At 37.6% G+C, this 117,495-nt stretch overlaps 1 protein-coding gene, 1 pseudogene and 24 gene segments (V, D, J or C); 8 read left to right on the plus strand and 18 right to left on the minus strand.

Moving 5' to 3' along the window:
- Positions 1-1,336, plus strand: part of LOC121913419 — a 1,945-nt gene extending 609 nt beyond the window's left edge. Inside the window, 1 exon segment of the C gene segment in view lies at positions 1,011-1,336. Coding sequence covers positions 1,011-1,336 — 326 coding nt within the window.
- Positions 1,337-11,188: 9,852 nt separating this feature from the next.
- Positions 11,189-11,661, minus strand: LOC121912426 (the record flags this gene model as incomplete). The annotated part of the segment is given in 2 exon segments: positions 11,189-11,520; positions 11,613-11,661. Coding segments are annotated over 2 exon segments (381 nt in total), but the record flags the coding sequence as incomplete, so codon positions are not given.
- Positions 11,662-13,001: 1,340 nt separating this feature from the next.
- On the minus strand, positions 13,002-13,498 carry LOC121912438 (the record flags this gene model as incomplete). The annotated part of the segment is given in 2 exon segments: positions 13,002-13,321; positions 13,447-13,498. Coding segments are annotated over 2 exon segments (372 nt in total), but the record flags the coding sequence as incomplete, so codon positions are not given.
- Positions 13,499-16,418: 2,920 nt separating this feature from the next.
- LOC121912453 lies at positions 16,419-17,743 on the plus strand (the record flags this gene model as incomplete). The annotated part of the segment is given in 2 exon segments: positions 16,419-16,452; positions 17,427-17,743. Coding segments are annotated over 2 exon segments (351 nt in total), but the record flags the coding sequence as incomplete, so codon positions are not given.
- Positions 17,744-18,895: 1,152 nt separating this feature from the next.
- Positions 18,896-28,919, minus strand: LOC121912430. The segment is given in 3 exon segments: positions 18,896-18,925; positions 28,227-28,615; positions 28,832-28,919. Coding segments are annotated over 2 exon segments (360 nt in total).
- LOC121912433 lies at positions 19,007-19,582 on the minus strand. The segment is given in 2 exon segments: positions 19,007-19,314; positions 19,531-19,582. Coding segments are annotated over 2 exon segments (360 nt in total).
- LOC121912428 lies at positions 21,522-22,021 on the minus strand. The segment is given in 2 exon segments: positions 21,522-21,844; positions 21,970-22,021. Coding segments are annotated over 2 exon segments (375 nt in total).
- On the plus strand, positions 22,286-24,193 carry LOC121913420. The segment is given in 3 exon segments: positions 22,286-22,315; positions 22,566-22,617; positions 23,868-24,193. Coding segments are annotated over 3 exon segments (408 nt in total).
- An 8,988-nt stretch (positions 28,920-37,907) lies between the features above and the next one.
- LOC121912447 lies at positions 37,908-39,418 on the plus strand (the record flags this gene model as incomplete). The annotated part of the segment is given in 2 exon segments: positions 37,908-37,941; positions 38,960-39,418. Coding segments are annotated over 2 exon segments (363 nt in total), but the record flags the coding sequence as incomplete, so codon positions are not given.
- A 1,186-nt stretch (positions 39,419-40,604) lies between these two features.
- On the minus strand, positions 40,605-41,180 carry LOC121912442. The segment is given in 2 exon segments: positions 40,605-40,912; positions 41,129-41,180. Coding segments are annotated over 2 exon segments (360 nt in total).
- Positions 41,181-43,558: 2,378 nt separating this feature from the next.
- On the minus strand, positions 43,559-44,079 carry LOC121912423. The segment is given in 2 exon segments: positions 43,559-43,902; positions 44,028-44,079. Coding segments are annotated over 2 exon segments (396 nt in total).
- Positions 44,080-51,546: 7,467 nt separating this feature from the next.
- Positions 51,547-55,763, minus strand: LOC121913421. The segment is given in 3 exon segments: positions 51,547-51,890; positions 55,281-55,313; positions 55,748-55,763. Coding segments are annotated over 3 exon segments (393 nt in total).
- A 131-nt stretch (positions 55,764-55,894) lies between these two features.
- On the plus strand, positions 55,895-57,256 carry LOC121912450 (the record flags this gene model as incomplete). The annotated part of the segment is given in 2 exon segments: positions 55,895-55,928; positions 56,937-57,256. Coding segments are annotated over 2 exon segments (354 nt in total), but the record flags the coding sequence as incomplete, so codon positions are not given.
- A 1,327-nt stretch (positions 57,257-58,583) lies between these two features.
- On the minus strand, positions 58,584-59,157 carry LOC121912444 (annotated as a pseudogene).
- Positions 59,158-61,178: 2,021 nt separating this feature from the next.
- On the plus strand, positions 61,179-72,234 carry LOC121912446 (the record flags this gene model as incomplete). The annotated part of the segment is given in 2 exon segments: positions 61,179-61,348; positions 71,936-72,234. Coding segments are annotated over 2 exon segments (312 nt in total), but the record flags the coding sequence as incomplete, so codon positions are not given.
- Positions 65,082-65,780, minus strand: LOC121912435. The segment is given in 2 exon segments: positions 65,082-65,512; positions 65,729-65,780. Coding segments are annotated over 2 exon segments (357 nt in total).
- A 1,366-nt stretch (positions 72,235-73,600) lies between the features above and the next one.
- Positions 73,601-74,176, minus strand: LOC121912432. The segment is given in 2 exon segments: positions 73,601-73,908; positions 74,125-74,176. Coding segments are annotated over 2 exon segments (360 nt in total).
- Positions 74,177-80,837: 6,661 nt separating this feature from the next.
- On the minus strand, positions 80,838-81,327 carry LOC121913422. The segment is given in 2 exon segments: positions 80,838-81,160; positions 81,276-81,327. Coding segments are annotated over 2 exon segments (375 nt in total).
- Positions 81,328-81,591: 264 nt separating this feature from the next.
- LOC121913423 lies at positions 81,592-83,499 on the plus strand. The segment is given in 3 exon segments: positions 81,592-81,598; positions 81,891-81,923; positions 83,174-83,499. Coding segments are annotated over 3 exon segments (366 nt in total).
- A 10,380-nt stretch (positions 83,500-93,879) lies between these two features.
- On the minus strand, positions 93,880-94,388 carry LOC121913424. The segment is given in 2 exon segments: positions 93,880-94,211; positions 94,337-94,388. Coding segments are annotated over 2 exon segments (384 nt in total).
- A 562-nt stretch (positions 94,389-94,950) lies between these two features.
- Positions 94,951-96,586, plus strand: LOC121912449 (the record flags this gene model as incomplete). The annotated part of the segment is given in 2 exon segments: positions 94,951-94,984; positions 96,239-96,586. Coding segments are annotated over 2 exon segments (354 nt in total), but the record flags the coding sequence as incomplete, so codon positions are not given.
- Positions 96,587-97,820: 1,234 nt separating this feature from the next.
- Positions 97,821-98,378, minus strand: LOC121912455 (the record flags this gene model as incomplete). The annotated part of the segment is given in 2 exon segments: positions 97,821-98,149; positions 98,366-98,378. Coding segments are annotated over 2 exon segments (321 nt in total), but the record flags the coding sequence as incomplete, so codon positions are not given.
- A 3,208-nt stretch (positions 98,379-101,586) lies between these two features.
- Positions 101,587-102,086, minus strand: LOC121913425. The segment is given in 2 exon segments: positions 101,587-101,909; positions 102,035-102,086. Coding segments are annotated over 2 exon segments (375 nt in total).
- A 2,736-nt stretch (positions 102,087-104,822) lies between these two features.
- Positions 104,823-105,322, minus strand: LOC121913427. The segment is given in 2 exon segments: positions 104,823-105,145; positions 105,271-105,322. Coding segments are annotated over 2 exon segments (375 nt in total).
- Positions 105,323-108,696: 3,374 nt separating this feature from the next.
- Positions 108,697-109,398, minus strand: LOC121912440. The segment is given in 2 exon segments: positions 108,697-109,130; positions 109,347-109,398. Coding segments are annotated over 2 exon segments (360 nt in total).
- A 3,235-nt stretch (positions 109,399-112,633) lies between these two features.
- Positions 112,634-116,344, minus strand: LOC121913428 (immunoglobulin lambda-1 light chain-like; the record flags this gene model as incomplete). The annotated part of the gene is made up of 5 exons (XM_042436112.1): positions 116,293-116,344; positions 115,776-116,076; positions 114,142-114,172; positions 113,061-113,112; positions 112,634-112,944 (listed from the first exon to the last, which is right to left on the minus strand). Coding segments are annotated over exons 1-5 (747 nt in total), but the record flags the coding sequence as incomplete, so codon positions are not given.
- Positions 116,345-117,495: the final 1,151 nt, after the last annotated feature.

A 117,495-nucleotide genomic window follows, 5' to 3' on the forward strand; every position in this document is an offset into this window, starting at 1 on the left:
TTGAGGACTTGTAGTTTTAGTTTAATGTGACAAAGTCAGAGAGCCGTGTCTCTCTACAGTGAGAGGTTTTTGTACGACGACTCAGTCAGTTTGTGTCACTGTGGTGGACTTTTGGTGGAGGAACCAGACTGGATGTTGGAAGTAAGTTTCTGCTCAAATATTAAATATCGAATCATCAGTTAAGTTTATAATTTCTGTGTCTGAACATTTGTAGTCGATATAAGTTTCCACTGAGCTGATCTAAAACACTTTAGAGTCTCAATTTTATTGTTCATTTCTCCTCTTTAACCTTGAAGTTGAACTCAAAGCAGCTTTACTGAACTTTTCTTTACATGTTCCAGTTAGTTTGTTAAATGTGAACAGCAGAAAGATTAAAGAACAACAATCCTACTTTAAACATGTTTTTAAATTTTAATCTTTAATCTCCAATTTGAGTGAATGTTGAGTTAAATTTATTCTGAACAGTGTGGGTGATGATAAAAAATGCTGCACATCTCTCATCATTTAAAATGACAGAAATTGTCTTTTAACCTCAGTTTGAAATATTTATTTGTTCTTAAAAATATTTGTTTCTTTAATATGTCTCAACATTTTGTGAATATTACGGCTGTCTGTTAGTTTTTTCTCACAATGTCCTTTAACACTGAATCTGATTAACTGTTGCTCGTTTGTTAGTTTTGTCAGTAAAGTTGTTGGTATAAATTCTAAAATTAAATCAAGGATGTCTAAGATATATTTACAAACTTTATATCTTTATTTTAAGTAAATAGTGTAAAATAAAATGCAGTAAAGAGTCATATGAGGACTCTTTCTGTGCTGATCTGCATGAGAGGTTTCTTAAAGGGAAGTGAAACAATGTGTGAGTGAGTGACTGGTGGAGCAGAAAAAACATCTGACAGAAACTCCTTAAAGGGGAAAATCCACTCTCACACAGTAAAGGTGTCCAAGTGTCTGGTGTTTGATCGACAGCTGTGTGGTCCCTGTCCTCTAATGTGATTGGTGTCTCCTAGGTGATGTCCGTCCCACCCTGACGGTGCTGCCCCCCTCCAGCGAGGAGCTGCAGCAGGGGAAGGCCACGCTCATGTGTCTGGCCAACGATGGCTTCCCCTCAGACTGGAGTCTGGCCTGGAAGGTGGACGGCAGCAGCAGCAGCAGCTTGGAGCAGAGCAGGAGCCCCGGGGTGCTGCAGAAGGACGGCCGCTACAGCTGGAGCAGCACCCTGAGGCTCCCTGCAGACCAGTGGAGGAAGGTGGGCTCTGTGACCTGTGAGGCCACCCAGGGCTCCCAGACTCCAGTCTCAGAGACACTGAGGAGAGACCAGTGCTCCCAGTCCTGACCTGACTCACTGCTACTGCTTTTACTCTGCTACTGCTCTCACTCTGATCTCTGCAACTATCTCTCTCTTTTATTTCACATGTTTCAGTAACAATATTTACTTGCTTGTTGTAATGTTTCAATATAATTTCAGTATTTCCAGACAATAAAGATCTGTTCATCAAATCACTTGTTTTCATCTTTATTATTATAAAAGTGTCTTAATTATTTTCTCTTAATGGTAACAGTAATGATGGTAAATCCTGATAAAAACGGAGTTATAAATGTTTCAACTGCTCTATGAAGACTTCAGAAGGAAAATGTAAGATCACATAATGTATTGATTCATATACTGTATATTAGGAAAGTATTTACACTCAAACAACACTCTTAGATATTATGTGATTAATGCTACACAGTCATGGTGGCAGTAAGTCCATAATTTGTTTTCATAGTTTACAGTAAAGTCATAATAATTGTAGAAAATGCTTTGCTGGAGTCACTTCAGATTTGTCTGTAATAATTAGTTATTGATTAATTTTAATGAAAAGTCCTCCAATCATCTTATGTTACTGAAGTGTGTCAGTGCAAAGAGTCTGATATTTTTATTTTTTCAAATGTATTAAAAGAATATACATAATCTTTTAAACAAATTCACAAAACCCTCAGAAATATGTCCTAATTCTGAAATAAAAAGCAAAATATCATCAGCATAAAGAGATATAAAATGAGTGTGATGTGACATTTTAACCCTGGACATTTTTACAAACTGCTTCTGCTGAAGAGGTGAAACACAAAGACAAATGAAAGAGATGAAAAAGGGAAAGAATTCAAATATTAATTAATGACGTAATCAATTAAATGTTTTTTGGTTTATACTATAAATACTTGCTGCTGGAATAAAAACACACAAAATGACAAATATATGTCACATGACATGATTAGTAATTTTACAACACAAATGATAATAAATATTATCATGATAACATTTTGTAATTTATTTGTAAAAAAAAATTTGTATGTTTGAGTATTTATGAAAAATGGTAAGAGATTAAATAAATAAATAAATAAATAATAATAGTTTTAGTGTTCATGTGTTGTAGTCAGTAGATTAAACTTATTAATGAATTGAAATCATACTTCAACAGAGGTTAGATTTGATGTTCAGCCAAATGTTTCATATTCGGTATTAATGAAAGTATTTAAAATAAATCTGTTTCTGTAAAATACAGAATATTTAGTGTTAAAATGTTGAAAATTACATTATTAAAACCTCTGTTGTTTTAGTTTGAGTGCAGCTGTTGAGTCAGATCAGTTCCTCTTCAGCTGAGGGAGGTTTTTGTACAACGTTGTATCACTGTGTGAACGAGCTGCTGTAACTCTGCTGACAGTAATAAACTCCTGAATCTTCAGCCTGAACTCCACTGATGGTCAGAGTGAAGTCAGTCCCAGATCCACTTCCACTAAAACAACGTGAAACTCCAGGCTGACGGGAATTAGTATTATAAATCAGGAGTTTAGGAGCTTCTCCAGATTTCTGAAGGTACCAGTGGAGGTAGCTATAAACATTTGAACTGGTTTTACATCTGATGGAGACAGTCTGTCCTGGAACAACAGACTGAGATCCAGGAGACTGAGTCACAGTGATTTGTCCTGATGAACCTGAAAAACATGAAAAAGAGGAGAAGGGTTATTGAGACAAATCCAGCTTGGAGAAAGATGATCAACATGAAAACAGAAGAGTATCATTTCTTTAACATGGAGAATAGATGGAAGAAGGTAAATGCTGCTTGTTTCAGTGTTTCTCCATCACAGCAGAACATCATTGTGGTGAACCTGGTTGCATCCTGAAGCAAAGTTTTCACAAGAGAGTCTCACCCTGAACAAGGAGCCCCAGGGTGGCCAGCAGTAGAGTCAGTGACATCATCATTGTGCTGCCGGCGTGTCAGTGGCTCTGAAAGGTCTGGACAGCCACTGATCAACACTGGCCTCTTAACGGCTGGGAGCAGAGAGGCAGGACAGATATGCAAACACACAGAGTCAGTCAACTGTAGCTGTCCTCAACATATCATGCTGTTTCCTCCTCACTGCTGGGAGAACTCAACATTTACATCATCCATAACATAAAGGAGTGAAAATCTGAGGGAGAGAATTTCATTAAGCAGTTAGAAAGACTGATGTGAAATGTGTCAAGGAAGAATTTTGAGGCTAATTTCACAGAATTGTTTTCAGTTTTTTTAACATGGCTGATATTTTGTTTTTCTCAAGTGCAGAATGTGCAACTAGTGATGTGAAAGGCCTCAAATCCAGAGTTTTACAGATAGATGGAGGTGTTTCTTCATTAAATGCGTTTGATTACTTAAATGTGTATTCTATTGAATACACATTTATTTAAGATATGTATCATTTCTTTATGTCCTTTGAGAATATAACTTCTCATCCATGTTATTTTCAAACATTTTGGAATGATGTGTTTGATACTCCTCTTCCTTGGTTAAACATTTTTAGATTTTCAGTTAAAAATGTTTTATAAGATGTTACCAAAAAGAAAAATGCTTAAGATATGGAGAATAACTGAGGATAATATTTATAGATTTTGTGGTGATGAGGAGGAGCATATTATGTGTTTACATTTATTTTGGTATTGTCCAGTGGTTTCATCCTTTTGGCAGCAGATGGCAAATTGGTTATCTGAACAAGCAATCCTTTTACCTTTATCCCCTCTCAATATTATTTGGGGTTATCAAGATGACAAAAACATGTTATTGAATATTATTGTGTTGCTTGGCAAGCTTTATATATTTGATTCTCCAAAAAAGCTGGTTTTGAGTTCCTTCATATTACATTTAAAACATTACTATTTGCAGGAAAAGATCATTATTAAATAATAATATTTTATTATTAAAGGCAGAGCAAAAAGCTCAGACATAAATAAATGGGAGATCTTGACAATATCAAAAACTTGGGATACTGAACTATGATTATTCTTTGTTATCATAAATTAACTCTTTTGTATTTAGTTCCTTCTATAAAATGATGTGTTTAATTTAAATTGCTGTATAAGTGAATGTTTTTGAACCACAATCACATATAGTGCTTGACATGTTTGTACATATATGTATGTTTGTATATGTGTATGTATATGTATATATGTGGTGTGTCTGTTGTTTTTGTTTGTGTTTGTGATGTAAGTTATGTTTTTGTTTGTGTGTGAGTATTGAATATGTGTTTTATGTTTGCGTAAAATAAAACAAGAAAAAAAAAAGATCTAATGTAAATTTAAAAATAGGAGTGAGAATAGTTAGAACACTTCTTATAACTTCTGATCTGATTAGTAACTGAAAGAAGGAAAAATTAGGATTTTGTGATGTTTGGTCAGATGTCATCAGCATACAAGCTGATCTTTTTGATGGTGTGAATGAAATGATGCCTGAGATGCCAGCCCGTTCTCACTCCCAACTCGTCACATATTGAAGCTTGGTCAGGACCCTGCACTGTCACATTTTAACGCACTGGGTACCCCTTTAGCGTCATTTTTCAACATGCAGGGTAGTCCGACAGACTTCTGTTGAACTCCCACAACGTCTGAAATAGACGCCATGAGACCGATGATGTCTATATAAGGTGACAAATTTCAGCCTGGTCACCAGAATAAAACGTTGGAATTGTATGTTTGTGCAAACCACAGATACGTTGGATATCTACATTTCAACACCTGTAATATGGAGCATATTAACATTTCAACAATACGTTTCATATCAACATTTCTGAAGTGACGTACTTCACATGACATCTATATAAGCTGACTTTCTTATTAGGAGGTGGAGGGGTTGTAACATTGGAAAAGAGTTGGAAATCAGCACAGGGCATGGTTCCTTGCCGGTTTTATTGTATTTTTTATTTTAAACCAAATCATGATCTTTCCCTAACCCTAACCAAGTGGTTTTTGTGCCTAAACCTCACCAGACCTTAACCACCATGTTTTCACACAATAAAATATAATTCTTTTTTAACAGTGACTGCTGTGATACTGCACGTTGAAAAACGACACTAAAGGGGTACCCAGTGCGTTAAAACGTGACGCTACGGGGTCCTGACCAAGCTTCCATATGTGACGAGTTGGGAGTGAGAACGTGTTGGAGATGCTGATGCATTTCCTAACGGAAGAAACCAGGAGTCCAAAAAAATCTAAAGAGGAGAAGAGAAACAAGTCCTCCATGTCTAATAAACATTTGTAATTATATTTGTGTTGATATATATTTACATTTATGATGAAAGATAGTGAATGATCTGTATATACTTATTAAAGACCTGCTGGTGTGTGTGTGTGTGTGTGTGTGTGTGTGTGTGTGTGTGTGTGTGTGTGTGTTCAGTGAACTGTATCAGTCTCTGCAGTAGATTCCAGCTGCAGCAGTCAGTTCAGTTTCTGTTCAGTCTGACTGAGGGAGGTTTTTGTACGACGCTTTTTCACTGTGTGAACACCCACTGACTGTTGATATAGTGTGCACCCTGACAGTAATAAACTCCTGAATCTTCAGCCTGAACTCCACTGATGGTCAGAGTGAAGTCAGTCCCAGATCCACTTCCACTAAAACGATCTGAAACTCCAGGCTGACGGTTTGAAATTTGATAAATCAGGAGTTTAGGAGCTTCTCCAGGTTTCTGAAGGTACCAGCTGAGGTAGCTGGTACTTTGACTGGTTTTACATCTGATGGAGACAGTCTGTCCTGGAACAACAGACTGAGATCCAGGAGACTGAGTCACAGTGATTTGTCCTGATGAACCTGGAAAACATGAAAAAGAGGAGAAGGGTTATTGAGACAAATCCAGCTTGGAGAAAGATGATCAACATGAAAACAGAAGAGTATCATTTCTTTAACATGGAGAATAGATGGAAGAAGGTAAATGCTGCTTGTTTCAGTGTTTCTCCATCACAGCAGAACATCATTGTGCTGAACCTGGTTGCATCCTGAAGCAAAGTTTTCACAAGAGAGTCTCACCCTGAACAAGGAGCCCCAGGGTGGCCAGCAGTAGAGTCAGTGACATCATCATTGTGCTGCTGGCGTGTCAGTGGCTCTGAAAGGTCTGGACAGCCACTGATCAACACTGGCCTCTTAACGGCTGGGAGCAGAGAGGCAGGACAGATATGCAAACACACAGAGTCAGTCAACTGTAGCTGTCCTCAACATATCATGCTGTTTCCTCCTCACTGCTGGGAGAACTCTACATTTACATCATCCTCATGTAGATTAAAAAAATAAAGATGTTGTCATTTGTCATCCTCAACAATCAAATCCTAACAGCAAATGATCTTTTATGTGAAATAGTTTTTCTTATTTAATCAGATCAAAGTCATGAAGGAAGCACAAAAACATTTTTACAGCATCAAATACAATACAGGCAATAAAAAGGAGCAAAGAAAACTGTCACTCATTACGCTAAAAATTATATATAATATACAGTTAAATTGCACATTGTACAGATATTTTAACTTTAAAGAATGGAGCTTAGCATAAGTTCAAGCAGGAAGACTATCTACTACTCATTCATTCATTCTCATTCCTCTCTCTCTCTCTCTCTCAGTGCTTCTACTGCTCTCGTATCAGTTGTTCATGGACGTTACTCTCAGTTAACAAATCAGATTCTGCCAGTATTTCTATCAGACTATCATGTCTTAGCTGCCAAACTTTAAATCTGATCTTCTCTCTGTCGTTGTCAGCTGACATTTCAGTGTGAATCGCTGTGACCTTCCTCCACCCTGTTCACCTCCACTTCATCACGTCAGCACACAAGATCACCAGAAGCAGCTCATCTTCTCATCATCCAGATCCCAATATTCCCATATTCATCACCACCACCAGTGTCTAGACTCCATTGAGGGGATATCCTATTCTACTCATGCCTTAACTGCCCCTTTATAAATGACATCACAATGGGGTCTAATCACCAAAGACTTTTCACATTATGCATGTTCAATAAAATCATTGTCACTTAAAAAATTGAAGTCTCTCATGATTGAAATATTTTTAAGCAGCTAACTGCATTTAACATCAATCCCACTCCCACTAAAATGATCTGAAGCTCCAGATGTAAGGCTTGTAGCTCCATAAATCAGGACTTTAGGATCTCCTCCAGATTTCTGAAGGTATCAGTGCAGGTAGTAGGGATGTGCAGAGAGTCCAGTATTTGTATTTGTATCTATATTTGTTGAGGCAGCAAAATTATTTGTATTTGTAATCTAATAAAAGTGGAAAGAGGCTTAAAAATCCTGTTTTTGTTTTTATTACTCTATTAATTTTAGAAAATTAAAGTGTTACAATAAGTGTTCATGAATAAACTACCTTACGAAGGAGGTCCCCACATCAGGTCTCGAACTGCAGTCTCCTAGATCATAGACGACTGCGCTGACTACTGAGCTAAAACTTTACTCATCACCTCCTTGCAGACAGACCTCTACCTATTTATACACCCATTATTTTTATTTTCTTCCTGACAGCACAGTGTTTAATGTATAGGAGAGTACTTCAAAGGCGATTCTTGCTTTCCACTTTTCATTTATTACCTATTTTTTACAACCTAACATTTTTGAAAGGAGAAGAGGACCAACAGGTTATGGAGAGTCCCTTGAAAGCACTTTGCGTGTGTCAGTAGTTCAGCTTTATCTCTGGGGAACACCCCCAACTCCAGGAGTGATGTCAAAATTAGGAAATGTGCGTCATGTAGCAGGTGGATGTGACTCCCCTCGTTGAGACCTGCTGATAGACGTAACAGCGGAGCAGAGGAGAGACACTGAGATAGTGATGTAACCGACCTGCACGCTGGTATTTGACATGTTTTTTTTTTCTTCTCAAAAACAAATACTGTTTAAAATACTTGTATGAAACAAATATTCGTAAAAAAACAAAAAAAAAACAAAAAAAAAACCAATATTTGTGCTTTGCTGAATAACGTATTTGTATTTGGGCCCAACCCTAGCAGGTAGTCATTATATGATCTGACTTCACATGCACTGCTGGAAAAAATTCACTGTTCAAATGTCTACATTGTAGTTAAATGAGTGAACTATAATCACATTATTTTCTTTTAGTGATTTTTGTATTGGGTTGAATACACTGTAATTAATTTGTAGCTGATACATCAGATTTTTACGTTGCACATACTGTAAATAATTGAAGTTTAAAAATCTTCAAGGGGAATGAAAGAATCTAGCTCGGGGCAGTTTGCACTTCATTTAATTTTAACAGATGAAGAGTATCTGGAGCAAATTCTGCCAAGTTTACTATGTACTTTAGTTTACTAGATTGAAATGAGAGAAGACGTGAGGTAGTTTGGAAGCTTTTACAGTTGACTTTTATGAGTGAACATCATGAGATGATTATTTTATCTTGTCAGTTATGACGTTCATCCAACTTTTTTATACAGAGAACGATGATGAGTGTGAGATGTGTCATAACATAATGTGATGAAGAGGATTTAACAGCTGAGGTGATGATGGGGCAGCATGAAAGAACAGAATGTCTCTGTTTGATAGATTTTACATTTTGGAGTCAAGATGAATCTTGAATGACTAAATATTTGTTTGACTCAGTAAGAGGTTGTTGAGGTGGGAGGTGGACTGTTTGACCTTCAGGAGGAAAACTGATAGAGACACTATGAACATCATAAATCATCTGTGTGTGTGTGTGTGTGTGTGTGTGTGTGTGTGTGTGTTCAGTGAACTGTATCAGTCTCTGCAGTAGCTTCCAGCTGCAGCAGTCAGTTCAGTTTCTGTTCAGTCTGACTGAGGGAGGTTTTTGTACGACGCTTTTTCACTGTGTGAACAACTGGCTTTGTAGAGTTTTGATACACTGACAGTAATAAACTGCTGCATCTTCAGCCTGAACTCCACTGATGGTCAGAGTGAAGTCAGAGTTTGATCCACTGCCTGTAAAACGATCTGGAATCCCTGATGCTCGATAGGTAGCACCGTAAATGAGAAGTTTAGGAACTTCGCTATCTCTTTTTTGGTACCAGAATAGACAGGGGTAGGAAGGGGAACTGCCACAACCACCATCAACCCCATGACTGACCCTACAGCTGATGGTTGTGGAGCCTCCCAGAGCAGATGCCACTGCTGCAGGCTGAGTCACTGTGACCTGGCCTCTGGACTCTGAGGATACAGAGACAAAAACATAAAGCAGCGTCATGGTTTTGATGGTTTTGATGGTTTTGTCGGCTTCATTTCAGAGGGACAGATGTTCATAGAGGAGAGGAGTTTGATTCTCTGGACTTTACCTGTGAAGCAGCAGCAGAGGAGAGTCCAGATGAGGACGGAGATCAAAGTCATGTTTTTGATGAGGAGGATTTCTGTGGCTTCTGTTGTGATGAAGGACAGCTGTCAGTCATCCAGTGTTCAACTCTCAGGACTATAAACTCTCCCAGAGCACTGGAGCATGGTGCTGCTGATGCAAAGTGGCTCTCTATGGAAATACTCTGACTGAGGTTTTAACAAAATGCGTCAGTGTTCATGTTTATGCTGATTTCTATCAGTTAATTCACGTCTACAAATGTCTACTATCTTATCCAGAACTGTAAAGGCTGTCAGTTTCATTTTACCACAAATTTAACATCATATATGAAACATAATTATTAAGTTTGGAAATTTGTGGGGTTTTGCTTTAGTGAGTTTCTGTATAAACCAGCTGTGTTTTACAAATACATAACGGTTTTAATGAGTTTCTTGACTTCATAACCAGAGAGCCTGCCTTTAAAACACCTCTCTTATTACAATTACTGTCCCTCAGGTTTCTTCATCTGCACATTTTAAAGCTTCTGATCACACTGATATCATCATATATTGTTTTATATCACAACATTCTTTAGATACAAACATGAGGGAATCACTGGTTAATTCACTGACAGACTTCATTCACGTCAATGTTGCTCTGACCTCAGTTTGGTCTCACAGAAAGTCAAAGTACAAACCTGCTGCTACATGATAAACAGTATATGTAAGGTCTGACCACACAATTCCTTATTCTGTAGTAACTACTTTCTTATCTAGTTCTGTGAAGACTGTAAACATGCGATAGTGCTCAAAAATAAAAATAAAAATAAAAAATGTTTCATTGTTTTCTGTGCAGCCAGTTGATTTAAAAGCATATTTCTCATATCTCAGTGTGTTACTGCTAATGATGAAAAAAACCCCAAAGTTTTGCGTTTATGCAGATGATATAATTTTCTACACTGAAATAGTTTAATTGATTGACATTTGAATGATTTGCAATTACACTGAGGCTGGTTTTAGTGAAAGTGATGTAAGGTTTGATAAAACTAAGAATATATATTTTTCTGGCTGTTGCCAAAATAGAAAATAAACATACGTTCTCTGTATTTGACTTTGTTGACATCTAGTTCCTGCCTCTGTTGCTACAGTATAAATCATCATCTCATTGATTGTGGTATGAATGTGAACTGCCTGAGCTTAGATTTGTAGATTTGTCAGTCTGGGTAATGTCCACAGATGAGTGATGCAGGGATGATAAATAACAGGAGTGAAGTACTGACAAGGTATTGTTATTTGTCTGTTATTAAAAGTGCCCTTTGCTGAAAGAACCACAGTTTATGTCCTCAAATGGAAATATGGATCTTAAAAGAACAGTTTTTTTCAGTGTAGTGAAAGAGTTAGGGTTAGGCTGTTGGTTGCGATGGTTAAGTTGAGGTTAAGGGGCAGAAGAATGCATTATTTCAATTAATGTCCTCAGTGTGATTGTGTGTGTGTGTGTTCAGTGAACTGTATCAGTCTCTGCAGTAGCTTCCAGCTGCAGCAGTCAGTTCAGTTTCTGTTCAGTCTGACTGAGGGAGGTTTTTGTACGACGCTTTTTCACTGTGTGAACACATACTGACTGTTGATATAGTGACGACTCTGACAGTAATAAACTCCTGAATCTTCAGCCTGAACTCCACTGATGGTCAGAGTGAAGTCAACTCCATTCCCTGCTCCACTTCCACTGAATCTGGAGGAGATTCCTGTAACTCTGTCTGATGTGAAGTAGATCAGAAGTTTAGGAGTTTCTCCAGTTTTCTGATGGTACCAGGACAGAAGGTATTTTGAACCAGACCAGTGTTCAACTTGTCTATTGGCTTTACAGTCAATAGAGACAGTTTGACCAAGCTGCAGTGATTTGGCTGCTGGTTGAGTCAAGACAACATTTTGTCCAACAGACCCTGAGGAGAGAGAAGAAACACTGGACATGAGATGGTGAAACTCAGCTACACTCCAAATGATTTTCACATGACAGAAAAATGATTTTCCTCACCCTGAGTGAAGCAGAGGAGAGTCCAGATGAGGACGGAGATCAAAGTCATGTTTTTGATGAGGAGGATTTCTGTAGCTTCTGTTGTGATGAAGGACAGCTGTCAGTCATCCAGTGTTCAACTCTCAGGACTATAAACTCTCCAAGAGCACTGGAGCATGGTGCTGCTGATGCAAAGTGGCTCTCTATGGAAATGCTCTGACTAATTAACATAATCATCACATTCTCAAGTGATATTTTTCTTTGCTTGCAATAATGCTGATATTCTCTTTATGTTAAATTATTAAAGACATATTCATCAAATCATATGTGTCCAAGGCAACATATAATTTAAAGAATGACTGCTGTCACATGTTACTGTGTTCAGTGAATCTACAGACACTGAGTTTGTCTCTGGGTATATTCACAAGGATTTTATCTTTTTTTTGTCACCATTTTACACATAAATGATGATATATTTTTTAAAGCCTGTCAAAGTAAAGGATGAAAGGAGAACATTTTAACAGAAGTATTGAGTCTGTTCTACATGGTGTCTTTCACATCTTTCACAACTTTCAGAGTATTGGTATGGATGTGTTTATATTCATTTTGATGTGGTTTGGGCTTTTTTTTAGGATGTAATTTCTTCCATCTAAATATATTACCACAAAATACATAACACCAATTAAATTTAAAATGGATATGGATCAATCAAGTTATGAGGTTATTGTACAGAATGTTTTTATGGTTTCAGTTTCCTCTCACTGAAAGAAAGTTATTTTACAATGTTTCATATTTATTTCAATATATTTCTACAGAAATTAAAATCAAATTCACTTCACACTACAATATAGAAAATATAATGACACTCAGTTGATGTCAGAGAGCCGTGTCTCTCTACAGTGAGAGGTTTTTGGTGGAGGAACCAGACTGGATGTTGGACATATGTTTCTCTGCAAATATCACATATAATTTTCCATGTAATACATAAATGTGTTTTTGTGTGTTTAAATAACCTTTGCCTTGACTTATATGAAAGATCTTCTGTTTTAATTTTAACACTTTGGTGATTTAGTTTAACTCAGACCACCTTCAATGAACTGGTCTTTACACATTATTGTCAAACTGAAATGTGAACAGCTTGAAATGAAGAAAAGATAAAAGAAAAATAAATATAATTTTAAAATGATTACCAAATTTACTTTTACATTTTGCATTTAATAGTTAACTATTATTAAGTTAAATTGAAATTTAACTTTAAAAATCATAAATGATCTGTGTGTGTGTGTGTGTGTGTGTGTGTTCAGTGAACTGTATCAGTCTCTGCAGTAGCTTCCAGCTGCAGCAGTCAGTTCAGTTTCTGTTCAGTCTGACTGAGGGAGGTTTTTGTACGACGCTTTTTCACTGTGTGAACACACCCTGACTGTTGATATAGTGATGACTCTGACAGTAATAAACTCCTGAATCTTCAGCCTGAACTCCACTGATGGTCAGAGTGAAGTCAGAGTTTGATCCACTGCCTGAAAAACGATCTGGAATCCCTGATGCTCGACTGGTAGCAAAGTAAATGAGAAGTTTAGGAGCTTCTCCATCTCTCTGTTGGTACCAGGCTAAATAGTGGTTTGAGTTATAAACATAAACATCCTGACTGGTCCTACAGTTGATGGTTGTCGAGCCTCCCAGAGCAGATGTCACTGCTGCAGGCTGAGTCACTGTGATCTGGCCTCTGGACTCTGAGGATACAGAGACAAAAACATAAAGCAGCGTCATGGTTTTGATGGTTTTGATGGTTTTGTCGGCTTCATTTCAGAGGGACGGATGTTCATAGAGGAGAGGAGTTTGATTCTCTGGACTTTACCTGTGAAGCAGCAGCAGAGGAGAGTCCAGATGAGGACGGAGATCAAAGTCATGTTTTTGATGAGGAGGATTTCTGTGGCTTCTGTTGTGATGAAGGACAGCTGTCAGTCATCCAGTGTTCAACTCTCAGGACTATAAACTCTCCCAGAGCACTGGAGCATGGTGCTGCTGATGCAAAGTGGCTCTCTATGGAAATGCTCTGACTGACTCCAACAGGGACTTGGATTACTCTGATGATGCGGTTTAATCTATGGATCAATCAATTATTGATATGATTATTGATTACCTATGTGTCAGTGATCATTTTTATGTGGATTTGGTTTGATGACTGCAGACTGATTTTTTTTTCAGAACGTCTTCTGTCTGGTTTAATTTAATGCTAACAGGATCAATTTTATTCTCAGACAAATTTAACAATAAATATGCAAATACCCCCACTGCTCTCTCTCCTAAAAAAACTTAGGCTTCCTAAATATAAGATCCATTAGTAACAAATCTTTTATCATTAGTGATTTTATTGTCTTTAATTACTGGACTTTTTTATGACCACCGAGACATGGCTGTCGCAGGGGGACACTGTTCCTCTGAACGACGCCACACCAACTGTATTTGCTTATTTTAATATATTTGGAGGAGGAGGTGTTCTTGCTGTGTTTTATAAGTCAGGTCTTAAATGCCATCTTGTTACTCCGTTTTTTTAACCTTACTCAATCTGTTCATGAGCCTACACATTCTAAGGGCCATACCTTGGATTTAGTTCTCTCTTCTGGTCTCTCTTTTGAGTATCTTAGTTTGTCGTCTTTAAAGTTTCACTCCTGATCTGCACTACTAGTCCCAACCCTACAATTAGCTCTCGCATTCTTAATGCTGGTTCCACTGTTAAATTCTGTGATGCTTTTAATTCTTTATCTTTTAATTTGTTTTTATCTTCTCTTAATCCTAATGCTCTTTTAAATTCTTTTAACGATCAGAGCCTATCCATCCTAGATCAAATTGCACCATTTAAAACAAGGACACAAGACTCAACCGGATGTTGAGCTCTCTGACAAATTTCTTGCTCATTTTATTAGCAAGATGGAGATTATAAGGTCCCAAATCCAGCCTGCCCCCTGCATTCTCTCCATTCAACATGATACTCCTGACACTTATACCCAGTTCCAACCTATTACATTGTCAGAGTTATATTTCCCACTGTTAGTCCTGTTATTCTGCACATTTTTAATAATTCCCTGACCTCCGGTTCTTTTCCTGATAGTTTTAAGCATGTTATTGTCCACCCTCTACTTAAAAAACCCAATTTGGACCTTCTGTCCTTAAGCAACTACAACAGCCTATCTCCAAACTGTCTTTTTTATCCAAGGTTCTGGAGAAATTCATTTAAAATCAGGTCACTAATGACCTACTTCCAGCTGCAGACAGAGGTGACTGCTCGATTTCAGTGCTTTTAGATTTAAGTGCCACATTTAACACTGTCAAATACAGTATCCTCCTAAATTGCCTGGAGACTTGGGTTGGCACCAAGGGCCCGTCTCTTAGTTAATTACGAACATACGTTCTCAATCAAACTTTTTCTGTCGCTCTGGGTATCTCCACCTCCACAACAGCTCAGTTTAATTGTGGGGTCCCTCAAGGCTCAGTTCTTGGCCCCCTTCTGTTTTCCTTATACATGCTGCCCCTTGGCCAACTTATTCGGAATCATGATGTGCTTTATCACTTTTATGCTGATGACATACAGTTATACTTACCATTAAAACCCTCAGATCCAAACAGCCTACTCAAATCTTGCCTTTCTGACATTAAATCCTGGATGTCCCAAAATTTTCTTAAATTTAATGATGACAAGTCTGAGGTCATGCTGTTTGGTCTCCCAAATTCTATCAGCTCTTTTGGTGCAAACCTTGGAGATTTGTCAAACAACATTACACAGGCTGCTAGGAGTCTGGGGGTAATATTTGATGCCAACCTCTGTTATGATAAGCAAGTCAAAAAATATTGTCAAGCTGTGTTTCTCTAAAATTAGGTCATTTTTATCTCTTGCCGATCTTCAAATAATTATACATGCTTTTATCTACTCTCGGCTTGATTACTTCAACGCACTTTATTCAGGTATCAGCCAGGGCTACTTCCACCATCTCCAGTTGGTCCAAAATGCTGCTGCTTGTCTCATTACTGGGACTAAAAGGTATGAGCACATTACTCCTGTGCTTGCCTCCCTATACTGGCTCCCAGTTAGCTTTTGCATTGATTTTAAAATTTTATTACTCACCTTTAAGGCATTAAACAGCCTTGATCCTTGTTACATATCTGCTTTATTGACCTGGTATGTGCCCCCTCGACCCTTCAGATCCGCAGATGGAGCCCTGTTTGTCACTCCCAGGTCACAGTTTGTGACAAAGAGTGATCAGGCTTTTGCTTTTAGAGCCCCCACAGTCTGGAACTCCTTGCCTACTGAAATCAGACACACTAAGTCTCTAGTTTCTTTTAAAACTAATCTAAAATTTCTTTCTTTGTGAAAGCTTTTGGAATTGTCTGATGTTTCATTTACTGTTTTTACACCTATTAATTGATCTTACTCTTTTATTGTTTTTGTTTTGTTTTGTTTTACTTTTGAGCATTTTATTGTTTTATTATTACTATTATTGTGCATCTCTATTGTTACTTCTGTGCTTCTGTCTTTACATCTTTACTTGCCTTATTTTTATCTGCCATGTTTTGTTTTATTTTCTTTTGTAAGGCACTTTGTTACATTGTTAAGAAAAGTGTTATATAAATAAAGTTTACTATTATTATTATTTATTACATGATTAACTGTGAAACATTGGGGACTTTTTAAAAAAAAATCATATGAAATAAAACATTTTCAAAAACAGGAACTTTTTGTAGAGTTTGTTGTGTTCAAAGTCAGAGAGCCGTGTCTCTCTACAGTGAGAGGTTTTTGTACGACGACTCAGTCAGTTTGTATCACTGTGGAGGACTTTTGGTGGAGGAACCAGACTGGATGTTAACTGTAAGTACCTTTAATTTCTACAAGAACGTAAATTCATCATTTATTGTATTTTCAGTTGATAAATTCAGGCTTTACTTGAACATTTTGGCTGCTAGTTTTATAAATTTTATATTTTTGCAGTGATCACTACAGGCTTCACTGTGATACAGATAAAAATCCGTCTGATCTAAGAAGTCTTTAGTTACACAGAAACTTTAGTTTAGACGGTTTCTACATTCATATCATTTATACTGTTATTAAAAAGTACAACTGCTTATTTGAAGACAATATAATTCAGTTTAACGTAGTGATTATATAATTTCATCTGAAGAAATCTACCAGACATTTATTTAGTGAGTGTTTTATCTGGAAACATTTCATGTGTTTAACTCAATCTTCCTCTCAGAATAATGAATTTCATCACATGTCACATTATAACCAGTGAATACCATAATATCACTGTAGCTGATTTAACCTCATGTTGTATTAATAGGATTAATTTTGTAAGTTGGAAAAAGTATTTTAGTGCTTAAAATATTTGTCATTAGTGAAGTCTGTCTGTTTTCATAGTTCAGTAGTGATGCCTGTGTAAATGAGGAGATTAAACACAAACTGTCACTTTAACGTTTTGGCTTCAACTTAAAAATATGGATGCTCAAATAAAAGTATTTCTGCCTTTCTGTAATGCATAATATTTACTTCTTTAACATTGATGTTTAAGTTTTTGAGTAAATTAAAGTAGTTGAAGAGTTGTTTGCTTGGAACCTTTTATCTTTAGTACTGAAACCTGTCTGTTGCCATGGTTCATCAGTGATGCCTGTCTGTTGCCATGGTTACTGAGCTCAGAGAGGGAAGTGAAACACTGAAGACCAGTTTTATCCAGTCTGAGGAAGACCAACAGAACCAGCAGCCTCCTCTGCTGCAACCAACAGGGTGGAGTTTATTTTCTCTTTGCATGAACTTTCTTCATGTTGTCTCTCTGTCTCCTCCTCCAGTGGGTCGAGTCACCCCCACCCTGACGGTGCTGCCCCCCTCCAGCGAGGAGCTGCAGCAGGGGAAGGCCACGCTCGTGTGTCTGGCCAACAAGGGCTACCCCTCAGACTGGAGTCTGGCCTGGAAGGTGGACGGCAGCAGCAGCAGCAGCTTGGAGCAGAGCAGGAGCCCCGGGGTGCTGCAGAAGGACGGCCGCTACAGCTGGAGCAGCACCCTGAGGCTCCCTGCAGACCAGTGGAGGAAGGTGGGCTCTGTGACCTGTGAGGCCACCCAGGGCTCCCAGACTCCAGTCTCAGAGACACTGAGGAGAGACCAGTGTTCCCAGTCCTGACCTGACTCACTGCTACTGCTTTTACTCTGCTACTGCTCTCACTCTGATCTCTGCAACTGTCTCTCTCTTTTATTTCACATGTTTCAGTAACAATATTTACTTGCTTGTTGTAATGTTTCAATATAATTTCAGTATTTCCAGACAATAAAGATCTGTTCATCAAATCACTTGTTTTCATCTTTATTATTATAAATGTGTCTTAATTATTTTCTCTTAATGGTAACCGTAATGATATTAAATCCTGATAAAAACTGAGTTATAAATGTTTCAACTGCTCTATGAAGACTTCAGAAAGAAAACGTAAGATCACATAATGTATTGATTCATATACTGTATATTAGGAAAGTATTTACACTCAAACAACACTCTTAGATATTATGTGATTAATGCTACACAGTCATGGTGGTAGAAAGTCCATAATTTGTTTTCATAGTTTACAGTAAAGTCATAATAATTGTAGAAAATGCTTTGCTGGAGTCACTTCAGATTTGTCTGTAATAATTAGTAATTGAGTATTTTTAATGAAAAATCCTCCAATCATCTTATGTTACTGAAGTGTGTCAGTGCAAAGAGTCTAATATTTTTATTTTTTCAGATGTATTAAAAGCATATACATAATCTTTTAAACAAAATCACAAAACCCTCAGAAATATGTTCTAATTCTGAAATAAAAAGCAAAATATCATCAGCATAAAGAGATATAAAATGAGTGTGATCTGACATTTTAACCCTGGACATTTTTACAAACTGCTTCTGCTGAAGAGCTGAAACACAAAGACAAATGAAAGAGATGAAAAAGGGAAAGAATTCAAGTTTTAATTAATTTCATAATCAATTAAATGTTTTTTGATTTATATTATATATATATACATATATATATATATGATGATAACCTTTTTGGTAATTTATTTCTAAAAAAATGTATGTCTGAGTTTGTGTAAAAAAATAGTTAGAGATGAAATAAATAAATAATAATAGCTTTAGTGTTCATGTGTTGTAGTCAGTAGATTAAACTTATTAAAGAATTTAAATCATACTTCAACAGAGGTTAGATTTGATGTTCAGCCAAATGTTTCATATTCTGTATTAATGAAAGTATTTAAAATAAATCTTTTTTTTGTAAAATACAAAATGTTTAATGTTAAAATGTTCAAATTAAATTATTAAAACCTCTGTTGTTTTAGTTTGAGTGCAGCTGTTGAGTGAGATCAGTTCCTCTTCAGCTGAGGGAGGTTTTTGTACGACGTTGTATCACTGTGTGAACGGGTAGCTGTTACCCTTCTGACAGTAATAAACTCCTGAATCTTCAGCCTGAACTCCACTGATGGTCAGAGTGAAGTCAGTCCCATATCCACTTCCACTAAAACGATCTGAAACTCCAGGCTGACGGTTTGTAGCTTGATAAATCAGAAGTTTAGGAGCTTGTCCAGATTTCTGAAGGTACCAGTTGAGGTAGCTACCAACACTTGAACTGGTTTTACATCTGATGGAGACAGTCTGTCCTGGAACAACAGACTGAGATCCAGGAGACTGAGACACAGTGATTTGTCCTGATGAACCTGGAAAACATGAAAAAGAGGAGAAGGGTTATTGAGACAAATCCAGCTTGGAGAAAGATGATCAACATGAAAACAGAAGAGTATCATTTCTTGAACATGGAGAATAGATGGAAGAAGGTAAATGCTGCTTGTTTCAGTGTTTCTCCATCACAGCAGAACATCATTGTGGTGAACCTGGTTGCATCCTGAAGCAAAGTTTTCACAAGAGAGTCTCACCCTGAACAAGGAGCCCCAGGGTGGCCAGCAGTAGAGTCAGTGACATCATCATTGTGCTGCCGGCGGCGTGTCAGTGGCTCTGAAAGGTCTGGACAGCCACTGATCAACACTGGCCTCTTAACGGCTGGGAGCAGAGAGGCAGGACAGATATGCAAACACACAGAGTCAGTGAACTGTAGCTGTCCTCAACGTATCATGCTGTTTCCTCCTCACTGCTGGGAGAACTCAACATTTACATCATCCATAACATAAAGGAGTGACAATCTGAGGGAGAGAACTTCATTAAGCAGTTAGAAAGACTGATGTGAAATGTGTAAAGGAAGAATTTTGAGGCTAATTTCACAGAATTGTTTTCAGTTTTTTTAACATGGTTGATATTTTCAAGTGCAGAATGTGCAACTAGTGATGTGAAAGGCCTCAAATCCAGAGTTTTACAGATATATGGAGGTGTTTCTTCATTAAATGTGTTTGATTTAATAAATGTGTATTCTATTGAATACACATTTATTTAAGATATGTATCATTTCTTTATGTCCTTTGAGAATATAACTTCTCATCCATATTATTTTCAAACCTATTGGAATGATGTGTTTGATACTCCTCTTCCTTGGTCAAACATTTTTAGATGTATTTACTCGTCATCTTGCTCTACTTATTTATGGGCCTTTCAGTTAAAAACATTTTATAAGATGTTACCAACAAGAAAAATGCTTAAGATATGGAGAATAACTGAGGATAATATCTGTAGATTTTGTGGTGATGAGGAGGAGGATATTATGTGTTTATTTTGGTATTGTCCAATGGTTTCATCCTTTTGGCAGCAGGTGGCAAATTGGTTATCTGAACAAGCAATCCTTTTACCTTTATCCCCTCTCAATATTATTTGGGGTTATCAAGATGATAAAAACATGTTATTGAATATTATTGTGCTGCTTGGCAAGCTTTATATATTTGATTCTCCAAAACAGCTGGTTTTGAGTTCCTTCATATTACATTTAAAACATTAATATTTGCAGGAAAAGATCATTATTAAATAATAATATATTATTATTAAAGGCAGAGCAAAAAGCTCAGACATAAATAAATGGGAGATCTTGACAATATCAAAAACTTGGGATACAGAACTATGATTATTCTATGTTATCATAAATTAACATTATCTCTTTTTTATTTAGTTCCTTCTATAAAATGATGTGTTTAACTTAAATTGCTGTATAAGTGAATGTTTTTGAACCACAACCATATATAGTGCTTGACGTGTTTGTACATATATGTATGTTTGTATATGTGTATATATATATGTATATATGTGGTATGTCTGTTGTTTTTGTTTATGTGTGTGTGAGTATTGAATATGTGTTTTCTGTTTGTGTAAAATAAAACAAGAAAAAAAAAGATCTATTGAAAATTTAAAAATAGGAGTGAGAATAGTTAGAACACTTCTTATAACTTCTGATCTGATTAGTAACTGAAAGAAGGAAAAATTAGGATTTTGTGATGTTTGGTTGGATGTCATCAGCATACAAGCTGATCTTTTTAATGGTGTGAATGAAATGATGCCTGAGATGCCAGCCCGTTCTCACTCACAACTAACCCTAACCCCAACCCAAGCTTCCGTATGTGACGAGTTGGAGTGAGAACGTGTTGGAGATGCTGATGCATTTCCTAACGGAAGAAACCAGGAGTCCAAAAAAATCTAAAGAGGAGAAGAGAAACAAGTCCTCCATGTCTAATAAACATTTGTAATTATATTTATATTGATATATATTCACATTTATGATGGAAGATAGTAAACGATCTGTATATACTTGTTAAAGACCTACTGGTGTCTGTGTGTGTGCGTGTGTGTGTGTGTGTGTGTGTGTGTGTGTGTGTGTGTGTGTGTGTGTGTGTTCAGTGAACTGTATCAGTCTCTGCAGTAGCTTCCAGCTGCAGCAGTCAATTCAGTTTCTGTTCAGTCTGACTGAGGGAGGTTTTTGTACGACGCTTTTTCACTGTGTGAACACATACTGACTGTTGATTTCATGATAACTCTGACAGTAATAAACTGCTGAATCTTCAGCCTGAACTCCACTGATGGTCAGAGTGAAGTCAGAGTTTGATCCACTGCCTGAAAAACGATCTGGAATCCCTGATGCTCGATAGGTAGCCACGTAAATGAGAAGTTTAGGAGTTTCTCCATCTCTCTGTTGGTACCAGGCTAAACGGTTTGAACTATAAACATTCTGACTGGTCCTACAGCTGATGGTTGTGGATCCTCCCAGAGCAGATCTCACTGCTGCAGGCTGAGTCACTGTGACCTGGCCTCTGGACTCTGAGGATACAGAGACAAAAACATAAAGCAGCGTCATGGTTTTGATGGTTTTGATGGTTTTGTCAGCTTCATTTCAGAGGGACGGATGTTGATAGAGGAGAGGAGTTTGATTCTCTGGACTTTACCTGTGAAGCAGCAGCAGAGGAGAGTCCAGATGAGGACGGAGATCAAAGTCATGTTTTTGATGAGGAGGATTTCTGTGGCTTCTGTTGTGATGAAGGACAGCTGTCAGTCATCCAGTGTTCAACTCTCAGGACTATAAACTCTCCCAGAGCACTGGAGCATGGTGCTGCTGATGCAAAGTGGCTCTCTATGGAAATGCTCTGACTGACTCCATCAAGGACTTGGATTACTCTGATGATGCTGTTTCATCAATGGATCAATCAATTTAGCAGAATATTGATTAACTATGTGTCACTGATCATTTTCTGTGTTTCATTTATGTTCTGTGAACAGATTGTCTTCAGAAATGTCTGTTTTGATTCATTTTACATCTACAACACTCAGTTTTCATTCAAGACATAATTTAAAATACAGTAAACATGAAACAAAATGATTAATTTTAGAATAAGAATATAAATTATTGGCCTACTGTTATATATTTTCATATCATCCAGTTGTGTTTCACAGACTGAGACTGTTTTTGTTGAGTTTGTTGTGTTCAAAGTCAGAGAGCCGTGTCTCTCTACAGTGAGAGGTTTTTGTACGACGACTCAGTCAGTTTGTATCACTGTGGAACACGTTCGGTGGAGGAACCAGACTGGATGTTGGAAGTAAGTTAAACTTTTAAAGTATTTTATTAAATCCTGAGTGATATTTAGGTTTTTGCACATATGTTTTCTCTAGAAATTGAAATTTCAGATTTTACATCTTCACTTCTAATTTTTGACTACAGTTGTCCACCAGCAACAAAAATAAGAGTTTTGTGTTTGAAATTTAAATGATGAATCAATATATTCTAAGTGTTTGGTCCACAGTAGAAATCATGTAATGTTTTAGATTCAGGCTGAAATTTGAGGACTTGTAGTTTTAGTTTAATGTGACAAAGTCAGAGAGCCGTGTCTCTCTACAGTGAGAGGTTTTTGTACAACGACTCAGTCAGTTTGTATCACTGTGGTTGACTTTTGGTGGAGGAACCAGACTGGATGTTGGAAGTAAGTTTCTGCTCAAATATTAAATATCGAATCATCAGTTAGGTTTATAATTTCTGTGTCTGAACATTTGTAGTAGATATAAGTTTCCACTGAGCTGATCTAAAACACTTTAAAGTCTCAATTTTATTGTTCATTTCTCCTCTTTAACCTTGAAGTTGAACTCAAAGCAGCTTTACTGAACTTTTCTTTACATGTTCCAGTTAGTTTGTTAAATGTGAACAGCAGAAAGATTAAAGAACAACAATCCTACTTTAAACATGTTTTTAAATTTTAATCTTTAATCTCCAATTTGAGTGAATGTTGAGTTAAATTTATTCTGAACAGTGTGGGTGATGATAAAAAATGCTGCACATCTCTCATCATTTAAAATGACAGAAATTGTCTTTTAACCTCAGTTTGAAATATTTCTTTGTTCTTAAAGATATTGGTTTCTTTAATATGTCTCAACATGTTGTGTATATTACGGCTGTCTGTTAGTTTTTCCTCATAATGTCCTTTAACACTGAATCTGATTAACTGTTGCTCTTTTGATAGTTTTGTCAGTAAAGTTGTTGGTATAAATTCTAAAATTAAATCAAGGATGTCTAAGATATATTTACAAACTTTATATCTTTATTTTCAGTAACTAGTGTAAAATAAAATGCAGTAAAGAGTCATATGAGGACTCTTTCTGTGCTGATCTGCATGAGAGGTTTCTTAAAGGGAAGTGAAACAATGTGTGAGTGAGTGACTGGTGGAGCAGAAAAAACATCTGACAGAAACTCCTTAAAGGGGAAAATCCACTCTCACACAGTAAAGGTGTCCAAGTGTCTGGTGTTTGATTGACAGCTGTGTGGTCCCTGTCCTCTAATGTGATTGGTGTCTCCTAGGTGATGTCCGTCCCACCCTGACAGTGCTGCCCCCCTCCAGCGAGGAGCTGCAGCAGGGGAAGGCCACGCTCATGTGTCTGGCCAACAATGGCTTCCCCTCAGACTGGAGTCTGGCCTGGAAGGTGGATGGCAGCAGCAGCAGCAGCTTGGAGCAGAGCAGGAGCCCCGGGGTGCTGCAGAAGGACGGCCGCTACAGCTGGAGCAGCACCCTGAGACTCCCTGCAGACCAGTGGAGGAAGGTGGGCTCTGTGACCTGTGAGGCCACCCAGGGCTCCCAGACTCCAGTCTCAGAGACACTGAGGAGAGACCAGTGTTCCCAGTCCTGACCTGACTCACTGCTACTGCTTTTACTCTACTACTGCTCTCACTCTGATCTCTGCAACACTGTTTGTTTCTCCCTCTGTCTCTTTAAATGTTGCAGTGGTGATTTTTCTTGCTTACTGATTTGAATATTTCAAGAAAATAAAGATTTTTTCGTCAAATAAATATGTGCAGCTTCATTATTATTGGTAGTAGCAGTAATATTACAATCATATTAAGCTCTCTTATTGATAGCAGTGTTTGTTTCCATTAAATGTACAAAAATGTAGCTCTCCTCAAGATAAATGGACATACCAGGCAGCAGAGTAACACATGTATGCTGAAAATTGAAGAGGTCCAATGTCCTCAGTCCCAATTAGCTGAATTTTCAGCTGAGAGGTTTGACAGTCTGATCAGCTGATTTTCAGTTAAAAAGTAAAAACTGACATATCTATCAGACTTGAGCATGCTTCAGTTCATATTACAGATTTCTAAAGTGACATCAGGGTGTTCTAAATAGTCAATTTCAAAATAAGTTTTAACATCATGTCTTTTCTTTGATTTGCTGTTCTGAGAAAAGCAAAACCTTGTGAATATATCTGAGCTTGTTAAACTGTTGCAGCAATAGAAATAAAAAAAACATAATATCATCAGCATACAATCACATAAAATTAATGTGATCTTTGGTTTTGACCTGTGACATATTGACATATATTTAATTTAATTTAATTTAATTTAAATATTTAATGCAAATTAAATTGATGACAAAGGACACCCTTTTCATGTCCCTGTTTCACTGTCAAACCTGGAGGACTTGAACACATGTACAGAAAGCTGAGGTGTGGTGGACCTAGATGTAATACCTGACAGAGAGCAGGAGACGTGTAGTAAGAGTCTCTGTTTTGACCAGGACCAGTCTTAACCTTTTTCAACTGATATTTGTCTTTGGCCCTGTTACACCTGGTATTAACATGTGTCTCGGGTGATTTGATCACAAGTTGACAGCTTTAAGTACGTCTGTTTACACCTGGTATTAACATGCATCTCCACATGCGTCCTGAGTGACCACTTGTGATCGGATCTCACTTCCCCGCTCTACATGCAAATAAACACCGACATCATTTCCGTTTGCAAAGACCAAATTTGTTCGTTAATAACCGGTGGGAGGACCTGCTTGATAACAGGATAAATATTCAGGATATATATAAATATTCCGTGTCGGCATAGAGAGAGAGAGAGAGAGAGAGAGAGAGAGAGAGAGAGAGAGAGAGAGAATTATATGCAGCAATCTCCCTGCAGCTGCATCACTCCATTGAGAGACACTGTGCACATTTACGCACAAGACACAGCAGCATAACTTCACTGATTATTTAAGTCTCTGACTCGCTGCCAGGGTCGGTCAGGATCTAATATTAATTAATGTTCTGTGTTCTTCTACACATCCAATAGGTCAGCTGTTAGACACGCAGTCCAGGTTCATACTGTTTGGAGTAAAGCAGTCGTCCTCCTGATAAATCTGAGCTCATTATGTGGAGCAGCGCAACAAAATTAAAAATTGTTGTTATCAACTTGACAGGACAGAAGAAACTATCCAGCTACATTTAGCTTCTGAAATATTTTTTTAGACAGACAAGCGAAAAGTTAATGTTTTAATTTCTATTCTAATTGTCAATTTGAAGAGGAAAACCGGCTAGGGGAATGGGAAAAACAGGAAAAAATGGGACATGGGTTACATTTTTAATTCACATGAAAAGTGAAATAATTTGTTTATCCTGTTATCAAACCAGTTGAACGGCTTTGGATGGAAGGTCTTGTGCTTAGTCTGCTGGAAAATATAGGACGTCAGTTGAGTTGGGCGTCCTTCAATGTGGCCCAGGACACATTGCACTTACACTACTAAAGGAATGTGGCCACATGCAGCCCAGACCACTTCAGAATGTGGTCTGAGTGATCGGATCTCAATTCAATTCAATTTCAATTCAATTTTATTTATATAGTGCCAAATCACAAAAAAATTCTCATCTCATCTCAGGGCACTTTTCACATAGAGCAGGTCTAGACCGTACTCTTCAATTTACAGAGACCCAACAATTCCCCCATGAGCAGCACTTGGCGACAGCAGTAAGGAAAAACTCCTTTAACAGTTAGAAACCTCAAGCAGAACCCGGCTCTTGGTGGGCGGCCATCTGCTTTGACCGGTTGGGTTGGGGACAGAGAGGTAGTACAACAATAGCAACAACAACAACAACAACGTCAACATCAATAGATACATGACTAGCAACAACAAACAGCAGTAGCGGCGGGAGAAGAACATCCCCATGACCACGGGCCAGAGCCTGCTCACTGGGGTTTCCTGCGGATGAGAAAGCACAAAGAACTCCGGGGAAGAAGTCAAGTCAGTAACATGCAGTAATGGTAAATGAATACATACAGATGGAGAGGAGGAGGAGGAGAGAGGAGCTCAGTGCATAAAGGGAAGTCCCCCAGCAGTCTAGGCCTATAGCAGCATAACTAAGGGCTGGTTCAAAGCGAGCTTGGTCGGCCCTAACTATAAGCTTTATGAAAACGGAAAGTTTTAAGCCTACTCTTAAACGTAAAGAGGGTGTCTGCCCCCCGGACTGAGTCTGGAAGATGGATCCACAGGAGAGGAGTCTGATAGCTGAAGGCTCTGCCTCCCATTCTACTTTTGAAGACTGTAGGAACCACCAGTAAGCCTGCATTCTGGGAGCGCAGTGTTCTAGTGGGATAATAAGGTACTATGAGCTCTTTAAGATATGATGGTGCCTGACCATTAAGAGTGTCCTTCTCCTTACCTTTGTAGCTAAGGAGAAGGATTTTAAATTCAATTCTAGATTTTACTGGAAGCCAATGCAGCAAAGCTAAGATGGGAGAAACATGATCTCTTTTTCTAGTTTTTGTTCTGATCTCAGATTGAGATCTCTTTTGATCTCAATCCGTCCTCAATGCGTCTTGGGTGCGTTTACACCTGTATTTAGAGACAGATGTTAATACCAGGTGTAAACAGGGCCTTTGAGGGGCCTCTGCATGTTGAAAACAAACATTTGTCCTGTGTGTTTATTTTTATCTTCATGATTTCTACAATGCTGATACTTTATAGATGTTATATTAAACCTGGAGAGAAGGTATTCATTAATCTGCAACATGGTGACATTAAAGCTATAGATGCAGAGAAAGGGTCTCTGGCACAACTTCACCTACTTCCAAGGTGCACGGAGAAGGGAAAGAAGTCTAGAGAGATGAGAACTCCAGCAACACTTGTAGTATAAAGAACAACTTTATTAGTTTACTGACGCATTTCGGCTCGTGGCCTTCATCAGGGTCATCAGTTGTTCTTCATACTACAAGTGTTGCTGGAGTTCTCATCTCTCTAGACATTAAAGCTATATCCAGGTAAAATATCTTATTAAGATCGTATGAATGTATTTAGGAGATATAAAATGAGATTTCAGAAAATACGGGATAGTTAAGGCAACATTCACAGTGGAATAAAATGATTGAACTCTTCTTCATCTCCCCACAAATGGTTGATACGAGGGCTTCCCCAGGAAATGACAGAACCAGTATTCCCAGCTTTGTTTTGAGAGGGTGGAGGAGGAACAGCTGAATAGTTGTATTCAAATATCAATGAAATACACCCTGAACTGATCTGACTTGTCTGTTGTTGGAGACTCATATTGAGTTTTGCTTTTGTTCAGTCTGTTGGATTTCAACATTCTCTATGTGACTAAATAATGAAGCTGATATCAATATTATTCTAATGGAAAGTGTTAAATATCTTAAATCAAAGGGTAAAATATCCTTATTTACTCATGTAGTGAGTTTGAAACAGACAATGAGCAAAGTATAGGATATTAAAGTAGATATAGTTAGAGAAAAAACCCATGTTCATGTTTTAACTTTTATTACCCTACCTTCTTCATAGACACTAAACATTAAATACTGTATCAACAAATAATCTTAAAAATTATACTTACTTAAATAACTAAAACTATAATTATAGAATTATTACTGTAATGAGTGAGGTCTTTTATGTCAAACCTCTGTTGTTTTACTTTGAGTGCAGCTGTTGAGTCAGATCAGTTCCTCTTCAGCTGAGGGAGGTTTTTGTACGATGTTGTATCACTGTGTGAACGGGTAGCCTTTACCCTGCTGACAGTAATAAACTCCTGAATCTTCAGCCTGAACTCCACTGATGGTCAGAGTGAAGTCAGTCCCAGATCCACTTCCACTAAAACGATCTGAAACTCCAGGCTGAAGGTTTGTAGCCCAATAAATCAGGAGTTTAGGAGCTTCTCCAGGTTTCTGAAGGTACCAGTTGAGCCAGCTACTAACATATGAACTGGTTTTACATCTGATGGAGACAGTCTGTCCTGGAACAACAGACTGAGATCCAGGAGACTGAGTCACAGTGATTTGTCCTGATGAACCTGGAAAACATGAAAAAGAGGAGAAGGGTTATTGAGACAAATCCAGCTTGGAGAAAGATGATCAACATGAAAACAGAAGAGTATCATTTCTTGAACATGGAGAATAGATGGAAGAAGGTAAATGCTGCTTGTTTCAGTGTTTCTCCATCACAGCAGAACATCATTGTGGTGAACCTGGTTGCATCCTGAAGCAAAGTTTTCACAAGAGAGTCTCACCCTGAACAAGGAGCCCCAGGGTGGCCAGCAGTAGAGTCAGTGACATCATCATCGTGCTGCCGGCGGCGTGTCAGTGGTTCTGAAAGGTCTGGACAGCCACTGATCAACACTGGCCTCTTAACGGCTGGGAGCAGAGAGGCAGGACAGATATGCAAACACACAGAGTCAGTCAACTGTAGCTGTCCTCAACATATCATGCTGGTTCCTCCTCACTGCTGGGAGAACTCAACATTTACATCATCCATAACATAAAGGAGTGACAATCTGAGGGAGAGAACTTCATTAAGCAGTTAGAAAGACTGATGTGAAATGTGTAAAGGAAGAATTTTGAGGCTAATTTCACAGAATTGTTTTCAGTTTTTTTTAAACATGGCTGATATTTTGTTTTTCTCAAGTGCAGAATGTGTAACTAGTGATGTGAAAGGCCTCAAATCCAGAGTTTTACAGATTTATGGAGTTGTTTCTTCATTAAATGTGTTTGATTTCTTAAATGTGTATTCTATTGAATACACATTTATTTAAGATATGCATCATTTCTTTATGTCCTTTGAGAATATAACTTCTCATCCATATTATTTTCAAACATATTGGAATGACGTGTTTGATACTCCTCTTCCTTGGTTAAACATTTTTAGATGTATTTACTCGTCATCTTGCTCTACTTATTTATGGGCCTTTCAGTTAAAAATGTTTTATAAGATGTTACCAACAAGAAAAATGCTTAAGATATGGAGAATGACTGAGGATAATATTTATAGATTTTGTGGTGATGAGGAGGAGGATATTATGTGTTTATTTTGGTATTGTCCAATGGTTTCATCCTTTTGGCAGCAGGTGGCAAATTGGTTATCTGAACAAGCAATCCTTTTACCTTCATCCCCTCTCAATATTATTTGGGGTTATCAAGATGATAAAAACATGTTATTGAATATTATTGTGTTGCTCTGCAAGCTTTATATATTTGATTCTCCAAAAAAGCTGGTTTTGAGTTCCTTCATAATACATTTAAAACGTTAAAATTTGCAGGAAAAGATCATTATTAAATAATAATATATTATTATTAAAGGCAGAGCAAAAAGCTCAGACATAAATAAATGGGAGATCTTGACAATATCAAAAACAGAACTATGATTATTCTATGTTATCATAAATTAACATTATCTCTTTTTTATTTAGTTCCTTCTATAAAATGATGTGTTTAACTTAAATTGCTGTATAAGTGAATGTTTTTGAACCACAATCACATATAGTGCTTGACATGTATGTACATATATGTATGTTTGTATATGTGTATATATATGTATATATGTGGTATGTCTGTTGTTTTTGTTTATGTGTGTGAGTATTGAATATGTGTTTTATGTTTGTGTAAAATAAAACAAGAAAAAAAAGATCTAATGCAAATTTAAAAATAGGAGTGAGAATAGTTAGAACACTTCTTATAACTTCTGATCTGATTAGTAACTGAAAGAAGGAAAAATTAGGATTTTGTGATGTTTGGTTGGATGTCATCAGCATACAAGCTGATCTTTTTAATGGTGTGAATGAAATGATGCCTGAGATGCCAGCCCGTTCTCACTCCCAACTCGTCACATATTCAAGCTTGGTCAGGCCTGTACTGTCACATTTTAACGCACTGGGTATCCCTTTAGCGTCATTTTTCAACATGCAGGGTAGTCCGATAGACTTCTGTTGAACTCGCACAACGTCTGAAATAGACGCCATGAGACCGATGACGTCTATATAAGGTGACAAATTTCAGCCTGGTTGCCAGAATAAAACGTTGGCATTGTATGTTTGTGCAAACCACAGATACGTTGAATATCTACATTTCAACACTTGTAATACGGAGCATATTGACATTTCAACAATACGTTTCATATCAACATTTCTGAAGTGACGTACTTCACATGACATCTATATAAGATGACTTTCTTATTAGGAGGTGGAGGGGTTGTAACGTTGTTGGCAGAAAGTTGGAAAACAGCACAGAGCACGGTTCCTTGCCAGTTTTATTTTATTTTTTATTTTAACTCAAATCATGATCTTTCCCTAACCCTAACCCAGTGGTTTTTGTGCCTAAACCTCACCAGACCTTAACCACCGTGTTGTCACACCATAAAATATAATTATTTTTTAACAGTGACTGCTGTGATACTGCACATTGAAAAATGACACAAAAGGGGTACCCAGTGCGTTAAAAACTGATGCTACGGGGTCCTGACCAAGCTTCCATATGTGACCAGTTGGGAGTGAGAACGTGTTGGAGATGCTGATGCATTTCCTAACGGAAGAAACCAGGAGTCCAAAAAAATCTAAAGAGGAGAAGAGAAACAAGTCCTCCATGTCTAATAAACATTTGTAATTATATTTATATTGATATATATTTACATTTATGACGAAAGATAGTGAACAATCTGTATATACTTGTTAAAGAACTACTGGTGTGTGTGTGCGTGTGTGTGTGTGTGTGTGTGTGTGTGTGCGTGTGTGTGTGTGTGTGTGTGTGTTCAGTGAACTGTATCAGTCTCTGCAGTAGCTTCCAGCTGCAGCAGTCAGTTCAGTTTCTGTTCAGTCTGATTGAGGGAGGTTTTTGTACCACGCTTTTTCACTGTGTGAACACATCTTGACTGTTGATATAGTGATAACTCTGACAGTAATAAACTCCTGAATCTTCAGCCTGAACTCCACTGATGGTCAGAGTGTAATCAGTGTTTGATCCACTTCCACTAAAACGATATGAAACTCCAGGCTGACGGTTTGTAGCTGCATAAATCAGGAGTTTAGGAGTTTCTCCAGGTTTCTGAAGGTACCAGCCGAGGTTGCTATAAGCATTTGAACTGGTTTTACATCTGATGGAGACAGTCTGTCCTGGAACAACAGACTGAGATCCAGGAGACTGAGTCACAGTGATTTGTCCTGATGAACCTGGAAAACATGAAAAAGAGGAGAAGGGTTATTGAGACAAATCCAGCTTGGAGAAAGATGATCAACATGAAAACAGAAGAGTATCATTTCTTGAACATGGAGAATAGATGGAAGAAGGTAAATGCTGCTTGTTTCAGTGTTTCTCCATCACAGCAGAACATCATTGTGGTGAACCTGGTTGCATCCTGAAGCAAAGTTTTCACAAGAGAGTCTCACCCTGAACAAGGAGCCCCAGGGTGGCCAGCAGTAGAGTCAGTGACATCATCATTGTGCTGCCGGCGTGTCAGTGGCTCTGAAAGGTCTGGACAGCCACTGATCAACACTGGCCTCTTAACGGCTGGGAGCAGAGAGGCAGGACAGATATGCAAACACACAGAGTCAGTCAACTGTAGCTGTCCTCAACATATCATGCTGGTTCCTCCTCACTGCTGGGAGAACTCAACATTTACATCATCCATAACATAAAGGAGTGACAATCTGAGGGAGAGAACTTCATTAAGCAGTTAGAAAGACTGATGTGAAATGTGTAAAGGAAGAATTTTGAGGCTAATTTCACGGAACTGTTTTCAGTTTTTTTAACATGGTTGATATTTTGTTTTTCTCAAGTGCAGAATGTGCAACTAGTGATGTGAAAAGCCTCAAATCCAGAGTTTTACAGATATATGGAGGTGTTTCTTCATTAAATGTGTTTGATTTAATAAATGTGTATTCTATTGAATACACATTTATTTAAGATATGTATCATTTCTTTATGTCCTTTGAGAATATAACTTCTCATCCATATTATTTTCAAACCTATTGGAATGATGTGTTTGATACTCCTCTTCCTTGGTCAAACATTTTTAGATGTATTTACTCGTCATCTTGCTCTACTTATTTATGGGCCTTTCAGTTAAAAACATTTTATAAGATGTTACCAACAAGAAAAATGCTTAAGATATGGAGAATAACTGAGGATAATATCTGTAGATCTTGTGGTGATGAGGAGGAGGATATTATGTGTTTATTTTGGTATTGTCCAGTGGTTTCATCCTTTTGGCAGCAGGTGGCAAATTGGTTATCTGAACAAGCAATCCTTTTACCTTTATCCCCTCTCAATATTATTTGGGGTTATCAAGATGATAAAAACATGTTATTGAATATTATTGTGCTGCTTGGCAAGCTTTATATATTTGATTCTCCAAAACAGCTGGTTTTGAGTTCCTTCATATTACATTTAAAACATTAATATTTGCAGGAAAAGATCATTATTAAATAATAATATATTATTATTAAAGGCAGAGCAAAAAGCTCAGACATAAATAAATGGGAGATCTTGACAATATCAAAAACTTGGGATACAGAACTATGATTATTCTATGTTATCATAAATTAACATTATCTCTTTTTTATTTAGTTCCTTCTATAAAATGATGTGTTTAATTTAAATTGCTGTATAAGTGAATGTTTTTGAACCACAACCATATATAGTGCTTGACGTGTTTGTACATATATGTATGTTTGTATATGTGTATATACATGTATATATGTGATATGTCTGTTGTTTTTGTTTATGTGTGTGTGAGTATTGAATATGTGTTTTCTGTTTGTGTAAAATAAAACAAGAAAAAAAAAAGATCTATTGCAAATTTAAAAATAGGAGTGAGAATAGTTAGAACACTTCTTATAACTTCTGATCTGATTAGTAACTGAAAGAAGGAAAAATTAGGATTTTGTGATGTTTGGTTGGATGTCATCAGCATACAAGCTGATCTTTTTAATGGTGTGAATGAAATGATGCCTGAGATGCCAGCCCGTTCTCACTCCCAACTCGTCACATATTCAAGCTTGGTCAGGCCTGTACTGTCACATTTTAACGCACTGGGTACCCCTTTAGCGTCATTTTTCAACATGCAGGGTAGTCCGACAGACTTCTGTTGAACTCCCACAACGTCTGAAATAGACGCCATGAGACCGATGACGTCTATAGGTGACAAATTTCAGCCTGGTCACCAGAATAAAACGTTGGCATTATATGTTTGTGCAAACCACAGATACGTTGAATATCTACATTTTAAGTGACGTACTTCACATGACATCTATATGAGCTGACTTTCTTATTAGGAGGTGGAGGGGTTGTAACGTTGTTGGCAGAAAGTTGGAAAACAGCACAGAGCACGGTTCCTTGCCGGTTTTATTTTATTTTTATTTTAACTCAAATCATGACCTTTCCCTAACCCTAACCCAGTGGTTTTTGTGCCTAAACCTCACCGGACCTTAACCACGGTGTTGTCACACCATAAAATATGATTATTTTTTAACAGTGACTGCTGTGATACTGTACGTTGAAAAATGATGCTAAAGGGGTACCCAGTGCGTTAAAAAGTGAGGCTACAGGTCCTGACCAAGTTTCCATATGTGACCAGTTGGGAGTGAGAACGTGTTGGAGATGCTGATGCATTTCCTAACGGAAGAAACCAGGAGTCCAAAAAAATCTAAAGAGGAGAAGAGAAACAAATCCTCCATGTCTAATAAACATTTGTAATTATATTTGTATTGATATATATTTACATTTATGATAAAAGATAGTTAACGATCCGTATATACTTGTTAAAGAACTACTGGTGTGTGTGTGTGTGTGTGTGTGTGTGTGTGTGTGTGTGTGTGTTCAGTGAACTGTATCAGTCTCTGCAGTAGCTTCCAGCTGCAGCAGTCAGTTCAGTTTCTGTTCAGTCTGACTGAGGGAGGTTTTTGTACAACGCTTTTTCACTGTGTGAACACAAGCTGACTGTTGATTTCATGAACACTCTGACAGTAATAAACTGCTGCATCTTCAGCCTGAACTCCACTGATGGTCAGAGTGAAGTCAGAGTTTGATCCACTGCCTGAAAAACGTTCAGGAATCCCTGATTCCACCTGGTCAGCCCCGTAAATGAGAAGTTTAGGAGCTTCTCCATCTTTCTGTTGGTACCAGGCTAAAGCGATGGAACCATAAACATCCTGACTGGTCCTACAGCTGATGGTTGTGGATCCTCCCAGAGCAGATCTCACTGCTGCAGGCTGAGTCACTGTGACCTGGCCTCTGGACTCTGAGGATACAGAGACAAAAACATAAAGCAGCGTCATGGTTTTGATGGTTTTGATGGTTTTGTCGGCTTCATTTCAGAGGGACGGATGTTGATAGAGGAGAGGAGTTTGATTCTCTGGACTTTACCTGTGAAGCAGCAGCAGAGGAGAGTCCAGATGAGGACGGAGATCAAAGTCATGTTTTTGATGAGGAGGATTTCTGTGGCTTCTGTTGTGATGAAGGACAGCTGTCAGTCATCCAGTGTTCAACTCTCAGGACTATAACCTCTCCCAGAGCACTGGAGCATGGTGCTGCTGATGCAAAGTGGCTCTCTATGGAAATGCTCTGACTGACTCCAACAGGGACTTGGATTACTCTGATGATGCTGTTTAATCAATGGATCAATCAATTTACCAGAGTATTGATTACCTATGTGTCAGTGATCATTTTTATGTGGATTTGGTTTGATGACTGCAGACAGATTTTTTTTCAGAACGTCTTCTGTCTGGTTAAATTTAATGCTACGGGGATCGATTTTATTCTCAGACAAATTGAACAATAAATATGCAAATACCCCTACTGCTTTCTCTCCAAAAAAACTTAGGCCTTCTAAATATAAGATCCATTAGTAACAAATCTTTTATCATTAGTGATTTTATTGTCTTTAATTACTGGACTTTTTTTATGACCAGCGAGACATGGCTGTCGCAGGGGGACACTGTTCCTCTGAACGACGCCACGCCAACTGTATTTGCTTATTTTAATATAGTTGGAGGAGGAGGTGGTCTTGCTGTGTTTTATAAGTCGGGTCTTAAATGCCATCTTGTTACTCCGTTCTTTTAACCTCACTCAATCTGTTAATGAGCCTACACATTCTAAGGGCCATACCTTGGATTTAGTTCTCTCTTCTGGTCTCTCTTTTGAGTATCTTAGTTTGTCGTCTTTAAAGTTCCACTCCTGATCTGCACTACTAGTCCCAACCCTACAATTAGCTCTCGCATTCTTAATGCTGGTTCCACTGTTAAATTCTGTGATGCTTTTAATTCTTTATCTTTTAATTTGTTTTTATCTTCTCTTAATCCTAATGCTCTTTTAAATTCTTTTAACGATCAGAGTCTATCCATCCTAGATCAAATTGCACCATTTAAAACAAGTACACAAGACTCAACCGGATGTTGAGCTCTCTGACAAATTTCTTGCAAGGTGGAGATTATAAGGTCCCAAATCCAGCCTGCCCCCTGCATTCTCTCCATACAACATGATACTCCTGACACTTATACCCAGTTCCAACCCATTACATTGTCAGAGTTATATTTCCCACTGTTACTCCTGTTATTCTTCACATTTTTAATAATTCCCTGACCTCCGGTTCTTTTCCTGATAGGTTTAAGCATGTTATTGTCCACCCTCTACTTAAAAAACCCAATTTGGACCTTCTTTCCTTAAACAGCTACAACAGCCTATATCCAAACTGTCTTTTTTATCCAAGGTTCTGGAGAAATTCATTTAAAATCAGGTCACTAATGACCTACTTCCAGCTGCAGACAGAGGTGACTGCTCGATTTTAGTGCTTTTAGATTTAAGTGCCACATTTGACACTGTCAAATACAGTATCCTCCTAAATCGCCTGGAGACTTGGGTTGGCATCAAGGGCCCGGCTCTTAGTTAATTATGAACATACATTCTCAATCAAACTTTTTCTGTCACTCTGGGTATCTCCACCTCCACAACAGCTCAGTTTAATTGTGGGGTCCCTCAACGCTCAGTTCTTGGCCTCCTTCTGTTTTCCTTATACATGCTGCCCCTTGGCCAACTTATTCGGAATCATGATGTGCTTTATCACTTTTATGCTGATGACATACAGTTATACTTACCAGTAAAACCCTCAGATCCAAACAGCCTACTCAAATCTTGCCTTTCTGACATTAAATCCTGGATGTCCCAAAATTTTCTTAAATTTAATGATGACAAGTCTGAGGTCATGCTGTTTGGTCTCCCAAATTCTATCAGCTCTTTTGGTGCAAACCTTGGAGATTTGTCAAACAACATTACACAGGCTGCTAGGAATCTGGGGGTAATATTTGATGCCAACCTCTGTTATGATAAGCAAGTCAAAAAATATTGTCAAGCTGTGTTTCTCTAAAATTAGGTCATTTTTATCTTTTGCCGATCTTCAAATAATTATACATGCTTTTATCTATTCTCGGCTTGATTACTGCAACGCACTTTATTCAGGTATCAGCCAGGGCTCTTTCCACCATCTCAAGTTGGTCCAAAATGCTGCTGCTTGTCTCATTACTGGGACTAAAAGGTATGAGCACATTACTCCTGTGCTTGCCTCCCTATACTGGCTCCCAGTTAGCTTTTGCATTGATTTTAAAATTTTATTACTCACCTTTAAGGCATTAAACAGCCTTGCTCCTTGTTACATATCTGCTTTATTGACCTGGTATGTGCCCCCTCGACCCTTCAGATCCGCAGATGGAGCCCTGTTGGTCACTCCCAGGTCACAGTTTGTGACAAAGAGTGATCGGGCTTTTACTTTTAGAGCCCCCACAGTCTGGAACTCCTTGCCTACTGAAATCAGACACACTAAGTCTCTAGTTTCTTTTAAAACTAATCTAAAATTTCTTTCTTTGTGAATGCTTTTGGAAATGTCTGATGTTTTATTTACTGTTTTTACACCTATTAATTGATCTTACTCTTTTATTGTTTTTGTTTTGTTTTTTTTTTACTTTTGAGCATTTTATTGTTTTATTATTACTATTATTATGCATCTCTATTGTTACTTCTGTGCTTCTGTCTTTACATCTTTACTTGCCTTATTTTTATCTGCCATGTTTTGTTTTATTTTCTTTTGTAAGGCACTTTGTTACATTGTTAAGAAAAGTGTTATATAAATAAAGTTTACTATTATTATTATTTATTACATGATTAACTGTGAAACATTGGGGACTTTTTAAAAAAAATCATATGAAATAAAACATTTTCAAAAACAGGAACTTTTTGTAGAGTTTGTTGTGTTCAAAGTCAGAGAGCCGTGTCTCTCTACAGTGAGAGGTTTTTGTACGACGACTCAGTCAGTTTGTATCACTGTGGTTGACTTTTGGTGGAGGAACCAGACTGGATGTTAACTGTAAGTACCTTTAATTTCTACAAGAACGTAAATTCATCATTTATTCTATTTTCAGTTGATAAATTCAGGCTTTACTTGAACATTTTGGCTGCTAGTTTTATAAATTTTATATTTTTGCAGTGATCACTACAGGCTTCACTGTGATACAGATAAAAATCCGTCTGATCAAAGAAGTCTTTAGTTACACAGAAACTTTAGTTTAGACGGTTTCTACATTCATATAATTTATACTGTTATTAAAAAGTACAACTGCTTATTTGAAAACAATATAGTTCAGTTTTCAGAGTCTGAATGACAGAAAATATTCTTGATTAATTTAACGTAGTGATTATATAATTTCATCTGAAGAAATCTACCAGACATTTATTTAGTGAGTGTATTATCTGGAAACATTTCATGTGTTTAACTCAATCTTCCTCTCAGAACAATGAATTTCATGACATGTCACATCCTCATTATAACCAGTGAATACCATAATATCACTGTAGCTGATTTAACCTCATGTTGTATTAATAGGGTTAATTTTGTGAGTTGGAAAAAGTATTTCAATGCTTAAAATATTTGTCATTAGTGAAGTCTGTCTGTTTTCATAGTTCAGTAGTGATGCCTGTGTAAATGAGGAGATTAAACACAAACTGTCACTTTAACATTTTGGCTTCAACTTAAAAATATGGATGATTAAATAAAAGTATTTCTGCCTTTCTGTAATGCATAATATTTACTTCTTTAACATTGATGTTTAAGTTTTTGAGTCAATTAAAGTAGTTGAAGAGTTGTTTGCTTGGAACCTTTTATCTTTAGTACTGAAACCTGTCTGTTGCCATGGTTCATCAGTGATGCCTGTCTGTTGCCATGGTTACTGAGCTCAGAGAGGGAAGTGAAACACTGAAGACCAGTTTTATCCAGTCTGAGGAAGACCAACAGAACCAGCAGCCTCCTCTGCTGCAACCAACAGGGTGGAGTTTATTTTCTCTTTGCATGAACTTTCTTCATGTTGTCTCTCTGTCTCCTCCTCCAGTGGGTCGAGTCACCCCCACCCTGACGGTGCTGCCCCCCTCCAGCGAGGAGCTGCAGCAGGGGAAGGCCACGCTCGTGTGTCTGGCCAACAAGGGCTACCCCTCAGACTGGAGTCTGGCCTGGAAGGTGGACGGCAGCAGCAGCAGCAGCTTGGAGCAGAGCAGGAGCCCCGGGGTGCTGCAGAATGATGGCCGCTACAGCTGGAGCGGCACCCTGAGGCTCCCTGCAGACCAGTGGAGGAAGGTGGTCTCTGTGACCTGTGAGGCCACCCAGGGCTCCCAGACTCCAGTCTCAGAGACACTGAGGAGAGACCAGTGTTCCCAGTCCTGACCTGACTCACTGCTCCTGCTTTTACTCTGCTACTTCTCTCACTCTGATTTCTGCAACTATCTCTCTCTTTTATTTCACGTTTCAGTAACAATATTTACTTGCTTGTTGTAATGTTTCAATATAATTTCAGTATTTCCAGACAATAAAGATCTGTTCATCAAATCACTTGTTTTCATCTTTATTATTATAAATGTGTCTTAATTATTTTCTCTTAATGGTAACCGTAATGATATTAAATCCTGATAAAAAACTGAGATATAAATGTTTCAACTGCTCTATGAAGACTTCAGAAAGAAAACGTAAGATCACATAATGTATTGATTCATATACTGTATATTAGGAAAGTATTTACACTCAAACAACACTCTTAGATATTATGTGATTAATGCTACACAGTCATGGTGGTAGAAAGTCCATAATTTGTTTTCATAGTTTACAGTAAAGTCATAATAATTGTAGAAAATGCTTTCCTGGAGTCACTTCAGATTTGTCTGTTATAATTAGTAATTGAGTATTTTTAATGAAAAATCCTCCAATCATCTTATGTTACTGAAGTGTGTCAGTGCAAAAAATCTAATATTTTTATTTTTTCAGATGTATTAAAAGCATATACATAATCTTTTAAACAAAATCACAAAACCCTCAGAAATATGTTCTAATTCTGGAATAAAAAGCAAAATATCATCAGCATAAAGAGATATAAAATGACTGTGATCTGACATTTTAACCCTGGACATTTTTACAAACTGCTTCTGCGAGAGCTGAAACATAAAGACAAATGAAAGAGTTGGAAAAGGGAAAGAATTCAAGTATTAATTAATTACGTAATCAATTAAATGTTTTTTGGTTTATATTATAAATACTTGCTGCTGGAATAAAAACATGCAAAATGACAAATATATGTCACATGACATGATTAGTAATTTTACAACACAAATGATAGTAAATTTTATCATGATAACATTTTGTAATTTATTTCTAAAAAGTTGTGTGTTTGAGTATCTATGAAAAATGGTAAGAGATGAAATAAATAAATAATAATAGTTTTAGTGTTCATGTGTTGTAGCCAGTAGATTAAACTTATTAAAGAATTGAAATCATACTTCAACAGAGGTTAGATTTCATGTTCAGCCAAATGTTTCATATTCTGTATTAATGAAAGTATTAAAATAAATCTTTTCTTGTTAAATACAGAATATTTAGTGTTAAAATGTTGAAAATTACATTATTAAAACATCTGTTGTTTTAGTTTGAGTGCAGCTGTTGAGTCAGATCAGTTCCTCTTCAGCTGAGGGAGGTTTTTGTACGACGTTGTATCACTGTGTGAACGGGTTGCTGTAACTCTGCTGACAGTAATAAACTCCTGAATCTTCAGCCTGAACTCCACTGATGGTCAGAGTGAAGTCAGTCCCAGATCCACTTCCACTAAAACGATATGAAACTCCAGGCTGACGGTTTGTAGCTGCATAAATCAGGAGTTTAGGAGCTTCTCCAGGTTTATGAAGGTACCAGTGGAGGTTGTTATAAACACTTGAACTGGTTTTACATCTGATGGAGACAGTCTGTCCTGGAACAACAGACTGAGATCCAGGAGACTGAGTCAGGATGTATTGTCCTGATGAACCTGGAAAACATGAAAAAGAGGAGAAGGGTTACTGAGACAAATGCAACTTGGAGAAAGATGATCAACGTGAAAACAGAAGAGTATCATTTCTTTAACATGGAGAATAGATGGAAGAAGGTAAATGCTGCTTGTTTCAGTGTTTCTCCATCACAGCAGAACATCATTGTGGTGAACCTGGTTGCATCCTGAAGCGAAGTTTTCACAAGAGAGTCTCACCCTGAACAAGGAGCCCAAGGGTGGCCAGCAGTAGAGTCAGTGACATCATCATTGTGCTGCCGGCGTGTCAGTGGCTCTGAAAGGTCTGGACAGCCACTGATCAACACTGGCCTCTTAACGGCTGGGAGCAGAGAGGCAGGACAGATATGCAAACACACAGAGTCAGTCAACTGTAGCTGTCCTCAACATATCATGCTGTTTCCTCCTCACTGCTGGGAGAACTCAACATTTACATCATCCATAACATAAAGGAGTGACAATCTGAGGGAGAGAATTTCATTAAGCAGTTAGAAAGACTGATGTGAAATGTGTAAAGGAAGAATTTTGAGGCTAATTTCACAGAATTGTTTTCAGTTTTTTTAACATGGTTGATATTTTGTTTTTCACAAGTGCAGAATGTGCAACTAGTGATGTGAAAGGCCTCAAATCCAGAGTTTTACAGATATATGGAGGTGTTTCTTCATTAAATGTGTTTGATTTCTTAAATGTGTATTCTATTGAATACACATTTATTTAAGATATGTATCATTTCTTTATGTCCTTTGAGAATATAACTTCTCATCCATATTATTTTCAAACATATTGGAATGATGTGTTTGATACTCCTCTTCCTTGGTTAAACATTTTTAGATGTATTTACTCGTCATCTTGCTCTACTTATTTATGGGCCTTTCTGTTAAAAAAATGTATAAGATGTTACCAACAAGCAAAATGTTTAAGATACGGAGAATGACTGAGGATAATATCTGTAGATTTTGGTGATGAGGAGGAGGATATTATGTGTTTATTTTGGTATTGTCCAGTGGTTTCATCCTTTTGGCAGCAGGTGGCAAATTGGTTATCTGAACAAGCAATCCTTTTACCTTTATCCCCTCTCAATATTATTTGGGGTTATCAAGATGATAAAAACATGTTATTGAATATTATTGTGTTGCTTGGCAAGCTTTATATATTTGATTCTCCAAAAAAAATGGTTTTGAGTTCCTTCATATTACATTTAATAATTAATATTTGCAGGAAAAGATCATTATTAAATAATAATATATTATTATTAAAGGCAGAGCAAAAAGCTCAGACATAAATAAATGGAAGATCTTGACAATATCAAAAACTTGGGATACAGAACTATGATTATTCTATGTTATCATAAATTAACATGATCTCTTTTTTATTTAGTTCCTTCTATAAAATGATGTGTTTAACTTAAATTGCTGTATAAGTGAATGTTTTTGAACCACAATCATATATAGTGCTTGACATGTGTGTACATATATGTATGTTTGTATGTGTGTATATATATGTATATATGTGATATGTGTGTTGTTTTTGTGTGTGTGTGAGTATTGAATATGTGTTTCATGTTTGTGTAAAATAAAACAAGAAAAAAAGATCTAATGCAAATTTAAAAATAGGAGTGAGAATAGTTAGAACACTTCTTACAACTTCTGATCTGATTAGTGACTGAAAGAAGGAAAAATTAGGATTTTGTGATGTTTGGTCGGATGTCATCAGCATACAAGCTGATCTTTTTGATGGTTTGAATGAAATGATGCCTGAGATGCCAGCCCGTTCTCACTCACAACTTGTCACATATTGAAGCTTGGTCAGGACCCTGTACTGTCACATTTTAACGCACTGGGTAGCCCTTTAGTGTCGTTTTTCAACGTGCAGGGTAGTCCGATAGACTTCTGTTGAACTCCCACAAGGTCTGAAATAAACGCCATGAGACCAATGACATCTATATAAGGTGACAAATTTCAGCCTGGTTGCCAGAATAAAACGTTGGCATTGTATGTTTGTGCAAACCACAGATACGTTGAATATCTACATTTTAACACCTGTAATACAGAGCATATTAACATTTCAACAATACGTTTCATATCAACATTTCTGAAGTGACGTACTTCACGACATCTATATGAGCTGACTTTCTTATTAGGAGGTGGGGGGGTTGTAACGTTGGCAGAAAGTTGGAAAACAGCACAGAGCACGGTTCCTTGCCGTTTTTATTTTATTTTTTATTTTAACTCAAATCATGACCTTTCCCTAACCCTAACCAAGTGGTTTTATGTGACGAGTTGGAGTAAGAACGTGTTGGAGATGCTGATGCATTTCCTAACGGAAGAAACCAGGAGTCCAAAAAAATCTAAAGAGAAGAGAAACAAGTCCTCCATGTCTACTAAACATTTGTAATTATATTTGTGTTGATATATATTTACATTTATGATGGAAGATAGTGAACGATCTGTATATACTTGTTAAAGAACTACTGGTGTGTGTGTGTGTGTGTGTGTGTGTGTGTGTGTGTGTGTGTGTGTGTGTGTGTGTGTGTTCAGTGAACTGTATCAGTCTCTGCAGTAGCTTCCAGCTGCAGCAGTCAGTTCAGTTTCTGTTCAGTCTGACTGAGGGAGGTTTTTGTACGACGCTTTTTCACTGTGTGAACACATGCTGACTGTTAATATAGTGATAACTCTGACAATAATAAACTGCTGAATCTTCAGCCTGAACTCCACTGATGGTCAGAGTGAAGTCAGTTTTTGATCCACTGCCTGAAAAACGGTCTGGAATCCCTGATTCTGGAGTGGTAGCATCGTAAATGAGGAGTTTAGGAGCTTCTCCGTCTTTTTGTTGGTACCAGGCAAAACAGGGGTCAGATAAAGCACTGCCACAATCTTCATCAACCTCACGACTGACCCTACAGCTGATGGTTGTGGATCCTCCCAGAGCAGATGTCACTGCTGCAGGCTGAGTCACTGTGACCTGGCCTCTGGACTCTGAGGATACAGAGACAAAATCGTAAAGCAGCGTCATGGTTTTGATGGTTTTGATGGTTTTGTCGGCTTCATTTCAGAGGGACGGATGTTGATAGAGGAGAGGAGTTTGATTCTCTGGACTTTACCTGTGAAGCAGCAGCAGAGGAGAGTCCAGATGAGGACGGAGATCAAAGTCATGTTTTTGATGAGGAGGATTTCTGTGGCTTCTGTTGTGATGAAGGACAGCTGTCAGTCATCCACTGTTCAACTCTCAGGACTATAAACTCTCCCAGAGCACTGGAGCATGGTGCTGCTGATGCAAAGTGGCTCTCTATGGAAATGCTCTGACTAATTAACATAATCATCACATTCTCAAGTGATACTTTTTTAATGCTTGCAGTAATGCTGATCATTTTTGTATGTATGAACAATAAAGAAACTTTCATCAAATCATCTGTGTACAAACATATTATTACAATAATAAACTGCTGTCACATGTTACTGTGTTCAATGAATCTACAGATACTGAGTTTGTCTCTGGGTATATTCACAGGCATTTAATCATTTTTTGTCACCATTTTACTCTTAAATTATGGTAGTTTTTAAAGCATGTCAAAGTATAGGATGAAAGGAGAACATTTTAACAGAAGCAGTGAGTCTGTTCTACATGGTGTCCCTCACATGTGTCCTCTCTGTCCTGCTCTGTACTATATTGTTCTGTATTTCAGCATGGGGATGGAGGAGCAGAGACAGGAAGCTTGTAGGCATATTGTGGGACTGACTGGTGTAATGCTGTATTGATGATGATTTATACCTCTGTGTCTGAGTGTCTGTATTTGCACTACCAAATGTTTGTGGTTCATCTGTTGGAGCTCAGTGGATCATAATGTAACTTATGTGCAACTTTTCAAACAATAATCTTCATGTAGCTGCGATTCACAAACTGTAGACACCACGAGAGCTTTGATCAGTCTGCAGCTGCTTCCACATGTTCAGTGTTTTCACTGAATATCTGCTCTTCCAAGTCATGTCACATTTTCTTATAGAGCAAATTTCATACAGAAAGCAACACAATGAGCTTCACAAGGGCAAGAGCAATACAATTATAAATACATAAAATACAAACATACATATCATCATACATAAAAGCAAGCAAACATATGATTGTATACATGGACGCATAGGTAATTAAAGTGCATAATAATTCAGTTAAAACAGGAGCAGAGAGTTGCTCAACCTAGTTAAGCACAACAGTAAACAGAAATGTTTTAAGTCTACTTTTAAAGGAACTAAGTGTTGGGGCATCTCTAATATCACTTGGAAAGTCAGTCCATCTGTATGGAGCATAATAGCTGAATGCAGCTTCTCCTGCTTTAGAGCACTCACATGGAGGACAACAAGGAGACCACTGGCTGATGATGTGAGGCTTCTTGTTGGTTCATATGGCAAAAGCAATTCCTTAATATAATTTGGAGCAGTGCCATTCAGTGCCTTGTAGACGAGTAGGAGGACTTTAAAATCAATTCTAGCATTTACTGGAAGCCAGTGCAAGGAATTAAGAACAGGTGTGATAAGTGCACTTTTCTTAGTCTTGTCTAAAATACGTGCAGCATCATTCTGTATAAGCTGCAGGCGCTTAACAGTTTTTCGAGAGTCCAGAAAAAATAGTATTGCAATAGTCAAGTCTGCTTGTGACAAATGCATGTACTAGTTCTTCAGTGTCTGAATTTGACAGAAAGCCTCTGATTTTTGAGATATTTTTTGAGGTGATAGAAATCTGATGTTGTGACATTATTGATATGACAGTGAAAGTTAAGCTCAGCATCTATGATAACATCAATGTATCATGTCATGTAGCAGGTGGATGTGACTCCCCTCGTTGAGACCTGCTGATAGACGTAACAGCGGAGCAGAGGAGAGACACTGAGATAGTGATGTAACCGACCTGCACGCTGGTATTTGACATGTTTTTTTGTTCTTCTCAAAAACAAATACTGTTTAAATTATTTGTATGGAACAAATATTCGTAAAAAAAAAAACAAAAAAAACCCAATATTTGTGCTTTGCTGAATAACGTATTTGTATTTGGGCCCAACCCTAGCAGGTAGTCATTATATGATCTGACTTCACATGCACTGCTGGGAAAATTCACTGGTCAAATGTCTACATTGTATTTAAAGTAATGAACTATAATCACATTATTTTCTTTTAGTGATTTTTGTATTGGGTTGAATACACTGTAATTCATTTGTAGCTGATACATCAGATTTTTACGTTGCACATACTGTAAATAATTGAAGTTTAAAAATCTTCAAGGAGAATGAAAGAATCTAGCTCGGGGCAGTTTGCACTTCATTTAATTTTAACAGATGAAGAGTATCTGGAGCAAATTCTGCCAAGTTTACTATGTACTTTAGTTTACTAGATTGAAATGAGAGAAGACGTGAGGTAGTTTGGAAGCTTTTACAGTTGACTTTTATGAGTGAACATCATGAGATGATTATTCTATCTTGTCAGTTATGAAGTTCATACAACGTTTTTATACACAGAAAGATGATGAGTGTGAGCTGTGTCATAATATAATGTGATGAAGAGGATTTAACAGCTGAGGTGATGATGGGGCAGCATGAAAGAACAGAATGTCTCTGTTTGATAGATTTTACATTTTTGAGTCAAGATGAATCTTGAATGATTAAATATTTGTTTGACTCAGTAAGAGGTTGTTGAGGTGGGAGGTGGGCTGTTTGACCTTCAGGAGGAAAACTGATAGAGACACTATGAACATCATAAATCATCTGTGTGTGTGTGTGTGTGTGTGTGTGTGTGTGTGTGTGTGTGTGTGTGTGTGTGTGTGTGTTCAGTGAACTGTATCAGTCTCTGCAGTAGCTTCCAGCTGCAGCAGTCAGTTCAGTTTCTGTTCAGTCTGACTGAGGGAGGTTTTTGTACGACGCTTTTTCACTGTGTGAACACATGCTGACTGTTGATATAGTGGAAACTCTGACAGTAATAAACTGCTGCATCTTCAGCCTGAACTCCACTGATGGTCAGAGTGAAGTCAGTCTTGGATCCACTGCCTGAAAAACGATCTGGTGTCCCTGATACTCGCTCATTAGTGTTGCGAATGAGGAGTTTAGGAGTTTCTCCATCTTTTTGTTGGTACCAGGCTAAACAGTAAGCACTGCTACAGCTCCAAACCTCACGACTGACCCTACAGCTTTATTATTATAAAAGTGTCTTAATTATTTTCTCTTAATGGTAACAATAATGATATTAAATACTGATAAAAAAAACTGAGTTATAAATGTTTCAACTGCTCTATGAAGACTTCAGAAGGAAAATGTAAGATCACATAATGTATTGATTCATATACTGTATATTAGGAAAGTATTTACACTCAAACAACACTCTTAGATATTATGTGATTAATGCTACACAGTCATGGTGGTAGTAAGTCCATAATTTGTTTTCATAGTTTACAGTAAAGTCATAATAATTGTAGAAAATGCTTTGCTGGAGTCACTTCAGATTTGTCAGTAATAATTAGTAATTGAGTAATTTTAATGAAAAGTCCTCCAATCATCTTATGTTACTGAAGTGTGTCAGTGCAAAGAGTCTAATATTTTGATTTCTTCAGATGTATTAAAAGCATACAAATAATATTTTAAACAAAATCACAAAACCCTCAGAAATATGTTCTAATTCTGAAATAAAAAGCAAAATATCATCAGCATAAAGAGATATAAAATGAGTGTGATCTAACATTTTAACCCTGGACATTTTTACAAACTGCTTCTGCTGAAGAGCTGAAACACAAAGACAAATGAAAGAGATGAAAAAGGGAAAGAATTCAAGTATTAATTAATTACATAATCAATTAAATGTTTTTTGGTTTATATTATAAATACTTGCTGCTGGAATAAAAACATGCAAAATGACAAATATATGTCACATGACATGATTAGTAATTTTACAACTCAAATGATAATAAATATTATCATGATAACATTTTGTAATTTATTTCTAAAAAATTGTATGTTTGAGTATCTATGAAAAATAGTAAGAGATGAAATAAATAAATAATAATAGTTTTAGTGTTCATGTGTTGTAGTCAGTAGATTAAACTTATTAAAGAATTGAAATCATACTTCAACAGAGGTTAGATTTGATGTTCAGCCAAATGTTTCATATTCTGTATTAATGAAAGTATTTAAAATAAATCTTTTTTTTGTTAAATACAAAATGTTTAGTGTTAAAATGTTCAAATTAAAAGATTAAAACCTCTGTTGTTTTAGTTCGAGTGCAGCTGTTGAGTCAGATCAGTTCCTCTTCAACTAAGGGAGGTTTTTGTACGACGTTGTATCACTGTGTGAACGGGCTGTTGTAACCCTTCTGACAGTAATAAACTCCTGAATCTTCAGCCTGAACTCCACTGATGGTCAGAGTGTAATCAGGGTCTGATCCACTTCCACTAAAACGATCTGAAACTCCAGGCTGACGGGATTGAGCATTATAAATCAGGAGTTTAGGAGCTTCTCCAGGTTTCTGAAGGTACCAGTTGAGGTAGCTATAAACATTTGTACTGGTTTTACATCTGATGGAGACAGTCTGTCCTGGAACAACAGACTGAGATCCAGGAGACTGAGTCACAGTGACTTGTCCTGATGAACCTGGAAAACATGAAAAAGAGGAGAAGGGTTATTGAGACAAATCCAGCTTGGAGAAAGATGATCAACATGAAAACAGAAGAGTATCATTTCTTTAACATGGAGAATAGATGGAAGAAGGTAAATGCTGCTTGTTTCAGTGTTTCTCCATCACAGCAGAACATCATTGTGGTGAACCTGGTTGCATCCTGAAGCAAAGTTTTCACAAGAGAGTCTCACCCTGAACAAGGAGCCCCAGGGTGGCCAGCAGTAGAGTCAGTGACATCATCATTGTGCTGCCGGCGGCGTGTCAGTGACTCTGAAAGGTCTGGACAGCCACTGATCAACACTGGCCTCTTAACGGCTGGGAGCAGAGAGGCAGGACAGATATGCAAACACACAGAGTCAGTCAACTGTAGCTGTCCTCAACATATCATGCTGTTTCCTCCTCACTGCTGGAGGAGGATGGTGGATGGTTAGTAAGTTTCTTGGCAGCAAGTTGGAAATCAGCAGAGAACACGGTTCAAGACCACCTCGAAACCAATGTCCACTTCCAGTTTCAACCGACAAAAGCAGGTGTTTTTAGCGAGACGTCACGACGTTTGCAGCCATTTTTTTGGTGAGAAAACTGGCTTTTTTTTAGTGACACATCGGCTGTTTTTATTTTATTTTTTATCTTTATTTTAACCCAAACCATGATCTTTCCCTAACCCTAACCAAGTGGTCTTTGTGCCTAAGCCTAACCAGAAATTAACCACAGTGTTGTCACACCATAAAACATCATTATTCAACGGGTAGAAATGTTAATATGCTACGTTTGTAGAAATGTTGATATGATACGTATTACGCGTGTTGTAACATATATATTCAACGTTTCTGTGATTTGCAGAAACGTTCAATGCCAACGTTTTCTTCTGGCGATTGGGTTGCCCCTTCAGGTCCAACTCCTAATTACTTCAGGATATGTACCTATACAAAGAGAGAGGGATAAGTTACAACAGTTCAGACTATTAAGAAGAAACGAAAAAACAGTATAGTTGCAGAGAGGGAATAGATGACAGCTCTTGTGTATCAGTTTAGTTAAAAGAGTGGGATAGAGCAAGAAATAAATAAATAAAATATAAATTAAAAAAGAGGAAACAAAAAAACTGACTCACACATGACAGTTGGATTCAATACTTATGTTGAATGTTAGAAAACCTCCCCAAATCTTTTTAAACTCTCCAGGCTTTCCCTTCAAGTTATACATTATCTTTTCATTTGGTAGACACGATGCTAATTCATCAGACCATCTAGCAGATGTAGGTGGATGTTCATCTTTCCATTGCATAGCTATACATTTGTTGGCTATGATGAGGGCAATTCTAATAAATTTGAGTTTGTTTTTATTGACTTTTATCATGGAGGTATCACCCAATAGAATTATTCTTGGTTCTGTGGGGATGGTTGTTCCTATGATGTCACTTAGCTCATTAACTATAGAGATCCAGGATGTATTTACACATGGGCAGGACCAGAACATATGTATCAGTGTTCTTGTTCCAGTTTTACATCTTGGGCAGAACTCAGAATACTGAGGTTTTATTCTGCGCAACCTGTCAGGGGTGTAGTATATTCTATGAATGAGACTGTATTGTATAATTTTATGTCTACTGTTAAAAGAGAAATACTGACTACCAATACACAGTGATTCCCATTCCGCTTCTTCAAAATTACACTCAAGGTCTTCTTCCCATTTGCGTTTCACTCCTTACAATTCCCACCCTATGATTTGATATATTCCTGAGTAAGTATAGGATATAAACCCTCTTACTCCTGAATGCACTTTTAAGAGAGCCAGTCTGAATGTGGGATGGAGCTGGTGAAGCAAAGAAGAAACTGATTCTAGGACAGACATGAAGACATCTATCAAGACAGACAACAGGAAAAATGATTCCAACATTCATATTGATCTGTGATATCTTTGACATCAGGGAAATACTGGAGTTGTGACTAATTTATCTCAGTTTATTGAAATGTGGATTCCAAAGGATGTAGGAAGGACGATGACAGGAAGCTTGTAGACAGATTGTGGGATTGACTGGTGTAATGTTGTACTGATGTGCTGCTGAATAATAAAGGTTGTTTTACACCTCTCTGTGTGAGCGTCTATATTTACACCAGCAGATGTTTGTGCTTCATCTGTTGGAGCTCAGAGGATCATAATGTAACTTATGTGCAACTTTTCAAACAATAATCTTCATGTAGCTGCGATTCACAAACTGTAGACACCACGAGAGCTTTGATCAGTCTGCAGCTGCTTCCACATGTTCAGTGTTCTCACTGAATATCTGCTCTTCCAGTGGATCTTTGTCTCTTCATTAATGCTGCAACAATTATATTATCCTCATCTAACAGATCCACTACTGCCAGTCCAAACTTTCTCTTCAGCAGCGTTGTTACTGCTCTGTATAACAAAGTGAATATGAGAGAAAGTAAACACAGCTAGAACAGGTAACAGGTAGAGTCTACACAGAACTGTCAATCACCTGCTGAGCTGTGGAGACACCTTGATACAGAAGATTATTTCAAGCTTTAAGGAATCTGATGTTCTCAATGTATAACTTCATATCACATTTCATATGTTTTAATAAAGTAACAAAATACCTGTTTCGCCTCTTTTTTCATTTACTTCAATGTAACTAATTTGTTTCCTTCAGTTTCTATCAGGTCATCAGTACAAAGTTGTTACTGTGTTTGTACCACTGTGAGACCAATCATGAAAAATATTGTGATTATTATCTGAGATGGATTCATATTCATTACTACAGACATATGAATCAATTGTCTAATGGTTTAATCTGAAAATGTGTGTGTGTGTGTGTGTGTGTGTGTGTGTGTGTGTGTGTGTGTGTGTGTGTGTGTGTGTGTGTGTGTGTGTGTGTTCAGTGAACTGTATCAGTCTCTGCAGTAGCTTCCAGCTGCAGCAGTCAGTTCAGTTTCTGTTCAGTCTGACTGAGGGAGGTTTTTGTACGACGCTTTTTCACTGTGTGAACACAAACTGACTGTTGATAATATGTGCACTCTGACAGTAATAAACTCCTGAATCTTCAGCCTGAACTCCACTGATGGTCAGAGTGAAGTCAGTTTTTGATCCACTGCCTGAAAAACGATCTGGAATCCCTGATTCTCGAGAAGTAGCACCGTAAATGAGAAGTTTATGAGCTTCACCATCTTTCTTTTGGTACCAGGCAAAACAGGGGTCGGAAAAAGAACTGCCACAACCTTCATCAACCTCACGACTGACCCTACAGTTGATGGTTGTGGATCCTCCCAGAGCAGAGCTCACTGCTGCAGGCTGAGTCACTGTGACCTGGCCTCTGGACTCTGAGGATACAGAGACAAAAACATAAAGCAGCGTCATGGTTTTGATGGTTTTGATGGTTTTGTCAGCTTCATTTCAGAGGGATGGATGTTCATAGAGGAGAGGAGTTTGATTCTCTGGACTTTACCTGTGAAGCAGCAGCAGAGGAGAGTCCAGATGAGGACGGAGATCAAAGTCATTTTTTTGATGAGGAGGATTTCTGTGGCTTCTGTTGTGATGAAGGACAGCTGTCAGTCATCCAGTGTTCAACTCTCAGGACTATAAACTCTCCCAGAGCACTGGAGCATGGTGCTGCTGATGCAAAGTGGCTCTCTATGGAAATGCTCTGACTAATTAACATAATCATCACATTCTCAAGTGATACTTCTTTAATGCTTGCAGTAATGCTGATCATTTTTGTATGTATGAACAATAAAGAAACTTTCATCAAATCATCTGTGTACAAACATATTATTACAATAATAAACTGCTGTCACATGTTACTGTGTTCAATGAATCTACAGATACTGAGTTTGTCTCTGGGTATATTCACAGGGATTTTATCATTTTTTGTCACCATTTTACTCTTAAATTATGGTAGTTTTTAAAGCATGTCAAAGTAAAGGATGAAAGGAGAACATTTTAACAGAAACAGTGAGTCTGTTCTACATGGTGTCCCTCACATGTGTCCTCTCTGTCCTGCTCTGTACTATATTGTTCTGTATTTCAGCATGGGGATGGAGGAGCAGAGACAGGAAGCTTGTAGGCAGATTGTGGGATTGACTGGCGTAATGCTGTATTGATGATGATTTATACCTCTGTGTCTGAGTGTCTGTATTTGCACTACCAAATGTTTGTGGTTCATCTGTTGGAGCTCAGAGGATCATAATGTAACTTATGTGCAACTTTTCAAACAATAATCTTCATGTAGCTGCGATTCACAAACTGTAGACACCACGAGACCTTTGATCAGTCTGCAGCTGCTTCCACATGTTCAGTGTTCTCACTGAATATCTGCCCTTCCAAGTCATGTCACATTTTCTTATAGAGCAAATTTCATACAGAAAGCAACACAATGAGCTTCACAAGGGCAAGAGCAATACAATTATAAATACATAAAATACAAGCATACATATCATCATACATAAAAGCAAGCAAACATATGATTGTATACGTGGACGCATAGGTAATTAAAGTACATAATAATTCAGTTAAAACAGCAGCAGAGAGTTGCTCAACCTAGTTAAACACAACAGTAAACAGAAATGTTTTAAGTCTACTTTTAAAGGAACTAAGTGTTGGGGCATCTCTAATATCACTTGGAAAGTCAGTCCATCTGTATGGAGCATAATAGCTGAATGCAGCTTCTCCTGCTTTAGAGCACTCACATGGAGGACAACAAGGAGACCACTGGCTGATGATGTGAGGCTTCTTGTTGGTTCATATGGCACAAGCAATTCCTTAATATAATTTGGAGCAGTGCCATTCAGTGCCTTGTAGACGAGTAGGAGGACTTTAAAATCAATTCTAGCATTTACTGGAAGCCAGTGCAAGGAATTAAGAACAAGTGTGATATGTGCACTTTTCTTAGTCTCGTCTAAAATACGTGCAGCATCATTCTGCATAAGCTGCAGGCGCTTAACAGTTTTTCGAGAGTCCAGAAAAAATAGTATTGCAATAGTCAAGTCTGCTTGTGACAAATGCATGTACTAGTTCTTCAGTGTCTGAATTTGACAGAAAGCCTCTGATTTTTGAGATATTTTTTGAGGTGATAGAAATCTGATGTTGTAACATTATTGATATGACAGTGAAAGTTAAGCTCAGCATCTATGATAACATCAATGTATCATGTCATGTAGCAGGTGGATGTGACTCCCCTCGTTGAGACCTGCTGATAGACGTAACAGCGGAGCAGAGGAGAGACACTGAGATAGTGATGTAACCGACCTGCACGCTGGTATTTGTCATGTTTATTGTCTTCTCAAAAACTAATACTGTTTAAAATATTTGTATGGAACAAATATTCGTAAAAAAAACAAAAACAAAAAAAAAAAAAACAATATTTGTGCTTTGCTGAATAACATATTTGTATTTGGGCCCAACCCTAGCAGGTAGTCATTATATGATCTGACTTCACATGCACTGCTGGGAAAATTCACTAGTCAAATGTCTACATTGTATTTAAATGAATGAACTATAATCACATTATTTTCTTTTAGTGATTTTTGTATTGGGTTGAATACACTGTAATTAATTTGTAGCTGATACATCAGATTTTTACGTTGCACATACTGTAAATAATTGAAGTTTAAAAATCTTCAAGGGGAATGAAAGAATCTAGCTCGGGGCAGTTTGCACTTCATTAAATTTTAACAGATGAAGAGTATCTGGAGCAAATTCTGCCAAGTTTACTATGTACTTTAGTTTACTAGATTGAAATGAGAGAAGACGTGAGGTAGTTTGGAAGCTTTTACAGTTGACTTTTATGAGTGAACATCATGAGATGATTATTCTATCTTGTCAGTTATGAAGTTCATCCAACTTTTTTATACAGAGAACGATGATGAGTGTGAGATGTGTCATAACATAATGTGATGAAGAGGATTTAACAGCTGAGGTGATGATGGGGCAGCATGAAAGAACAGAATGTCTCTGTTTGATAGATTTGACATTTTTGAGTCAAGATGAATCTTGAATGATTAAATATTTGTTTGACTCAGTAAGAGGTTGTTGAGGTGGGAGGTGGACTGTTTGACCTTCAGGAGGAAAACTGATAGAGACACTATGAACATCATAAATCATCTGTGTGTGTGTGTGTGTGTGTGTGTGTGTGTGTGTGTGTGTGTGTGTGTGTGTGTTCAGTGAACTGTATCAGTCTCTGCAATAGCTTCCAGCTGCAGCAGTCAGTTCAGTTTCTGTTCAGTCTGACTGAGGGAGGTTTTTGTACGACGCTTTTTCACTGTGTGAACACCCACTGACTGTTGGGATAGTGGAGACTCTGACAGTAATAAACTGCTGCATCTTCAGACTGAACTCCACTGATGGTCAGAGTGAAGTCAGAGTTTGATCCACTGCCTGTAAAACGATCTGGAATCCCTGATCTTCGATAGGTAGCACTGGAAATGAGAAGTTTAGGAGCTTCTCCATCTCTCTGTTGGTACCAGGCTAAACGGTGGTATGAGTTATAAACATAAACATCCTGACTGGTCCTACAGCTGATGGTTGTGGATCCTCCCAGAGCAGATCTCACTGCTGCAGGCTGAGTCACTGTGACCTGGCCTCTGGACTATGAGGATACAGAGACAAAAACATAAAGCAGTGTCATGGTTTTGATGGTTTTGATGGTTTTGTCGGCTTCATTTCAGAGGGACGGATGTTGATAGAGGAGAGGAGTTTGATTCTCTGGACTTTACCTGTGAAGCAGCAGCAGAGGAGAGTCCAGATGAGGACGGAGATCAAAGTCATGTTTTTGATGAGGAGGATTTCTGTGGCTTCTGTTGTGATGAAGGACAGCGGTCAGTCATCCAGTGTTCAACTCTCAGGACTATAAACTCTCCCAGAGCACTGGAGCATGGTGCTGCTGATGCAAAGTGGCTCTCTATGGAAATGCTCTGACTCACTCCAACAGGGACTTGGATTACTCTGATGATGCTGTTTCATCAATGGATCAATCATTTTACCAGATTATTGATTATCTATGTGTCAGTGATCATTTTCTGTGTTTCATTTATGTTCTGTGAACAGATTGTCTTCAGAAATGTCTGTTTTGATTCATTTTACATCTACAACACTCAGTTTTCATTCAAGACATAATTTAAAATACAGTAAACATGAAACAAAATGATTCATTTTAGAATAAGAATATAAATTATTGGCCTACTGTTATATATTTTCATATCATCCAGCTGTGTTTCACAGACTGAGACTGTTTTTGTGGAGTTTGTTGTGTTCAAAGTCAGAGAGCCGTGTCTCTCTACAGTGAGAGGTTTTTGTATGACGACTCAGTCAGTTTGTATCACTGTGGTGGACTTTTGGTGGAGGAACCAGACTGGATGTTAACTGTAAGTACCTTTAATTTCTACAAGAATTTAAATTCTTTTTTTATTCTATTTTCAGTTGATAAATTCAGGCTTTACTTAAACGTTTTGGCTGCTAGTTTTATAAATTTTATATTTTTGCAGTGATCACTACAGTCTTCACTGTGATACAGATAAAAATCCGTCAAAGAAGTCTTTAGTTACACAGAAACTTTAGTTTAGACGGTTTCTACATTCATATCATTTATACTGTTATTAAAAAGTACAACTGCTTATTTGAAGACAATATAGTTCAGTTTTCTGAATGACAGAAAATCTTCTTGATTAATTTAACGTAGTGATTATATAATTTCATCTGAAGAAATCTACCAGACATTTATTTAGTGAGTGTTTTATCTGGAAACATTTCATGTGTTTAACTCAATCTTCCTCTCAGAACAATGAATTTCATGACATGTCACATCCTCATTATAACCAGTGAATACCATAATATCACTGTAGCTGATTTAACCTCATGTTGTATTAATAGGATTAATTTTGTGAGTTGGAAAAAGTATTTTAGTGCTTAAAATATTTGTCATTAGTGAAGTCTGTCTGTTTTCATAGTTCAGTAGTGATGCCTGTGTAAATGAGGAGATTAAACACAAACTGTCTCTTTAACGTTTTGGCTTCAATTTAAAAAATATGGATGCTCAAATAAAAGTATTTCTGCCTTTCTGTAATGCATAATATTTACTTCTTTAACATTGATGTTTAAGTTTTTGAGTAAATTAAAGTACTTGAAGAGTTGTTTGCTTGGAACCTTTTATCTTTAGTACTGAAACCTGTCTGTTGCCATGGTTCATCGGTGATGCCTGTCTGTTGCCATGGTTACTGAGCTCAGAGAGGGAAGTGAAACACTGAAGACCAGTTTTATCCAGTCTGAGGAAGACCAACAGAACCAGCAGCCTCCTCTGCTGCAACCAACAGGGTGGAGTTTATTTTCTCTTTGCATGAACTGTCTTCATGTTGTCTCTCTGTCTCCCCCTCCAGTGGGTCGAGTCACCCCCACCCTGACGGTGCTGCCCCCCTCCAGCGAGGAGCTGCAGCAGGGGAAGGCCACGCTCGTGTGTCTGGCCAACAAGGGCTACCCCTCAGACTGGAGTCTGGCCTGGAAGGTGGACGGCAGCAGCAGCAGCTTGGAGCAGAGCAGGAGCCCCGGGGTGCTGCAGAATGACGGCCGCTACAGCTGGAGCAGCACCCTGAGGCTCCCTGCAGACCAGTGGAGGAAGGTGGTCTCTGTGACCTGTGAGGCCACCCAGGGCTCCCAGACTCCAGTCTCAGAGACACTGAGGAGAGACCAGTGTTCCTAGTCCTGACCTGACTCACTGCTACTGCTTTTACTCTGCTACTGCTCTCACTCTGATCTCTGCAACTATCTCTCTCTTTTATTTCACATGTTTCAGTAACAATATTTACTTGCTTGTTGTAATGTTTCAATATAATTTCAGTATTTCCAGACAATAAAGATCTCTTCATCAAATCACTTGTTTTCATCTTTATTATTATAAAAGTGTCTTAATTATTTTCTCTTAATGGTAACAGTAATGATATTAAATCCTGATAAAAACTGAGTTATAAATGTTTCAACTGCTCTATGAAGACTTCAGAAGGAAAACGTAAGATCATATAATGTATTGATTCATATACTGTATATTAGGAAAGTATTTACACTCAAACAACACTCTTAGATATTATGTGATTAATGCTACACAGTCATGGTGGTAGTAAGTCTATAATTTGTTTTCATAGTTTACAGTAAAGTCATAATAATTGTAGAAAATGCTTTGCTGGAGTCACTTCAGATTTGTCTGTAATAATTAGTAATTGAGTATTTTTAATGAAAAATCCTCCAATCATCTTATGTTACTGAAGTGTGTCAGTGCAAAGAGTCTAATATTTTTATTTTTTTCAGATGTATTAAAAGCATATACATAATCTTTTAAACAAAATCACAAAACCCTCAGAAATATGTTCTAATTCTGAAATAAAAAGCAAAATATCATCAGCATAAAGAGATATAAAATGAGTGTGATCTGACATTTTAACCCTGGACATTTTTACAAACTGCTTCTACTGAAGAGCTGAAACACAAAGACAAATGAAAGAGATGAAAAAGGGAAAGAATTCAAGTATTAATTAATTACTTAATCAATTAAATGTTTTTTGGTTTATATTATAAATACTTGCTGCTGGAATAAAAACATGCAAAATGACAAATATATGTCACATGACATGATTAGTAATTTTACAACACAAATGATAATAAATATTATCATGATAACATTTTGTAATTTATTTCTAAAAAATAGTATGTTTGAGTATCTATGAAAAATAGTAAGAGATGAAATAAATAAATAATAATAGTTTTAGTGTTCATGTGTTGTAGTCAGTAGATTAAACTTATTAAAGAATTGAAATCATACTTCAACAGAGGTTAGATTTGATATTCAGCCAAATGTTTCATATTCTGTATTAATGAAAGTATTTAAAATAAATCTTTTCTTGTTAAATACAGAATATTTAGTGTTAAAATGTTGAAAATTACATTATTAAAACATCTGTTGTTTTAGTTTGAGTGCAGCTGTTGAGTCAGATCAGTTCCTCTTCAGCTGAGGGAGGTTTTTGTACGACGTTGTATCACTGTGTGAACGAGCTGTAACCCTGCTGACAGTAATAAACTCCTGAATCTTCAGCCTGAACTCCACTGATGGTCAGAGTGAAGTCAGTGCTGTATCCACTTCCACTAAAACGATATGAAACTCCAGACTGAAGAGTTGTAGCATAATAAATCAGGAGTTTAGGAGCTTCTCCAGGTTTCTGAAGGTATCAGTTGAGCACATTATTAACACTTGAACTGGTTTTACATCTGATGGAGACAGTCTGTCCTGGAACAACAGACTGAGATCCAGGAGACTGAGTCACAGTGATTTGTCCTGATGAACCTGGAAAACATGCAAAAGAGGAGAAGGGTTACTGAAGAGAAATCCAGATTGGAGAAAGATGATCAACATGAAAACAGAAGAGTATCATTTCTTTAACATGGAGAATAGATGGAAGAAGGTAAATGCTGCTTGTTTCAGTGTTTCTCCATCACAGCAGAACATCATTGTGGTGAACCTGGTTGCATCCTGAAGCAAAGTTTTCACAAGAGAGTCTCACCCTGAACAAGGAGCCCCAGGGTGGCCAGCAGTAGAGTCAGTGACATCATCATTGTGCTGCTGGCGGCGTGTCAGTGGCTCTGAAAGGTCTGGACAGCCACTGATCAACACTGGCCTCTTAACGGCTGGGAGCAGAGAGGCAGGACAGATATGCAAACACACAGAGTCAGTGAACTGTAGCTGTCCTCAACATATCATGCTGTTTCCTCCTCACTGCTGGGAGAACTCACTGTAATTTGTAGCTGATACATCAGATTTTTACCTCGTTTATACTGTAAATAATTAGATGTAGACATCTCACAAACTCCATGACTCATGTAACAGCATGGTTAAAGCAATGCTCTCTCAGTGTAGAGCCGGATTTCTTTGTATCAGGCGAGAGGCTACAGGTCGTATCTGAATACAAGTACCTTGGTGTTTTGATTGACTCCAAACTTTCATTCAAGGCTCAGATGAAAAAGGTCTGTAACCGGGTCAAATTCAATCTTTCAAATTTCAGGTTCATTTCCCATATCATTTACTGTTTAACGACCTGGTTGCAGGCTGGCAACACTACTCTAAAACCAATAGAGTCTTTGTATAAACGAACACTTCCTTGACAAGAAACCAGTAAATTTTCATAATTGCCCAATATTAAAAAAATATAACTTATTGAGTTGGGAGAACTTGATTAAATATGTAGATGTTTGTCTTATGTACCAGATTATATATGGTTTGACCTCTCCTCCGCTCAGACAGTTTGTCAACATAAGAACAACTGCATATGGGTTCACAAGAGGTGCAGCAAGAGGGGATTGCATCATCCCACTCAGAAAAAGTACTTTCAGTCGGTCTGCATTCTCTGTTAAAGCTGCACTATAATGGAACTCCATCCCAGCAACTAACTGGTGCATTTACAGCAATGTTTATTAATGTGCACTGTCCCTGTTAAATAAACAAACAAACAAACAAACACGTGTTCAGTGTTCTCACTGAATATCTGCTCTTCCAGTGAATCTTTTTCTTTTCATTATTTATTCATTGATTTAATTCTTCATTTAAAGGACCAGTGTGTAAGATTTAGGAGGATCTGTTGGCAGAAATGGAATATAATATTCATAAGTATGTTTTAATTAGTGTATAATCACCTGAAAATAAGAATAGTTTTCGTTATCTTAGAATGAGCCCTTTATATCTACATAGGGAGCAGGTCCTCTTTCACGAAGCCTGCCATGTTGCACCGCCATGTTTCTACAGTAGCCCAGAAGGGACAAACCAAACACTGTACACAGCAGAGTATTTGAACCCACTTTTTCCAAGTTCAGTGTGAACAAGAGGATCAGCTGATGTTAAAATGTGTCCTGACATTGTAAGTACTGTATTTAAATGTAACCAGAGATCAGAGGGAACCAGGCAGTTTTTGCGGTACAGCCTCATAAATAAACAACATTCAATGCTGCTGCCTTCTGTTTGTTAAGGAGGACCATCCCACCGTTTCATATAAGATGCAATGGTGAGTGAGGAATTCATCAGCTGTGATGAAGAGCAGTGCTCTGTGATACACTCAAGTCAAGAAGCTTTAAGGTGGAGGGAGAAGCATGCATATATAAAATATCACCATAATCAAGCACACACAGAATTGTAGATTGTACAATGGTCTTTCAACTAGCAGAAGAGATTCTCAGGATGAGAGAGAGGAGGAACACAAACCAGTGTTGGAGAGTTGCTGACCACCATGAAAGTAGGAAAGGTGTGAAGGAAGGTAGTCGCACACTCGTAGCCACGATTTGATATTTATATGGAGATCTTTTCTGATATTCTTTTGACATATTGTATAACTAACCTTTTATCAAATGTATTGTGCATTTATATGGAGATATTTTTTTTTGATGCACTGTATGATCTAAGCTATTGATCAATCGTATCATGTTTTCCTGATGTGACTTTTAAATGTCATGTGAATCAGGTACTTGCTCCTCCAACAGTATGTAAATGTGATTGAGGACACTCCTCCCCATGACAGACACATCTGTGTCCTATCTCCTATATAATGTCTGTTGAGCTGTTATGTCCCTCAATACCCTGAAGAAGACTGTCATGTGGAAACGTTGGTAAATTATTAAAGTATATTTTTAGTATCGTGGTGACGAGTGTGCGACAACCTTCCTTCACAGACTAGCAGAAGAGAAACATGATTAGTTTCTATACAAAAATCCATTTTTGGCCTTCAGTTTGCTTGATAGGTGTTCCACATGGGTCTGAAAAGTGAGTCTGGATTTTGATTTTTGACTTTAATGCTGCAACAATTATATTATCCTCATCTAACAGATCCACTACTGCCAGTCCAAACTTTCTCTTCAGCAGCGTTGTTACTGCTCTGTATAACAAAGTGAATATGAGAGAAAGTAAACACAGCTAGAACAGGTAACAGGTAGAGTCTACACAGAACTGTCAATCACCTGCTGAGCTGTGGAGACACCTTGATACAGAAGATTATTTCAAGCTTTAAGGAATCTGATGTTCTCAATGTAGAACTTCATATCACATTTCATATGTTTTAATAAAGGAACAAAGTACCTGTTTTGCCTCTTTTTTCATTTACTTCAATGTAACTAATTTGTTTCCTTCAGTTTCTATCAGGTCATCAGTACAAAGTTGTTACTGTGTTTGTACCACTGTGAGACCAATAATGAAAAATACTGTGATTATTGTCTGTGATAGATTCATATTCATTACTACAGACATATGAATCAATTGTCTAATGGTTTAATCTGAAAATGTGTGTGTGTGTGTGTGTGTGTGTGTGTGTGTGTGTGTGTGTGTGTGTGTGTGTGTGTGTGTGTGTGTGTGTGTTCAGTGAACTGTATCAGTCTCTGCAGTAGCTTCCAGCTGCAGCAGTCAGTTCAGTTTCTGTTCAGTCTGACTGAGGGAGGTTTTTGTATGACGCTTTTTCACTGTGTGAACACCCACTGACTGTTGATAGATTTATAACTCTGACAGTAATAAACTCCTGAATCTTCAGCCTGAACTCCACTGATGGTCAGAGTGAAGTCAGTGCCATATCCACTTCCACTAAAACGATCTGAAACTCCAGGCTGAAGGTCTGTAGCATAATAAATCAGGAGTTTAGGAGCTTCTCCAGATTTCTGAAGGTACCAACTGAGGTAGCTACCAACAATTGAACTGGTTTTACATCTGATGGAGACAGTCTGTCCTGGAACAACAGACTGAGATCCAGGAGACTGAGTCACAGTGATTTGTCCTGATGAACCTGGAAAACATGAAAAAGAGGAGAAGGGTTATTGAGACAAATCCAGCTTGGAGAAAGATGATCAACATGAAAACAGAAGAGTATCATTTCTTTAACATGGAGAATAGACGGAAGAAGGTAAATGCTGCTTGTTTCAGTGTTTCTCCATCACAGCAGAACATCATTGTGGTGAACCTGGTTGCATCCTGAAGCAAAGTTTTCACTAGAGAGTCTCACCCTGAACAAGGAGCCCCAGGGTGGCCAGCAGTAGAGTCAGTGACATCATCATCGTGCTGCCGGCGTGTCAATGGCTCTGAAAGGTCTGGTCAGCCACTGATCAACACTGGCCTCTTAACGGCTGGGAGCAGAGAGGCAGGACAGATATGCAAACACACAGAGTCAGTGAACTGTAGCTGTCCTCAACATATCATGCTGTTTCCTCCTCACTGCTGGGAGAACTCAACATTTACATCATCCATAACATAAAGGAGTGACAATCTGAGGGAGAGAACTTCATTAAGCAGTTAGAAAGACTGATGTGAAATGTGTAACGGAAGAATTTTGAGGCTAATTTCACAGAATTGTTTTCAGTTTTTTTAACATGGTTGATATTTTGTTTTTCTCAAGTGCAGAATGTGCAACTAGTGATGTGAAAGGCCTCAAATCCAGAGTTTTACAGATAGATGGAGGTGTTTCTTCATTAAATGTGTTTGATTTCTTAAATGTGTATTCTATTGAATACACATTTATTTAAGATATGTATCATTTCTTTATGTCCTTTGAGAATATAACTTCTCATCCATATTATTTTTAAACATATTGGAATGATGTGTTTGATACTCCTCTTCCTTGGTTAAACATTTTTAGATGTATTTACTCATCATCTTGTTCTACTTATTTATGGGCCTTTCAGTTAAAAAAAATATAAGATGTTACCAACAAGAAAAATGCTTAAGATATGGAGAATGACTGTGGATAATATCTGTAGATTTTGTGGTGATGAGGAGGAGGATATTATGTGTTTATTTTGGTATTGTCCAGTGGTTTCATCCTTTTGGCAGCAGGTGGCAAATTGGTTATCTGAACAAGCAATCCTTTTACCTTTATCCCCTCTCAATATTATTTGGGGTTATCAAGATGATAAAAATATGTTATTGAATATTATTGTGCTGCTTGGCAAGCTTTATATATTTGATTCTCCAAAAAAGCTGGTTTTGAGTTCCTTCATATTACATTTAAAATGTTAATATTTGCAGGAAAAGATCATTATTAAATAATAATATTTCATTATTAAAAGCAGAGCAAAAAGCTCAGACATAAATAAATGGGAGATCTTGACAATATCAAAAACTTGGGATACAGAACTATGATTATTCTTTGTTATCATAAATTAACATTATCTCTTTTTTATTTAGTTCCTTCTATAACATGACGTGTTTAATTTAAATTGCTGTATAAGTGAATGTTTTTGAACCACAATCACATATAGTGCTTGACATGTTTGTACATATATGTATGTTTGTATATGTGTATGTATATGTATATATGTGGTATGTCTGTTGTTTTTGTTTATGTGTGTGAGTATTGAATATGTGTTTTTGTTTTTGTAAAATAAAACAAGAAAAAAAAGATCTAATGCAAATTTAAAAATAGTGAGAATAGTTAGAACACTTTTTATAACTTCTGATCTGATTAGTAACTGAAAGAAGGAAAAATTAGGATTTTGTGATGTTTGGTTGGATGTCATCAGCATACAAGCTGATCTTTTTAATGGTGTGAATGAAATGATGCCTGAGATGCCAGCCCGTTCTCACTCCCAACTAACCCTAACCCTAACCCAAGCTTCCGTATGTGACGAGTTGGAGTGAGAACGTGTTGGAGATGCTGATGCATTTCCTAACGGAAGAAACCAGGAGTGCAAAAAAATCTAAAGATGAGAAGAGAAACAAGTCCTCCATGTCTAATAAACATTTGTAATTATATTTGTATTGATATATATTTACATTTATGAGGAAAGATAGTGAACGATCTGCATATACTTGTGAAATAACTACTGGTGTGTGTGTGTGTGTGTGTTCAGTGAACTGTATCAGTCTCTGCAGTAGCTTCCAGCTGCAGCAGTCAGTTCAGTTTCTGTTCAGTCTGACTGAGGGAGGTTTTTGTACGACGCTTTTTCACTGTGTGAACACACGCTGACTGCCGGGATAGTGGAAACTCTGACAGTAATAAACTGCCGCATCTTCAGCCTGAACTCCACTGATGGTCAGAGTGAAGTCAGAGTTTGATCCACTGCCTGTAAAACGATCTGGAATCCCTGATGCTCGAGTGGTAGCATAGTAAATGAGAAGTTTAGGAGCTTCTCCATCTTTCTGTTGGTACCAGGCTAAGTAATTAGAAACAAAATCATCCTGACTGACCCTACAGCTGATGGTTGTGGATCCTCCCAGAGCAGATCTCACTGCTGCAGGCTGAGTCACTGTATACTGGCCTCTGGACTCTGAGGATACAGAGACAAAAACATAAAGCAGCGTCATGGTTTTGATGGTTTTGATGGTTTCTATGAAAAATAGTAAGAGATGAAATAAATAAATAATAATAGTTTTAGTGTTCATGTGTTGTAGTCAGTAGATTAAACTTATTAAAGAATTGAAATCATGCTTCAACAGAGGTTAGATTTGATGTTCAGCCAAATGTTTCATATTCTGTATTAATGAAAGTATTTAAAATCTTTTTTTCGTTATTGTTAAATACAGAATATTTAGTGTTAAAATGTTCAAATTAAATTATTAAAACCTCTGTTGTTTTTGTTTGAGTGCAGCTGTTGAGTCAGATCAGTTCCTCTTCAACTGAGCGAGGTTCTTGTACGACGTTGTATCACTGTGTGAACGGGAAGCTGCTACTCTGCTGACAGTAATAAACTCCTGAATCTTCAGCCTGAACTCCACTGATGGTCAGAGTGTAATCAGTATTTGATCTACTTCCACTAAAACGATCTGAAACTCCAGGCTGACGGTTTGTAGCTTGATAAATCAGGAGTTTAGGGGCTTCTCCAGTTTTCTGAAGGTACCAGTGGAGGTAGCTGGTACTATAACTGCTTTTACATCTGAGGGAGACAGTCTGTCCTGGAACAACAGACTGAGATCCAGGAGACTGAGTCAGGATGATTTGTCCTGATGATCCTGGAAAACATGAAAAAGAGGAGAAGGGTTATTGAGACAAATCCAGCATGGAGAAAGATGATCAACATGAAAACAGAAGAGTATCATTTCTTTAACATGGAGAATAGATGGAAGAAGGTAAATGCTGCTTGTTTCAGTGTTTCTCCATCACAGCAGAACATCATTGTGGTGAACCTGGTTGCATCCTGAAGCAAAGTTTTCACAAGAGAGTCTCACCCTGAACAAGGAGTCCCAGGGTGGCCAGCAGTAGAGTCAGTGACATCATCATTGTGCTGCCGGCGGCGTGTCAGTGGCTCTGAAAGGTCTGGACAGCCACTGATCAACACTGGCCTCTTAACGGCTGGGAGCAGAGAGGCAGGACAGATATGCAAACACACAGAGTCAGTCAACTGTAGCTGTCCTCAACATATCATGCTGTTTCCTCCTCACTGCTGGGAGAACTCACTGTAATTTTGTAGCTGATACATCAGATTTTTACCTTGTATGTAATTGTAAATAATTAGATGTAGACATCTCACAAACTCCATGACTCATGTAACAGCATGGTTAAATCAATGGTATTTGCAACTAAATGTGTCTAAAACAGTATGTATGTTTTTCACCAAGACAAACAGTTCTAGTGTAGAGCCGGATTTCTTTGTATCAGGGGAGAGGCTACAGGTCGTATCTGAATACAAGTACCTTGGTGTTTTGATTGACTCCAAACTTTCATTCAAGGCTCAGGTGAAAAAGGTCTGTGACCGGGTCAAATTCAATCTTTCAAATTTCAGGTTCATGCGAGATTATATGTCAACAGAGGCGGCTAAGATGTACATGCATTCCATGGTCATTTCCCATATCATTTACTGTTTAACGACCTGGTCGCAGGCTGGCAACACTACTCTAAAACCAATAGAGTCTTTGTATAAACGAACACTTCCTTGACAAGAAACCAGTACATTTTCATCGTTGCCCAATCTTAAAAAAATATAACTTGTTGAGTTGGGAAAACTCGATTAAATATGTAGATGTTTGTCTTATGTACCAGATTATATATGGTTTGACCTCTCCTCCACTCAGACAGTTTGTCAACATAAGAACAACTGCATATGGGTTCACAAGAGGTGCAGCAAGAGGGGATTGCATCATCCCACTCAGAAAAAGTACTTTCAGTCGGTCTGCATTCTCTGTTAAAGCCGCACTAGAATGGAACTCCATCCCAGCAACTATTAGAGAACTGGACACGTATAGTTCATTTAGAGCTCATTTAAAGAAATTGTTAATTACTACTCAGCTCTGTCAGCACTAAGACTCGCACCTTGCTGTCCTATATAAGCCCTATATAAGCTGACTTTCTTATTAGGAGGTGGAGGGGTTGTAACGTTGTTGGCAGAAAGTTGGAAATCATCACAGAGCATGGTTCCTTGCCAGTTTTATTTTATTTTTTATTTTAACTCAAATCATGACCTTTCCCTAACCCTAACCAAGTGGGTTTTGTGCCTAAACCTCACCAGACCTTAACCACCGTGTTGTCACACCATAAAATATGATTTTTTTAACAGTGAGTGCTGTGATACTGCACGTTGAAAAATGACACTAAAGGGATACCCAGTGCTTTAAAAAGTGACGCTACGGGGTCCTGACCAAGCTTCCATATGTGACAAGTTGGGAGTGAGAACGTGTTGGAGATGCTGATGCATTTCCTAACGGAAGAAACCAGGAGTCCAAAAAAATCTAAAGAGGAGAAGAGAAACAAGTCCTCCATGTCTAATAAACATTTGTAATTATATTTGCATTGATATATATTTACATTTATGATGGAAGATTGTGAACGATCTGTATATACTTGTTAAAGACCTACTGGTGTCTGTGTGTGTGTGTGTGTGTGTGTGTGTGTGTGTGTGTTCAGTGAACTGTATCAGTCTCTGCAGTAGCTTCCAGCTGCAGCAGTCAGTTCAGTTTCTGTTCAGTCTGACTGAGGGAGGTTTTTGTACGACGCTTTTTCACTGTGTGAACACAAACTGACTGTTGACATAGTGTTCACCAAAACAGTAATAAACTGCTGCATCTTCAGCCTGAACTCCACTGATGGTCAGAGTGAAGTCGGTTTTTGATCCACTGCCTGAAAAACGTTCTGGAGTCCCTGATGCTCGCTGGTCAGCCAAGTAAACTGTTGGTACCAGGATAAACCATCTTTGGTTTTGTTTCTGAAAACAGTTACCTGCTGACTATGTTCACAGGTAATAGAGACAGAGCCTCCCAGAGCAGATGTCACTGCTGCAGGCTGAGTCACTGTGACCTGGCCTCTGGACTCTGAGGATACAGAGACAAAAACATAAAGCAGCGTCATGGTTTTGATGGTTTTGTTGGCTTCATTTCAGAGGGACGGATGTTGATAGAGGAGAGGAGTTTGATTCTCTGGACTTTACCTGTGAAGCAGCAGCAGAGGAGAGTCCAGATGAGGACGAAGATCAAAGTCATGTTTTTGATGAGGAGGATTTCTGTGGCTTCTGTTGTGATGAAGGACAGCTGTCAGTCATCCAGTGTTCAACTCTCAGGACTATAAACTCTCCCAGAGCACTGGAGCATGGTGCTGCTGATGCAAAGTGGCTCTCTATGGAAATGCTCTGACTGACTCCAACAGGGACTTGGATTACTCTGATGATGCTGTTTAATCAATGGATCAATCAATTTACCAGAGTATTGATTACCTATGTGTCAGTGATCATTTTTATGTGGATTTGGTTTGATGACTGCAGACAGATTTTTTTTCAGAACGTCTTCTGTCTGGTTAAATTTAATGCTACGGGGATCGATTTTATTCTCAGACAAATTGAACAATAAATATGCAAATACCCCTACTGCTTTCTCTCCAAAAAAACTTAGGCCTCCTAAATATAAGATCCATTAGTAACAAATCTTTTATCATTAGTGATTTTATTGTCTTTAATTACTGGACTTTTTTTATGACCAGCGAGACATGGCTGTCGCAGGGGGACACTGTTCCTCTGAACGACGCCACGCCAACTGTATTTGCTTATTTTAATATAGTTGGAGGAAGAGGTGGTCTTGCTGTGTTTTATAAGTCGGGTCTTAAATGCCATCTTGTTACTCCGTTCTTTTAACCTCACTCAATCTGTTAATGAGCCTACACATTCTAAGGGCCATACCTTGGATTTAGTTCTCTCTTCTGGTCTCTCTTTTGAGTATCTTAGTTTGTCGTCTTTAAAGTTCCACTCCTGATCTGCACTACTAGTCCCAACCCTACAATTAGCTCTCGCATTCTTAATGCTGGTTCCACTGTTAAATTCTGTGATGCTTTTAATTCTTTATCTTTTAATTTGTTTTTATCTTCTCTTCATCCTAATGCTCTTTTAAATTCTTTTAACGATCAGAGCCTATCCATCCTAGATCAAATTACACCATTTAAAACAAGGACACAAGACTCAACTGGATGTTGAGCTCTCTGACAAATTTCTTGCTCATTTCATTAGCAAGGTGGAGATTATAAGGTCCCAAATCCAGCCTGCCCCCTGCATTCTCTCCATTCAACATGATACTCCTGACACTTATACCCAGTTCCAACCCATTACATTGTCAGAGTTATATTTCCCACTGTTACTCCTGTTATTCTGCACATTTTTAATAATTCCCTGACCTCCGGTTCTTTTCCTGATAGTTTTAAGCATGCTATTGTCCACCCTCTACTTAAAAAACCCAATTTGGACCTTCTCTCTTTAAACAACTACAACGGCCTATCTCCAAACTGTCTTTTTTATCCAAGGTTCTGGAGAAATTCATTTAAAATCAGGTCACTAATGACCTACTTCCAGCTGCAGACAGAGGTGACTGCTCGATTTTAGTGCTTTTAGATTTAAGTGCCACATTTGACACTGTCAAATACAGTATCCTCCTAAATTGCCTGGAGACTTGGGTTGGCATCAAGGGCCCGGCTCTTAGTTAATTACGAACATACGTTCTCAATCAAACTTTTTCTGTCGCTCTGGGTATCTCCACCTCCACAACAGCTCAGTTTAATTGTGGGGTCCCTCAACGCTCAGTTCTTGGCCCCCTTCGGTTTTCCTTATACATGCTGCCCCTTGGCCAACTTATTCGGAATCATGATGTGCTTTATCACTTTTATGCTGATGACATACAGTTATACTTACCATTAAAACCCTCAGATCCAAACAGCCTACTCAAATCTTGCCTTTCTGACATTAAATCCTGGATGTCCCAAAATTTTCTTAAATTTAATGATGACAAGTCTGAGGTCATGCTGTTTGGTCTCCCAAATTCTATCAGCTCTTTTGGTGCAAACCTTGGAGATTTGTCAAACAACATTACACAGGCTGCTAGGAATCTGGGGGTAATATTTGATGCCAACCTCTGTTATGATAAGCAAGTCAAAAAATATTGTCAAGCTGTGTTTCTCTAAAATTAGGTCATTTTTATCTTTTGCCGATCTTCAAATAATTATACATGCTTTTATCTACTCTCGGCTTGATTACTGCAGCGCACTTTATTCAGGTATCAGCCAGGGCTCCCTCCACCATCTCAAGTTGGTCCAAAATGCTGCTGCTTGTCTCATTACTGGGACTAAAAGGTATGAGCACATTACTCCTGTGCTTGCCTCCCTATACTGGCTCCCAGTTAGCTTTTGCATTGATTTTAAAATTTTATTACTCACCTTTAAGGCATTAAACAGCCTTGATCCTTGTTACATATCTGCTTTATTGACCTGGTATGTGCCCCCTCGACCCTTCAGATCTGCAGATGGAGCCCTGTTGGTCACTCCCAGGTCACAGTTTGTGACATAGAGTGATCGGGCTTTTGCTTTTAGAGCCCCCACAGTCTGGAACTCCTTGCCTACTGAAATCAGACACACTACGTCTCTAGTTTCTTTTAAAACTAGTCTTAAGATTTCTTTCTTTGTGAAGGCTTTTGGAAATGTCTGATGTTTCATTTACTGTTTTTACACCTATTAATTGATCTTACTCTTTTATTGTTTTTGTTTTGTTTTTTTTTTAACTTTTGAGCATTTTATTGTTTTATTATTAGTATTATTGTGCATCTCTATTGTTACTTCTGTGCTTCTGTCTTTACATCTTTACTTGCCTTATTTTTATCTGCCATGTTTTGTTTTATTTTCTTTTGGAAGGCACTTTGTTACATTGTTAAGAAAAGTGTTATATGAATAAAGTTTACTATTATTATTATTTATTACATGATTAACTGTGAAACATTGGGGACTTTTTAAACAAAAATCATATGAAATAAAACAGGAACTTTCTGTAGAGTTTGTTGTGTTCAAAGTCAGAGAGCCGTGTCTCTCTACAGTGAGAGGTTTTTGTACGACGACTCAGTCAGTTTGTATCACTGTGGAGGACTTTTGGTGGAGGAACCAGACTGGATGTTAACTGTAAGTACCTTTAATTTCTACAAGAACGTAACTTCATCATTTATTCTATTTTCAGTTGATAAATTCAGGCTTTACTTAGACATTTTGGCTGGTAGTTTTATAAATTTTACATTTTTACAGTGATCACTACAGACTTCACTGTGATAAAAACAGATAAAAATCCGTCTGATCAAAGAAGTCTTTAGTTACACAGAAACTTTAGTTTAGGCAGTTTCTACATTCATATCATTTATACTGTTATTAAAAAGTACAGCTGCTTATTTGAAGACAATATAGTTCAGTTTTCAGAGTCTGAATGACAGAAAATATTCTTGATTAATTTAACGTAGTGATTATATAATTTCATCTGAAGAAATCTACCAGACACTTATTTAGTGAGTGTTTTATCTGGAAACATTTCATGTGTTTAACTCAATCTTCCTCTCAGAACAATGAATTTCATGACATGTCACATCCTCATTATAACCAGTGAATACCATAATATCACTGTAGCTGATTTAACCTCATGTTGTATTAATAGGATTAATTTTATAAGTTGGAAAAAGTATTTTAGTGCTTAAAATATTTGTCATTAGTGAAGTCTGTCTGTTTTCATAGTTCAGTAGTGATGCCTGTGTAAATGAGGAGATTAAACACAAACTGTCTCTTTAATGTTTTGGCTTCAATTTAAAAATATGGATGCTCAAATAAAAGTATTTCTGCCTTTAAGTAAGGCATAATATTTACTTCTTTAACATTGATGTTTAAGTTTTTGAGTAAATTAAAGTACTTGAAGAATTGTTTGCTTGGAACCTTTTATCTTTAGTACTGAAACCTGTCTGTTGCCATGGTTCATCAGTGATGCCTGTCTGTTGCCATGGTTACTGAGCTCAGAGAGGGAAGTGAAACACTGAGGACCAGTTTTATCCAGTCTGAGGAAGACCAACAGAACCAGCAGCCTCCTCTGCTGCAACCAACAGGGTGGAGTTTATTTTCTCTTTGCATGAACTTTCTTCATGTTGTCTCTCTGTCTCCTCCTCCAGTGGGTCGAGTCACCCCCACCCTGACAGTGCTGCCCCCCTCCAGCGAGGAGCTGCAGCAGGGGGAGGCCACGCTCGTGTGTCTGGCCAACAAGGCCTACCCCTCAGACTGGAGTCTGGCCTGGAAGGTGGACGGCAGCAGCAGCAGCTTGGAGCAGAGCAGGAGCCCCGGGGTGCTGCAGAATGATGGCCGCTACAGCTGGAGCAGCACCCTGAGGCTCCCTGCAGACCAGTGGAGGAAGGTGGGCTCTGTGACCTGTGAGGCCACCCAGGGCTCCCAGACTCCAGTCTCAGAGACACTGAGGAGAGACCAGTGTTCCTAGTCCTGACCTGACTCACTGCTACTGCTTTTACTCTGCTACTGCTCTCACTCTGATCTCTGCAACTATCTCTCTCTTTTATTTCACATGTTTCAGTAACAATATTTACTTGCTTGTTGTAATGTTTCAATATAATTTCAGTATTTCCAGACAATAAAGATCTGTTCATCAAATCACTTGTTTTCATGTTTATTATTATAAAAGTGTCTTAATTATTTTCTCTTAATGGTAACAATAATGATATTAAATCGTGATAAAAAACTGAGTTATAAATGTTTCAACTGCTCTATGAAGACTTCAGAAGGAAAATGTAAGATCACATAATGTATTGATTCATATACTGTATATTAGGAAAGTATTTACACTCAAACAACACTCTTAGATATTATGTGATTAATCCTACACAGTCATGGTGGTAGTAAGTCCATAATTTGTTTTCATAGTTTACAGTAAAGTCATAATAATTGTAGAAAATGCTTTGCTGGAGTCACTTCAGATTTGTCTGTAATACTTAGTAATTGAGTAATTTTAATGAAATATTTATTAACATTAACAATATTCAGTAACATCTTATGTTACTGAAGTGTCTCAGTGCAAAGAGTCTAATATTTTTATTTTTTCAGATGTATTAAAAGCATATACATAATCTTTTAAACAAAATCACAAAACCCTCAGAAATATGTTCTAATTCTGAAATAAAAAGCAAAATATCATCAGCATAAAGAGATATAAAATGAGTGTGATCTGACATTTTAACCTTGGACATTTTTACAAACTGCTTCTGCTGAAGAGTTGAAACACAAAGACAAATGAAAGAGTTGAAAAAGGGAAAGAATTCAAGTATTAATTAATTACATAATCAATTAAATGTTTTTTTGGTTTATATTATAAATACTTGCTGCTGGAATAAAAACATGCAAAATGACAAATATATGTCACATGACATGATTAGTAATTTACAACACAAATGATAGTGGATTTTATCATGATAACATTTTGTAATTTATTTCTAAAAAATTGTATGTTTGAGTATTTCATGAACAATAGTAAGAGATGAAATAAATAAATAATAATAGTTTTAGTGTTCATGTGTTGTAGTCAGTAGATTAAACTTATTAAAGAATTGAAATCATACTTCAACAGAGGATAGATTTGATGTTCAGCCAAATGTTTCACATTCTGTATTAATGAAATTATTTTAAAAAAATATTTTTCTGTAAAATACAGAATATTTAGTGTTAAAATGTTCAAATTAAAATATTAAAACCTCTGTTGTTTTTGTTTGAGTGCAGCTGTTGAGTCAGATCAGTTCCTCTTAAGCTGAGGGAGGTTTTTGTACGACGTTGTATCACTGTGTGAACGGGAAGCTGTAACCCTGCTGACAGTAATAAACTCCTGAATCTTCAGCCTGAACTCCACTGATGGTCAGAGTGAAGTCAGTCCCAGATCCACTTCCACTAAAACGATCTGAAACTCCAGGCTGACGGTTTGTAGCTCCGTAAATCAGGAGTGTAGGAGCTTCTCCAGTTTTCTGAAGGTACCAGCTGAGGTAGCCATAAGCATTTGAACTGGTTTTACATCTGATGGAGACAGTCTGTCCTGGAACAACAGACTGAGATCCAGGAGACTGAGTCACAGTGATTTGTCCTGACGAACCTGGAAAACATGAAAAAGAGGAGAAGGGTTACTGAGACAAATCCAGCTTGGAGAAAGATGATCAACATGAAAACAGAAGAGTATCATTTCTTTAACATGGAGAATAGATGGAAGAAGGTAAATGCTGCTTGTTTCAGTGTTTCTCCATCACAGCAGAACATCATTGTGGTGAACCTGGTTGCATCCTGAAGCAAAGTTTTCACTAGAGAGTCTCACCCTGAACAAGGAGCCCCAGGGTGGCCAGGAGTAGAGTCAGTGACATCATCATTGTGCTGCTGGCGTGTCAGTGGCTCTGAAAGGTCTGGACAGCCACTGATCAACACTGGCCTCTTAACGGCTGGGAGCAGAGAGGCAGGACAGATATGCAAACACACAGAGTCAGTCAACTGTAGCTGTCCTCAACATATCATGCTGTTTCCTCCTCACTGCTGGCAGAACACAACATTTACATCATCCATAACATAAAGGAGTGACAATCTGAGGGAGAGAATTTCTTTTGATTTCCATCAAGCGGTTAGAAACACTGATGTGAATTCTGTAATCTAATAATTTTGAGGCTTATTATAAAAAATTGTTTTCAGTTCATCATTTTGTTTATTGTGTATCTTATTTTTTCCGAAGTACAAAATGTGAAATTACTCGTGTGAAAGTCCTAAAAATCACCACAGAGATAAATAAACAGTTTGTAGATAAATTTAGGAGTTTTCCTCATGAAAATCTATTGAATACACTCAACATTATTATTATTGGTTTTGAATTTAACAAACCTTGAGCTGAATAATGCAACGATGTACAAAAATATAATAACATAGAAGTCATATCAGCCCAACCCTCCCTCCATCCCTCCCTTTCCCACCCACCCCTTCCAGCCTGGTCGCCAGAATAAAACGTTGGCAGTTTACGTTTCTGCAAACCACAGAAACGTTGAACATCTACGTTTCAACATGTGTAATACGTAGCATATTAACATTTCAACAATACGTATCATCTCAACATTTCTAAAGTGATGTAGTTCACATGTGATCTATATGAGCTGATCTTTCCTATTATTAGGAGCAGGAGGGGTCGGTGGATGGTTAGTAAGTTCCTTGGCAGCAAGTTGGAAATCAGCAGAGAACACGGTTCGAGACCACCTCAAAACCAATGTCTGCTTCCAGTTTCAACCGACAAAAGCAGGTGTTTTTAGTGAGACGTCAGGACATTTGCAGCCGTTTTTCTGGTGAGAAAACTGGCTTTTTTTAGTGAGACATCAGCTGTTTCTATTTTATTTTTTATTTTTATTTTAACCCAAACCATGATCTTTCCCTAACTCTAACCAAGTGGTCTTTGTACCTAAACCTAACCAGACCTTAACCACAGCGTTGTCACACCATAAAACATCATTATTCAACAGGTAGAAATGTTAATATGCTACGTTTGTAGAAATGTTGATATGATACGTATTACGCGTGTTGTAACGTATATATTCAACGTTTCTGTGGTTTGCAGAAACGTTGACGTTTTCTTCTGGCGTTTGGGTTGCCCCTTCAGGTCCAACTCCTAATTACTTCAGGATATGTACCTATACAAAGAGAGAGGGATAAGTTACAACAGTTCAGACTATTAAGAAGAAACAAAAAAAACAGTATAGTTGCAGAGAGGGAATTGATAACAGCTCTTGTGTATCAGTTTAGTTAAAAGAGTGGGATAGAGCAAAAACAAATAAATAAAATATAAATTGAAAAAAGGAAACAAAACACTGACTCACAAATGACAGTTGGATTCAATACTTATGTTGAATGTTAGAAAACCTCCCCAAATCTTTTTAAGCTCTCCAGGCTTTCCCTTCAAGTTATACATTATCTTTTCATTTGCTAGACACGATGCTAATTCATCAGTCCATCTAGCAGATGTAGGTGGATGTTCATCTTTCCATTGCATAGCTAAACATTTGTTGGCTATGATGAGGGCAATTCTAATAAATTTGAGGTTGTTTTTATTGACTTTTATCATGGAGGTATCACCCAATAGAATTATTCTTGGTTCTGTGGGGATGGTTGTTCCTATGATGTCACTTAGCTCATTAACTATAGAGATCCAGGATGTATTTAGACATGGGCAGGACCAGAACATATGTATCAGTGTTCCTGTTCCAGTTTTACATCTTGGGCAGAACTCAGAATACTGAGGTTTTATTCTGTGCAACCTGTCAGGTGTGTAGTATATTCTATGAATGAGACAGTATTGTATAATTTTATGTCTACTGTTAAAAGAGAAATACTGACTACCAATACACAGTGATTCCCATTCCGCTTCTTCAAAATTACACTCAAGGTCTTCTTCCCATTTGCGTTTCACTCCTAACAGTTCCCACCCTATGATTTGATATATTCCGGAGTAAGTATAGGATATAAACCCTCTTACTCCTGAATACACTTTTAAGAGAGCCAGTCTGAATGTGGGATGGAGCTGGTGAAGCAAATAAGAAACTGATTCTAGGACAGACATGAAGACATCTATCAAGTCAGACAACAGGAAAAATGATTCCAACATTCATATTGATCTGTGATATCTTTGACATCAGGGAAATACTGGAGTTGTGACTATTTTATCTCAGTTTATTGAAATGTGGATTCCAAAGGATGTAGGAAGGACGATGACAGGAAGCTTGTAGACAGATTGTGGGATTGACTGGTGTAAAGCTGTACTGATGTGCTGCTGAATAATAAAGGTTGTTTTACACCTCTCTGTCTGAGCGTCTATATTTACACCAGCAGATGTTTGTGCTTCATCTGTTGGAGCTCAGAGGATCATAATGTAAGTTATCTGCAACTTTTCAAACAATAATCTTCATGTAGCTGCGATTCACAAACTGTAGACACCACGAGAGCTTTGATCAGTCTGCAGCTGCTTCCACATGTTCAGTGTTCTCACTGAATATCTGCTCTTCCAGTGGATCTTTTTCTCTTCATTAATGCTGCAACAATTATATTATCCTCATCTAACAGATCCACTACTGCCAGTCCAAACTTTCTCTTCAGCAGCGTTGTTACTGCTCTGTATAACAAAGTGAATATGAGAGAAAGTAAACACAGCTAGAACAGGTAGCAGGTAGAGTCTACACACAACTGTCAATCACCTGCTGAGCTGTGGAGACACCTTGATACAGAAGATTATTTCAAGCTTTAAGGAGTCTGATGTTCTCAATATATAACTTCATATCACATTTCATATGTTTTAATGAAGGAACAAAAATACCTGTTTTGCCTCTTTTTTCATTTACTTCAATGTAACTAATTTTTTTCCTTCAGTTTCTATCAGGTCATCAGTACAAAGTTGTTACTGTGTTTGTACCACTGTGAGACCAATCATGAAAAATATTGTGATTATTATCTGAGATACATTCATATTCATTACTACAGACATATGAATCAATTGTCTAATGGTTTAATATAAAAGTGTGTGTGTGTGTGTGTGTGTGTGTGTGTGTGTGTGTGTGTGTGTGTGTGTGTGTTCAGTGAACTGTATCAGTCTCTGCAGTAGCTTCCAGCTGCAGCAGTCAGTTCAGTTTCTGTTCAGTCTGACTGAGGGAGGTTTTTGTACGACACTTTTTCACTGTGTGAACACATCCTGACTGTTGATATATTTATAACTCTGACAGTAATAAACTCCTGAATCTTCAGCCTGAACTCCACTGATGGTCAGAGTGAAGTCAGTCCCAGATCCACTTCCACTAAAACGATCTGAAACTCCAGGCTGAAGGGTTGAGGCATATCTAATCAGGAGTTTAGGAGCTTCTCCAGATTTCTGAAGGTACCAGCTGAGGTAGTTACTAACACCTGTACTGGTTTTACATCTGATGGAGACAGTCTGTCCTGGAACAACAGACTGAGATCCAGGAGACTGAGTCACAGTGATTTGTCCTGATGAACCTGGAAAACATGAAAAAGAGGAGAAGGGTTATTGAGACAAATCCAGCTTGGAGAAAGATGATCAACATGAAAACAGAAGAGTATCATTTCTTTAACATGGAGAATAGATGGAAGAAGGTAAATGCTGCTTGTTTCAGTGTTTCTCCATCACAGCAGAGCATCATTGTGGTGAACCTGGTTGCATCCTGAAGCAAAGTTTTCACAAGAGAGTCTCACCCTGAACAAGGAGCCCCAGGGTGGCCAGCAGTAGAGTCAGTGACATCATCATTGTGCTGCCGGCGGCGTGTCAGTGGCTCTGAAAGGTCTGGACAGCCACTGATCAACACTGGCCTCTTAACGGCTGGGAGCAGAGAGGCAGGACAGATATGCAAACACACAGAGTCAGTCAACTGTAGCTGTCCTCAACATATCATGCTGTTTCCTCCTCACTGCTGGGAGAACTCAACATTTACATCATCCTCATGTAGATTAAAAAACTAAAGATGTTGTCATTTGTCATCCTCAACAATCAAATCCTAACAGCAAATGATCTTTTATGTGAAATAGTTTTTCTTATTTAATCAGATCAACGTCCAACAAAAAATAAATCTGGCCATGAAGGAAGCACAAAAACATTTTTACAGCATCAAATACAATACAGGCAATAAAAAGGAGCAAAGAAAACTGTCACTCATTACACTAAAAATTATATATAATATACAGTTAAATTGCAAATTGTACAGATATTTTAACTTTAAACAATGGAGCTTAGCATAAGTTCAAGCAGGAAGACTATCTACTACTCATTCATTCATTCTCATTCCTCTCTCTTTTTCTCTCTCAGTGTTTCTCCTGCTCTCGTATCAGTTGTTCATGGACGTTACTCTCAGTTAACAAATCAGATTCTGCCAGTATTTCTATCAGACTATCATGTCTTAGCTGCCAAACTTTAAATCTGATCTTCTCTCTGTCGTTGTCAGCTGACATTTCAGTGTGAATCGCTGTGACCTTCCTCCACCCTGTTCACCTCCACTTCATCACGTCAGCACACAAGATCACCAGAAGCAGCTCCTCTTCTCATCATCCAGATCCCAATATTCCCATATTCATCACCATCATCAGTGTCTAGACTCCATCGAGGGGATATCCTATTCTACTCACGCCTTGACTGCCCCTTTATAAATGACATCACAATGGGGTCTAATCACCAAAGACTTTTCACATTATGCATGTTCAATAAAATCATTGTCACTTAAAAAATTGAAGTCTCTCATGATTGAAATATTTTTAAGCAGCTAACTGCATTTAACATCAATCCCACTCCCACTAAAATGATCTGAAGCTCCAGATGTAAGGCTTGTAGCTCCATAAATCAGGAGTTTAGGATCTCCTCCAGATTTCTGAAGGTATCAGTGCAGGTAGTAGGGATGTGCAGAGAGTTCAGTATTTGTATTTGTATCTATATTTGTTGAGGCAGCAAAATTATTTGTATTTGTAATCTAATAAAAGTGGAAAGTCCTGTTTTTGTTTTTATGACACTTTTAATGTAAGTGTTCATGAATAAACTACCTTATGAAGGAGGTCCCCACACCGGGTCTCGAACTGCAGTCCCCCAGATCATATACGACTGTGCTGACTACTGAGCTAAAACTTTACTCATCACCTCATTGCAGACAGACCTCTACCTATTTATACACCCATTATTTTTATTTTCTTCCTGACAGCACAGCGTGTAACGTATAGGAGAGTACTTCAAAGACGGTTCTTGCTTTCCACTTTTCATTTATTGCCTATTTTGTACAACCTAACATTTTTGAAAAGAGAAGGGGAACAACAGGTTATGGAGAGTCCCTTGAAAGCACTTTGCGTGTGTCAGTAGTTCAGCTTTATCTCTGGGGAACACCCCCAACTCCAGGAGTGATGTCAAAATTAGGAAATGTGCGTCATGTAGCAGGTGGATGTGACTCCCCTCGTTGAGACCTGCTGATAGACGTAACAGCGGAGCAGAGGAGAGACACTGAGACAGTGATGTAACCGACCTGCATGCTGGTATTTGACATGTTTTTTTTTCTTCTCAAAAACAAATACTGTTTAAAATATTTGTATGGAACAAATATTCGTAAACAAAAAAAACAAAAAAAACAATATTTGTGCTTTGCTGAATAACGTATTTGTATTTGGGCTCAACCCTAGCAGGTAGTCATTATATGATCTGACTTCACATGCACTGCTGGGAAAATTCACAATTCAAATGTCTACATTGTATTTAAATGAATGAACTATAATCACATTATTTTCTTTTAGTGATTTTTGTATTGGGTTGAATACACTGTAATTAATTTGTAGCTGATACATCAGATTTTTACGTTGCACATACTGTAAATAGTTGAAGTTTAAAAATCTTCAAGGGGAATGAAAGAATCTAGCTCGGGGCAGTTTACACTTCATTTAATTTTAACAGATGAAGAGTATCTGGAGCAAATTCTGCCAAGTTTACTATGTACTTTAGTTTACTAGATTGAAATGAGAGAAGACGTGAGGTAGTTTGGAAGCTTTTACAGTTGACTTTTATGAGTGAACATCATGAGATGATTATTCTATCTTGTCAGTTATGAAGTTAATCCAACTTTTTAATACATAGAGAGATGATGAGTGTGAGATGTGTCATAGCATAATGTGATGAAGAGGATTTAACAGCTGAGGTGATGATGGGGCAGCATGAAAGAACAGAATGTCTCTGTTTGATAGATTTTACATTTTTGAGTCAAGATGAATCTTGAATGATTAAATATTTGTTTGACTCAGTAAGAGGTTGTTGAGGTGGGAGGTGGACTGTTTGACCTTCAGGAGGAAAACTGATAGAGACACTATGAACATCATAAATCATCTGTGTGTGTGTGTGTGTGTGTGTGTGTGTGTGTGTGTGTGTGTGTGTGTGTGTTCAGTGAACTGTATCAGTCTCTGCAGTAGCTTCCAGCTGCAGCAGTCAGTTAAGTTTCTGTTCAGTCTGACTGAGGGAGGTTTTTGTACAACGCTTTTTCACTGTGTGAACACATATTGACTGTTGATAACATGGAAACTCTGACAGTAATAAACTGCTGAATCTTCAGCCTGAACTCCACTGATGGTCAGAGTGAAGTCAGAGTTTGATCCACTGCCTGAAAAACGATCTGGAATCCCTGATGCTCGAGTGGTAGCATAGTAAATGAGAAGTTTAGGAGTTTCTCCATCTCTCTGTTGGTACCAGGCTAAAGCGTTGGAACCATAAACATTCTGACTGGTCCTACAGTTGATGGTTGTGGATCCTCCCAGAGCAGATCTCACTGCTGCAGGCTGAGTCACTGTGATCTGGCCTCTGGACTCTGAGGATACAGAGACAAAAACATAAAGCAGCGTCATGGTTTTGATGGTTTTGTCAGCTTCATTTCAGAGTGAGGATGTTCATAGAGGAGAGGAGTTTGATTCTCTGGACTTTACCTGTGAAGCAGCAGCAGAGGAGAGTCCAGATGAGGATGGAGATCAAAGTCATGTTTTTGATGAGGAGGATTTCTGTGGCTTCTGTTGTGATGAAGGACAGCTGTCAGTCATCCAGTGTTCAACTCTCAGGACTATAAACTCTCCCAGAGCACTGGAGCATGGTGCTGCTGATGCAAAGTGGCTCTCTATGGAAATGCTCTGACTGACTCCAACAGGGACTTGGATTACTCTGATGATGCTGTTTCATCAATGGATCAATCAATTTACCAGATTATTGATTATCTATGTGTCAGTGATCATTTTCTGTGTTTCATTTATGTTCTGTGAACAGATTGTCTTCAGAAATGTCTGTTTTGATTCATTTTACATCTACAACACTCAGTTTTAATTCTAGACATAATTTAAAATACAGTAAACATGAAACAAAATGATTAATTTTACAATAAAAATATAAATTATTGGCCTACTGTTATATATTTTCATATCATCCAGTTGTGTTTCACAGATTGAGGCTGTTTTTGTAGAGTTTGTTGTGTTCAAAGTCAGAGAGCCGTGTCTCTCTACAGTGAGAGGTTTTTGTACGACGACTCAGTCAGTTTGTATCACTGTGGTACACGTTCGGTGGAGGAACCAGACTGGATGTTGGAAGTAAGTTAAACTTTTAAAGTATTTTATTAAATCCTGAGTGATATTTAGTTTTTTGCACATATGTTTTCTCTAGAAATTGAAATTTCTGATTTTACATCTTAATTTCTAATTTCTGACCAACAGTTGTCCACCAGCAACAAAAATAAGAGTTTTGTGTTTGAAATTTAAATGATGAATCAATATATTCTAAGTGTTTGGTCCACAGTAGAAATCATGTAATGTTTTAGATTAAGGCTGAAATTTGAGAACTTGTAGTTTTAGTTTAATGAGACAAAGTCAGAGAGCCGTGTCTCTCTACAGTGAGAGGTTTTTGTACGACGACTCAGTCAGTTTGTATCACTGTGGTGGACTTTTGGTGGAGGAACCAGACTGGATGTTGGAAGTAAGTTTCTGCTCAAATATTAAATATCGAATCATCAGTTAAGTTTATAATTTCTGTGTCTGAACATTTGTAGTAGATATAAGTTTCCACTGAGCTGATCTAAAACACTTTAAAGTCTCAATTTTATTGTTCATTTCTCCTCTTTAACCTTGAAGTTGAACTCAAAGCAGCTTTACTGAACTTTTCTTTACATGTTCCAGTTAGTTTGTTAAATGTGAACAGCAGAAAAATTAAAGAACAACAATCCTACTTTTAAACATGTTTTTGAATTTTAATCTTTAAATCTCCAATTTGAGTGAAAGTTGAGTTAAATTTATTCTGAACAGTGTGGGTGATGATAAAAAATGCTGAACGTCTCATCATTTAAAATGACAGAAATTGTCTTTTAACGTCAGTTTGAAATATTTCTTTGTTCTGAAAGATATTTGTTTCTTTAATATGTCTCAACATGTTATGTATATTACGGCTGTCTGTTAGTTTTTGCTCATAATGTCCTTTAACACTGAATCTGATTAATTGTTGCTCTTTTGATAGTTTTGTCAGTAAATTTGTTGGTATAAATTCTAAAATTAAATCAAGGATGTCTAAGATATATTTACAAACTTTATATCTTTATTTTCAGTAAATAGTGTAAAATAAAATGCAGTAAAGAGTCATATGAGGACTCTCTCTGTGCTGATCTGCATGAGAGGTTTCTTAAAGGGAAGTGAAACAATGTGTGAGTGAGTGACTGGTGGAGCAGAAAAAACATCTGACAGATACTCCTTAAGGGGGAAATCCACTCTCACACAGTAAAGGTGTCCAAGTGTCTGGTGTTTGATTGACAGCTGTGTGGTCCCTGTCCTCTAATGTGATTGGTGTCTCCTAGGTGATGTCCGTCCCACCCTGACGGTGCTGCCCCCCTCCAGCGAGGAGCTGCAGCAGGGGAAGGCCACGCTCATGTGTCTGGCCAACGATGGCTTCCCCTCAGACTGGAGTCTGGCCTGGAAGGTGGACGGCAGCAGCAGCAGCAGCTTGGAGCAGAGCAGGAGCCCCGGGGTGCTGCAGAAGGACGGCCGCTACAGCTGGAGCAGCACCCTGAGGCTCCCTGCAGACCAGTGGAGGAAGGTGGTCTCTGTGACCTGTGAGGCCACCCAGGGCTCCCAGACTCCAGTCTCAGAGACACTGAGGAGAGACCAGTGTTCCCAGTCCTGACCTGACTCACTGCTACTGCTTTTACTCTGCTACTGCTCTCACTCTGATCTCTGCAACTATCTCTCTCTTTTATTTCACATGTTTCAGTAACAATATTTACTTGCTTGTTGTAATGTTTCAATATAATTTCAGTATTTCCAGACAATAAAGATCTGTTCATCAAATCACTTGTTTTCATCTTTATTATTATAAAAGTGTCTTAATTATTTTCTCTTAATGGTAACAGTAATGATGATAAATCCTGATAAAAACGGAGTTATAAATGTTTCAACTGCTCTATGAAGACTTCAGAAGGAAAATGTAAGATCACATAATGTATTGATTCATATACTGTATATTAGGAAAGTATTTACACTCAAACAACACTCTTAGATATTATGTGATTAATGCTACACAGTCATGGTGGTAGTAAGTCCATAATTTCTTTTCATAGTTTACAGTAAAGTCATAATAATTGTAGAAAATGCTTTGCTGGAGTCACTTCAGATTTGTCTGTAATAATTAGTAATTGAGTATTTTTAATGAAAAATCCTCCAATCATCTTATGTTACTGAAGTGTGTCAGTGCAAAGAGTCTAATATTTTTATTTTTTCAGATGTATCAAAAGCATATACATAATCTTTTAAACAAATTCACAAAACCCTCAGAAATATGTTCTAATTCTGACATAAAAAGCAAAATATCATCAGCATAAAGAGATATAAAATGAGTGTGATCTGACATTTTAACCCTGGACATTTATACAAACTGCTTCTACTGAAGAGCTGAAACGCAAAGACAAATGAAAGAGATGAAAAAGGGAAAGAATTCCAAGTTTTAATTAATTACGTAATCAATTAAATGTTTTTCGGTTTATATTATGTATATATATATATATATATATATATATATATATATATATATATACACACACACACACACACACACACACACACACATATATATATATAATGATAACATTTTGTAATTTATTTCTAAAAAAATGCATGTTTGAGTATCTGTAAAAATAGTTAGAGAATGAAATAAATAAATAATAATAGTTTTAGTGTTCATGTGTTGTAGTCAGTAGATTAAACTTATTAAAGAATTGAAATCATACTTCAACAGAGGTTAGATTTGATGTTCAGCCAAATGTTTCACATTCTGTATTAATGAAAGTATTTAAAATAAATATTTTTCTGTAAAATACAGAATATTTAGTGTTAAAATGTTCAAATTAAATTATTAAAACCTCTGTTGTTTTTGTTTGAATGCAGCTGTTGAGTCAGATCAGTTCCTCTTAAGCTGAGGGAGGTTTTTGTACGACGTTGTATCACTGTGTGAACGGGAAGCTGTAACTCTGCTGACAGTAATAAACTCCTGAATCTTCAGCCTGAACTCCACTGATGGTCAGAGTGTAGTCAGTCCCAGATCCACTTCCACTAAAACGATCTGAAACTCCAGGCTGACGGTTTGTAGCTCCGTAAATCAGGAGTTTAGGAGCTTCTCCAGTTTTCTGAAGGTACCAGCCGAGGTAGCAATAATATGAATTGCAAACAGTTGAACTGCTTTTACATCTGATGGAGACAGTCTGTCCTGGAACAACAGACTGAGATCCAGGAGACTGAGTCACAGTGATTTGTCCTGATGAACCTGGAAAACATGAAAAAGAGGAGAAGGGTTATTGAGACAAATCCAGCTTGGAGAAAGATGATCAACATGAAAACAGAAGAGTATCATTTCTTTAACATGGAGAATAGATGGAAGAAGGTAAATGCTGCTTGTTTCAGTGTTTCTCCATCACAGCAGAACATCATTGTGCTGAACCTGGTTGCATCCTGAAGCAAAGTTTTCACAAGAGAGTCTCACCCTGAACAAGGAGCCCCAGGGTGACCAGCAGTAGAGTCAGTGACATCATCATTGTGCTGCTGGCGTGTCAGTGGCTCTGAAAGGTCTGGACAGCCACTGATCAACACTGGCCTCTTAACGGCTGGGAGCAGAGAGGCAGGACAGATATGCAAACACACAGAGTCAGTCAACTGTAGCTGTCCTCAACATATCATGCTGTTTCCTCCTCACTGCTGGGACAACTCACTGTAATTTGTAGCCGATACCTCAGATTTTTACATTGTACATACTGTAAATAATTAGATGTAGACATGCTGATGTAATTGATGGCTTGTTTTGGGACTCACACATGTGTTGAATCAGGTGGAGTTTATATACAGACCTTCTAGGTCAAATGCTGAGTCAGGTCACAACCAACAATCACATTCATTTTATGTGACGGTTTGCTGATGATATTATGTTTTTTATTTCTAACGCTACAACAGTTTTACAAGCTCACATTTGTTCAGAAGGTCAAAGACATAATGTCAAAATTTCACAGGTGCACTCAATAAAACATTATTGGGAGAATAATTCAGAGGGCTTCCTCTTGATGTTAAAGCACCTGATATAATAGTTTAACACACAGTATATACACAACTTTATGGCCTTCAAAAAATTGAAAAAATGTGGGATTTAACAAGTTTTCAGACCTTGAAAGACATGTTTACAATATCTGACAGTATATCACATGGAATATGTGCACTCACAAGTAACTGTATGTAGACTCTCATTGCTCTGTGTTATTTAAAACATTTCATTCAATCTGAATTTTAATACTTTCAGAGTTTCATTCTTGATGTTTAAAATGGAATTAAATGCTATTTCCTCTTTGTGAAAGTTACATATTTATCTCAGCCATCATCCCTCCTCTGATGTCTCATTTGAGGTAAAATACAAGAAACATATAGGTAAAACTTTCCAACCAATTGTTACGATTTAGAGCTGAAAACACAAAAAGTCTTAGCGGTGGATTTTTGTCTATGAGTCTGTCTGAGTCTTTGGGTGAATCCCAATTTCCTTAAATTGCATCCACGTTTCTCTCACTTGCATCTTTTCTTTGTATCCTAGTTCTTCCCACTAAAGATGCAAAGAAAAGATGTGAGGAGAGAGGAAGTGCGAAAATATGGTTTTAGAGAAATGAGACGTCCTTTCCTCTGAAGTGTCACATGAGGCAACGTTGGTTTTGGACGACGGTGGCAGCTGATCAGCTGTCAGTCGGTTTTAACAGCTGTAGAGACTTCTGATGGAGTTTGTGTCTACACACATGTGCACTGTGTTAACACTAATAAAGGTTCACAGTTATCACTGCCAGCAGCTGTTTTCTCTCTGCAGCCTGTTACCTGTTTAACAAACACCTGCACATGAATAAAAACCTGCATTCAGTATTTATACTGTGTCCTGCTCAGAGACACAGGAACCATTTCAACTGAATGCATTTCTATTCTTTATTCATTATTTGAGTCTGTATTTGTTTATATTCTGGTTGTGAATTCATTATTTAATGACTCAGAAGATAATTAGGTTGACTTTTGAACACTGTAAATTATTTATTAGGCTAAATGTTTCAAGTAAAAAGGAAATTATATAACTCATATCACCCGATGCTCAGAGACTTTCAGCCTCACATGTGACTGAATGGAAATGACAATAAATGATGTAAAATAAAAAAGTGTTTAAAATGTGTTTCTTGCTGATAGACAGACTCTCTCTGACTTTAATTTATGTATTATAAAAGTTAATGGGGGAAATAACAGATCATGAAAAGAAAAATCTTTCTAATAAATGAAGAAAGTTGTTTATGGTTCTTTTGTTGATCAGACTGACAATTAACACAGATGTTTAACTGGATGGTGAATCAGAAAACAAATAAAATATAAAACTTAGGAGTGGTACACTTGAGTTTAATCTGTAATCTGTCTCCAGTCAGTGATGTTGTGATGTATCAGATCAGTCTGATCAGCTGCAGCGTCCAATCAATGTCTGATATCCAATAAGGAGGCGTGTCAGCTGATAAATGATGCTCATGGCTCTTCAGAGATCCTTCCTCGCTCCTCGCTCCTCATAGCAGAAATAAACACTTTGAGACAACCTTCTAAACTAAAGACCGGAAGGATTTCTGGGTCTAGCGAGGAGTGAGGAGCAATCAATTAAGCGATCAATTAAGGGATCAATTAAGGGAATTGAGATGCAACTTTTGACTCATGCCTTCACACATTCTGGACTAGCTGGTGCAATATCAATATGTTGGTGTTGCAGTAAAATTAAGTATTTTAAAGGCCTTTTCAAAAAATCTTTACACTTTATATCAAACTACACAAGCTTTTAATAAAATAAACTATTTGTGTGTTTACAGTCAGTTGTTTGTGGGCTCATACTGTAGTCGTGGAGTGTTTGGTGTCATATAATGCAGTTTGTTCAGTGACATTTACTGAATGGATTGTGACAAAGAATACATCATGTTTGGTGTTTCTATTACTAAAAGTATTTGTTGAAGCTTCATTGTTCTGAGATTTCAGTGCAATCTGTGGACATTCATGTTTCATGTATCGTGAGTTTGTTTTGTGGGTCGACATCAGTGGAGCTCACTCTGCTGGATGTTGTTGTGGTTTTAATGGTCTGATCGGGCTTCTTCACTGGATTTGTTCACTTTATTTGAGGAAACTTTCAGGATGGTGCAGGGATGGTCCATGGACATGGTCCTGTGGTTATTGCTATTATTATTACTAGTCATATCTCTATTATTATTGTTGTTGTTATTGTATTATTGTTGTTATTGTTCTTATTATGCTTCTCTGTGTCTCTCTCCCTCCATCTTTCTTTCTCTGTCAACCCAACCAGTCAAGGCAGATGGCTGCTTGGTTCTGCTTGAGGTTTCCTCACGTTACAGGGGAGTTTTTCCTTTCCGCTGTCACCAAGTGCTGCTCATGGAGGAAAAATAAATAGTACAGTCTAGACCTGCTATATGTGAGAAATGCCTTGAGATAACTTTTCATATGATTTGGCGCTATATAAATAAAATAGAATTGAATTGAGTGTGTGTGTGTGTGTGTGTGTGCGTGTGTGTGTGTGTGTGTGTGTGTGTGTGTGTGTTCAGTGAACTGTATCAGTCTCTGCAGTAGCTTCCAGCTGCAGCAGTGAGTTCAGTTTCTGTTCAGTCTGACTGAGGGAGGTTTTTGTACGACACTTTTTCACTGTGTGAGCACAGCCTGACTGTTGATAGAGTGATGACTCTGACAGAAATAAAGTCCTGAATCTTCAGCCTGAACTCCACTGATGGTCAGAGTGAAGTCAACTCCATTCCCTGCTCCACTTCCACTGAATCTGGAGGAGATTCCTGTAACTCTGTCTGATGTTCGGTGGATCAGAAGTTTAGGAACTTCTCCAGTTTTCTGATGGTACCAGGACAGATAGTATTGTGAACCAGTGTAGTGAGTAACTTGTCTATTAGCTTTACAGTCAATAGAGACAGTTTGACCAAGCTGCAGTGATTTGGCTGCTGGCTGAGTTAAGACAACATTTTGTCCAACAGACCCTGAGGAGAGAGAAGAAACACTGGACATGAGATGGTGAAACTCAGCTACACTCCAAATGATTTTCACATGACAGAAAAATGATTTTCCTCACCCTGAGTGAAGCAGAGGAGAGTCCAGATGAGGACGGAGATCAAAGTCATGTTTTTGATGAGGAGGATTTCTGTGGCTTCTGTTGTGATGAAGGACAGCTGTCAGTCATCCAGTGTTCAAGTCTCAGGACTATAAACTCTCCCAGAGCACTGGAGCATGGTGCTGCTGATGCAAAGTGTCTCTCTATGGAAATGCTCTGACTGACTCCAACAGGGACTCGGATTACTCTGATGATGCTGTTTAATCAATGGATCAATCAGTTTATTAGAATATTGTTCAGAATGTAATTTTTGCGCTTTCAGCTTTTACTCATATTTTCTTTCAGAATGTCTCATGTTTATTTATATGTATTTCTCGAGACATTAAGATCAATTTATCTTCAAAACATGAAATAAATGTACACATTCTGGAAATATCTGTCACTCAGGTGATGTTACTTGTAATTTTACTAACAGAGACTTGTTTTTTTGAGTGAGCCGTGTCTCTCTACAGTGAGAGGTTTTTGTACGACGACTCAGTCAGTTTGTATCACTGTGGTTCACGTTTGGTGGAGGAACCAGACTGGATGTTGGAAGTAAGTTTGTACTCAAATATTACACATAATGTTGACATTTAAAGCTTTAATGTGTTTAAATGTTTGTAGTAGATACAAATATCATCTGTGTTGATTTATATCACTTATATTCTCTTCTGTTTTAATCATGATGTAACTCAGACCAGCTTCAATAAACTGGTCTTTACACATTATTGTCAAACTGAAATGTGAACAGCTTGAGAAGAAAAAAGATTAAAGAACAATACTTCTACTTCTAAAATGTTAACAAAAATTAAAATTTCCACTTAATATTTAACTATTATGAAGTTGAATTAAAATTTATTTCAACGATGTAAAAATGAAAAATGTTTTCATATCTCTGATCCTCTTACTGTGATTGGTTTCTTACTGTAAGATAATATTTAGTGTGATTTATATTTTTTGGTGGTGGGAGCTGTGAGTATGAAAGTTTCTGATGCTGATTTGTGTTTTCATATTTTCTGTTAACAGGATATAATTGAGATAGATGTGATCAAGTATGAGGCCGAGGTCAAAGGTCATGACCAAGTAATTTCTAACCAAAAGTCCCCGGCCAATCGCTCTCATTGGTCGGTAAATCGATTGATTATCATTTTAAAACATTGGATCAAATCATAATATGGTAAGAATTGATGGAGAGAAGCTGTGATGGAAAACTTAATTGATTTCCCCCGAGACAATCATTGTCCAGAAACTGTTTTCCTTAAAGTGTTCTGACATATTTTCATTTATCTTAAAAGCTGCAATGTGCAAATTATTTAATCTATTTAATATGTGTGTGTGTGTGTGTGTGTGTGTGTGTGTGTGTGTGTGTGTGTGTGTGTGTGTGTGTGTGTTCAGTGAACTGTATCAGTCTCTGCAGTAGCCTCCAGCTGCAGCAGCCAGTTCAGTTTCTGTTCAGTCTGACTGAGGGAGGTTTTTGTACGACGCTTTTTCACTGTGTGAACACACGCTGACTGTTGATATATTCATAACTCTGACAGTAATAAACTCCTGAATCTTCAGCCTGAACTCCACTGATGGTCAGAGTGAAGTCAGTCCCAGATCCACTTCCACTAAAACGATCTGAAACTCCAGGCTGAAGGTTTGTAGCTCTGTAAATCAGGAGTTTAGGAGCTTCTCCAGGTTTCTGAAGGTACCAGCTGAGGTAGCTACCAACACTTGAACTGGTTTTACATCTGATGGAGACAGTCTGTCCTGGAACAACAGACTGAGATCCAGGAGACTGAGTCACAGTGATTTGTCCTGATGAACCTGGAAAACATGAAAAAGAGGAGAAGGGTTATTGAGACAAATCCAGCTTGGAGAAAGATGATCAACATGAAAACAGAAGAGTATCATTTCTTTAACATGGAGAATAGATGGAAGAAGGTAAATGCTGCTTGTTTCAGTGTTTCTCCATCACAGCAGAACATCATTGTGGTGAACCTGGTTGCATCCTGAAGCAAAGTTTTCACAAGAGAGTCTCACCCTGAACAAGGAGCCCCAGGGTGGCCAGCAGTAGAGTCAGTGACATCATCATTGTGCTGCCGGCGGCGTGTCAGTGGCTCTGAAAGGTCTGGACAGCCACTGATCAACACTGGCCTCTTAACGGCTGGGAGCAGAGAGGCAGGACAGATATGCAAACACACAGAGTCAGTCAACTGTAGCTGTCCTCAACATATCATGCTGTTTCCTCCTCACTGCTGGGAGAACTCAACATTTACATCATCCTCATGTAGATTAAAAAACTAAAGATGTTGTCATTTGTCATCCTCAACAATCAAATCCTAACAGCAAATGATCTTTTATGTGAAATAGTTTTTCTTATTTAATCAGATCAAAGTCCAACAAAAAATAAATCTGGCCATTAAGGAAGCACAAAAACATTTTTACAGCATCAAATACAATACAGGCAATAAAAAGGAGCAAAGAAAACTGTCACTCATTATACTAAAAATTATATATAATATACAGTTAAATTGCACATTGTACAGATATTTTAACTTTAAAGAATGGAGCTTAGCATAAGTTCAAGCAGGAAGACTATCTACTACTCATTCATTCATTCTCATTCCTCTCTCTCTCTCTCCCACTGCTTCTCCTGCTCTCATATCAGTTGTTCATGGACGTTACTCTCAGTTAACAAATCAGATTCTGCCAGTATTTCTATCAGACTATCATGTCTTAGCTGCCAAACTTTAAATCTGATCTTCTCTCTGTCGTTGTCAGCTGATATTTCAGTGTGAATCGTTGCTACCTTCCTCCACCCTGTTCACCTCCACTTCATCACGTCAGCACACAAGATCACCAGAAGCAGCTCCTCTTCTCATCATCCAGATCCCAATATTCCCATATTCATCACCATCATCAGTGTCTAGACTCCATCGAGGGGATATCCTATTCTACTCACGCCTTAACTGCCCCTTTATAAATGACATCACAATGGGGTCTAATCACCAAAGACTTTTCACATTATGCATGTTCAACAAAATCATTGTCACTTAAAAAAATTGAAGTCTCTCATGATTGAAATATTTTTAAGCAGCTAACTGCATTTAACATCAATCCCACTCCTACTAAAATGATCTGAAGCTCCAGATGTAAGGGCTGTAACTCCATAAATCAGGAGTTTAGGATCTCCTCCAGATTTCTGAAGGTATGAGTGCAGGTAGTAGGGATGTGCAGAGAGTCCAGTATTTGTATCTATATTTGTTGAGGCAGCAAAATTATTTGTATTTGTAATCTAATAAAAGTGGAAAGAGGCTTAAAAATCCTGTTTTTGTTTTTATTACTCTTTTAATTTTAGAAAATTAAAGTGTTACAATAAGTGTTCATGAATAAACTACCTTACGATGGAGGTCCCCACACCAGATCTCAAACTGCAGTCTCCCAGATCATAGACGACTGCGCTGACTACTGAGCTAAAACTTTACTCATCACCTCATTGCAGACAGACCTCTACCTATTTATACACCCATTATTTTTATTTTCTTCCTGACAGCACAGCGTGTAACGTATAGGAGAGTACTTCAAAGGCGATTCTTGCTTTCCACTTTTCATTTATTGCCTATTTTTTACAACCTAACATTTTTAAAAGGAGAAGGGGAAAAACAGGTTATGGAGAGTCCCTTGAAAGCACTTTGCCTGTGTCAGTAGTTCAGCTTTATCTCTGGGGAACACCCCCAACTCCAGGAGTGATGTCCAAATTAGGAAATGTGCGTCATGTAGCAGATGGATGTGACTCCCCTCGTTGAGACCTGCTGATAGACGTAACAGCGGAGCAGAAGAGAGACACTGAGATAGTGATGTAACCGACCTGCACGCTGGTATTTGTCATGCTTTTTTTTTCTTCTCAAAAACAAATACTGTTTAAAATATTTGTATGAAACAAATATTCGTAAAAAACAAACAAAAAAACAAACAATATTTGTGCTTTGCTGAATAACGTATTTGTATTTGGGCCCAACCCTAGCAGGTAGTCATTATATGATCTGACTTCACATGCACTGCTGGGAAAATTCACTGTTCAAATGTCTACATTGTATTTAAATGAATGAACTATAATCACATTATTTTCTTTTAGTGATTTTTGTATTGGGTTGAATACACTGTAATTAATTTGTAGCTGATACATCAGATTTTTACGTTGCACATACTGTAAATAGTTGAAGTTTAAAAATCTTCAAGGGGAATGAAAGAATCTAGCTCGTGGCAGTTTGCACTTAATTTAATTTTAACAGATGAAGAGTATCTGGAGCAAATTCTGCCAAGTTTACTATGTACTTTAGTTTACTAGATTGAAATGAGAGAAGACATGAGGTAGTTTGGAAGCTTTTACAGTTGACTTTTATGAGTGAACATCATGAGATGATTATTCTATCTTGTCAGTTATGAAGTTCATCCAACTTTTCTATACAGAGAAAGATGATGAATGTAAGATGTGTCATAACATAATGTGATGAAGAGGATTTAACAGCTGAGGTGATGATGGGGCAGCATGAAAGAACAGAATGTCTCTGTTTGATAGATTTTACATTTTTGAGTCAAGATGATTCTTGAATGATTAAATATTTGTTTGACTCAGTAAGAGGTTGTTGAGGTGGGAGGTGGACTGTTTGACCTTCAGGAGGAAAACTGATAGAGACACTATGAACATCATAAATCATCTGTGTGTGTGTGTGTGTGTGTGTGTGTGTGTGTGTGTGTGTGTGTGTGTGTGTGTGTGTGTGTGTGTTCAGTGAACTGTATCAGTCTCTGCAGTAGCTTCCAGCTGCAGCAGTCAGTTCAGTTTCTGTTCAGTCTGACTGAGGGAGGTTTTTGTACGACGCTTTTTCACTGTGTGAACACATACTGACTGTTGGGATAGTGGAGACTCTGACAGTAATAAACTGCTGCATCTTCAGCCTGAACTCCACTGATGGTCAGAGTGAAGTCAGAGTTTGATCCACTGCCTGTAAAACGATCTGGAATCCCTGATTCTGGAGTGGTAGCACCGTAAATGAGAAGTTTAGGAGCTTCTCCATCTTTCTGTTGGTACCAGGCTAAGTAGTAGTCAGTGTAATCATAGTACACAGCAGGATTAGTTTTACAGTTGATGGTTGTGGATCCTCCCAGAGCAGATCTCACTGCTGCAGGCTGAGTCACTGTGACCTGGCCTCTGGACTCTGAGGATACAGAGACAAAAACATAAAGCAGCGTCATGGTTTTGATGGTTTTGATGGTTTTGTCGGCTTCATTTCAGAGGGACGGATGTTCATAGAGGAGAGGAGTTTGATTCTCTGGACTTTACCTGTGAAGCAGCAGCAGAGAAGAGTCCAGATGAGGACGGAGATCAAAGTCATGTTTTTGATGAGGAGGATTTCTGTGGCTTCTGTTGTGATGAAGGACAGCTGTCAGTCATCCAGTCTTCAACTCTCAGGACTATAAACTCTCCCAGAGCACTGGAGCATGGTGCTGCTGATGCAAAGTGGCTCTCTATGGAAATGCTCTGACTGACTCCATCAAGGACTTGGATTACTCTGATGATGCCGTTTCATCAACGGATCAATCAGTTTACCAGAGTATTGATTAACTATGTGTCAGTGATCATTTTCTGTGTTTCATTTATGTTCTGTGAACAGATTGTCTTCAGAAATGTCTGTTTTGATTCATTTTACATCTACAACACTCAGTTTTAATTCAAGACATAATTTAAAATACAGTAAACATGAAACAAAATTATTAATTTTAGAATAAGAATATAAACTATTGGCCTACTGTTATATATTTTCATATCATCCAGCTGTGTTTCACAGACTGAGGCTGTTTTTGTAGAGTTTGTTGTGTTCAAAGTCAGAGAGCCGTGTCTCTCTACAGTGAGAGGTTTTTGTACGACGACTCAGTTAGTTTGTATCACTGTGGTACACGTTCGGTGGAGGAACCAGACTGGATGTTGGAAGTAAGTTAAACTTTTAAAGTATTTTATTAAATCCTGAGTGATATTTAGGTTTTTGCACATATGTTTTCTCTAGAAATTGAAATTTCTGATTTTACATCTTCACTTCTAATTTTTTACCAACAGTTGTACACCAGCAACAAAAATAAGAGTTTTGTGTTTTAAATTTAAATGATGAATCAATATATTCTAAGTGTTTGGTCCACAGTAGAAATCATGTAATGTTTTAGATTCAGGCTGAAATTTGAGGACTTGTAGTTTTAGTTTAATGTGACAAAGTCAGAGAGCCGTGTCTCTCTACAGTGAGAGGTTTTTGTACGACGACTCAGTCAGTTTGTATCACTGTGGTACACGTTCGGTGGAGGAACCAGACTGGATGTTGGAAGTAAGTTTCTGCTCAAATATTAAATATCGAATCATCAGTTAAGTTTATAATTTCTGTGTCTGAACATTTGTAGTAGATATAAGTTTCCACTGAGCTGATCTAAAACACTTTAAAGTCTCAATTTTATTGTTCATTTCTCCTCTTTAACCTTGAAGTTGAACTCAAAGCAGCTTTACTGAACTTTTCTTTACATGTTCCAGTTAGTTTGTTAAATGTGAACAGCAGAAAGATTAAAGAACAACAATCCTACTTTAAACAAGTTTTTAAATTTTAATCTTTAATCTCCAATTTGAGTGAATGTTGAGTTAAATTTATTCTGAATAGTGTGGGTGATGATAAAAAAAAATGCTGCACATCTCTCATCATTTAAAATGACAGAAATTGTCTTTTAACCTCAGTTTGAAATATTTATTTGTTCTTAAAGATATTTGTTTCTTTAATATGTCTCAACATGTTGTGTATATTACGGATGTCTGTCAGTTTTTGCTCATAATGTCCTTTAACACTGAATCTGATTAACTGTTGCTCTTTTGATAGTTTTGTCAGTAAAGTTGTTGGTATAAATTCTAAAATTAAATCAAGGATGTCTAAGATATATTTACAAACTTAATATCTTTATTTTCAGTAAATAGTGTAAAATAAAATGCAGTAAAGAGTCATATGAGGACTCTTTCTGTGCTGATCTGCATGAGAGGTTTCTTAAAGGGAAGTGAAACAATGTGTGAGTGAGTGACTGGTGGAGCAGAAAAAACATCTGACAGAAACTCCTTAAAGGGGAAAATCCACTCTCACGCAGTAAAGGTGTCCAAGTGTCTGGTGTTTGATTGACAGATGTGTGGTCCCTGTCCTCTAATGTGATTGGTGTCTCCTAGGTGATGTCCGTCCCACCCTGACAGTGCTGCCCCCCTCCAGCGAGGAGCTGCAGCAGGGGAAGGCCACGCTCATGTGTCTGGCCAACGATGGCTTCCCCTCAGACTGGAGTCTGGCCTGGAAGGTGGACGGCAGCAGCAGCAGCAGCTTGGAGCAGAGCAGGAGCCCCGGGGTGCTGCAGAAGGACGGCCGCTACAGCTGGAGCAGCACCCTGAGGCTCCCTGCAGACCAGTGGAGGAAGGTGGGCTCTGTCACCTGTGAGGCCACCCAGGGCTCCCAGACTCCAGTCTCAGAGACACTGAGGAGAGACCAGTGTTCCTAGTCCTGACCTGACTCACTGCTACTGCTTTTACTCTGCTACTGCTCTCACTCTGATCTCTGCAACTATCTCTCTCTTTTATTTCACATGTTTCAGTAACAATATTTACTTGCTTGTTGTAATGTTTCAATATAATTTCAGTATTTCCAGACAATAAAGATCTGTTCATCAAATCACTTGTTTTCATCTTTATTATTATAAAAGTGTCTTAATTATTTTCTCTTAATGGTAACAGTAATGATATTAAATCCTGATAAAAACTGAGTTATAAATGTTTCAACTGCTCTATGAAGACTTCAGAAGGAAAATGTAAGATTACATAATGTATTGATTCATATACTGTATATTAGGAAAGTATTTACACTCAAACAACACTCTTAGATATTATGTGATTAATGCTACACAGTCATGGTGGTAGTAAGTCCATAATTTGTTTTCATAGTTTATAGTAAAGTCATAATAATTGTAGAAAATGCTTTGCTGGAGTCACTTCAGATTTGTCTGTAATAATTAGTCTACTCAAAGAGACTCAAAGAGTCTAATATTTTTATTTTTTCAGATGTATTAAAAGCATGTACATAATCTTTTAAACAATATCACAAAACCCTCAGAAATATGTTCTAATTCTGAAATAAAAAGCAAAATATCATCAGCATAAAGAGATATAAAATGAGTGTGATCTGACATTTTAACCCTGGACATTTTTACAAACTGCTTCTGCTGAAGAGCTGAAACACAAAGACAAATGAAAGAGATGAAAAAGGGAAAGAATTCAAATATTAATTAATTACATAATCTATTAAATGTTTTTTGGTTTATATTATAAATACTTGCTGCTAGAATAAAAACATGCAAAATGACAAATATATGTCACATGACATGATTATTAATTTTACAACACAAATGATAATAAATATTATCATGATAACATTTTGTAATTTATTTCTAAAAAAATATGGATGTTTGAGTATCTATGAAAAATAGTAAGAGATTAAATAAATAATAATAGTTTTAGTGTTCATGTGTTGTAGTCAGTAGATTAAACTTATTAAAGAATTGAAATCATACTTCAACAGAGGTTAGATTTGATGTTCAGCCAAATGTTTCATATTCTGTATTAATGAAAGTATTTAAAATAAATCTCTTTTTTTGTTGTTAAATACAGAATATTTAGTGTTAAAATGTTCAAATTAAATTAATAAAACCTCTCTTGTTTTAATTTCGGTGCAGCTGTTGAGTCAGATCAGTTCCTCTTCAGCTGAGGGAGGTTTTTGTATGACGTTGCATCACTGTGTGAACGGGAAGCTGTAACTCTGCTGACAGTAATAAACTCCTGAATCTTCAGCCTGAACTCCACTGATGGTCAGAGTGAAGTCAGTGATGTATCCACTTCCAGTAAAACGATCTGAAACTCCAGGCTGACGGTTTGAAATTTGATAAATCAGGAGTTTAGGAGCTTCTCCAGATTTCTGAAGGTACCAGTGGAGGGAGCTAATAACAGCTGAACTGGTTTTACATCTGATGGAGACGGTCTGTCCTGGAACAACAGACTGAGATCCAGGAGACTGAGTCAGGATGATTTGTCCTGATGAATCTGGAAAACATGAAAAAGAGGAGAAGGGTCATTGAGACAAATCCAGCTTGGAGAAAGATGATCAACATGAAAACAGAAGAGTATCATTTCTTTAACATAGAGAATAGATGGAAGAAGGTAAATGCTGCTTGTTTCAGTGTTTCTCCATCACAGCAGAACATCATTGTGGTGAACCTGGTTGCATCCTGAAGCAAAGTTTTCACTAGAGAGTCTCACCCTGAACAAGGAGCCCCAGGGTGGCCAGCAGTAGAGTCAGTGACATCATCATTGTGCTGCCGGCGTGTCAGTGGCTCTGAAAGGTCTGGACAGCCACTGATCAACACTGGCCTCTTAACGGCTGGGAGCAGAGAGGCAGGACAGATATGCAAACACACAGAGTCAGTCAACTGTAGCTGTCCTCAACATATCATGCTGTTTCATCCTCACTCAATCAAACACTAATTGCAAATTATCTTTTAAGCAAAAAAAAAAATCCTTATTTAATCATATAAACATTGTTACAGCAGTAAATACAATACAGACAATAAAAACAAGCCAAGAAAACGGTCACATACTACATTAAAAATCATATATAATACACAGTAAAAGTTACCTTGCGAGGTTGCTGGATTCGCGAGATCACAACATCATGAGATCAAGCGAGAATCCATCTTGTCAGGCTTCAGTTTATTCGCTTGTGTCCGAACCACCGGTGGTTTGGACCAATCAGTGTCCTATAAGGATTCTCCAGCTGCCTCACAAGGAAAGACGGTGATAGATGTAGATAGACAGATGGTTCATCCAATCACCTGCCAAGTATTTTTTTAGTGTCTACGCTTTTCCAAACAGTTTCCAAGGATGTCTTGTCAGATGGTTCTGTGTAATAAACTATCTAGCGTGTCAGGTTATCAGTAAAAGTGCACATACAGATATTTAAAATGACAAACCAGTTTTTAAGCAAATGACTGCATTCAATATTGTTACTTCCAGCAGTTTGACTGTAAAGTTGTAAAGGACCTGACATTGAACATGGATAATAAGACACTATCAGTGGTGTACTTTCATATTAAAGTGCTGCCATTGATGCTGTTAACTACAATGTACTTCTACATAGACTGTTAAATAGACATGGTTCATTGTTGTGTTTTTTTAACAATTCTTGAATGTCATGAAAATTTTCAAGCAGCTGAAAAGAAATAAGACTAAAGGTCTCCTTGTTGGGGCATCTTAAACTCTCAGACAATAAACATCAAATCCTTTGCTGATGGTCTTGACACACTGTTTGTGTCCAAACTTGAATTTGACCCTCTTCCCAAAAACAATTTGTTCATGACATTTGCTGAATGTTGTGGCAAACAATACATCAAGTTTGGTTTTTTGTAACACATAAAATGACAGTCAGGTTTCATATATTGTGAGTTTGTTTTGTGTATCGACATCAGTGGAGCTGACTCAGATGGATGTGGTAGTGGGAGGTGGACTGTTTGAACTTCACAAGGAAAACTGGTATACACACTATGAACATCATAAATCATCTGTGTGTGTGTGATATAGTGATATAGTGTTGACTCTGACAGTAATAAACTCCTAAATCTTCAGCCTGAACTCCACTGATGGTCAGAGTGAAGTCAACTTTATTCCCTGCTCCACTTCCACTGAATCTGGAGGAGATTCCTGTAAATCTGTCTGATGTTCCATAGATGAGAAGTTTAGGAACTTCTCCAGTTTTCTGATGGTACCAGGACAGAAAGTATTGTGGCCCAGTCCAGTGATCAACTTGTCTATTAGCCTTACAGTCAATAGAGACAGTTTGACCAAGCTGCAGTGATTTGGCTGCTGGCTGAGTCAAGACAACATTTTGTCCAACAGACCCTGAGGAGAGAGAAGAAACACTGGACATGAGATGGTGAAACTCAGCTACACTCCAAATGATTTTCACATGACAGAAAAATGATTTTCCTCACCCTGAGTAAAGCAGAGGAGAGTCCAGATGAGGACGGAGATCAAAGTCATGTTTTTGATGAGGAGGATTTCTGTGGCTTCTGTTGTGATGAAGGACAGCTGTCAGTCATCCAGTCTTCAACTCTCAGGACTATAAACTCTCCCAGAGCACTGGAGCATGGTGCTGCTGATGCAAAGTGGCTCTCTATGGAAATGCTCTGACTGACTCCAACAGGGACTTGGATTACTCTGATGATGATGCTTAATCAATGGATCAATCAGTTTATTAGAATATTGTTCAGAATGTATTTTTTATGGTTTCAGCTTTTACTCATATTTTCTTTCAGAATGTCTCATGTTTATTTATATTATTTCTAAAGAAATTAACATCAATTTATCTTTAAAACATGAAATAAATGTACATATTCTGGAAATATCTGTCACTCAGGTGATGTTACTTGTAATTTTACTAACAGAGACTTGTTTTTTTGAGTGAGCCGTGTCTCTCTACAGTGAGAGGTTTTTGTACGACGACTCAGTCAGTTTGTATCACTGTGGTTCACGTTCGGTGGAGGAACCAGACTGGATGTTGGAAGTAAGTTTGTACTCAAATATTACACATAATGTTGACATGTAAAGCTTTAATGTGTTTAAATGTTTGTAGTAGATACAAATATCATCTGTGTTGATTTATATCACTTATATTCTCTTCTGTTTTAATCATGATGTAACTCAGACCAGCTTCAATAAACTGGTCTTTACACATTATTGTCAAACTGAAATGTGAACAGCTTGAGAAGAAAAAAGATTAAAGAACAATACTTCTACTTTTAAAATGTTAACAAAAATTAAAATTTCCACTTAATAGTTAACTATTATGAAGTTGAATTAAAATTTATTTCAACGATGTAAAAATAAAAAATGTTTTCATATCTCTGATCCTCTTACTGTGATTGGTTTCTTACTGTAAGATAATATTTAGTGTGATTTATATTTTTTGGTGGTGGGAGCTGTGATTATGAAAGTTTCTGATGCTGATTTGTGTTTTCATATTTTCTGTTAACAGGATATAATTGAGATAGATGTGATCCAGTATGAGGCCGAGGTCAAAGGTCATGACCAAGTAATTTCTAACCAAAAGTCCCCGGCCAATCTCTCTCATTGGTCGGTAAATCGATTGATTATCATTTTAAAACATTGGATCAAATCATAATATGGTAAGAATAGATGGAGAGAAGCTGTGATGGAAAACTTAATTGATTTCCCCCGAGACAATCATTGTCCAGAAACTGTTTTCCTTAAAGTGTTCTGACATATTTTCATTTATCTTAAAAACTGCAATGTGCGAATAATTTAATCTATTTAATATGTGTGTGTGTGTGTGTGTGTGTGTGTGTATGTGTGTGTGTGTGTGTGTGTTCAGTGAACTGTATCAGTCTCTGCAGTAGCTTCCAGCTGCAGCAGTCAGTTCAGTTTCTGTTCAGTCTGACTGAGGGAGGTTTTTGTACGACGCTTTTTCACTGTGTGAACACCCACTGACTGTTGATAGAGTGAAAACTCTGACAGTAGTAAACTGCTGCATCTTCAGCCTGAACTCCACTGATGGTCAGAGTGAAGTCAGTTTTTGATCCACTGCCTGAAAAACGATCTGGAATCCCTGATGCTCGAGTGGTAGCACGGTAAATGAGAAGTTTAGGAGCTTCTCCATCTTTCTGTTGGTACCAGGCTAAGCGATTAGAAACAAAAACATTCTGACTGGTCCTACAGCCGATGGTTGTGGAGCCTCCCAGAGCAGATCTCACTGCTGCAGGCTGAGTCACTGTGACCTGGCCTCTGGACTCTGAGGATACAGAGACAAAAACATAAAGCAGCGTCATGGTTTTGATGGTTTTGATGGTTTTGTCAGCTTCATTTCAGAGGGACGGAGGTTGATAGAGGAGAGGAGTTTGATTCTCTGGACTTTACCTGTGAAGCAGCAGCAGAGGAGAGTCCAGATGAGGACGGAGATCAAAGTCATGTTTTTGATGAGGAGGATTTCTGTGGCTTCTGTTGTGATGAAGGACAGCTGTCAGTCATCCAGTGTTCAACTCTCAGGACTATAAACTCTCCCAGAGCACTGGAGCATGGTGCTGCTGATGCAAAGTGGCTCTCTATGGAAATGCTCTGACTAATTAACATAATCATCACATTCTCAAGTGACACTTTTTTAATGCTTGCAGTAATGCTGATCATTTTTGTATGTATGAACAATAAAGAAACTTTCATCAAATCATCTGTGTACAAACATATTATTACAATAATAAACTGCTGTCACATGTTACTGTGTTCAATGAATCTACAGATACTGAGTTTGTCTCTGGGTATATTCACAGGGATTTTATCATTTTTTGTCACCATTTTACTCTTAAATTATGGTAGTTTTTAAAGCATGTCAAAGTATAGGATGAAAGGAGAACATTTTAACAGAAACAGTGAGTCTGCTCTACATGGTATCCCTCACATGTGTCCTCTCTGTCCTGCTCTTTACTATATTGTTCTGTATTTCAGCATGGGGATGGAGGAGCAGAGACAGGAAGCTTGTAGGCAGATTGTGGGATTGACTGGTGTAATGCTGTATTGATGCTGATTTATACCTCTGTGTCTGAGTGTCTGTATTTGCACTACCAAATGTTTGTGGTTCATCTGTTGGAGCTCAGAGGATCATAATGTAACTTATGTGCAACTTTTCAAACAATAATCTTCATGTAGCTGCGATTCACAAACTGTAGACACCACGAGAGCTTTGATCAGTCTGCAGCTGCTTCCACATGTTCAGTGTTCTTACTGAATATCTGCTCTTCCAAGTCATGTCACATTTTCTTATAGAGCAAATTTCATACAGAAAGCAACACAATGAGCTTCACAAGGGCAAGAGCAATACAATTATAAATACATAAAATACAAGCATACATATCATCATACATAAAAGCGAGCAAACATATGATTGTATACATGGATGCATAGGTAATTAAAGTACATAATAATTCAGTTAAAACAGGAGCAGATAGTTGCTCAACCTAGTTAAGCACAACAGTAAACAGAAATGTTTTAAGTCTACTTTTAAAGGAACTAAGTGTTGGGGCATCTCTAATATCACTTGGAAAGTCAGTCCATCTGTATGGAGCATAATAGCTGAATGCAGCTTCTCCTGCTTTAGAGCACTCACATGGAGGACAACAAGGAGACCACTGGCTGATGATGTGAGGCTTCTTGTTGGTTCATATGGCACAAGCAATTCCTTAATATAATTTGGAGCAGTGCCATTCAGTGCCTTGTAGACGAGTAGGAGGACTTTAAAATCAATTCTAGCATTTACTGGAAGCCAGCGCAAGGAATTAAGAACAGGTGTGATATGTGCACTTTTCTTAGTCTTGTCTAAAATACGTGCAGCATCATTCTGTATAAGCTGCAGGCGCTTAACAGTTTTTCAAGAGTCCAGAAAAAATAGTATTGCAATAGTCAAGTCTGCTTGTGACAAATGCATGTACTAGTTCTTCAGTGTCTGAATTTGACAGAAAGCCTCTGATTTTTGAGATATTTTTTTAGGTGATAGAAACCTGATGTTGTGACATTATTGATATGACAGTGAAAGTTAAGCTCAGCATCTATGATAACATCAATGTATCATGTCATGTAGCAGGTGGATGTGACTCCCCTCATTGAGACCTGCTGATAGACGTAACAGCGGAGCAGAGGAGAGACACTGAGATAGTGATGTAACCGACCTGCACGCTGGAATTTGACATGTTTTTTTTTCTTCTCAAAAACAAATACTGTTTAAAATATTTGTATGGAACAAATATTCATAAAAAAAAAAACAACAAAAAAACAATATTTGTGCTTTGCTGAATAACGTATTTGTATTTGGGCCCAACCCTAGCAGGTAGTCATTATATGATCTGACTTCACATGCACTGCTGGGAAAATTCACTGTTCAAATGTCTACATTGTATTTAAATGAATGAACTATGATCACATTATTTTCTTTTAGTGATTTTTGTATTGGGTTGAATACACTGTAATTAATTTGTAACTGATACATCAGATTTTTACGTTGCACATACTGTAAATAATTGAAGTTTAAAAATCTTCAAGGGGAATGAAAGAATCTAGCTCGGGGCAGTTTACACTTCATTTAATTTTAACAGATGAAGAGTATCTGGAGCAAATTCTGCCAAGTTTACTATGTACTTTAGTTTACTAGATTGAAATGAGAGAAGACGTGAGGTAGTTTGGAAGCTTTTACAGTTGACTTTTATGAGTGAACATCATGAGATGATTATTCTGTCTTGTCAGTTATGAAGTTCATCCAACTCTTTTATACAGAGAACGATGATGAGTGTGAGATGTGTCATAACATAATGTGATGAAGAGGATTTAACAGCTGAGGTGATGATGGGGCAGCATGAAAGAACAGAATGTCTCTGTTTGATAGATTTTACATTTTTGAGTCAAGATGAATCTTGAATGACTAAATATTTGTTTGACTCAGTAAGAGGTTGTTGAGGTGGGAGGTGGACTGTTTGACCTTCAGGAGGAAAACTGATAGAGACACTATGAACATCATAAATCATCTGTGTGTGTGTGTGTGTGTGTGTGTGTGTGTGTGTGTGTGTTCAGTGAACTGTATCAGTCTCTGCAGTAGCTTCCAGCTGCAGCAGTCAGTTCAGTTTCTGTTCAGTCTGACTGAGGGAGGTTTTTGTACGACGCTTTTTCACTGTGTGAACACAAGCTGACTGTTGGGAAAGTGGAAACTCTGACAGTAATAAACTGCTGCATCTTCAGCCTGAACTCCACTGATGGTCAGAGTGAAGTCAGAGTTTGATCCACTGCCTGAAAAACGATCTGGAATCCCTGATGCTCGTTTGGTAGCATCGTAAATGAGAAGTTTAGGAGCTTCTCCATCTTTCTGTTGGTACCAGGCTAAAGTGGTGGAAATAAAAACATCCTGACTGGTCCTACAGCTGATGGTTGTGGAGCCTCCCAGAGCAGATCTCACTGTTGCAGGCTGAGTCACTGTGATCTGGCCTCTGGACTCTGAGGATACAGAGACAAAAACATAAAGCAGCGTCATGGTTTTGATGGTTTTGATGGTTTTGTCGGCTCCATTTCAGAGGGACAGATGTACATAGAGGAGAGGAGTTTGATTCTCTGGACTTTACCTGTGAAGCAGCAGCAGAGGAGAGTCCAGATAAGGACGGAGATCAAAGTCATGTTTTTGATGAGGAGGGATTCTGTGGCTTCTGTTGTGATGAAGGACAGCTGTCAGTCATCCAGTGTTCAACTCTCAGGACTATAAACTCTCCCAGAGCACTGGAGCATGGTGCTGCTGATGCAAAGTGGCTCTCTATGGAAATGCTCTGACTGACTCCAACAGGGACTTGGATTACTCTGATGATGCTGTTTAATCAATGGATCAATCAATTTACCAGAATATTGATTACCTATGTGTCAGTGATCATTTTATGTGTTTCATTTATGTTCTGTGAACAGATTGTCTTCAGAAATGTCTGTTTTGATTCATTTTACATCTACAACACTCAGTTTTAATTCAATACATAATTTAAAATACAGTAAACATGAAACAAATTTATTAATTTTAGAATAAAAATATAAATTATTGGCCTACTGTTATATATTTTCATATCATCCAGCTGTGTTTCACAGACTGAGGCTGTTTTTGTTGAGTTTGTTGTGTTCAAAGTCAGAGAGCCGTGTCTCTCTACAGTGAGAGGTTTTTGTACGACGACTCAGTCAGTTTGTATCACTGTGGAACACGTTCGGTGGAGGAACCAGACTGGATGTTGGAAGTAAGTTAAACTTTTAAAGTATTTTATTAAATCCTGAGTGATATTTAGTTTTTGCACATATGTTTTCTCTAGAAATTGAAATTTCTGATTTTACATCTTCACTTCTAATTTTTGACCAACAGTTGTCCACCAGCAACAAAAATAAGAGTTTTGTTTGTTTTTGAAGTTTAAATGATGAATCAATATATTCTAAGTGTTTGGTCTACAGTAGAAATCGTGTAATGTTTTAGATTCAGGCTGAAATTTGAGGACTTGTAGTTTTAGTTTAATGTGACAAAGTCAGAGAGCCGTGTCTCTCTACAGTGAGAGGTTTTTGTATGACGACTCAGTCAGTTTGTATCACTGTGGTTGACTTTTGGTGGAGGAACCAGACTGGATGTTGGAAGTAAGTTTCTGCTCAAATATTAAATATCGAATCATCAGTTAAGTTTATAATTTCTGTGTCTGAACATTTGTAGTAGATATAAGTTTCCACTGAGCTGATCTAAAACACTTTAAAGTCTCAATTTTATTGTTCATTTCTCCTCTTTAACCTTGAAGTTGAACTCAAAGCAGCTTTACTGAACTTTTCTTTACATGTTCCAGTTAGTTTGTTAAATGTGAACAGCAGAAAGATTAAAGAACAACAATCCTACTTTAAACATGTTTTTAAATTTTAATCTTTAAATCTCCAATTTGAGTGAATGTTGAGTTAAATTTATTCTGAACAGTGTGGGTGATGATAAAAAAAATGCTGCACATCTCTCATCATTTAAAATGACAGAAATTGTCTCTTAACCTCAGTTTGAAATATTTATTTGTTCTTAAAGATATTTGTTTGTTTAATATGTCTCAACATGTTGTGTATATTACGGCTGTTAGTTTTTGCTCATAATGTCCTTTAACACTGAATCTGATTAACTGTTGCTTTTTTGATAGTTTTGTCAGTAAAGTTGTTGGTATAAATTCTAAAATTAAATCAAGGATGTCTAAGATATATTTACAAACTTTATATCTTTATTTTCAGTAACTAGTGTAAAATAAAATGCAGTAAAGAGTCATATGAGGACTCTTTCTGTGCTGATCTGCATGAGAGGTTTCTTAAAGGGAAGTGAAACAATGTGTGAGTGAGTGACTGGTGGAGCAGAAAAAACATCTGACAGAAACTCCTTAAAGGGGAAAATCCACTCTCACACAGTAAAGGTGTCCAAGTGTCTGGTGTTCGATTGACAGATGTGTGGTCCCTGTCCTCTAATGTGATTGGTGTATCCTAGGTGATGTCCGTCCCACCCTGACGGTGCTGCCCCCCTCCAGTGAGGAGCTGCAGCAGGGGAAGGCCACGCTCATGTGTCTGGCCAACGATGGCTTCCCCTCAGACTGGAGTCTGGCCTGGAAGGTGGAAGGCATTAGCAGCAGCAGCTTGGAGCAGAGCAGGAGCCCCGGGGTGCTGCAGAAGGACGGCCGCTACAGCTGGAGCAGCACCCTGAGGCTCCCTGCAGACCAGTGGAGGAAGGTGGTCTCTGTGACCTGTGAGGCCACCCAGGGCTCCCAGACTCCAGTCTCAGAGACACTGAGGAGAGACCAGTGTTCCCAGTCCTGACCTGACTCACTGCTACTGCTTTTACTCTGCTACTGCTCTCACTCTGATCTCTGCAACTATCTCTCTCTTTTATTTCACATGTTTCAGTAACAATATTTACTTGCTTGTTGTAATGTTTCAATATAATTTCAGTATTTCCAGACAATAAAGATCTGTTCATCAAATCACTTGTTTTCATCTTTATTATTATAAAAGTGTCTTAATTATTTTCACTTAATGGTAACAGTAATGATATTAAATTCTGATAAAAACTGAGTTACAAATGTTTCAACTGCTCTATAAAGACTTCAGAAGGAAAATGTAAGATCACATAATGTATTGATTCATATACTGTATATTAGGAAAGTATTTACACTCAAACAACACTCTTAGATATTATGTGATTAATGCTACACAGTCATGGTGATAGAAAGTCCATAATTTGTTTTCATAGTTTACAGTAAAGTCATAATAATTGTAAAAAAAAATGCATCACTGGAGTCACTTCGGATTTGTCTGTAATAATTAGTAATTGATTAATTTTAATGAAAAATCCTCCAATCATCTTATGTTACTGAAGTGTGTCAGTGCAAAGAGTCTAATATTTTTATTTTTTTCAGATGTATTAAAAGCATATACATAATCTTTTAAACAAAATCACAAAAGCCTCAGAAATATGTTCTAATTCTGAAATAAAAAGCAAAATATCATCAGCATAAAGAGATATAAAATAAGTGTGATCTGACATTTTAACCCTGGACATTTATACAAACTGCTTCTGCTGAAGAGCTGAAACACAAAGATAAATGAAAGAGTTGAAAAAGGGAAAAAATTCAATTCTTAATTATTTCCATAATCAATTAAATGTTTTTTGGTTTATATTATAAATACTTGCTGCTGGAATAAAAACATGCAAAATGACAAATATATGTCACATGACATGATTAGTAATTTTACAACATAAATGATAGTAAATTTTATCATGATAACATTTTGTAATTTATTTCTAAAAAGTTGTATGTTTGAGTATCTATGAAAAATAGTAAGAGATGAAATAAATAAATAATAATAGTTTTAGTGTTCATGTGTTGTAGTCAGTAGATTAAACTTATTAAAGAATTGAAATCATACTTCAACAGAGGTTAGATTTGATGTTCAGCCAAATGTTTCATATTCTGTATTAATGAAAGCATTAAAATAAAACTTTTTTTGTTGTTAAATACAGAATATTTAGTGTTAAAATGTTCAAATTAAATTATTAAAACCTCTGTTGTTTTTGTTTGAGTGCAGCTGTTGAGTCAGATCAGTTCCTCTTCAGCTGAGGGAGATTTTTGTACGACGTTGTATCACTGTGTGAACGGGAAGCTGTTATCCTGCTGACAGTAATAAACTCCTGAATCTTCAGCCTGAACTCCACTGATGGTCAGAGTGAAGTCAGTTCCAGATCCACTTCCACTAAAACGATCTGAAACTCCAGGCTGACGGTTTGAAATTTGATAAATCAGGAGTTTAGGAGCTTCTCCAGGTTTCTGAAGGTACCAGCCGAGGTTAGTACCAACACCTGAACTGCTTTTACATCTGATGGAGACAGTCTGTCCTGGAACAACAGACTGAGATCCAGGAGACTGAGTCAGGATTTTTTGTCCTGATGAACCTGGAAAACATGAAAAAGAGGAAAAAGGTTACTGAGACAAATCCAGCTTGGAGAAAGATGATCAACATGAAAACAGAAGAGTATCATTTCTTTAACATGGAGAATAGATGGAAGAAGGTAAATGCTGCTTGTTTCAGTGTTTCTCCATCACAGCAGAACATCATTGTGGTGAACCTGGTTGCATCCTGAAGCAAAGTTTTCACTAGAGAGTCTCACCCTGAACAAGGAGCCCCAGGGTGGCCAGCAGTAGAGTCAGTGACATCATCATTGTGCTGCCGGCGGCGTGTCAGTGGCTCTGAAAAGTCTGGACAGCCACTGATCAACACTGGCCTCTTAACGGCTGGGAGCAGAGAGGCAGGGCAGATATGCAAACACACAGAGTCAGTGAACTGTAGCTGTCCTCAACATATCATGCTGTTTCCTCCTCACTGCTGGGAGAACTCAACATTTACATCATCCATAACATAAAGGAGTGACAATCTGAGGGAGAGAACTTCATTTGATTTCCACCAAGCAGTTAAAAGACTGATGTGAATTCTGTAATCTAATAATTTTGAGGCTTATTATAGAAATTGTTTTCAGTTCATCATTTTGTCTATTGTGTATCTTGTTTTTTCCAAAGTACAAAATGTGAATTTACTCGTGTGAAAGTCCTCAAAATCACCACATAGATAAATAAACAGCTTATAGATAAATTTAGGAGTTTTCCTCATTAAAATCTATCAAATACACTCAACATTATTATTATTGGTTTTGAACTTAACAAACCTTGAGCTGAATAATGCAACGATGTACAAAAATATAAAAACATAGAAGTCATATCAGTCTGACCCTCCCTCCATCCCTCCCATTCCCACCCACCCCTTCCAGCCTGGTCGCCAGAATACAACGTTGGCAGTTTACGTTTCTGCAAACCACAAAAATGTTGAACATCTACGTTTCAACATGTGTAATACGCAGCATATTAACATTTCAACAATATGTATCATCTCAACATTTCTAAAGTGACGTAGTTCACATGTGATCTATATGAGCTGATCTTTCTTATTATTAGGAGGAGGAGGGGTTGGTGGATGGTTAGTAAGTTTCTTGGCAGCAAGTTGGAAATCAGCAGAGAACAGGTTTTCTGGTGAGAAAACCGGCTTTTTTTTATTGAGACATCGGCCGTTTTTATTTTATTTTTTATCTTTATTTCAACCCAAACCATGATCTTTCCCTAACTCTAACCAAGTGGTCTTTGTGCCTAAACCTCACCAGACCTTAACCACAGCATTGTCACACCATAAAACATCATTATTCAACGGGTAGAAATGCTAATATGCTACGTTTGTAGAAATGTTGATATGATACGTATTACGCGTGTTGTAACGTATATATTCAACGTTTCTGTGGTTTGCAGAAACGTTCAATGCCAACGTTTTCTTCTGGCGATTGGGTTGCCCCTTCAGGTCCAACTCCTAATTACTTCAGGATATGTATCTATACAAAGAGAGAGGGATAAGTTACAACAGTTCAGACTATTAAGAAGAAACGACAAAACAGTATAATTGCAGAGAGGGAATAGATAACAGCTCTTGTGTATCAGTTTAGTTAAAAGAGTGGGATAGAGCAAGAAATATATAAATAAAATATAAATTTAAAAGGAGGAAACAAAAAAAATGACTCATGACTCATGACAACTGTCATGACACATGCCAGTTGGATTCAATACTTATGTTGAATGTTAGAAAACCTCCCCAAATCTTTTTAAGCTCTCTGGGCTTTCCCTTCAAGTTATACATTATCTTTTCATTTGGTAGACACGATGCTAATTCATCAGTCCATCTAGCAGATGTAGGTGGATGTTCATCTTTCCATTGCATAGCTATACATTTGTTGGCTATGATGAGGGCAATTCTAATAAATTTGAGGTTGTTTTTATTGACTTTTATCATGGAGGTATCACCCAATAGAATTATTCTTTGTTCTGTGGGGATGGTTGTTCCTATGATGTCACTTAGCTCATTAACTATAGAGATCCAGGATGTATTTAGACATGGGCAGGACCAGAACATATGTATCAGTGTTCCTGTTCCAGTTTTACATCTTGGGCAGAACTCAGAATACTGAGGTTTTATCCTGTGCAACCTGTCAGGGGTGTAGTATATTCTATGAATGAGACTGTATTGTATAATTTTATATCTACTGTTAAAAGAGAAACACTGACTACCAATACACAGTGATTCCCATTCCGCTTCTTCAAAATTACACTCAAGGTCTTCTTCCCATTTGTGTTTCACTCCTAACAATTCCCACCCTATGATTTGATAAATTCCTGAGTAAGTATAGGATATAAACCCTCTTACTCCTGAATACACTTTTAAGAGAGCCAGTCTGAATGTGGGATGGAGCTGGTGAAGCAAATAAGAAACTGATTCTAGGACAGACATGAAGACATCTATCAAGTCAGATGACAGGAAAAATGATTCCAACATTCATATTGATCTGTGATATCTTTGACATCAGGGAAATACTGGAGTTGTAACTATTTTATCTCAGTTTATTGAAATGTGGATTCCAAAGGATGTAGGAAGGACGATGACAGGAAGCTTGTAGACATATTGTGTTATTGATTGGTGTAATGCTGTGCTTATGTGCTGCTGAATAATAAAGGTTGAGCGTCTATATTTACACCAGCAGATGTTTGTGCTTCATCTGTTGGAGCTCAGAGGATCATAATGTAAGTTATCTGCAACTTTTCAAACAATAATCTTCATGTAGCTGCGATTCACAAACTGTAGACACCACGAGAGCTTTGATCAGTCTGCAGCTGCTTCCACATGTTCAGTGTTCTCACTGAATATCTGCTCTTCCAGTGGATCTTTTTCTCTTCATTAATGCTGCAACAATTATATTATCCTCATCTAACAGATCCACTACTGCCAGTCCAAACTTTCTCTTCAGCAGCGTTGTTACTGCTCTGTATAACAAAGTGAATATGAGAGAAAGTAAACACAGCTAGAACAGGTAACAGGTAGAGTCTACACAGAACTGTCAATCACCTGCTGAGCTGTGGAGACACCTTGATACAGAAGATTATTTCAAGCTTTAAGGAATCTGATGTTCTCAATATATAACTTCATATCACATTTCATATGTTTTAATAAAGGAACAAAATACCTGTTTCGCCTCTTTTTTCATTTACTTCAATGTAACTAATTTGTTTCCTTCAGTTTCTATCAGGTCATCAGTACAAAGTTGTTACTGTGTTTGTACCACTGTGAGACCAATCATGAAAAATACTGTGATTATTATCTGAGATAGATTCATATTTGTTACTACAGACATATAGATGAATTGTTTAATGGCTTTGTCTGAAAGTGTGTGTGTGTGTGTGTGTGTGTGTGTGTGTGTTCAGTGAACTGTATCAGTCTCTGCAGTAGCTTCCAGCTGCAGCAGTCAGTTCAGTTTCTGTTCAGTCTGACTGAGGGAGGTTTTTGTACGACGCTTTTTCACTGTGTGAACACATTCTGACTGTTGATATAGTGATAACTCTGACAGTAATAAACTGCTGCATCTTCAGCCTGAACTCCACTGATGGTCAGAGTGAAGTCAGAGTTTGATCCACTGCCTGAAAAACGATCTGGAATTCCTGATGCTCGAGTGGTAGCATCATAAATGAGAAGTTTAGGAGTTTCTCCATCTCTCTGTTGGTACCAGGCTAAACGGTTTGAACTATAAACATCCTGACTGGTCTTACAGCTGATGGTTGTGGATCCTCCCAGAGCAGATCTCACTGCTGCAGGCTGAGTCACTGTGACCTGGCCTCTGGACTCTGAGGATACAGAGACAAAAACATAAAGCAGCGTCATGGTTTTGATGGTTTTGTCAGCTTCATTTCAGAGGGACGGATGTTCATAGAGGAGAGGAGTTTGATTCTCTGGACTTTACCTGTGAAGCAGCAGCAGAGGAGAGTCCAGATGAGGACGGAGATCAAAGTCATGTTTTTGATGAGGAGGATTTCTGTGACTTCTGTTGTGATGAAGGACAGCTGTCAGTCATCCAGTGTTCAACTGTCAGGACTATAAACTCTCCCAGAGCACTGGAGCATGGTGCTGCTGATGCAAAGTGGCTCTATGGAAATGCTCTGACTGACTCCAACAGGGACTTGGATTACTCTGATGATTCTGCTTAATCAATGGATCAATCAATTTGCCAAAGTATTGATTAATTATTAAAGTGTACAGCTGCTTATTTGAAGACAATATAATTCCGTTTTCAGAGTCTGAATGAAAGAAAATATTCTTGATTAATTTAACGTACTGATTATATAATTTCATCTGAAGAAATCTACCAGACATTTATTTAGTGAGTGTTTTATCTGGAAACATTTCATGTGTTTAACTCAATCTTCCTCTCAGAATAATTAATTTAATGACATGTCACATCCTCATTATAACCAGTGAATACCATAATATCACTGTAGCTGATTTAACCTCATGTTGTATCAATAGGATTAATTTTGTGAGTTGGAAAAAGTATTTCAGTGCTTAAAATATTTGTCATTAGTGAAGTCTGTCTTTTTTCATAGTTCAGTAGCGATGCCTGTGTAAATGAGGAGATTAAACACAAACTGTCACTTTAACGTTTTGGCTTCAATTTAAAAATATGGATGCACAAATAAAAGTATTTCTGCCTTTCTGTAATGCATAATATTTACTTCTTTAACATTGATGTTTAAGTTTTTGAGTAAATTAAAGTAGTTGAAGAGTTGTTTGCTTGGAAGTTTTTATCTTTAGTACTGAAACCTGTCTGTTGCCATGGTTCATCAGTGATGCCTGTCTGTTGCCATGGTTACTGAGCTCAGAGAGGGAAGTGAAACACTGAAGACCAGTTTTATCCAGTCTGAGGAAGACCAACAGAACCAGCAGCCTCCTCTGCTGCAACCAACAGGGTGGAGTTTATTTTCTCTTTGCATGAACTTTCTTCATGTTGTCTCTCTGTCTCCTCTAGTGGGTCGAGTCACCCCCACCCTGACGGTGCTGCCCCCCTCCAGCGAGGAGCTGCAGCAGGGGAAGGCCACACTCGTGTGTCTGGCCAACGATGGCTTCCCCTCAGACTGGAGTCTGGCCTGGAAGGTGGACGGCAGCAGCAGCAGCAGCTTGGAGCAGAGCAGGAGCCCCGGGATGCTGCAGAAGGACGGCCGCTACAGCTGGAGCAGCACCCTGAGGCTCCCTGCAGACCAGTGGAGGAAGGTGGGCTCTGTGACCTGTGAGGCCACCCAGGGCTCCCAGACTCCAGTCTCAGAGACACTGAGGAGAGACCAGTGTTCCCAGTCCTGACCTGACTCACTGCTACTGCTTTTACTCTGCTACTGCTCTCACTCTGATCTCTGCAACTATCTCTCTCTTTTATTTCACATGTTTCAGTAACAATATTTACTTGCTTGTTGTAATGTTTCAATATAATTTCAGTATTTCCAGACAATAAAGATCTGTTCATCAAATCACTTGTTTTCATCTTTATTATTATAAATGTGTCTTAATTATTTTCTCTTAATGGTAACAGTAATGATGATAAATCCTGATAAAAACTGAGTTATAAATGTTTCAACTGCTCTATGAAGACTTCAGAAAGAAAACGTAAGATCACATAATGTATTGATTCATATACTGTATATTAGGAAAGTATTTACACTCAAACAACACTCTTAGATATTATGTGATTAATGCTACACAGTCATGGTGGTAGAAAGTCCATAATTTGTTTTCATAGTTTACAGTAAAGTCATAATAATTGTAGAAAATGCTTTGCTGGAGTCACTTCAGATTTGTCTGTAATAATTAGTAATTGAGTAGTTTTAATGAAAAATCCTCCAATCATCTTATGTTACTGAAGTGTGTCAGTGCAAAGAGTCTAATATTTTTATTTTTTCAGATGTATTAAAAGCATATACATAATCTTTTAAACAAAATCACAAAACCCTCAGAAATATGTTCTAATTCTGAAATAAAAAGCAAAATATCATCAGCATAAAGAGATATAAAATGAATGTGATCTGACATTTTAACCCTGGACATTTTTACAAACTGCTTCTGCTGAAGAGTTGAAACACAAAGACAAATGAAAGAGATGAAAAAGGGAAAGAATTCAAGTATTAATTAATTACATAATCAATTAAATATTTTTTGGTTTATATTATAAATACTTGCTGCTGGAATAAAAACATGCAAAATGACAAATATATGTCACATGACATGATTAGTAATTTACAACACAAATGATAGTATATTTTATCATGATAACATTTTGTAATTTATTTCTAAAAAAATTGTATGTTTGAGTATCTATGAAAAATAGTAAGAGATCAAATAAATAAATTATAATAGTTTTAGTGTTCATGTGTTGTAGTCAGTAGATTAAACTTATTAAAGAATTGAAATCATACTTCAACAGAGGTTAGATGTGATGTTCAGCCAAATGTTTCATATTCTGTATTAATGAAAGCATTTAAAATAAATCTTTTTTTTGTTAAATACAGAATATTTAGTGTTAAAATGTTCAAATTAAATTATTAAAACCTCTGTTGTTTTAATTTGAGTGCAGCTGTTGAGTCAGATCAGTTCCTTTTCAGCTGAGGGAGGTTTTTGTATGACGTTGTATCACTGTGTGAACGGTCTGTAACCCTGCTGACAGTAATAAACTCCTGAATCTTCAGCCTGAACTCCACTGATGGTCAGAGTGAAGTCAGTCCCAAATCCACTTCCACTAAAACGATCTGAAACTCCAGGCTGAAGGTTTGTAGCTTCATAAATCAGGAGTTTAGGAGCTTCTCCAGATTTCTGAAGGTACCAGTTGAGCATATTACTAACACTTGAACTGGTTTTACATCTGATGGAGACAGTCTGTCCTGGAACAACAGACTGAGATCCAGGAGACTGAGTCACAGTGATTTGTCCTGATGAACCTGGAAAACATGAAAAAGAGGAGAAGGGTTATTGAGACAAATCCAGCTTGGAGAAAGATGATCAACATGAAAACAGAAGAGTATCATTTCTTTAACATGGAGAATAGATGGAAGAAGGTAAATGCTGCTTGTTTCAGTGTTTCTCCATCACAGCAGAACATCATTGTGGTGAACCTGGTTGCATCCTGAAGCAAAGTTTTCACAAGAGAGTCTCACCCTGAACAAGGAGCCCCAGGGTGGCCAGCAGTAGAGTCAGTGACATCATCATTGTGCTGCTGGCGGCGTGTCAGTGGCTCTGAAAGGTCTGGACAGCCACTGATCAACACTGGCCTCTTAACGGCTGGGAGCAGAGAGGCAGGACAGATATGCAAACACACAGAGTCAGTCAACTGTAGCTGTCCTCAACATATCATGCTGTTTCCTCCTCACTGCTGGGAGAACTCACTGTAATTTGTAGCCGATACATCAGATTTTTACATTGTACATACTGTAAATAATTAGATGTAGACATGCTGATGTAATTGATGGCTTGTTTTGGGACTCACACATGTGTTGAATCAGGTGGAGTTTATATACAGACCTTCTTGGTCAAATGCTGAGTCAGGTCACAACCAACAATCACATTCATTTTATGTGACGGTTTGCTGATGATATTATGTTTTTTATTTCTAACACTACAACAGTTTTACAAGCTCACATTTGTTCAGAAGGTCAAAGACATAATGTCAAAATTTCACAGGTGCACTCAATAAAACATTATTGGGAGAATAATTCAGAGGGCTTCCTCTTGATGTTAAAGCACCTAATATAATAGTTTAACACACAGTATATACACAACTTTATGGCCTTCAAAAAATTGAAAAAATGTGGGATTTAACAAGTTTTCAGACCTTGAAAGACATGTTTACAATATCTGACAGTATATCACATGGAATATGTGCACTCACAAGTAACTGTATGTAGACTCTCATTGCTCTGTGTTATTTAAAACATTTCATTTAGTCTGAATTTTAATACTTTCAGAGTTTCATTCTGGTTGTTTAAAATGGAATTAAATGCTATTTCCTCTTTGTGAAAGTTACATATTTATCTCAGCACTCATCCCTCCTCTGATGTCTCATTTGAGGTAAAATACAAGAAACATGAAGGTAAAACTTTCCATCCAATTGTTATGATTTAGAGCTGAAAACACAAAAAGTCTTAGCGGTGGATTTTTGTCTATGAGTCTGTCTGAGTCTTTGGGTGAATCCCAATTTCCTTAAATTGCATCCACGTTTCCCTCACTTGCATCTTTTCTTTGTATCCTAATTCTTCCCACTAGATGCAAGGAAAAGATGTGAGGAGAGAGGAAGCATGAAAATATGGTTTTAGAGAAATGAGACGTCCTTTCCTCTGAAGCGTCACATGAAGCAACGTTGG

Source organism: Thunnus maccoyii, chromosome 15, assembly GCF_910596095.1.
Source record: "Thunnus maccoyii chromosome 15, fThuMac1.1, whole genome shotgun sequence".
In the NCBI taxonomy this organism is placed as follows: domain Eukaryota; kingdom Metazoa; phylum Chordata; class Actinopteri; order Scombriformes; family Scombridae; genus Thunnus; species Thunnus maccoyii.